The sequence below is a fragment of the Molothrus ater genome, chromosome 1, assembly GCF_012460135.2.
Source record: "Molothrus ater isolate BHLD 08-10-18 breed brown headed cowbird chromosome 1, BPBGC_Mater_1.1, whole genome shotgun sequence".
Lineage (NCBI taxonomy): Eukaryota > Metazoa > Chordata > Aves > Passeriformes > Icteridae > Molothrus > Molothrus ater.
The window spans coordinates 111,402,960-111,547,138 of record NC_050478.2 but is presented as its reverse complement, the minus strand read 5'-3'; the positions used below and the strand labels follow the sequence as shown (position 1 = coordinate 111,547,138).

Sequence of the window (144,179 nt, the reverse complement as noted above, 5' to 3'; positions counted from 1 at the left end):
TATATTTCTGAATGACTTCACACTAGTCAGAAGTTCATGATGTCTATGATTTATTGTCTCTAGTGAATTTCTCATTGCTTTTGAGAATTTAAACTAGTTCAGCTGCTCCTAGTGATGAGGCACAGAATGCAAATACAAGGCCACAGTAACGCTGTGAAGCTCATATTTGGAAAGCAGCTTTTCCAAAATACGCAGAGAAATTATGACTTTAGACCTAAGGAGGAGAAGAGCAACTTACTTTTCAGCTGTTTCCACATTCTCTTCTGGCTGTGCTGTAAAGACTTATACATAGGAAAAAAAATGTAGAAGAACTGTGGCCAAAATCCGAAGTCTTCCTTCAATTTTCATCACATTTTTACATGGCAAACGACCTCTCAGCATACTTCCATGTAATAAGATACACACATGGAAGAGCAGAAAGAAAAACAAGGCCAAGATGTCAGGACTGCTCTTTGGCATATTCAGAATGTACCAACTGGAAGCTGAAAATGAGAGCAGCTCAGGTAACAGACACTGTTGGACAGATGGGGTTTATTTACCCCAGGAGGGTAGAAATGCTCAGTAGGATCATTCAAAAGCAAAGGCAGATGGCAACATCATACAAAGTCTACCCCAAATAAAGATTTCAGGTTGAGAACCCTGATCTGAAGGAGCAAATATAGCTGGCTGCCATCACCAATGTTTCAACTAGTTTTTAAAGCATTTTTATTTCTTAATATCTTCCTCACTCTTCAGTTTTGATATTCCATGCTATGTCTCCTCTTCAGCCTTGATAATGGTTAGTAATTTCTTTGGGATCACAAAACTATAAAAGCAATGTTTACTCATACAAAATAAACACTTAACATTTTACAACCTCAAAATATACCTCTGAAAACATACAGTATCTCCTTTGGCCCAAAAAGACTTTAAAGGCTGTCTTCACTGAGTAATGTGGCAAAAAGGACTAAAAATATTCAAGACATTGGCAGTGTTTTAAGTGTTAAAAAGTAAAACACATTTGAGCCTGCATGTGAGCAAGGATCTGACTACTGCCTGGTCTGCCTCTGTGTAAAGAGGCATAAAGCCCTACTGTTCTGATATGAACAACTGCAAGTGACAATGATAAGCAAAAGTACTGGAAAACTAAGGCTATCAAGAAGTCAGTAAGCTATAAGCAAGCTAGTAAGTCAAGCAGCTGTTTAGTCATATCTATATAAATACCAGAGACTTACAAATTCAAGTGCACAACAAAACCAGAGAACTGTCCTAATGCTTGACTTAGGAGAAAAGAGACACTGTGAGATGAATAATTGGTTAGGCTTTCTTCCCTTTGTCACTCCCGTAACAGTCTGGAGGTGCCTGTCCTCCATTTTGAGAATTTATGTGTTCCCTGAAATGAAGAGAGGTTTCATCTCCTTTCAGCTATCACGTTCACTTCTTTCAGAAGGTTTGCTTTGCCCAAATTCTTTGACAAGGAGTGAGTGAAATCTCAACCTCACTGAAGGCAGTGGGAAATTTGCCATTCACTATAACAGAGCCAGGGTTTCAACAGAAAGTTTATATCCATAGAAGACCAGACTGAATCTAGTCCAGTGTTTGTGAAGTGCTTTGAAGTAGAGAGTGTTGCAGCACAGAAAGTACTGGTATTATTACTATTGCTATTGAGTGCATGACAGAGAAGAAAGGTAGAGACCTCAGAGTGAACTGGAAGGAAACACTGATTCTGGAGATCTTTCTCAAAGGTCAGTACATGGCATTTTTCTAAACAGTTTCCTTTAAAAGAGTCTAGTAAAATTCTCTTTCAACCTCAGTACCTTCTTGGCATGTTAATCAGAAGCAGATCTTCCTACCCAGCCCAGTCATCCTTATGGAAAGCATCCTACCTTTTACTTCACATACTTTTCCTGAGTTGTGTAACTGGTCTCTAAAGATTAACTGAAATAAATACTCTACAGGGAGTTGGGGTTTTTTGGGTTGGTTTTTTTTTTTCAGAAGTGTTGCAAAAGGCCACGCTGGAAGGGGAAATCTATATTTTGCTTTCAGCCTGTCTGCTCTTCCTCTGAACTACAGTGTGGCCCATGCACTGCACTGGCCCATGGAAAAGAAAGCCTTGGATCCAGTATTGTTGGCAATTATAAGCTCTTCCATTAGTTGTGGTTGTCGTGTATTTATTACCACCAGACAAGACAACCGTTGGTCATCAAGGAAAAAAAAGCCCTCTCCCATGATCTCATTAACTAGTTTATTCTGCCACAGACTCATTCAGAATTCTTTTCAAGTTACATGGACAACACTGCAGTCAGGAAATGTGTTAGCTGCTACCAAAGGAACTATTATTTGGATCTTGGCTGTTGCTTCCCCCCAGTATTCTCAGACCACAGTCCCTGCAGTTCCCTCAAACATCTTGCTCACTGGAAAAAAAACACTCCCTGTAGGGTTCAGATACCCAGGAACTGATCTTCAGCTGGTGCAGACTGTCAGGGCTCCCTTAACCTCAGGCAACCCAAGGTTTTAGACTTCAGAGGATTTATCAGCAGCTCAGCAGCTGTGAGAAGAGCACAGCGTTAGGTCAGAGAAGGAACAGGCCAGCAGTTGTGAATCAGCCATTGGAACACTCAGCTCAGCTGAGAATTCCCAACCACAGCCTACAGAAGGGAGTTGTTACATCTTGATTAATTTCAAATCACACTGTCTTCTTTCAGTCTCTACCTTTTTTGGTTATCTCAGTGCACAGCAATGGTCCCAGTGGTTGAGATCTGCACAGTTGTGTTCTTGACTCTGATCCTAATCATGTGGCCTGTGATGGAAACAGTGACAAATTACTTCCATCAGTCAACTAAAAAGAAAGGACAAGCCTGTATAGTCTTCTAAATTTAATCAACTACACTACAAGCCAAATAAAGGTAGTGCTACAAAATATGCTATTAAATACTTGACTATTTAGTGGGTTTAATTGCAGCTACAAAGAAATTTGAAATACCCTAACCTAGGAATCTTCCAAAACCAGTTTCTTCTTCTGATTTTAAACCAGATGGCACTTACTAACAAGCTGGTGAGACACAGGACATTAGCACTGAATGAATGCACCTATACATCTTCTAGAATGGAATCTGGAATGGATCTGATTTCTACATGAACAATTGTGATCACATCTATCTACATGCAATCATGTCAAAACTTCACTTGATGCTCATGCAATTATTTTTCAAGAAGTCTCGTAGTCTCTCAGTGCTTTGGAAAATAAGACCACTTCTTTGTAAACTGAAATATGGATCTAAATGCCCAAGTTTATACAGATACATTTTAAAACATTGGCAACAGTGAATAACTGCATTAACGAGAGCAAACCCAACTATAACCACCTATTTATGTATTTGGTACAAGTATGCATGTATTTCCTATTTAAACTTACCAGTAAAAAATGGTATCAGATGAAACATTTCAACCAATAAACACATTCCTAAGGGAAGATATGGCATGCTTTTCCACCACTTATCACAGTCAAACACACCAGCTGCATCTGTTCAGGCCAGTTCATATCTCACTTAGCACCACTTTTCATGGCCTGTGACATAAAAAAGAAGATACCTTGGCTCACTGTCCATTCTTAGCAAGAGCCACAACACTGTGCAAATCAGTACTTCCTTCATGTCACACTGTGAGATTCACATTCTCTGAACCTGAGAGAAGCAGTGAGAGAAGCAGAGAAAAGAATGATCAGAACAATTCGTATCTCATTTGCTGCCCCTGTGTTGTGCCCAAGTAGAATGCAATGTGGGGATTGTTTACCCAGAGTGATGGTGTTTTGTTTCCTTGGCCTATCAGGGCCAAGCGCGTGTGCAGACTGCTGGTCAGCAGACAGTCACGAGATTCTGGGCAGCTGAGTTGAGTTGGGTGCTTGTGCAGATTCAGTTTAGATTCAGTGTAATATAGTATAATATAGTATAGAATTATATAGTATAATGAAGTCATTAATTAGCCTTCTGATAAGATGGAGTTCTCCTCATCATTCCTCCTAGACGTCAGGAAAATATCACCGATACTGCACTGCTTTTCAGCATCCATGGGTGATTCCAACACACACTGGGTTTTGACTCCAACAGATCAGGCAGACAAATGGACAATTTAGAAAAGGAGAAAGATGGACAGAGTATTGATCCCTTTCTGTGCCCTTAAAAACCACACAGGCAGCTTGGGCTAGAGAGACTTAGGAAAAGGGATAGGTTAATGTTTTACCGCTATCTGAAATCAGCTGTAACATCCTTATGGATTTAAGGGGGTCAGGATTTCACTCACTCTGGTTTTTTTTCCTGACAGAGAAAGCCTAGTAGTTAGCTAAGTTAACTTTTAGTGGGGCTACTTCTTCCTTTTCTGGAATTTGGGGCAGCAGAAGACCTGGTGCTGCTAAAGCCCTGTGATGTGCCAGCCCTCTAAAGCTTCCATGTCCACTTGGGGTCACACCTGTTCCCAGCCCCATGGCTGAGCAGTACCTCACAGCACAGCTTCCCTGCTGGTGCAAGCACACAGGCTCCTCTAGCCATGCACCTCGCCTCCTCGGCAGCTCTGGAGGCCTGTGGTGGGTCGGCTCCACTGATCAGCTGGAGATTTTGTTTAGAAGGCTTCTTTATGCTGTTTATGCTGCTGTCAACACCACAAACCTACACTGCCACCTTGTTGTTTACATACCTCCACTCCAGGACACCCTCTACTAACACTGCCCAGCGTGTGAGGGTGCAGCTTCTCCTTTTTATTTTTGTAAAGTTTGTTAACCACATCGCTATAAGATATTCATTCAGATTTCACCCAAACAGACCTCTTGCTGTCAGCATTTAATTATGCTTGCATTCCTATGTAAATAGAGTGTTAGCCAAAATAGAGCTTTTTATAGAAGATAAGATCAGGCACATCTTTACAAGAAAAGGAAGCTTTGGAAGCTTCTGTACTTCTGACAAGAATAAATTTCTAAATGCAAGAGAAAAATGCATAGAACTGAGCATGTTCTGTTCATGATAAATCACAGTATTGAAAGTAGTACCCTTTATATATCTTTATTTGGAGGCTTAAAAGTACATCTTTAATGTGTGTATATAAAATATGTCCTTTTAAGACTACGAAGTCTTTTCAGACTTCCATTGAAAAATACTGTGCACTTAAGATTACTCTTTTTAATGATTCACAGTTCAGAAGAGATTTCAAGCAAGTTTTTCTCCAGAGCTGGATATTAAATTATTTGACAATCTTTTTCTCAGTTTGGCTCATGTATGTAAACATCTGGAGAAACATTATGTTCTAAGCTTAACCACGGATTTTATTTCATAAGATAAGCATACATTTTAAATACTCATTTAAAGCTTAAAATACTGAAATCTCATAAATTCAAATAGGTACCTAGTCTTCCAAGCATAAATGTCCATTACCCTTTCAAATAGTTTTAAAAGAATAACAGAATCCTTCAAACAAAAATACCAGACCCCACTGTGTTTAGATTGATGGGAACTGCAGCAAGCCTCATACAATTTTTCCTCACCAACATGAGTCTTAACTCAATTGTCAAGTTTGCTGTCACCTTCAATCTAGATTCCTGTGAAAGGTCATGCAGATCTAATGCATTGGCTCAACTTTTATTGTACTGGGACATTGTGGTTAACTTCAGATCTCCAGCTAGCATTCTCAGTAACCACACTGAGAGGTAGAACTGAAATCACACTGAATTTCCATGATAACAGCTTTTGAAGAACTTGTTCAAGTTTCTGGGTGATAAGAAACTGCATCAGTTACTTGGCTCTTGATTTGGTCACAGTCAATGCAGCTGAACAGAAATTAAATATCAGTTAACCTGATGCTGCTCCAGAAATCTATACAGAACACAATTTAGCATTCTCAAAATGAGACTTGACAAGCTATTTTCTTGTGGCAAATTTGCCTTGACAATACAATTTCGATTTGCCCAAAGGCTCCTATGTTTCTAGTACCTAGCAGTGTCAGAAGTAAGTATCACAATAATTTGGGAGCTGATAGTTCATATGGGTAACCCAAGATCTCCTTTCTGAGACACCATTAGGAGTTCAGAGCAGAATTTGGTTCACCGTATTTTCACTTGCAAACCTTAAGGTACCCTAAAAATGCTTCATGAGGAAGACAATTAATGAAGCATTTGCAATTAACTTCTTTTATTGCTGAGTACCGCCCAAGTACTGTGATGTAATTCACCTGTGCTGTTTGACCTAAAGGGGAATTTGGCAGTTGAAGCTGAGATGTTCTCACGGATCTGCCCTGTTACCTAACTTTACCTACTGCTTCATTAAAGAAGTGTAAAATGATTTCCATATAAATACAAAATCAATTTTATACAAAGCACTCTGAACAAATGTCTTCCCCTATATGATTAAAAAAAAAAAAAAGGCATTTTATTTGGCTGGAAATGCTTTGATAAACAACAGGTCTCATTCACCACACCATTGAAATGCTCTAATGAATTTTTAATATCTTTAGTTGTTTAACTGGATCCTATTACAAAGAAGCTGAAGACAGGAGCACGATGTTTCCTCCACTGGCACATTTAAGAACTCAGTAGAGGCATGCCAAGAGAATGTTCTGTTTTCAAAACAAGGCTCCAAAACTGAACTCGAGATCAAAAATTAAAAGCATTTTGTCATTGTTTCTAGAATTAAACTACTGCTGCTGATTTGAAATGTGTATTACCCTTTCCTCAAACTGACTACTTGGTTCTGTCCTTTACCTCACTACAGGTATGACATTGTATCTGTGGCTGGCTGACAGGTGGCAGAAATGGATCACATTTGAAAACAAATTAAAGGTGAGAGATCTCTTGCTACAGACAATAGGAGGGAAATTCTGCTATTATAATCTATGTGCCATTAACCCATGAAGTTAAAAACTTGATTTCCAAGATGCTGACATGCTTCACTTGTAGCTACTATTGCACAGGCCTGCCAGCTGCAGAGATCCTCCCTGTCTGCTCAGTAACTCTGTACCGATTAACAAGATTGAACTGAGAAAGTTCACCTTACACCATTTTGTCAGGATCTTCACTTACTACTAATGTCCCCACATCTGCACGTCTGCTGCAGGTTTTAAATCTCATATGCAGTCCTGAGCCACAGGAACTCAAGCACATTGAGATGATAAATCATTACAGACTCCTCTAGCATTCTGCTGTTTTTCTGGTGACTGACCTGCTGTGCCTTGAGAAGCCCCCCAGCTTGCATGGAAGCTTTCTTAGCTGTAAAAGCCCATGTATTATCATCACCAACAGAACAATGGAGTTGGCTGCACATGCAGTGGGAGCCCAGAGCACCACTGGACAGAAGAGCCTCTTGCAGAGCTTGCAGAGCAGGGATCATGAGGAGTGTAACACAATGAAGCCCGCGGAGCACTAATGCACGTAGGGGTTGCTGTGCCAGGGCTCCACTCAGCAGGCTGCATCTGCTGGCAAAGTGACAGGGGAGGATTAGTGCTGATCAGAAAGACAAGCTACTTGCTCAGTTTCCTCATGTAAGAAGGAGAGGAGTAATAGAGCAGGGGTAGGAAGAGCTTCAAAGCCTGCAAGGACATGAGAACTGTTTCTACACACACACACACAAAAAAAAAAAAAAAAAAAAAAGAGGTGCATCTTCCAGCAATTTTTCTGAGCACAGTGAAGAAGGTACCAAAGTTCACTCACCCCATAGATTACCCTGAATGAGAAAAAACATGTAGAAAGTGGGTGTCTTCTTCCCAGAACACACTCCAGAGTGTTTGAGAATGTACCTCATCCTCCCCCACATTTGTTTGTTTTATCCATCTGTTATTGCCCCATATTTGATTATGAATTGAAAGCATTCTCCTGGAGCTGCACTCTGAGCTTTTCAAACTGAAGTGTTTGAATAAGGCTTGTCACTACAGGAAGGATATAGAGGGCATCACATTCCCCAGCTGCCTCCCATCACCCTTTCCCCCTCCCTGCACCTCAGGGCCAGCAAGCAGCTTGGATGCAAAAGGGGAGAGCTCTAAGCAGCTGCTACCTCTTCCCTGTTTCTCCTGCTGAGCAGCTTCCATGCAGGAAAGTGGCTCTGTTGCTTGATTTCAAGTTGGAGGAGCCTGAGGGCAAACAGAATGGTTCATTGGGCTGTCTAAGCCTGCAGTGGCACATTAGTAGAGGATGGATTCCCCCCAGTCCTACACAGCCACAAAGGACAGACATATGAGAGAGAGGTCATGTGGCTCCCTGATTCTCCCTGCCCCAGCCACAATGCCTGATTAAAGAAATTATCCTAATTTTTCCCAGATGAGTGTCCCAAGGAAATGCACAGTCTAACAAAGCATTTATTCTGGAAGAGTCTGCTGAAATAGGATGTTCTGGCAGTACTCTAAAGTTGGGAAGTTCCCTGTCTTCCAGAGGACTTTCCAAAAAGGGGCATTTGTGGGTGATTTTCACTTCCTCTGCACTGGCTGAATTGACACATGAAATAACCTGTTTAAGTCTTGGGCTATGGAGGAGTTTCCTTGCTCCAGCCAAGTGTCCTGCAGAACAAGTTAAAACTCTTCAGCTCAGCCTGTCACACTGTCAGAGTGTGATAAAAACCATGGCAGCCAGCAGAGCTGGGAGCATCCATATTGTTTGCACACTGTTCCTGAGTGAGAAGAATATAAATCTTTTAAATGTATAGCCTGTTTCTTAAGAAGTAGTTTTGGTTTTTTCCCTGAATTACTCCAATAAGCCATTTGCATTTGATAATTTAACTGATATGAGGGCTGTTTCAGGTAGCAAATTTGCTGCTTGTTCTTCACAACATGAGGAAATTTATTTTAAAAACAAGTTTTCAACTTCAAAGCTTTATAAGCTGACACAAAACACAGCACACACACACACACACACACACCACCCATGCTTCGCATTTTGCAGAGACGACTGACTGTAAGGGACTGAAAGAGCTTTTCTGTGTGGGCTCCTGCTGCAGCCAGATTGGATGAGGGAATTAGAGACAGGGTGTGGTTCCCACCTCGAATGCCTCTCCTACAGTTCACAGACCTTCACACTGCCTTATTAACACGCACTTCCCTCTCTCCTTCCAAACATGCAAGCTGCACCCTCTCCCAGGTCCCTCCTTAGCTTAAGGGTGCTGGCATGTTCTCCGCTGACTTTCTGGAACCCAGGGATTTCCAATTATTTCCACATCCTCCCCCTGTTTCTCTTCTGGCTGTGGTGCCTTTGGCCTGCCTGCTTGACTTCCCACTCCACAGGTCTGCAAGGCAAGGGCAGAAACGCCAAAATTTAGAGAGCAGAGTAATATTTGCACAAGGCAGAAGGGAAGAGGAACAAATATAAATTGCCTGGGGCCAAATCTGCCTATTCTCTCTATCTTGCTCCTTTCTGAAAAGGCAGCCTTTGTGTCTCCTCAGGTTCTTGTTAAGCTTCCCAGAGCATCCAGCTTTGTCTCTCTCAGTTCTTAGGAAGCAATGAGAAGCGTCTTCTTTGCTTTTAGGCACAAAAGGCTGCATCAACAAGATGAGTTACAGGCTCACTGTTTTATTCAAGTATGTGGCACCACACTGCAGCAGATCTGAGAACCTTTGAACATACTATTGCAACATTTTAAATTCTTGCATTAGAAGACATCTTCCCAGAGCAAAAATTGACCCCAATCTGATAAGCAGTTGTTGCAGAACCTGCACCTGAGGCCTGCCCCGCACTCAATCTAGCAATTCCCCGACAAAGATTCCAGCTTGGCCAATCACACAGCCCTAAAATAATCCCTTGGCTTTCCAGAGCTTATTTAACTGCTCTTCTATTTTGCTGTGTGTCAGAGACACTCCTCACTCCATTCCTTCCCAAATGGAAAGCTGGTGGCTGTAAGCAGCCTCCTCCAAGCCCTTCCCTGGCCAAGGCTACGAAGGGCCTCCACCCTCCTGCTTGCTGTGGGTACTACTACAAAAAAACCCCTTCACCCTGTTCCCAGGCCAAGTATTGCAGGGAGAGAAGGGGAAGGAAGGAAAAGAAGATAGCAAATGGACTTATTGTTCACAAGAAGGGTGGGGGAAACATAGAGACAAGCTGACCTGAGATGCAAGGCTCTGTTAGTTTCCTCCTTCTCCTGTAAGGACAATTTCTGCTGTTCCCAATCTTCCCCACTCTAATCCAGCTCCTACCCCTAAAGGGAGGGGAGGAACTATGCCTGTCTTTTGCAGAAGTCCTGGCTTGATGCTCTTCTCTAGGAAGCCAGTCAATCAAAGCAGCTCTCCACACTGGCAGAGCTGGGCATGTGGTGAAGGCTGAGGGCCAAGGTACCGATAGCACTGCAGCTCTTCACGTGCCCGTCTGTAGGATGGCCAGAGTGAGACAGACACCAAGCATCTATCTGGTTAATTACTCCCTTCATTTTCTGCATTATTCCTATTTCAGAATCTGGATGCATACACTTGCAGCCCCTAACAATAGCAGGTTTGTGTGATTCCAGCTGACCAAACAGCAGAAGTTATTTATAACTACAGATGACCGGACTCTGCTGTATTTTCATTTATGTATTTTTCCTTAGATCATCCATTGGAAAGGGGTCATACTTTCATGTTTCTCACACACAGAGGCCCTGTAGGTTAGCACACAGGAGATGAACCTTGGCAGCCTGCACTGCTGGACTGCCTGAAGAAGAATTCTCACTGCAGCTGCCTGAACCTTGTGTGTTTCAAGAACACACAAGGGCTGAGGGGGAGGTAATTGTTGTCAGTGCCACACCAGGCAGCAGGTGGCTGAAATGGCAGGACCAGTGATTCTCAGCTATAAAGCTTTTTTTAATGACTGCTCATTTGTGGGTTTTTCTTTTGTGAAGGCTCACTGGCATTTCAGAGGAACAGTCAGTGCCTGAGGAATTCCAAAATAAGTGAGTGGAATATTGAGAAGTGGCATTAAGTAAACAGGATAAGCGACCATAAGGTGAAACCTCTTTTTCTTAGATGGGAAGCAGAGCCACAGCATGTCCATCCACGCTAACAGAGCATAATTTTCCATCCACATCAATGCACTGAATTAAAAAACACTTTTAATATTTTTAGATGCTTCTCTCAGTACAAGATTAACTGGGGACAGGCTTGAATTTACTTTGGTAGTTAGGACATCAAAGGTTACCTCTTTGAGGCCCTTCTACCTACAATCTTTTCACATTGTATGGAAGTTTTACAGTAGGTAAAGCACTTTCTGTAGCCACATCACCATGCAACAATGCTATCCAAGACAAATTATTCAAGCAAAATCCCTTGATCCCTTGTTTCTATCTAGTAAATAGGGCAATTCTCCACAAGGCTTCTAGAAGAAGCAAGAGACACAAAGGGAGCTGTTATGTCCAAGGTCTCCTTTTAGGGTTGCACACCAGGATTCAGAGCAGCCAGATGGAGACAGCAGCATATTTTACAGTATACTGATGTATGAAATAGGTCTCACAAGTAATCCTAGCAGATACATACCCAGCCAGAGCATATCTATAAAATAAAGCTACAATATCTTTTTCTTAAAAGAGAGAGTATTAAGGAACTTGGTGATTAGAAATACACAATAAAACTCAAAGATGGCAGTAAACGGGACAGAAATTAGTCATCAAGGTTTCATTCCTTTATGTTAGAGCACCATAGGCATTTTTAATTGGTCCAGCCCAAATAACAGAGAAAAATGTATCCAAAGAAAAATCAGGGGTCTTCTTTGGGGTCCTTAAAAATATTAAACTGCACTGAGGAGGCTGTGTCCACCCAACTGAATAGTGGTGCTGTTCTCTAGTACAAAAACTTTTCCTACTTACAGAGGGTTATCTTTCCCATTAGATTTTCTTCTTTATCTGTGGGAAATTTAGGCATTTGCTGAAGATTTCAGAAAAGGGAAGTCGCCTGGTACTGGGAATTCTGATATCACAGCCATGGAATGCCACACACTTACTAGCCAAGTGTTTCCATCCCTCTGTATACATGACTCCTTCCTCAAGCCAATAATTTTCATAACCTTTTGCCCTTTCCATGGCATCATAGCTATTTAGTAATATTTACTTTTTTCCCATCTTGTAAAATGTATGACGCCGTTGCCTTGCTGGTTCGTGACTGATCCCTGCATAGATCAACTCAAACTCAAGGAGTAGTTCACAGAGTTTGTGTTCCCAAGTATGTTAGTCAATAACCCCTAATTTATCTAAGGAAAAAGACATCCAAATGATTAAGGGGGAGGTACCACAGCTTTTTTAAGCTTCTGTCTGGTGCCATTAGTCTCAGGCACCAGTCTCACAACTGAATTTACTGGAAGAGCTTTTATCTTTTGGAAACCAGTGCCTTCTGGGCTAACACTGAGAATATGTACTTGGCAATATATCCAGCATAGGGCTGTAATTAGCAGCCAGTATAGCACTTCTGTCAGCAAATAACCAGTTTATTACTAAGGACCTATTTGTAATATCACTATCTACTAAAACTAGACTTTATTGTAACTGCTACGTGGTCTAGGCCAGATAAAGTTCCATTGTCATCCTTATGTCCACCTACAAGAATCATGAACACTAGCTAAAGTGCCAATTTGTCACCAAGTTACAGACTTTCTTTAGAGAAGTGAAGGAAAGATCCAAATGCTGTACTTACATCAGAAGAAGACTGAAGTTGCTTTTAGACTAATTCCCAATGTAGAATGGATTGCAAATAATTTTTGTCAACATATGTATTAAAATGGATGAGTTTCCTGAAGGACATTCAATTAATCAACTTAGGTTACACCTTCAGTAAGAAAACACTGCTGCCTACTGACCATTGAGGAATCATCTTGTAGAGAATAGTGAAAATTTAAGAATATAGTTATACATCTTCTCATCCTGGAAAGTCTGTACTGAAAGAAAAACTGATTTGAAATATGCACACCTAATTTTTACTGAGTCCAGAACATGTCCACATTAATATGTGCTTTAAAATATCTATTTTGCCAGGAAACTCCAGGAATACAGACCTTCTATATTGCAAATCAAAACAGAAGTGTCACAAATCTGCCAAGTTCCTCGTGGTGCCCTGTGGGTACCTCAGAAGCTGTGTGCATTGCATCCTGTCTCCTCAGCATGAGGTCATCTGCAATCTCTGACTCTGAGAAAGGTCCTTTCCTCTTACTGCCTCTAGCAGACTCATATAAGAATCTGAAATACAAAAGCACAGTGTGTGAATAGAGTAAACCAGAGTAGAACTATTATATCTCTAGTGTATTGGATTTTCAAAAGTGTGAAAACGTTCTTAGAAATCTTGCAGATTAAATAAATTTTATAGAATGAAGTGTAATACTGACCCTCAGTCCTTCTTCTACCCTTGAGCAGAAGAAGTAAAGAAACAGTCATCTATGGGGAGGAAGTTGTACAGACCAGGACCTGCGTTTTCCTCCAGGATGCTCACACTGGATGACACACTGCCTATGGTATTGCTGCTAGAGACATTCCTGAGAAGCCTGAAAGAACACAGCAAGTGTCTGGTAAAATATGCAGGGATCTCTGCAAGATTCAGGTCAAGCACTGAACATTTTCTTCCTGCCCTTTTTTTAGTATGATTGATAAAAACTGTAGTCATTCTTCTCTGTATGGTCAAAGAATAGAATCATAAAATCATAGAACCATTTAGATTTGAAATGACCTTTAAGATCATTGAGTCCAACCATTAACCCAGCACTGCCAAGTCCACCACTAAACCAACAAAGACTATTTAGGCTGCCCATCACATATGGGAAGCCTTGGGTAGGAAATCTGTCATACAGGTTTGTGTAGCACCTCTCCCCCAGCTCCAGATGTTGGAGGGGAAGCCATACAAGACACAGTTACAAACCTCAGAAGTATGCTTGGTCTTGTCTATCCCTCATCCGCCACCAGTACTAACACTGCAGATCTGTCCAGTGTGGAAATATGAGTTCAAAAGCCTTTCCACTCTCTCTGCTGACTTCAATACAGCTGCTAAGCTTATGCATGATATGTTTATGTTAAGGGTTTGGTGTAAACGGGGCTTGTTTTGCATAGCTGTCTGAAAATGTCCCATCCCCTCCTTTTCAAAAATGGGCAAAAGACCAAATATTTCTGAAAAGCTTTTAAAATCCTATAGTCTACAGAAGACATTAAATCTTCTAAAGCAAAATTGAAAATTTGCAGAGAGAGCAGGCATTTTTTTCTGTGAGAATGTTACATTGTTAAAAATGCTGAGTTTAAAAACTTTCAGATAATCCTAATCACCAAACTACACTAAAAAGTAGAAAGGATAATTCTGCATGAATTCTCCACCTTCCAAACGGTTTCTTTTTAAGATTCCTTTAAAGATTTGTCTTTAACACAAGCAGCATAGTAAAAATTCTTTGTAAAAATGAGGATTAGTAACAGCATTTCACATAGCGAAGACTTTGTAATGTACTTCCTATTTATTTTGGTCTCAGACTCATTAGGAGAAGAGAAAGAGCTTGCAATTTCTTGATGAAGTAATTTAGTGAATGGGGGTCAAAGAAAGTAATTTAATTACTGGCTTAGATAATTTATGTGACAGCTATGCAGTTCTTTTATCTTCTGTTAGGCAATGTGTTCATTTTTTTATGTCTAAAGCTTTAACACAGTGTGTCACAGTGCTAAACTCAGAATGTGTGGAAAGCCCACGGTCTCTGTGACAGAGAATCAGACTGCAAATTAATTAATTCCTCTTTGCTGCTTGGAATGGGGACTGTTAGGCACAGCTTTTTCCAAGTTGTTTCACCCTGAACTACATACATATACTTAAGACATTTTCCAGTGGGCAGTACAGTATCACAGCAACCTTGCACTGAACAGTACTGAGGAACTCCAGAGACAAGGTGGGGAATGGTGTGAGCTGGGCCCAGCACAATGCTCACATGCCTTTCTCTGGGCCAGGGAAAAGTCTGGTGAAGAGGGCCACATGCATAGCTCCATGAGACCTCATAAAAAGAAGCTAGATCACCGTAAGAAAATACCACAGGCTAATCCAAGGCCACAGGTGGCTGAAATCTCAGTTGGAATATCCCCCTTAATGTCATTACGAATGTTCATTGCCAACATCAGTGAATCTGGCTCTTTTTAGCTCCAAAACTTGCAGACCCCTCTGCAGAAACAATTAATACCCAATTTAGGTTATTCTGGCCCATTGTTACTCTTACTCTGAAGTACAGATTACATTCAAGAGATCGTGTTGAAAAATCAAGGACAAGAAGCAATCCAGTGTTACTACCTCTGTATTTATCTTCTAGGAGGGAAAAATGAAGCATGAGACATCAGTGAACCAAGCCCCGTTACCTCTCAGAAAAAGATTACATGGGAATTCAAATGTCCTGGTGTAATTCACAGATTCCTGAGTTCACATGAACAGCAGCAAAAGAGGAAAATTGCTCCATATCCTGTAGAGAGGAAATGAAAGGTATCTGGAAGAGAAGAATGTGCTGTGTGGTGCGAAAATGCTGTTTTGATTCCTGATGCTAAACATCTGCCATATTTTTGTGTGGAATCACTTGACTTAGTGAGAGAATAGCATCTTCAGGATTGTGAAAAGTCTATTCCAGACTCGAGCTGTCTGAATTGGCAGCTGTGAGAACACCCACAGGAAGCATGGGACCCTGGAAGAAAAAGTGTAGGAGTACATCCTGTGGGGATAGATAAAAGTCAGAGCTGGGCTATGGGAACCTCTTCAGAACAAACATGCAAATACAGTTTCGCAAGTCAAAGCCCCAATTGTTTGTTTAGCGATTTTTCAGTTATTTGTTGCTTTTATTTGGCTTTCACAGAACCAAAACAGAGAAAGGATCTCAGGAAAAAAAAAAAAAAGATGAATGAAAGCAAACCTTAGATGTTTTCTTTATTGTTTGGTGTGGGTTCATGTGCTTCATGTGCAGTGCCACAGCTTGCTCGATTTGCCTTGTAATAGGAGATTGCCATAATATACCTATTTCTGGTCCACTGAGTTTGATAGTTTGCACACAGCCAATAAGAGCAATGCTAGGGAAGAGCTGCCTGCAATTCCTCACTGTTGCTCTTTCATGGACAAATGCCTCCTCTCACCCATGTGAAATCTTACAGCTCATGAGGAAGTGCAACAACTGGAAAGAAGTTAATCAATTTCTTCATTATTAAGTGCTCCCAGTCAACGAATTCAAATAGCAATCAGTGTCATGGATAAAGACAGCTTCCCATGAATACTAACTGAGGGGACTGAGAGACCCCCTGCCATAAGAACACTCACTCCCTTGTGCTCCTGTCATTGTGGTAATATGCTCATCTTTCTTTTATCTTTATGTGCCCTCCTGAATAAAGCTAGATGGACTTGGTTTTATCTTGCCTAGATGACATTTTCATTTAATATTTGTACAATATTTTTCTCAGTATTTCAGGCAACCTTCTGCTGTTTCTACAAATGATACCCTGCAAAATCGATGCCCACAGATTGATTGCACATTGTGTCAATTAATGTTTCCTTTTCTTTCTGAACATTCCTAATTCCTATATCACTGAGAAGGTTGAAAAGGAGGTTTAAATTGGCTTTCTGCATACTGTCTATTATTTCTTGTGTGACACATGCTGTATACTCTCTTGTTCTATTTACTTTCCTGCATAAATAATCTTAATATTTTCAATTTCTTCCTACAAGAAATATGTTGGATGTAGTTCTCTGCTATTTTCGCTACCTGCCTGGACTTGGTTTCTACTTCTGCATCTGACTTTGTTTTTTTTGCATGGGGTTACTAAAACCATATGCAATAATAAAATGAGGACATGGCATATTAGATGCAGCATGTAATACTCTCAGTTTGAGTGTCTACTTACTTCTAATATGCAGCTGAACAAGTTCTTTTTTCTGTCACACACCCAGAAGAGACATTGTCTGCGTTGTTCATGATAACTCCTTAAGCCTTCTTGTTTCCCAGGAAGTTACTACTACATTCAGAACCCATTTGTATTGAAAAAATAATTTAAAGTGTATTTTCTGTCCTTCTGTTGTTAGTTCCCTTAAAAAAAAAAAAAAAAGAAAAAAAAAAGAAAAAGAAACAACCACCAGCTCAGTAGAAGTTTAAAGAAGTAAACATTTTACAAGTTATCATGCAGTGTAGAATTGGTGACCATCTCTCAAAGTGCCTTTTGATTCCCCAGATGCTGATGGGAAATATTCTGGAGGCACAAATAGACTGCAGATGTTGGAGAATACATCTTAGAATTCTGCTGAACATATTACCCTACTGGGAGGCTGTTTTGAGTCTCCAGGGACATTCCTCTGAGAGCCCAGCTGATTGTCTCATATTGAAAAAACATGTCCAAGATACATTCCAAGTAAAAGAAAATAGAACAGGGGTACTCTGACCAAATATAAATCATGGGGCTAAAGGGCAGTTTATCTTCCATCCTTCTACCATTTCTTTTCTCCCCCAATGAATATTCCCCCCAGGGAAACAGACCACTGGGTAAAGGACTGCCAAACATGATGACTCAGACATTAGGCACTGTCCCCAAGTGCTTCACAGATGGTGTCTGGATGGGAAACCCAGATCTTTCGGCACCATGAGCCTTGCAACTTTTTTTTTTTTACTTTTTTTTTTTACATTCACTGTAGTATTACTTCTGATCTCATGTCAAGCCCTTATAGCAGTGTTGCCCCCCACAATGAATCCTGATCCTGACCTTGTAACAAGCAATGTCATTGGCACATAAAAAAGATAGGAGAGAAATCCTAGCAGACCTTGGGGAGTGGGAAAAACAAAGCTAAAATAAACACATTACTTAAAAGATTATCCTGTGTCCAATTGAAAAAAAGATAGGAAAGAGTCTGCTGCAAAATACAGGCACATTTGAAGTACATTGCATTAGCACAATTGCATAATTGTAGGTACTATGAAAGAAAATGTTCTCTGCACAGATTTTATTGGTCTGTTTCTTTTTGTAGAATCCTGTTTGTTTCAGTAAAATCCTGTTCCTTTCAGTTTGCTTTATGTTTCCCCAAAGCTAGCACATCTTGGGATGCACATCTGGACCTGGGCAAGCCTGAAAGCAATGGCATATTTCTGTGCTTCTCCAGTATTGTATGTGCACATTAGACACTGGAGAAGTCCTCTGTAGAAAAAAAAAGAAAAAACAAAGCAGTTTTTCCTTCCATGAAGACAAGCTGAAGAAATGCTCTGTAAAGCCTTATAGTTTATGCACAATGAATCCAGCTATCACAATCCCAAACAAAACACATCATGGGAAAGGTGAAATACCCCTTCGTCTCTGTCTCTCCGTCTTGCACACACACACACACAAACCCAGTTGCAAAGAATAAAAGAAGAGGAATTGCATGATGAGAAGAACCAGGTCCAGCAAGTAGTATTTTTTTTTTCTTCCTCTTCTTCCTCTCTTTTTAAGGTTTACCACCAGTATCATCCTAAGAAGCAAAGGAAGAATTGTTCACTCCAACTGGAAAGGATAAATATCTAGGTATTTTTGTAGGCTTCATTCTGTTCCAAAGGTTACACAGCAATTCATTGAAGTTCTCCAATTTACACAAATTCAGCTGAGCAGTAATTCTCTTGAAATCAATGGAGTTATTTTAGCATGTATAAAAAAGAAATGGAATGCAGACATTTTGTTTCAGTATTCTAATTAAAAGGTCCCAGACTTGAAAGCAGCAACTCTTATGTCAGTTGATTTCTCTGTATTATAAAAAGGAGAGTCTGATTAAAGTTGATAGCACTCTGCAGAGCCAATGTCCCTGAGCCAGGGGTTTTACAGGCAGCAGGAACAGGGTCACAGACACTGACCACCACAGGGTTCCTTGCTTGGAGACAGTCACTTCAGAGTTACACCTGGAAAGATACACTTCTTAACAACCAGTGGCTGAACTGCTAAGGAACCGACAGCATAAATCAGCATAAAACTAGCCAGGTTTCCAAAATGTGCCTAGCAGGCAGTTTTCAACCCTGCCTGGTTTTGGAAGCAACTTTGTCAAAATTGGACCCTCTCCACAAAGTGCTTTGATGTTGATGAATCGGTAAATTCCAACGAAAACTTGTTTAGTCAGAATTTTTCTGACCAGCTCTACTTCCTCCTTCTGCCAAGCCTATTTACTCATTCTCAAACTTTCTGTGTGGCTTCAGGCAAAGGTTTTCTCCCACAGCCATCCCAGCTGCAGAGTTCAGGCACAGCTCAAAACAAGCTCTTGCCCACCAGGATCCTCCCCTTCCATGTCCCTGTGGGAGAGAAGCTCCATGCAGCAGCACAGCTCCCAGCCTCCCTCACCATCCCTAGCACAGCTCCATCCAGACCCACGTTGCTCAGGAGGCTTTGTTGTGGGAACTAATGCACCATCACCCAATTTTACTTCATTATCACCCCAGGGAAAATGAAGCACAGAGAAATAACCAGTGTCACAGCAGCATTAAAATATTGCCTGGTCAACATGGTGCCTGGAATCATACTGAGCCCAGTGGTCCATAACATCTATTGCAAAGTTTTGAGTCACACAGAGGCTATTGAGAACTAGAGTCCACCATGGATGTGGATGAACCTGTGCATAAAATGGGTAGGGAGGCTGGGTGACAATAGGCTAAGATTATATTAAAGCACTTCTATCCTGGGCTTGCAAAAACAATGCACTGCATTGAGACGAGTTGTTATTGTCTGCTTTTAAGTGTACCCTCCCTTTCAAGTTAAAAAAACTTTCTTAATAAAGTATCTGAGGTCATGCTATTGTCATGAGAGCTTGGCGAGTGCTCAGCAGCTGTCACCGTGGCAGCAGGAGTGTGCCTGGTGCCAGTCCCCTTTGTCACGACAGCCACAGCAATGTAAGGAGAAGGGCCTTGCAGGATGCAGGACAATACTGGGAAGGAAAAGGAGGGAATCCTCGACCTTGAGCCAGGGCCTGGTGGCAGACTGTTGAACCCCACACGTCTCAGCAAAGCACAAGGAGTAAAAATTCTTGGAAGCTGCAAAGGTTGCAAGTGAAAACAAAAGATTCTATCATGTAGGAAATAGAACAAAACACAGAGAAATTTGTTTTGTTTTCAGAGATAAAATAAGCAAACAGCACTCTGCAAGGGTCAGGAGCACTGCACCCCACATGCAGCACTCACGGAAGGGAGGAGGACAGAAAAGCTGGAGGGAATCTGGAAGCAGGTGGGCAAGTGCTCTCTGGAACTTTCCAAATGTTGTGCTGTGAGCAAGGGACTCCCTCATGAGAAAAAGAGTGATGATGCTGTCCACTAAAATCTAGAACATAAAATTGTCTATCCAAACAAAACCCTGATTATGTAATACAATCAAATAATTGTCTTTTGAGCCCATCGCCGAAGCAAGTGATAGCAAATAAATCACCACTACTGAGTTTTGCCAGTTGGGTGCTTGGAAAAGACCAGGGCAGGATAACTAGCACCAACTTCCTCATGCTTCTGTTAAAGCAAGACTAAAGCCTGTGCCCATAAGTGGCTGCGGGAACAGACAGTGAGGATGGTGTTATTGGTCCTTGTAGGCTTGTTAACTTAATAAATGTTTCACAACTGACATGTTGGAGCATTTTGTCCCCTTTTTTATTTGTATATCACTGACACCCTTGACTAGGAGCTGCTTAGCTATTTCTTTCCTGCTCACTTCTGTTCTGAAGAGCCACTCCAGAAATGCCAGCTATTACTAAGCTAACCCTCACCTAGCAATCAGTGCAGCCTCCTTTGCACTCTGTGTACTCTGTGCACAACTTTCACAACTTTGTGGGTGTTCCTTTAGGACAGGAAGTGAAGAAATAAATCATATCCCAGTGGAATCACTGGTGTAGCTCTGAACTGGCAAGATGCTACCCAGCTTCAGTTTGGCTGGGATGCCTAGGCCAGCACCCCTGTATTTTGAAAAATACCTTGGCATTTTGAAAGACCACAAGTGGTCAGAACCTCAGCTTTATTCTTCATCCAAAAGAAAAATACCTCTTGAAGCAGAAAAGCCCCACAGTGGGTGAGCAGGACTCACAGTGCCACCTGCTGAAGCACCCAGGCTGCTCAGAGCCACAGCCAATGTCCTTCCAAGAGGCCCAGGAAGGCCCAGCTGCACAGCCACTGCACTCAGCCTGGCATTGCAGCACCAGCTCGTCCTGACCAATTTCCTACATGTAAAAATCTCCTCTTGGAAACGAAAAATGCACCCCAATGCATGAAGGGGACAGGAGGGTGGCACACACTGCGTGCTGTGGCCCTGTGGGAAGAAGGAGAGGTTTGGGTTTTGTGGCTTGAGAAAGACGATCGCCTTTGGGTCACAGCAGTCTCTGTGCCAGCAGCCAGGCTGGTTATTACCCTGAGACAATACAAGTTGTTCTTTTCCTTTCTCAGTAATTTCACAGCTTCCAGCCCCTGCTGGAGTCCTTTGCTCACATGTTCCCTGCACGCTGGTTTGTGGATCCACCCAAAAGATGGCAAAGCTCCCTCACACTTGAAAAGGGGTGGTTAATTTAAACAGACTAAGGACATATCTTTTAACCAGCTCCTTTTGTGGTTTTCCTGACCTCGCTCTTGTCAGTATGGGACTGCAAGAAGCCAAGACCTGAAAAAGAAAGGGCACCTTTCTTTTTGTCAGGGAGTGCTCTCCCTCTCCTAACAGTATTGTGTAGTCAATCACCAGCTCCCAGGAGCTCACATCCAGTAGCAGCAGCAGCGCCAACCCATATATCCCCCAACAGCAGGTGCATTATTCCCCTCAGCTATTTACTCATAAGAACCTTCATGTAGACTGTCCCTCTCTAGTGTGATACCCCTATCTGAAATGATACAAAACATCTGAAGAAGGGGAGAATGTCCTTGGTGCAGTCAGAAACAGACAGGAATGGACACCAGGACATGAATAAACAGGGCTGGTTTTGTCTAGACTCAGGTACTGTCAGCCTCTCAAGACAGCATGATAAAACCTCAAAAATGAAGCAGAAAGGTAAACATGCAGTGTCTTCCCTTTGAGGGTAAGCAAATTGCATGGATGATCTACTGAATGAAATGGTGCAGGGAAAGGGGGGTCCAGTTGGTGGGTGATAGAGAAAAATTGTTGTCTGAAATGACTTAGGAAACATGAGTGTGGCATGTATTTTTCCAGGCATGCTTACAGCAAAGAACTTCACATGATACTCACAAATCAGCCACCCTTCCCCTTGCACCCTGCTGAACTTTGTTTATGCTTACCATCTTTCCCACTTTTTTTTTAAACATTACTAATAACCACAAAAAGAAAAAAAAAGATCAGTTTCTTGGCTTCACATAAACTGTTCTACAACCTTTCTGTAGAAGAAGAAACAGAAGGGGGAAGGGACGAGCAAATGTGGCATGGGCTCTGTGACTGTGGTTTTTGTTTCCATAAACCTTAGAGCACAAGAATCCATGAGATATTTACACAAATCTTTCCACAATTCCTGTGGCCTTTGGTAGCATTGCATTTGCATGACTTCACCACTGTGGCTGGTTTGTGCTTTCTCAGCAGCCTTGCCTACAACAGGGAGAAATCCTGGCTATTCCCAGTAGTTCTCTGTCTCCCACCCTCAGAAACAGACACACCAGTGCATGTTAAATACAAGCTGTGTTAATGCAGGAGTTCCTGTCCTGCTTGTTGTCCAGTTTCCCAGGGATAGTACAGGAAGTTTCCCAATTCATCTCATAAATGCAAAAAGAGAAAAATGTTATACTTTAAGAAAATACTGGTGATTTAGATCTTGAGGGAATATCAAGGGATGTGAAAAGGAGGAGGATGCTTCTGAAAGGTTACTGAAGTTGGGCCAACACATAAGGAAAAGTGCAAAACAAAGAGTTTGCATCAAGAACTCACCTTATACTTGCCTGCCCTCCTGCCATCACAGGATGATGGGAAGCTGAGTGAATGGAGAGAGTGTCTCCAAGTGAATAGGCTACTGAGTAAGAACTTGGCTACTGAATAAGAGCTTGGCTACTGGGACTCCGTCCTCTGCTGCCCTCACTGGGGACTTCAGCAATCGCTCTGGTCTGTTTCAATTTCTCAATCTAATAAAGGGATGTTGCTCAACCTTTGCAAAATGCTTTGAGTCAGCGCACAAAAAGTGTTTTGCTAGGACCAAGGAATTTTTTCACTGAATGGGAGTATCAGGTCACTGAACAGACAGGCTGCCAGTTGAGGAAACAAAGCCACGATGTCTTACAGGGCAAGGTGGTCTTGTCCTTCTTACTATTGCAGCTGTGGCAGCCCTGGCTTCTCCAGTGTTAGGAGATGTCTTTAAAAGCAAGGTTGCACCCTGGATGCTTGTTGTGTATGATTTGAGGAGGGAGACTAGTGAAGGAGAAGGCACACACCACGATGCATAAGTCTCAGCTGTGTTGCTGTGGTCTGTGCAGGGCAGGTAGAAATTGCTTAAAATTGCTTTCAAGGCTGTGCCACACCTTTCTTCCCTACTCTGGCTGAGCCTGAGGGAGATACAGCCCAGAGGCAGAAGTAATTTGCAGGAGTTTAACACTTGATATCAGAACCAGTGTTCAATGACATAAGGCAGAAGCATAACCACAGACAGCTTGTAAAAATTCAGCTTTGTCCCTCACAAGTGAATCCATAATTAAATCTGCAACCCTAGTCCACTGTATTTATCCAGCAGAAGGACTCACGCCCGCTACCACTTGAGTCAGCAAGTTTCTCTATTTGCAGTAATCCTTTACTCTGACTTTCCTTCATTATTAATAAAACAATTTTAAACTCTTTAATGTCAGCCAAATGATGTTTCAAATTATATTTTCCAGGGAAGACAAAAAAAAGGATGGTTGAGTGTTCAGGGGAGAAAACTTAGTTATGTTCTAGTTCAGCCTGGGAGACTCTGGTGACTCTTAGAAAGTGTTGAAATTACAGGTTCATGACGTGCCCAGTGTTGAAACACCATGTTTCTGCAACACTTGGTCCAACACGAACTTGCAATTTCAACACTTCCTAGGTCTTTTGTAAAACCTTATAACTGACCAGAACAAATGTAAATTCCCAAAAAGTCTAAAGCAATGTGCTGCACAATAGGCAGACTGGAAAACCCATTTAATTTCCAGTACTCCTACCCTTACACAGGATAATCATTCCCAAACTATGTTTAATTTGTAAAAAACCTGTCATCCAGGATTAGCTACTCTCACAGCAGAAGAGTGGTCTCAAGGCACAGCTGGTCTGATCTGAAATGGTAATATCTGTATTCCTCAAACGTGTTAACTTTTCCCTTGGTGTCACAAAAAAAAAAAAAATCCATCAGGAAAGTACCTGCCTCAGCTTAAGCGAAGGATATTCACCAGCAACCTCCAAAATGTGCTGTCCTGAAGCTTAGCAGAGACCATAATAACAAAATATTAAACACAGGGACAAAACCTTCTTGACCAAATGGAATCTGCAATTTCAAAACACAGCAAAATTTGATATTTAAAAATACACTATGGCATTATTTCAAAATACCATTTGTTAAACAAGCAGGAGGCAAGAGAGCAGGCAGAATCAGGGCTCACACAGTGCTTGTCTGGAAAATGAGAAGAGTACAGAATTTGTCCTCAACAGGTTACACTTAGCTCATTCAATTTCATTATGAAAGGAAAATAATTGTCACTTAGGGAGGACACTGAGAAACAGATTTATGCCCCAGCTCCTGTAAGCAGCTTGGATCAGGAGGCTCCTGCACCTGAAGCCATCAGAGATGCAGCCACCTGAAGCACTTGGCAGGATGGGGATGCCCCAGATTCTGCATCTGTGAGCAGACAGGGGACCATCCATGTGTGTCCCCGCTCAGGCATGGGAAAGAGGTCAAGTGAAGTAAACCCTCAGGCTGAAAGTCCACAAAAAAAGCCAGGTCTCATGTGGAGGCTAAGTGGGACTGGATGTGACGTGTGCCTGCTGGAGGAGTCCGGGAGGAGTCCCAATACCAGCACATACCCTTCTGAGGATTTACACAAAGCACACTCCAATAATGAAGAGGAAATGGGAGTTTAACAGTACATTTCTTTTTTCTTACCTGGCTGTGTTTTGAATATTTAATGCTAATTTTAGTACTTGGCCACTTGGAAAAGGGTAACACAGAATAAATATGTTGCATGTATTGGGCTGTAAATAGAGTCCCTTACATACCAGTCTGGGTCACTCTGCGTCAATCAAACCTGGAATGACAACAGAAACAGCAGTTTTCATGTTATATACAACTAAAGTTCTCTTTTATTTTTAGAGAACATAATTTCTTAAGATAGCAGAGAGCTTATTTGGAAAATCATGATAAATTATTACAAAGGACTCTCTTCTCTGCAACTTCTTACAGAAGCTGCTTTTTTTTCTGGACCATTGCAGTGTGCTGCATACTAGGAAGAAGGTACTTATGACAGGATTTATTTGTAGCAGTGAGCCAAAATACATATTGCCTTAGACAAGAGTCAGTATTATCACAAAGAACCATGCTGGCTGGGGTTTAATGAAATTGGGCCTGGGTGTCAGATTTTAGCTGGGTAAAGTCAGCAGCTGGGATGAATTGGACCAGAAATGTGCTGCGTAACAGGATTTTGCTGGAATTCTTGTAAAAAAAAAAAAAGAAAAAGAAAAGAAAAAGAAAAAAAAGAGTATGTGGAATATGTCATGCAAACAGTTGACACTGTAGCTGCAACACCAAACATTAAATAAATAAATTCCATACGTAACACAGGCACAGAAAAACTTTTCAGGAAAGCGCCACAGAGCTGCATGGGCTCGCGTCTATAAATCTCCATTAAATCAGTTTGAGTGGGGCGAGTGTTTGAGACAGAGCTGCCAGAAATAGCTCTTTTCCTGCAAGATGTAGAAAAGATTACAGCTGAGATTGAGACGATGGGGTGGGGAGGGAAGGCAGGGGAGGGGTGGGGGAGAAAAGAGGCAAATGAGTTGAGCTGGAGGAGGCGGGGGAGCTGTGAAAGGCATCTCATAAAAGTCCCATTTGTTGGAAGGCTGCAGGAAGTGGAGGCAGCTTTGGCACACGTGTCCATGGTGCTAAATTAACTGTTAACACAAATAATCAAAGTGCAAGGCCCATCAAGCCGCTGGCGCCAGCGAAATGAGGGAGCGGCCAGGTCAGCGCTGCCTCTGGAGTGAGCCGGCTAGCAGGTGGAGACCAACCAGGGACCCGACAGGATGGAAGTGCTTACAGAACACACTGACCCACTGACAGAGGAAAACAGGGCTGCACTCCTGCTTTCCAGCTATTGTGCGCACAGCGCCTTCTGAGTGTATTTTTGTTTTGTATTTATTTATTATATTTTATGTAATTTTTTCCCTATTTTATTTATTCCTTTAAAAGAAAAAACAAAACAAACAAACAAAAAAAAAAAACCACCACCACCTTTTCTTCTTTTCTTTCACAGCACTGGAGTGCTTGGACACCCCAGCGTGAGCTGTAGTACAGTTCAGCCTTTATTTGGCAGCACTGATGGAGGAACAGCTGAACAGGACTGAAGTTCAAGCAGAATAGTTCAAGCAGAAAAGCACAGATTGCCCTCCAGCACTACCCTTTGGAAGGAAAAACTGCTCTTTACAAAGAGATCTGAAAAACAACGTGGGCAGGGGTATTTCTACCTGGTTTGTTCTCTCACTGTCAGAGTCCAGAGCCCTACTCTGTGCTGTAAGCATGATGCAAATACTTGAGGAGGTGCCACGACTTGCAGCCACCCTAGCAGTGAAGCACACAAACCCACCACAGCTCATGCTGCTCTGTGCAGAGCCAGACAATGTGGTGGTACTTGCTCCCTCTGAGTAGGATTAGACCTGTAAGCAAGCAGGACTTCTCCAACAATCAATTTGAACACACTGAGGTTCACTGAAGGTCTCAAAGGATCTCACTGTTTTGTGCTGTGAAAACACAAATTGTTCCAGCTATTGCCCAGCTCCAATCTCAAGGAGATGCTCCCTGGCAAGGATGTCTGGGGTGCAGCTTCCCCCACACTGCAACAGCAGGAGTTCTGTGCTGAATTCATTGGCTGCTTCATTCAGTCCCCTGACACAAAACGGCTGTAAACCCACTTTAACTGCCCAGTAAAGCCAGGTTTACAATTACTCTGCATGACCAAAGCAATCACAGTGCAATGGTGAATCAGATTCTGGAATTACTGGCATCTTTTGCCTCCTTGCCCAGGTAACAATACACAGAGCTACACACTATAATGGATCACACATATATCATATACGTGTGCTTGTACATACATATTTACATCACACACTTTGGTCTGTTGTGGCTTTTGTTGGCTATTCATGCATCCTCTACAGATACAGTTGTGGACACTTATATTTTACAAAAGAAAAAAAAAAAACACTTGCAGTTATAAGGTGTTACAATAGAAAATGTGGATCATTCCTTAGCATAAAATTTGCTCCAGAGAACAAAACCCAGAAATGAACACTCATGCTGAATCAAATTACTTTTATTTATAATTACTTATGATACATAATGAATAATATGGTACAGAAAGGTATCATTTTATGGAATCACAGAATGGTTTAGGTTGGCAGGGACCTTAAAAATCATCTAGTTCAAATCCCCCTGACACAGGCAGGGACACCTTCCACTAGACCAGGTTGCTCAAAGGCTCATTCAACCTGACCTTGAACACTCCCAGGGATGAGGCATCCACAGCTTCTCTGGGCAACATATTCCAGAGTAGGAATTTCACCCTCACAGTGAGAAGAATTTACGAATTAAGACTTTTTTCTTAATATCCAATCTAAAATGATCCTCCTTCAGTTTCAAGCCATTCTCCCTTGTATCACTTGTAAAAAGTCGCTCTCCAGCTCACTTGCAAGGCTCCTTTAGGTACTGAAAGGCCACAATAAAGTCTCCCAGGAGCCGTCTCTTCTTCAGGATGATCAACCTAAATTCTTTCAGGCTTTCCTCATAGGAAAGGTGCTCCAGACCTCTGGTCATCTTCATGGCCCTCCAGAAGACAGATCCACACCAACAGATCCATGTCATTTCAGTGAGGATACACATCTTCTGAGCATCTAAATCTTAATTGTCTTTAATTCATACCTGAAAGTATAAAATTATCACATATCTTTAAAAAAATCTCATTAATTTTTTTTCAGCCAACAGAGAGCAAAATGCCCAAGAAAAATATGGAGAAGGTGGCTGTATAATTATCTTATCATAGGGCATATTCATTGCTTTTAGTGAAGAATTTGCTGGTAACTAAAATTAAAAACAAAAATCATCTTTAAGTATGGCAGAAATACTCCATAGAACACATGCCATAAAAACAATGTTTTGATGAGGTTTAAATCTAAAGAAATCAATTGCAATCTTCCCTGTATTCCATAGGGTCACTTTGACATTTATCAGATATGAACTCTGGTAAATCCAAAGATGTATCACAGTACTGACAGTAATTTAGAGCAGCACCTTTAAGATTAGAGCTCATCCTTAGTTGATGTTGTAAACTTTAACTGATCCATGGCCAGCTGCATGATCTGTATGAAGAACATTCGGGAACGTTAGCAGCAGATGTCTGATGTGATCGAAGGAGCAGGTATAAAGATAATTTTCTCATAAGTCAGATTTGTGTAGACTTTTACAGGGCAGAAAATGTAAGATCTCTCGGGAAAAGAATTTGTTAGAGACATAGCGACAGAAAAATAGAGAAGGAAACAAAGTGAGAGGAAATAATACTGTCATAGGCAAAAAATACTTATTATTACCCTCTGCCCCCTTCTTGATAAGGGTTAAACCAACTTCAGGGAAACCTTCCATGTGTAAAAGTCAACTTGACACAGACAGAAGTTTTCCCCATAAGGGGAATGGACTAAGTTACAAAAAGACTGAGAGCTGTGATGTACACCAGAGGTTGGATGGTCTCTGTTGTAAAAGTTTATCAGATTTGCCTCTATGGACACACTATGGACCCCTTTAAAGATTCCATTGTATGTGACTGGTTGATGGGTGGGTGAGTGCATGCATGTGTCATGGCAGAGTGCTATCACAGCCATCAAATTAATGGAAAAGGTACAATTGCTCTGAAAAATTGAGGCCAAGCACTTCCTGAGTAGGCAGGAAAAGGGTAATTGAAAATCTTAAAGACTACAGAATCTCTGTTAATTGAATAAGAAATTAAAAGAAAAATCCAATAAACAAAATATGTATATTTTAAGAGCCCCTTTTCTGACCATAAGCCAAATTAAAGGAAGAATGTCATTGTTAACAGTCTGATAAAAACTATTGGAGATATGAAGAAACCAAGTCAGGAAAACAAAGTTCCAGACATATAAAGATGAGATCGCTCCAAACACATCAAGACTGAGTAAGAGCTAACTTGGCTCCTGTCCTACAACTCATAAATCCAGGCAAAATTTGGTTTTGGAGTTTTCAGGGTATATTATAGATATAATTTTGGGTATACTATAGATAGTGCTAGCTGTGTAATGTTAGGCATTGCTGCTTGAATGGTTATCCCTTTTCCAATACCCCCCTTTGTGAAGACACCCCAGCCTTGTTCCCTGTGGTCAAACCTTGAGGCAGGGCTCTCCACAGCATTTGTCTCTGTTCTATGTCTTCTACTGCTTATGCCACCCGCCTGAAGCATGACACTGCTTCACTTTGGCCTGGGTTTTCTTCCAGTGAATACTCTAGCATGAGCAAACCAGTCCAACAAGAATTTGGGACATAACTGGGCCAAAATCCTGTGAGAAAAAATGGGCATGGAGGCAGGAAGATTTCCCAATAAGTGATGCGATGTACATTCCTTTGACCCTGCTGCTGATTTACACCAGTGTGGTATAAGAATGACATTCCCTGCCTCCTTTAATGTTTATATTTCTAAATTGTTTGTCCTTTCAACTGTCAGGAAGGAATTCTTCCTCCCCACTGCTCAAAGCAAAGACAACAAGAACTCACTTCTGTATGAGAGAAGGGGAACAAAAATTCCTGCTTCTCTTTACAAGGACCTTAGAAAAAATAACTCAGGAGATTGCTGGAGATCCAGACTGGGAAGAAAACAAATCACTCCTTAACAAATAGGAAAGAATTTCTTCTAGTCTGAAAGAATAAAGGTTAGATAAAAGGGTAAAGTGAGCCTGGGCCCAATTGAAAACCTTAGCCTGGGATTCAGAGGGTTTCTTAATAATTATTATCTAAATATCAAGAAACCTCCACCAACATCTGTACAGGAAAAAAATAGAAATTATCATTTGAACATTTTTCTGTTCTTAAAAAGAGTCAAAACAACCAGAATAGGAAATATCAGTGGAGCAAGACATCTAAAACTATAACAAACAAGGAAGAAAGAAGCAGTAAGAAGAAACAGAGAAGACACAGAGAAGTAGGTGGGAAGGCACAAAGTATTCTGTGCAGAAATACATTCTTTCCACTGTTCATTGTTGATTGAAATAATTTCTGTATACCTTTTACAAAATCAGTTCTAAATTCTCAAGAATGCAGAGCTGTAACTGGAGAGCACACAGTGTAATGCAGCTAGTTCATTTGGGAACAATCTGTGATTTGGCCCTTATCTTCTACACCAGTAATGAATACCTAATCTGTGCAAGAAGAGTCTCAAGTTCCATATGACACCAGCACTGTGTAATGTCCATCCCCAGTGAAACCTCTTAGGTCATGGCAACCAAGCTCCTGAAGCATAGGGGTGCATGGGCTGCAGAATTAGCATAATTTGGGATGAAGGCCATTCACCGACACACTTGCCAGAGAGCAAACAAAAAGTAGTAGCTTTCTGCTGATCATTTCTGTGTTTCATTTCCTTTAGTCATTCTCCAGACAGTATCACTGAAGCTTCTTCCTCTACGGGGTTCTACAAGACCAGTGGCCTCCTGTTAGGAATGAGTGGATGCACCACCACACCCCCCAAAATTCATGTATGTTGAAATTGGAAGTTCTCACACTTACATTAAATCCTTTCACTCAACTCCTCCAAACAAATGTCAGTTTATACAACACACCATCCAAGGCAAGGAGATTTCCAGATCTAGTTCCAAGGAAATTTTTGCCAGTACACCTCTACCGTTCCAGAACTGGAGAAGCAGAGCAGTCAGAACCTTTAGCTGATACAGAGAGAAGGAAAAGCCAAAGGGAGACGGCTGCTCAAAAGGCAGCTTCTGTCCCAGCGCAGAGAGAGATGGATACAGCCCATGGTGCACTCACTGAAGTTCTTATTTTCCCAGGTCCTGCCAGACTGTGAACTGTATTTCACAGTAAAGGCTTGAAAACGGTTTGCATTTGACTCACAGGAAAATACAGCAGAATGGATTTGATGAAGAAAGCTTTCCCCTTGTTCTGATATGGGTTGACAAGAATAGGCTACAACTTTAAAACATTACCATTTCCAGCTCACCCCCATATCAGTACACACATGAATAGTGAACTTGATTTAACTTTGACTTCTTGTATCTTCAGCAGAAGTCCAAATAAAAAATGATCACTGAGAATGGTCACTAAGACTGTTTTCTAGAGTTGAGTAACATGGCTATTCCTCTGGGAATTTCAGAAAGACTGACTGCAAACAACCATTTTTTAATTTCTTTCTTCAAAACTGGCAATTCTTTAACTACTGACAAGCAAATCCAAGAACTGCCTGTTTCATAACCTAGGTGTCCACCTACACTAACCTAATGCGGTTTGCTGTCTTTGGTTTCCAGGCTACATGTGATCCTAGACTAACACAATAGGCAGTACTTAATATTGCCCAAGTGGCCTTAAATAATCCTTTCATTTTCAGTTGCCATTAATCCATGAAAGAAAATAAGAGGCTGCCTGAACTAGCACTTTCTCAGTTTGTTCTATCATGAACTGGTTTTTCTCAATGGAATTGTACACAAGCAGTAAAGATAAGTATGCCAGGAGACGAGGAGGGGAAAAGAAACAGGCTTTTTTCTCCTGAGGGGTTTTTCTCTTTCCTCATCATTTTCTGCATGATATAGCTCCTCTTTTCATTGCTCAGCAGGGAATCCCAGAGGCCAGAGGCAAATTTTCCCTTTAGTCTTGAAGCATTCATGATGGATTCTTGTTTTAAGAAGAGGTTATTAGTTGTTCGCTCTTGAGTATTATATCATCACCATTACAGCAAAGCTGGTCTCATTCTAAATTTCGTTTATTCTTTGGCACTCACAAGATATCTTGGGTTACACAGCTAACATCCCTTTATGTGCCAAAGTCAATGAAACCCTTTCCATTGGCTCCAATGGTGGTAGATGAAAAGTTGCAAAGGTGCTGAAAAAATGATCTCTTTAGGGCTTCATTCTGTTTCCACTGGTAAAATTCCCTCTGACTTTGACAAGAGTTACTTCAAGTCCACTGACTTAAATAGCTTTTTAGAAATCATGAAACTATTCAGCTATCATGTAAACTTCTGCTTGATAAGGAATGCTCACATACCTTGAGGTCTGTTTATACTGTACCTTGTTAATAGAAGCTATCACTTAAAAATATCTTGGCTACTGTTTACATTTTCACTACTTATACCATAGTTCATATAAGTTCCTATAGAAATAGCAAAAGAGGCAATATTTAGAAGAGATCTCCAGTTAGGAACAGCATCTAGTTCAATTTTTAAGATACCATTATGTTTCTATGTTCCTAATAAATAATGGAACATTGTTAATCCTGATTAGAAAATTAACAAGTGAGGGCTTGTAGCTATATATCATCTTCTACAGCCATCTTTAGCCCCATTTTTATCTGCTTCACAGTTTGGGAAAATATAACCTAGTCTCCTCTCAGCACTTAACTTCTCAAGGCTCATACAGCAAGCAGAATATTCCTTTGATGCTTCTCCAGCTTTGTAATAACATTGATGTGCAGGAAAAGATCCATAATTCAAAAAGACACTGTAGTAGCTGTATGCATGGACTAAACATAATTTTCCTTTTTTCAGTAAGTCTTTGCTTAATAAATTAAGACACTTAATCACACACACAGAAAATCAATCTTCCATATATTTGAGGTCTGGATAGGAGGAGCTTTCCTCCTTGTTTTCTTTTTTGTTGTTGCTGTTGTGCATAAAGGATTGTTCTCCCCATCCCAAAATAGTTTGTGTTATCTTGTATTAACTTCAGTAGGTTCAAGAAACTATAACCAGAAAACTCTCCATGTTCAAAGAAGAAAAAAGGCACCTTTAATCTTATCTATTCCACACATACTTTTAATTCTGAGTCTGACATCATTGCTGGCTAAACCTTCATAGCTGCCAGAGCACTAGCAAGTTCACTATGGTAATGAGTTTCAAAAGGTAAGTTACCAAATCTCTGCTTACAGATGTCAGTATCAAAGAGTTCGAAACTTCAGGCTGTTACCTGATATTTCTCAGAATACCAGTTTTAACATTTCCACTCTCCATTGCTTTGTCATCTCTATTAGCTCTTGAAACAGAGTGTAAGGATTCCAACTCAAATCATCAGGTTTAATTTGTGAAGAGTTTCAGATCCAAACACAATTAAAACCAACCTATCTGATTTCAAATTGTTTCAAAATTGCTCTGATAAAATTAACCCTCCCTTCAGTTCTGGTCCCACCACACCCTCTGGGACTGGAGATTCTCACATTCCAATACTTTAATTCATAGTTCTCTTCAAAAGAAGAGAAATGGAAAATATAACTACGCAAATATTTCAACAGCTATTTTAAGGTGTTCTACACATCTCTAGGTTGGCCACTTGCAGCATGGATGATCTTGCTATGCCATTTACTTAGATAGATTGTTGAAATTTATTAACCACCTAATTTTTGCAGGGAATGTCAAGTTCATCAATTAATGTCTGATACTCGGGAATAAGCGTTTCCACAGAGAAAGGGTTTGCAGTACCTTCGAATTTTCTCTCCAAGTTTAGCAAGAGGAGGTCATTAAGGGAAATCTGTGCATAACAGAGCACTTCCCTCTGCTTTCTCTGCTTTTGCACAGTATTCCTGTTCTTACACAGGTAATGCATATTGCAGGAGCCACCAGCCAAATATGCCTTGTGTGTTTACATCCCAGAGGATGTTTGGACAAAATTTTAAAATGTGAGCACCTGCCACTACACACAATTTAAAAAAAAAAAAAAAGTAATCAGCTTTTAAACACCTACTGAAGTGTTGGGATCATCAGAGGTGCCAGGAAGCAATCACAAGGTTACTTATATCTTACACTCCTCCTCGGGCTGTGAGACAATCCCATGCTCTTGTGCTGTCTTCTACACTTGCTAAGGCAAAGCAGAAACACTGGCACAAAGGCCTGCAAAGGCAGAACTAACAGCAGCCTCCAGGGCAATTGGGATGGCACCACAGCAGAACAGCAGGTGTTCAGCTTTTCTTCTCCCACCCCACCACAAAAGCTCGATTTCTGCCTTTATTAATTTTTATTTTTTCTGAGTTAGTCATGCTTCGTCTTGACTTTGTGTTTGTTTGTTTTGAGGAAGAACAAGGCACCAGCCTAGTCAGGGCTTCAAATACTGCTGTTATATGCCACAAGTGGGAAGGATCTGGTTAGCCTGTTGGAGAGGGAGCTGCCTGGGAGGAGCGGAGGCAAGAGGGAATACAGACAGGAGAGAGAAGCAGGATGGTTGCCTCTGGGCCCCTCGAGGCTATTACACAAGCTCTTGTCTCTCTAAGCACCATGACCTTCTCTGGGTATTAAAGAGGGTTGTTTTGTTTTCTTCGAGCTAGGATGATTCCTGCCACGTATTTGATATTAGAATTTCTCTCTAGTGGTTTGCAAGTATTTGATCCCCTAGGGCTTGTGATGCTGGATCCACTAATGATTCACACAATGGCATTAATGTCATTCATGGATGAAACCACATTTCCTTACCCTACAGGGTGAGAGCAAGATGGGAAGACTGTGGCTAACATTAGGAAGGCACTGGGTGGGAAAGAAAAATTGAAGTATTCAGGTCAAAAGACAGTGGGTGGCTAAGTAAAAATCCATGATTTCTGATCATTCTGGAGGTGGGGTGAACAATAGAGATTTCACCCTCGAACGCCTGAGGACCCAGCACTAAAAAAGAAAAAAATAGACAATAAATGACCCCCCAAGTGAGCAATTTAAAACCATTCCCTTTGAAAACAGTTCTTGAAAACAAGTTGGCAGAACAGTTAGATCTCCCCACAGCAATGCATCATGAGATCACGTACAAGGAAACAGCAGAAGTATCAAAGCATGCTTTACTCAAGCATGCCCTTAGTTGCTCTGCTCTCTTAAGCTGGGCAGCCCAGACTAGTGCCTAACAGCAGAGGCTGCATGAGGGGCTGGGTAAACACTGCCAGTTAAATGGTGGCCAAATCCTTCTTGCCTCTGATTGGGAAATGGGGCTCTTCATTTTTAATTATTTAAAATAATCACAGCAGACTGAAAGTAGGAACTTACATTTAGTTGCTAATGTGCATGCATAATTTGGAAGGAACATTTCACACACTCCTTTCCAGCAGAGCTTCCACCAATAAGTGGTCTGAGAAAGGTGAGAAATAACACAGGAATGTAGGAAACAACTTCCAGGAGGACAGAGGGACTGAGCCAGCCAATTGACGCTGGCATGCCAAATCACCTTTACCCAAAACACAAGAAAGTTTAAACAAAAGTAGAAGGCAAAAAATAAAAAATAAAAAGGGTCCCTGAGTAAGAAGTACATCAGAATTATCTGCCTGTGGAGTGATGCTGAGAGCACCAGCAGAATCAGCTCAGAAAAACATGGCCAAGAAATTTCCAGCAGAAAGGCCCATTCCAAAGCTGGGACATAACTAGGTGACTCAGAAAGCCTTCCCAGCTCCAGGGTGGAAGAAAGAGGAAAGATTTCCAGTTCCTCACAAAAAGAGAAACATTGAATTGGATACCAGCCCAATAACCAAGGTGCACTTTTCATAATCTCAAAATGTCCAGGCTAAGAAAATATACATTGTTCACTGGTTAACAAAACACAATAACTGTCAGAAAAGGGGTTTGCATCTTGATTTGTGGATATAATTTATACACAGGAAGAGTCTCAGCTCTAGCTTCAGTTTTGTTGGTGCCAATCCTACCATTTAAGGATTTGATCTCGGAGACAGCTACTCCTCCAAGCCATGCCACTGATGTCATTTCCCAGTGAAGTCCCCTTACACCCACAAATCAGGTGCTGAAATCCCTTTGTGGGATAGTAAAAATGCTGGCACAACTAGCTGCCAATGTAAAATTATTTCTGAAAACGAGAGGGACAGGTCAAAGCCCCTTTAAAAAAAACAAGTCTTGGTGGCTATGCAGAAAAGGATTATATTATGCTTAGCTAGTGCGTGGGTGTGGAGAACAAGGGACAGAGACAGTGTTCCTCAGCACGCCCTCCCTGCAGCCCCTTGCAAGGCAAAATATATAGGCAACATTTCAACCTCAAATCCACAAACAGATCAGGATACACTGGAGGAGAGAGAGACAGATTCCTCGTTTTTTAATAAAAGGTAGGATTAGGAAAAGACGTAGGTGGGGAAGGTGTAAAACAAGCAGGCAGGCAGTCCTTACTCAGCTTCCTTCTTACATTCATTGCTCTGAAAAGTGGACAAGCTTTAGGAAGAAATAAGACACATGGCTGTGGGTAAAGGGGGGGAGGAATTAGAAACTGTAATTCAATCTAATATTTGAGGCTTGGCAAATGCACCTATGGGATTTCATGAAAACCCCCGAATCTTTTTCATTTCGGAGCAATTAACCAGATCCCAGCATCGCTGGCTCCAGTGAGCCGCTTAGCTCTCTGTTTTATTACCCATTTCCTTTCCCCCTCGCCAGCACTAGCTCCCATCCTCGCACTTGGGAAAAAAAAAAAAGGGGGGGGAGGTAAAAACCCCACACACTGTTACAATGCCACAAAGGGGCCACCACAAACAAGTGCCAGCCAGTGCATTTCAGAGCAAACACAGAACACACATAAATGAGGCTCACATTTGGATTAAAACGCTGTTGTGTTCAGGCATTTATGTGTGGCATAATTAAAAACATCCAGCTGTAATTTAATAGTTCCCACCAAGCACAGACATAAAGTCTAGCAATTTTTTCCCTCTGCATATTTAACCCTTAGAGACAGAAGGAAGAGGAGGCAGGGGGCAGGGGGAGGGAGCAGGAAGCTGGGGAGAGACAGAGGTCTTTTGAACACATTTTTTTCCCCTTCCTTTGTGTTATTCTAGTTTGCTTTTTACCTCCTCTGATCTTTTGCTTCTACAAAGAGAAAGCAACTGTCTTCTGGATGTCGTAGAAACAGGAATCACATTCTGAGAGCATTTCTGTAGTTCAACAGCAGTACGGCTGGGTACAGGATCCTCAGTTTCCAGAGGATAACATCTGTAGCTGGATGCACTGATTCACGGTTTGTGAATATGCCAGATTTTTCAGGCTTAAAAATCAACTACTAAAAAGACGAATTTCACCACCATTACTCACCCTGAGTACAGTCTTCCTATTCAGAGCGGCCCTTCTAAATCAAAGGCAGCAGTGACAGGACTAAGTACAGTTTTAGGACAGGAAGGGTAAGCCAGCATTTGCAGCACTAGCTAAGCATCTGGGACACCAGGGCGGGTTCAGTCCCTGCTCTGCCACGTCGCTCATTTTCAGAAAGACATCTCTTAGGGGCATTTTTTTTTAAATGCTCAGCTACCTGACTAAGGGCCCACCTGTACCACTGGAAACCTGAATGTTTTGAAGTTTTTCACTTCTCTCCATGTCAATTCCCTGTAGGCAGACTTGGGAAGATAATATTTTCCTCCATCCAAAAGTATGTTGCAAAGAGAAATGTATTCAAGATTGGGATGTGCTGAAATCCCACAGCAAGGAAGAAAGCTAATAAAGAGGAGATAATCTTCTTGGCCCTCTATTTCTAAATGCATTCAGGCAACTGTCCATTACACTGACTCAGCTGAACAGCAGGACTTTACTACAGCAAGGAACACAGAATTCCACCCTTATTCTGGAAGAATTAAAATTGAATTAAATGCTCTGCATAAGTTCATAGTCATGGCCAACCGTGTCCTAATTTCCCAACAGTGTATCTATTGGCCTAGGACCTTAAATCTATCAGTCTCCAGAGACAGAAGCCTACCTTTGCAGATAAAAACCTATAGGATATCTATTGCTAGCTGCTCAGCTCTACCCTTTAAACACATACCTGCCCCTACAGAAGATACGTGCAAAAATACAGAGAGGAAATGGAAAGAACTTCCAGAGAAGTGCAGTAAAGTAGAGAAGACTGGAAAAGAAGCCTCTTCTGTCCACATTATTTTGAATTTTAAGTTCATTCATGCCTCTCTTCAGCTTTTTTCTGTCACATTCAGGTCAGTATCTACTGGCATAAAAACCTGCAAGAAAGCATATGTCATTCTTGCCATCCTGAGGAATAAGAGAAAGCATCCAACATATCCACACAGGATTATGGAAGCCAGCCATGCTGTGAATTTGTCCCAGCTCAATCAGAAACATAACCTTGACAGGCCTCATATATAGCTGCAAATAAGTAATCAAGAAGCCTGGTGATGCTTACAGAATGGTTCCTAATCAACATCTAGAGAAAAGATCTGTGAAAAAGGGCTTTTTAAAATATGTAAAGTAATGAATGTGAAAAAAATATGATCAGCTCATGTCTCATTTGTATTATATGCCTGTCAGTAAAAGATATTGCATCAGCTTTGCTCCGAACTCTTTGCTCACACGTACGAGCAGGTGAGCAGCACCACTGTCAGTATCAGCACTGTCCTACTGTGGGTGCAGCTGTGGGGTGAAGGAAGGGATTACCTTGGCCTGCAGCAACAGCTCTGCAGCTGGGAAATGTAGGATCCCAGTATCACAGACTAATCAAGGCTGGAAGGGGCCTCAGAAGGTACAATGTGCTGCTGTGAGGTAAGTCACTTGGGCACACCTGCTTTGTACATCAGAGCGCCCAAAACACTCACAGCTCTGACCACCCTGGATACCACTTGGCTGTAGTACAGCATGGTGTGACGCTAAGACAAGAAAAATTCTCACTCAGATCTGGTAGCAAGAAAGCTTCCAGTCCCAGCACATCCCTGAGAAATCCAGGATTCTTCTTAGGAGGATCAGTTAATCTGGTTCACTGTGGCAGTGATGGAAATGCGTTGCTCCTGAATACTGAGTCGTTATTGCTGTCTCTGTACCTGCAGTGCCCGTATACCTTTACCTCTCAGCACTTCCCCTTCCCAACAATAAAGTACTCCAAACTGCTCTAAGAACTAAATTTAACCTTTTGACAGCTTCAAGCCCTTCAAAGAGACGACTCCTGTAGGTGCCTAAGATAGACAGATGTGTGGGAGTGGGTTAGGTAAATAAGTTCCAAATGAAATCCCACAAACTGTGGCTCAGGACTACTGAAGCATTGTTTTTGATTGCCACTTTATTACCTCCTTTATTGCCTCTCAAATAGATTGCAGAGAGCATGGCATGCCAAGAAAGAAGAATGAGCCTCCCTGTCCCAGTAAAATCGTGGGTTTCTTCCAACTAGAAATCCTAACCCAGATCTCTTTTTACATAAATAAAAGTCAGAGCAGGTCTTGCACTGTAGCAATTTCTTACAATGTCATTTTAAAAGTGCTCTGCTGCAAACTTCCCTGCAAATGAAAACAATCCGTCTTCCCAAGGCATCCTGCAGAGTGTGTGATTTTTCAGGCAAGGTGGGAGTGGGTGATGTTGAAATGAAGACGGAACAGGGTGACACAGTACACCAGGACTTCATGAGATCTGTTTTCTGCATACTGACCTTACTAATGAGAAAAAAGCTCCGCTGTGTCTTAAACATCATGAAATCACAGACAAAAACAACTAGCTGGTGATGGCTGCCAAGAGCACTTCTGTTCTGTCTCTGTACCTCGACACTTAGCAGTGAGTGCTGGGCTTCAGTAACACTTGTAACAGGGACTAACGACGTGGAGCACCCAAGCAGCTCAGCAGCCAATCTGCCAACCTGCTGCTTTTGGTGTTCTGCTATAAAGTTAAGTCCCAAGCACACAATGTAGGACAATAATGCTTTATGTTGCAAGATATTGCTGTCATAAAGTTTCCCAGGTAAAATGTACTTGAAGGGCACTAAAAGTGGGGAGAGTCACAGGACGAACAGTTTTCATTCTTGCCTGAGTCAGAGCTGATACCAAGGTTCTAGTAAGTCCTAGTGAATAGAAAAAAAAAAAGATTTGTCCTGGTTTTAATAATACAGACAAGCTGGAAAGGTGCTACTTTTGCACCATAGCTATTCTGCTTTACCCTTCACCCACCCTCCACCATGATTTTAATGCAATATATTGAATCTATATATAGTCCTATAAAGGTGCTAAGAATGTTACAAATAAAATAAAATTTTAAAAAACACACCAAATCCAGCAATCATATCTGTTCTATACATCTTATGTCACCTCCACATCACTATGATGAGAAGCATTTCTATCATACAAGCTGAACTAGTGAGTCCTAATGACATCAGTGTCAGGGTTTCACCATGTCACTCAGCCAGTGTCCCGGAAATCTCCATCACCACCAAAACACAACCACTGGAAGTCAAGGACTGATTCAAATCTTGCTGGACCATGGTTACTGTGGGACCTAATTATAGCCAAGGACTCTGCAGCTTCTCCTAGGAAAGAGCATAGTGGTGTCTTTAATGTCAGCACAGAGCAGATGGGGACCGGGTGTTCGGCCCTGCAAGGTTCACTGAGCACGTGGGTAAGGCTGTGAGCCACGACATGAAGCTTCCTGGCACAGTGGGGGCAGAAAGGATGACAGTGAGTTGTGGGGAGGTGAATTCAGAGTATGGCCCTTTGGCACTGCGAGCCTGTAGGTACAACCATAACTCACACTCATCTGGAAGGCCTTTTCCCTTTGCCAAACTGGTAACAGTACAAAGAGGACTCAGGATACTGGGCTTCAAAGAATGAACCATTGTTTTTCTTAAGGCCATGTTAAAAAAAATACATAATAATCCCCCTAAATTTTTCTTCTACACTTTGCATGCTAGTCAGAATGCACTTTCCTGGGAAATGCATTATAACAGGCAATGTTTAGCATCACATTTGAAGTGAGCACATCCCAGTGATTAAAATCCAGGCAACGGAAATAAACACATCAGCAGGACATGCTGCACAGTACTGAATTGGGACCTCTTTGTTTTATGACTTTCTTGAGCGTTAAATACTGTGTGAGAAAAACATTGTTCAAACTTAACCATCTGTATTTGGTTTCTTTTGAGTGCATTACAATCATCAGTAAACATTTTAAGCCTAGAATCAGAAAACCTTCTTGTACTTGTGGGAGAATAATTGTGACAGTAAAAGGTGTCTTTGTAGCAATACAATTGTTTTATTTCTTTTTAAAGTGAATTTATTAGAAATGTGTTGTTTTTAAATGGGGCTAGTTCATGTTAAAGTGACATAGTCCATTATGTTAAGCTGAGAGAGAAACAATTTCCCTATAAACAGTTTTCTGCATATCAATATCCCACTTCAAAGTGGGAGGAAAGTTTTAAATTATTGCAATTTTCAAAGCTAAAGACCGGGAGCAAAGGAAAAAACCCTGGAGTTCAAGGTCAGCATTTTGCTTTGACAATTTCAAAACATATCTTTTAATGCAACTTCTTAAATCTGTTATTAGGTTTAATTTTCAAAACAAAAAGTATTTTTAAATGAGAAAGCCATTCAGTTAGAAACTACCAAAACATTCTGATGGTTCCAAACTTTTATTTCCGCAAGAGTTTTCAAGTTAAGATATTTGTGAAAGCCAACTGTTTCCCACAAACAGTCTCAGTTTCTGTGAATCAGCATGTTCTGTCTCTGAAGACTTTATTACCAGCATGATACAAAGGCTCCCACCTCACAAGACCTCTTCTCCAAGAGCCTGTTACTCTCCACCCTCTGGGGAGCTGCCACTGCAGCAAGAGCACTGGGTTTGGCTTCTACCCAACAGGACAACATCCTGCTGCTAGCTGTGGTTCTCATGTCTCTGCTGAAGTCTGCTCTCCCTCCAGCCAAATGCCAGAAGAACAGGAAGAGCGAAGGGTAAGAGAAACACTGCACCTGCAAGAATCTCCTCATACCTACCTCTTGGGTAAAGCTTCAGATCCTTGGAAGATCACTTGGAAAAGATGAGCATGAAGAGGAAGAAGTTGGCCACCTTACCCACAGCTCCTTGAATTCTCTCAGCCCCCTGCACAGAAGTACAACACTAGCCATCAGGACACAGAGTGCTATCAGATTCATATTTTAATCATCCAAACTGAAAAGCACTGAAATGGTCTCATTCATTATTTGTTCTGCCTCACTGGAAAATGCAGCTCTGGCTTCCAACTCATCCTCTGGGCTGCTCTGGCCAAGCCCATGGTCACAAAATGTCTGCTACCCCAGATACATCACCTCAAGGCTCCCCAGCCTCACCCTCAGCAGTCCAGCTGACAGCACCCCAGGGATCCTCTCATTCTCCCAGTTCCCCATTCTCCATACCAAAGTTAGCAGCTGCTGTCACTGCTGTTGAACTCTACTCATGGAAATCCTGGCCCCAGGCACAGGGGCTGGAAAAAACTGCCTTGATCCAGGGTTAGACTTTCTGCTCCACTCGTTAGAGGTACTCAGGTGCTGAACTAGCTGGTTGCATGTGCCAGCATCATTCTGCAGTCTTAGCAGGTTAACCAGCTGAGGCCAGAAGAGGCATGCAAGAGATACAGGCAGTTCCATACCCCCTAAACAGCATAAAATCAGAGCTTGGTTTCTAAACTGTATGCAGATAGACTGCCCACACCATCCCACTCTTCCTTTCTCTAGCACTGTCAGCATCAGGGGCTTTCTGTGCCTCTTGGATGATTAAAGCCATGCAACCTTTGGCCTCATGCCTTATAACTCCACCCAAGGCATGATGTAATTCCCTAGAAATGCACTGTTTGTCGTGTTTTATTATTTAATTACACTCTGGCTTTATTTGATTTGAGACATGTCTGTTTCTTCACTAGCTACATGTGAATTTTAAGCCCTTGAAGGCAAGACTGTGAGCACAGATGCACTGCAAACCTTGCTGATACCACAACTGCTGTGCTCAGCACCTGTCCTCTTCCATTTGCCTTGCTCATGCTCCCACTAGGAGAAGCACAGCCCTCCCAGCTAGCACAGTGCCAGCAGCAAAATTGTTTACATACATACATTGTTTGTATCTCAGAGTGGACAAGGTCCTCATGTCACATTGTACATCCCCAGACTCCCAATTATGAGTTAACCTTTACAACACCTTGGTAATTCCTTAAATAAGCAGAAATTAACAAAGAAAGAAAGTGAGCACTTACTGGAAAAATTATCAAGTAGGGAGGTATTTTTCTTCATAGATTTTTATCCCAAGAAGGGACAAAAGCAGATGCCAAGAATTAATGAACAACACACTGAGGATGTTAATGAGAAAGAGAAGAGGGCAAAAAAAGAAGAAAGGTGAGTGATTTGGTCATTTCCAGGTCTAGGCATGAATTTTGTGCTTTCTAGAAGTATCCAGTCCTTAGGATGAAGGAAAAGCAAAGCACCTTGATGTAGCTTCATTTCTCAAGGTTTGGCCTTGCTTAGCACATGCAAAAATCTGTGGTAGTACTAGACAGGCTGACAAGCTATCCAGTACAACAATAATTATTTCCATATCATGAATGTCAAGGTTATTATTCATATGAATTCCCATGGAAGTTAGCTGAGCAAAAGTTTGGAGAATTCCTCCCAGTATCTGAAAATACCATAATGGTATTTACAGTAAATTGCAAAACATAATTAAAGTTGGCTGGAATGCTCTAGAATCCTTCTCATTCTCACTAGCCTCACTGATCTTATTTACCTCTTTTTTTCCTCTATTTTAAACGCTTGCTAGAAATACAAGTCCTACCTAGCTAAGAAATCCTTCCAAATAGGAAACTGCATATTTAGAAATGCGTAAGGAAGAAGGAACAACAAGCACTCTCTGTAAATATCCCTTACCTCCTTTCATTTTGCCCTTTCAGAGAAAGGGAATTTGCCATTTGGAGCCAGTGCAGTCTTTCTGTTGCCTGTTTCTGGGTTCCAGTTGATCAGTATTTCCCAAAACACAGCACTGCTGTTTGAGAATTGCATGTTAGGCATCTAGAGTTCAACAATAACAGGATTCTTTTTGTTTTGGCAGAGCTTGCCTCAGTTTGGAAACTTTCTGCCTGAGTTTGATGTCAGTCAAACTGAGCAGTCAATATGGCCATCCAAAAAAGTAATGCTAAGTAAACAGAGTTACTGCAACTTCTGCTAAGGCAACAGACATCATAATGTGTTCCCAAATTTTTTGTAGTTCAGGGTTAACAAACAAGGGATACAGATTTCATTATATCTATATGCATATATGCATATATATACATATATAGGTTAGTTAGTTAGCTAGTTAGTTAGTTAGTTAGTTAGTTAGTTAGTTAGTTAGTTAGTTAGTTAGACTGATGGATATTCCTAAATTTGTGTAACAGTCAGATCTGAAGCACAGGGAAGAACAATTGTCCTCATCATTTCTGCCAGAGCTGATGGAATCTATGCTGACATTAAGGAATTGGTTACAATAATCTAATCCTTCTGGCTAACTCAAATGCTTCAAGTCTGAAACCACCAAATATCATCCAGGATACATTTGTGAATCTGTAGGAGATGCTGAAACAGTAATTGACACAGTGTCTCTCCTATGTTCACTCAAAGGACTGCCCCAGGACAGGAAAATATTCATGTTCTTAACTATTTATTGCACAGGAAGGAGAGGGAGACATGAACCTTCTTCAAATCCCCAAAAGCATGGGAAGGAGAAAAGAAACCTAAGGTAACTGTTGATAAAAATCTGGCTAATATGCATGACATTTGCATGACTATGTCTCTGTCTCCTCACAAGAAAACCTTACTGCCATTTTTCACCTTGCATCTTTCTTTATCTTTCATCCTTAATAAAAATTAACATTAAACTAATGATTGGCACATGAAGTGTCATTTGCCACAAATCAATTTTTAGAGTTAGCTTGTAACCTGTAATATAAATCATTTTTAAACATCCCTCCATACTATTACGTGTCAAAAAATACAGGGATGTTTGCCTGTTTGGTGGATCACAGACACTTTTAGGTGCTGAGAGATACTGAAATGGCTCTGTAAGGATTATAGGCTGCTCACTAGACTATTCTCAAAAGCTTGATCTTTCTTGGTAGTTATGGTATGACACATCAATAACAATTCTTTTTAAGTAGGAGGCTGTGAATCCCACAGCTGCAAGGGCTTGGAGAAGCAATCTGCCATGTGACCTCAAAAAACTTCATTTTTGAGGAAGAAAAGTTTCATTTAGACATTTTGACACTTGTGTCATTCTTTGGGTCTGCTGTTTTTAAATGGTATTGGCTTACTGTGAAAACACTCAATACATAACTGTAAAGTAACCCTTAGTACACATCTATTTACTTGTCTTGTTACAAAGAACAAGAAATCTACCCTTCATTTAAGCAAAGTCAGGGATGTTTTCTGTTTACTTGTCTGTCCCCTTTCTATCCCTTCCTAAAATTCACTTACTTTTATGACTGGCTGTGAGCTAAGGTTTGCATAGACTTGCCTGCAACTATTTCAAGGTGACTTCCCTGAACAGCAGCAGCTCACGTGGAGTCGAGCACTGCATAATGCACCGTCACAGCTGGCTTTCCACCCTGAGTGGATTATTTTGCATTTATTAACATAGAATTTCATCTACCACTTTATAGCTCAGTCTTTAAGTGTTATGAGCTTTTTTCTGCTGACCTGTAAAGGACCTTCTTCTTGAACAAGCCTACCTTGTCCTTCATCCTCTCATAAATACAGCAATAGGCCCATGTATGCAGACTAAACTAGTAAGACTTTAGCGGAAAAACCCTTTACTCTGCAAAGTTACATTTTTACTTCTCACATCATTCCGAGAAGGGAACTTTCCCATTTACTGAACAACATCATAATTTTATAAGAGGAATGGTGATGACTTTGGATCATGTTTCTTGGAGCAGCTCACAGCATCCAACCAGCCTATGTTAACTCCTTCCAAAAAATGGTAGAACAGCAAAGCAGTGCTACAAAACCACAATGTAAATTTTTCATAATGCATATGCCTGTGCCTTCTCACCTAATCTTTATTACTTAGCTTCTAAAAGTCTGCCTAACACAAAGCCAAAGACTCTAGACCGGCAGCACAACAGCCACTTTCCACCCTCAAACAGCTAGGATGCATAGTCCGGTTAAAAATCTGGCAATTTCATATTTGTGTCATTTAAACTACTCTGTAAGCAGTGCTTTTCTTTAGAATAATATTAAAATTATGCTATACTTAGCCTAAAACTATTTTGACTCAATTTGAATATATTTTCTTTCCTCCCCTCCTGAAAAATGTTACAATAGCTGTAAGCTCCTCCATAGTGAATATCAGTAACTGCTATCACACTGTCATCATATTCTATAGATTTAGAAGTAGACTTTCAACATCTAATGTGTTTGAGATAGAAAAGTGAATTTATTTCTTTTTCTATCTTTCATAATTTTCTTTAAAATCTTTTTGGTGTACCTTGCTATGTTTTGGCATGTATCTTGTGAAAGTTATTTCTCCTTTGTATGTTCCTTATTCATAATGACTTCCACAAATTCAATTATGTCTTTTTGTTTCTTTTATTCTTTTTATATATGTTTAAAAGCTAATTTTGCAAGAAAAAAAAGCACATTACCTCTTAAAAAGACCCTAGGATGATGCTATGTCCTTCCCAGCTGAAAGGGAAGCAAAATCCCATACTAACATCATCGGCATAATCTGGAAGGGCCCTTATTCCTGCTTCCTGAACTGACAGCAGGAGCAAAGAAAAGGTGAACTCTTTAGTTTCTTAACAGTAAGGCCTGAGGTCAGGACCTGAACAATTTAAAGAAAAGAGAGGGAAGGAGCTTTCCTCTCCTACACTGCAACCTAAGCAAAGTCTTTCAACAGTGCTAACTAGCACATTTTAACAATTAGACATCATTATCATGTTTTTCCTGAAGAGAGCCAACTCTTTAGTTAAGAATTAAATATGGCAAAAAACCCATGAAGTTTAAGCGTTTATTATTCTTGTCAAGTTGCAACTGATATTTGGCCTATTTGACAGAAAAGTCAGAAGGTATTAGTCACTTAAAAAGAAAAAGCTTCCCTTTTTCCTTACTGCTTTCCTGTGGTACAACCTAGAAATTTGACAGAAATCCCCATCTCCATTTGGACCAGCCTCCTGATCACACAGACTGTAACTTCTGGTTGATTTACAGCTCATATCTTTTAGATATCTTGTTTTAAAGGCATCCTTATAGACAGTCTATGCACCTTAGCAATTTCCCACTAACTCCTTACCCTTGCATCACTTATTTTTCAGTTTATTCCCAGGTTAAACCTGATTAGCTTTAAATGTCCAGTACTTAGATTTTGTAAAACCACTTTACCAAAGAGCCCTAAAGTATCACCTATTTTTCCTCAGCTACATACTTAAAAAATGGAGATCAAGCCATTTTTAGTATTTCATTTTTTTCTGCACAGACTGAATTATGATGGTCTCCTCCTGCTGCACTGAGGAAAAGAAATGAGAAGCTAAAAGAAACCAGAACAGAATCGAAGTGGGAGTGAAGATGAACACTGATGATTCCAGTGTTGATTTTCTCTTGCTTCCCTGAGGCAACTACTGTCCCAGTGTCCCACGACACTGTAAGATGTGGAACACTACCAAACCCTGAAGCTGCTTCACTAAGTCCTTTAGGTATCAAAGCCAAAAACAACATCATGGGTGTGTCAACTTCATTAGCAATGATTAGAACAATCACACAATTGAAGCATTTTGTATGGCTCAGCAAAGGACTCTTCAACTACTTAAATCCAAATCAAAAACATCTTGTTTTACTGTTAACTGTTTGGCTATTAATAATTGCTGATGTGATTACACCAGTGAATGTAGGATTTAAAAAAATACAAACAGGATAAGACCTGTTCTTTACAATGAAACATAATTTTAGCAAAACACCTGCAAAACAGAAATGCTTCTGCAGGTGTTTTGCTGATGAACCTCGTAAATGAACCTGGTGACTTAGCAGATTCTGGAAATAAAAGCAAATACAGGATCTCATTTCCCCCAACCCTACAGCGCATGCATTATGGGTGTGCAAAGGACATCTCCACATTACATCATTTGAATAAAGAAGGCACATTTCACCTGCTGAAGCAACACAAAAGAAAAAAAAAACAACAGTGGACTTGTTTGACTCTGTCCCAAATTACGTTGTTGTGCCTCCTTCTTTGGTCTCTCAAAAGAGGCCATGGACTTTGCAGCCTCCATTTACTGCTCTTCTCATCATGCACATAGTTCAATGAGACTTCAGTAAGAGAGCAAACTCAAAGAGTGGTTCTGGACATCCTGATTGGTGATAAAGATTTTGATGTACAATTTTCCTGTTGTACCTGGCCAAAGAAGCACAGTGATTTCAGCTTCGGTTCTCTGAAAGACATCATGAACTCAATATGGCAAAACCCAAGAGGTGATTCCAGGAGACCACCTCTTGAAATTATGAAAGCTTTTTTCCAAAGTAAGGACTGAATAGGAACTGCAAGATTGACCCAAAGGGGGGGGGGGGGGTGGTTACTAAGAAGAACTGATGACTGTAAAATCTGCAGATTTGTGAGGAAAAAAGTAAAATAAGGTGGGAAAAAGTGTTGAGTATATAAGCAAAATGACAGAAATGTACCACAATAAACAAAATAATGTTACACATGTTCTCAGTAGCAAGTCTGTCTCCTTCTCTGTCAGTCATGCTACAGCAACCAACAAAACAAAGCAGATAAAATGCCCAATGTCCAATAAGATCTGCACTGATTTATGTCTTTGATTTGTTGTTTTTATAAAATAGGCATCCACAAATAAACCCAAATCAAGTCTGTTATTGCTCTTCAGCAGCAGGAGGGCAGACTGTAGGATTGGGAATTTTCAGATGTTATTTCCCTGCAATGCCGGTGGTCTTGGGTTCCTGGCCTTTTTAAACTCTTTGCGCAAGCCAGACCAGCAAAACAGAGACTGGGAAGAATTAACACCATTACAATAGTAAGAGTCCAGAGCATTATTAGCTACACTTCAAGAAATGGATCATATTTCCAAGCTACAGTGACATATAAGAATATTTCAAGGCAATGTGTAGAATCAGTTTAAATAAAAATCACCAGTCACCATAAAGCATGCTGATGTTTTCAAAAACTATAAACTCAGTTAAAAAAGAAAAACATGTAAGAACATGAAATTTTGCTAAAAAGAAAAAAAAAAAAAAAACATAACCAGGGCTTGTGAAATCACTCTTTAAGAACAACGTCTAATTTACAAAACACAGAGATAATACATTTATCTGTTAATTATCTGCTCATGAAAACTTAATTCTGCTTTACTTCTGCATATACAGTTCCCAACAACAACAGTGGAGAGATGTGACAATATATGGAGAGGACATTAGTGCAAATAAAATGTTGATACAAATGTTTGTTTTTCTAATAATTTCTGCTGTCAAGAAACTAAGTTGTACAAAATTCTTTAATTGACTATACTCCTTCTTGGATATATGGCAGATTTTAATGACTGCAAAAATATAAAACTAAGGAAATTAAATTCTTGAGCATAAACCATGTGTGCCAAGGTTGTAAGAATGATATAAAAGATAACCAGTGTACACCAGTGCTTTACAATTCCACCATAACTTCAGGGCTGTCATTTGCTTTCTAAGTACATACCTCTTTCTAACAATTCGTGCAAGCTGTGCTGAAGCAGCACTGCTTATCTTGTTACATGCACTCTGTAACTCTAAAACTGTCATTTTACCCTGATTAAAATGCAACATAAGAAAAACTTATTTTCACACTCTGCACTCCTAGACCTAAAATGATATGCACTGAAACAAGGACATACCTTATTACTTCTACATGCATGGATGTCTTTGAGAAAAGATGAACAAATATTGAAATTACAACACAAATTCCTGGAATCTTAAACTGTAGTTTCCTTCTCTGCATTGAACAGGTTTATGTTTTAGACAGATGGTATTCTGGCCTTTCTATTTCACTTCATGAAAACTGCATATTCCATCAGATCTTCGGGTCTTAGGCAAAGATTTGATAAAATGTCAGTGATTTTATTTTTTAAATTATTCACAAGTATTTTAATGAAATTTCACGCAGATGACTACTGTTAGAAAATAATCATCTGACATTTCTCTCATTTAAGATGTAGTTCAAAATTAAAACACCAGTTCACTAACAATAACCATAATTTACCTCAGGCTTATATTTTCAAAGGCTATTTAGAGCTTATGGCCCAAACAGATTTGATTTGGCTTTCCCACCTTGTTCAGAGAGTATCAGTAACTGATTCACTTTTGGGGTTAGTTCACTCAGAAATGTAAGGCTCAGCAAGCCTTCTCAGAATTTTTTTGCTATCCTTATCCTACATAAACATCTTAATCATGATATATTACTAATAAAAGCTAGACAATACTGAATTATTTTCTGCCCAACATGCAAAAAATAGATGATAGACTAATAGTTAAGGCACTCTTAAGTCCACTCTAAATCAATGCCTGTTTTAAACACAGATTTCCACAGTCAAACTGGGGATCATTTTTTATGTCTGTGGAAAGCTTCTGTCTGTCCACTGCAGGGACAGTCCAGACAAGTGAGATAAAATCAAAAATAGTGAACTCCCCTGTGGAAGCTGGGAGACTAAAAACTGTGTTTTGCAATATCAGCCAGAAAACATTGCTGAATCTGGATCTGTGTATGGTACTTTCTCCAAATAAGGTAGTTTCCTCAAAAGGGAGGTTAAGCAGCAAATGCAGAAAGTTGATACAGGAATCAAAATCCTGTGGTCTTCTTTTACATCATCAGTCCTAGAAAAAGGGCTTCACAACTGTCCTGTCAGGAATATGAATGAACTATATCTGTACAGTCACTAGAGATGAAACTAGCCACAAAAGTGTCAGCATAATAAGACGGATTCAGTGATAAGCTTTATGTCCATCATTTTTCTCAAGACATTTGTGCTTTTTGGAAGTTTCTTGGGTTTTGGTTCTTTTAAACACAAAGAGAAACACACATCTGTTAGAACTGCCTATGTCTCTGATAATAAGAAACTACTAAATTCAGACAACTTTAATATGCAATTTTAGTGACCACCAGCATCTAAGCAGGTGTTATCATAGAATCATAGAATATCCTGAGTCAGAAGAGAAGCACAAGGATCATGGAACAGGACAAGCCAAAGAATCAGATTGTGTGCCTGAGAGCATTGTCCAAACACTTCTTGAACTCTGTCAGGCTTGGTGCTGAGACCACTTCCCCTGGGGAGCCTGTTTCAGTGCCCAAACACCCTCTGGGTGAAGAACCTTTTCCTGATAGTCAACCTACCTGCCCCTGACTCAGCTTCTGGCCATGTCCTCAAGTCCTGTCATTGGTCACACAGAGAGAAGAGATCGGCACCTGCCCCTCTGCTTCCTCTCACGAGGAAGTTTCAGACTGTAGTGAAGTCTCCCCTCTTCTTCAGGCTGAGCAGACCAAGTAACCTCAGCTGCTCCTGTATGGCTTCCCCTCCAGACCCTTCACTATCTTCACAGACCTCCTTTTGATGTCTTCAATAGCTTTAAATCTTTTTTTTTTACATTGTGGAACCTAAAACTACCCCCAGAACTCAAGGTGAGGCTGCCCCAGGGCAGAGAAGAGCAGACAATCCCCTCCCTTGCCTGGCTGTGATGCTGTGCCTGATGCCCCCAGGACAGGGTTGGCCCTCCTGGCTGCCTGGGCGCTGCTGGCTCATGTTCAACTTGCCATCAACCACGACCCCCAGGTCCTCTCTGCGGTGCTGCTCTCCAGCATGTCATTCTCCAGTCTGGGTGTGCATCCAGGGTTGCCTTCTCCCAGGTGCACAATCTGTCACTTCTCTTTGTTAAACTACATACAGATGCTGATAATCTACTAATTTAGATACATATAAATAATGTTACTCTTTCTTTTCTCATTTCTTGGTCAGATGACTAATAACAGACTCCAGTCCCACAAGGGATGGGACTGACTTTGAGTTTTTCCTTCAGTTTTTACAGCACAGAAGATTCACTAGAAATGGCAATAAAAATTGAATTTAAATCACCTTCCATACTTCTGAGACACCTCAACAGGGGGAATAATAAAAATATGGAAATTCAGCATCAGACAAATGACATGTTTTCTTGTTCACATGGAAAGGTTCACTAGCTCTCTAAAAAAAAAGTGCATCTGTCATAGGTCCTAAGCAGCAGCAGAACCACCACAAAACACACCAAAGTCCTGCCAAAGTCCTTGAAGAAGACATGAAAGCAAGAAGCTCCCTGTTCTGCCTTTCATAGTCAAAACTTTTTCCTCCTTGCTCTTCTGGACACCCAGAATTGTTCTTTTCTGCACTCCAGCTGGTGAGACAGAGCAGATGCCCCTGAGCTGCCCTGCTCACTGCAGCTGGGGAGCAGCCCTGTGTCTCTGTGGTGGGCTGGTGCAGGGCTCACCCAGGCACCAAGGTCTCCTGGGCTGCTGGCCCCTGCCAGTTCAGACGGGCTGCTAAGGCCAGCAGGGCAGACCACACAGGCTGCTGCAAGCACTGCCACAGAAAACGTCGCCACTCTTGCAACACACAAGATTCCCATGCCTGGGGAGTTGCTGGTGTAAATAGACAGTTGCTTTTCATCCCTGGACCCTACCTCAGCACAACATTTATTATACATAAAGAAGTGCACGCTTAAATACACTGCTATGCTGCAAAGCAACATATTAAAGATTTGCTCAATCAAAGTAAAAGTAGTTAAAAGTCTCAAGTTGTTTGATTTTTTTTTTCTAGGAAGATTAAAACTCAGCTAACAGTGAAAACATCACAGGGAGAAAAAAATCCATAAAACTACAACCAGAATCTTGCCGTAATTATTTCAATACTGATTAAAATACTTCACTGGATACTGGGAAATGGGGTGAATATGCAGCTGGTCCCATAAGCTTGTCCTTCTAAATCATGCTTTAATTTGTGAAAAATTTGGCCTTTAGGATGAATATCCTAAAAAGATCTGGATATTTCGCAGTCTCAGAATTAATTAGCTCTTCATCTGCCCCAAGTACTCCTTGAACAGCTTGGGTGAGCTGAAGGCATGCCTCTTATTTGTTTTTTATTCTGAGCAATTATAAAAGGAGACAAAAATCAAAGTCCTCTTGTTACTTAGCACTTTATCATTTTAGTTATCAGAGACTTGAAAGTATCTTATATTTTCAATGTGAACTCTTTCATTCTTATATATTTGTCTTATCATACACCACACATCATTTCATGCCTACAACTGTGCATGGAATCCACAAATATCATAAACCATCGCTCTTTGTCTGCAAACTGCTGTGTGCCAACTACAGTGTATAAGATAATGAAACACTTCACATATTATTGGCAAAGTATATGAGCTGTTAAATATGGGACCTCACAGTCTTACAGCCAAACACCTGGCAAAGCTGAAATGAATTCCACAGGTTTGGTAAAAGCTTGGGGTTTTGTCACTTATTCCGTGTCTACTCACAGGAATTTTGGTTGTATAAAAGTCAAATATTTATGGTTCAGTGCCTGGGGAGGAGCATCATTCCCATCAGCCTCCCCAAATAAAAAGGAGTCCAAAAAGCATTGCTTAATATTCTGCCAAAATAAGCCTTCCTTGGAGGCTGAAAAGGTTTGGCAAGAATGGCATCCCACAACCAGCATTTTCGCTCCTGTTTTTGCCCAGTCACTGAACTCAACTTGGATCAGCAGAATATTAAAAAGGTCTTTCTAAACTCCTTCTGTTCAAGGCAAGACAGGAAGCTCTGCCATATTTTAACCTGCTCATTGCTTCCTTTTTTCTATTGAGAAGTTCAGACAGCCTGGATGAGTCACAGAAGTTAACAACACCTTCTGGGGTATTCAGCCAAATAAATCCCAAATTTCATGTCCTGAAGCCTAACCACCTGTATGAGGATCTCTTCAACTAGGCTGTTCCTCTAACTTCAGCATGAACATTCCTAGGCTCCTTCATATACACGGATAATTTGCAGGATCAAGTGTTTTGAAATTCTCATTTAACTTCAGAAGGCCTGGTGAGTGCTAAATGCATACTAAAATTTGCAAAAAGCACTCTTTTTCCAAACCAAACACTTCCAAGTCTATAGCACATTTCATTGCACAGGTATCCTCAGTCACACCCTACTGTCACCTTGAAAGCAACACACATGTCCACGATGATAGAATAAAATTCTCAGAGACCTCAGCTCATTTGCCACAACAGTTGCTTGTACCACCATCTTGAAAATCCTCTTCTCATAGTTTTACAGTTTTCAGACAAAATCTTGAACAGCATAATGCATCCTATCATAACTAGTATCACAAAGTCTCTAAGAGATGGAACTCTGCTGGTTAGGAGAACTGAGTGGATCCACAGTGATCCAATGAACTCAATGCTCCTGTCTAATCTACTTGAGCTCTGTAGGAGAATGACATCCAGCACATTCTTGGAGATTATTTAGAGGTCTATTAAGGGACTGAAAACATATAGCTCAGAAGGATCTAGTCAAAAACCAGGTAAGTCAGGCAAAGATAAAGGCATTCAGAATCTTTTGAATCTAGAACATTGGTTAAGACATGGGATAACCCAAGTCATTCCCATCTGACAGCTATTCAGTAGCCCATACAAAATGAACACAGTGGCTTCAGTCAGTTGGCAGACAGATGTTTACAGTGTAGCTGGAAATACGTGGCAAGCTCATCAGAGTAGCCAAGCAGTTTTGCAGGGTTTAACACACCAGCAATAACGGAAGAAAGCATCCAAGCCCAACACTGCTCACCCTGACTTGCTGTTCATGGGGTCAGTCCAGGTCGCAGCCAAGAAGCTGTGCAGGAAGTGCTTGTGCTTCTGCTATCTGCTCTGATTGCAAATACAGCAGTCCAGACAATGCGGCATTCCACGCAGATGCTAAATTAGCAATTGTAAGCAATTTTTAAGTAATACAAACCTCTCTCATAAAAAATCCCCAACAACTACATGTGACAATTGTTTACATTCCTTCAGCCTCAAAACAATTTTGTATTTCAAACTGGCTTTGAAATATGAATAATCCCAAAATCTCAATGGCCTTGGCCTCCTTGAGTCCCAGTCTGGAAGTGTGGTCTAACTGCTCTCAACTTTTTCCCCAATGAATGCACAGAGTAAGTGGCTGTTAAAGCACAGGGCTGTGTTCTTCAGACAGTTTTGCTCCCAAAAACCATGCAGTCAATGTACTAGTTCTTTTAAAGAGAATGCTCAATGAGGGAAAACTGAAACACACAAGGTTCAAAAGGGCAACACAGTCAACTGCTACTGAAATTCAACATCCAAGTTACTTGCTGGTTGGTTTTGGTTCGTCTTGAAGAAAAATCATTTGAGATCATCACCTTTAATTTACAGAGTGCTTGGGTTCGAGTTACAGGCACCTATCCCTCTGTCACCATAAAATAGCCCCAGTTCCGGTGGCTCTGCTCTCCCTGAAGAAGCCTGCTGAATCCTGGCCAGTGCCAGGGTCCTGAGTGCTTGAATTTAGTGGCCTCACCCAGCCTCACTAGCAGGCACCCCCAACCTGCCTGCAGCCCAGTAGAACCATTTCACCAAGGTGATGAGGGGTCTGGTGCATCTCTCTTATGAGGAGAGCTGTAGGAGCTGGTCTGTTCAGTCCAGAGGAGACTTAGAGGGAGTCTCATTAATGCATATAAATATCTCAAAGGCAGAGGCAAAGAGGATGGTGCCAGACTCTTTTCGGTGGTGTGCAGTGACAGGATGAGGAACAACGGCCATAAACTGCAGCAGAGCGTTTGGGCATTGGAACAGCCTCCTCGGGGAAGGGGTCACAGTACCAGCCTGACGGAGTTCAAGAAGCTATTGACAACACTTTCAGGCACATGGTGTAACTCGTGGGGACGGTGCTGTGCAGGGACAGGGATTGGACTCGATGGTCCTTGTGGGTCCCTTCCAACTCGGCATATTCTGTGATTCTGTGAACTTCTTTACATTTAGGGCGGCAGAGCACTGGAACAGGCTGCCCAGGGAGGTCATGGAGTTTGCCTCTCTGGACACATCCAAAACCCACCTGGACGCCTTCCTGTGTCACCTGCTCTAGAGGACGCTGCCTTGGCAGGGGGGTTTCGCCTGGATGCTCTCCAGAGGCCCCTTCCAACCCTAACTAACAATTCCCAGTTTCTGTGAGTGTAGCTGGACACGGTGCCTCCCGCGGAACACGGCGGGGGGCGGCGCGGCGCGGTGCACTGCGCCCCGGGAAGGCGGCACGGCGGCGGCCGGCCCGGCGGGAGGGCGCTCCGCGGGCGGCCGCGCAGGGCCCGGGGCGGTAGCCGCGGCCGCCAAGGCGTTGGGCAGGGCGGCATCTTGCGGCCGCTGCCGGCGCTGCCGCTGCCGCCTCCGCCGGAGGGGCCCGCCCGGCGCCGCCGCGGGCGGCCGGCGGCAGCTCCGGGCCCGGCGGGGGCCGCGGCCCAGGCGCCGGGAGGCGGCGGGCGGGCGTCTGCCGGGAGCGGGGGGCGGGAGCAGGTGGCGCCTTTCCGCCCCGTCGGCGCGCTTCGCTCGGGGGTCTCCCGCCAGCCCCGGCTGCCATCGGGCTCCTCTGGGCCGTAATTCGGTACAAAGCGTAACCCCGTGCTGTCAATTATCGGCGGCGAGCTGAGAGGTGCGAGCGCGGCGCGCGTTCCAGCTGAGGTGCCTGTTCCCAGCTGCGATCTGACCGGCGGCCTCAGCCTGGCTCCTGCCTGCCCGCCCAGACACAGAATCACACAATCACAGAATGGATCAACGTGGAAGGGACCAGATCTGGTCCAAACTCCCTGCTCATGCAGTGTCTTCCTAGAACACACGGCACAGAATTACATCCAGATGGTTCTGGAATATATCCAGTGAGGCAGACTCCACAGCCTCTCTGGGAAATCTGTTCCAGTGCTTGGTCACTGCACAGTAAAAAAGTTCTTCCTCACTTTCAGGTGGAATTTCCTGTGCCTCAGTTTCTGCCCATTGCCTCTTGTCCTATTGCCTGGCACCACCAAGAAGGGCATGGCTCCATCTGCTTGGTCCCCCTCTTTAGGTACTTAGAGATACTGACCAAGGAATTCCCCGCACATACCCTTCTAATGAGCGCCCCTGCAAGCACCAAATACTGCCATTGGCCTCCTAACAGATTGCTCTGCTGCTTCTGGTAAGCCGATCAAGTCTTACAGAGTAATGTGTATTTAGCAGAAAAATGCAGCTATTTAGCAGCTGTGCAAGACACCTCTGGGTCACCTGCCATGCAGTGACTTAGACAAGAAGCAAGGTGGGTGCATAACAGGCCTTGCAGCACCAGGACAGAGAGCCAGGCCTGGCAGGAGGCATGGGATATCTGCCACTGACTGAGAGGGACAGCTACAGAGCACAGGCAGCCACCCATGCTTAGGATCAGAGCAGATGGGGGAGTTGAAATCCATGCTCTTAAGGACAAACTGCACGTAACACTTGACAACACCAAATGGTCATGACCCAAGTTTGAAATCTCTTCTGAAGGAACAGCATCTCTACTAATCCAGTTCCCACTCTGAGCACACTAGGGCAGTGGTTCAAGGATGACTCGGAGGGAAGGCTGCCATTTCCTGACTCACCATCCCCATTTCCTGTAGCCTGGCCTTTCAAGTCTCCATCCCGTTACCAGCTCTAAGTGAACCCTCTTATCGTGTGAAGTGCGATGAAGTCACATCCCCCCCCAGACTGTGTCTATACATATTCTCCCTCCTCCATGTTTTTGTCTGGAAATTTGTTGCTCATACTGTTAATAAGAACATTTTTCTCACTAAGGTCCAAGTAAAATTATTCATAAAATGAATCAGGTTTGCCAGTAACTGCATGGACTATGAGACTTGATTAAAATACTTTGTACTTACTGATGCTGTAAAAAGCCTACTGGGCTTTATTCATAAAAAGTTGAAAAGTCACCTGTTAGGGTTCCTCCTGTCAAAAACAGAAGTAAAATAAAGACAGGTGTAAGTTACCTGGTAGTGCTCCTCCTGTCAAAAATAGAAGTAGACTGAAGACAGGTATTCAGTAAAGAAACCTCCCATAAATAACAGCGGATTTGAGATAGGGATAATACTCCCCAAAGTATTCCTCACTATCTCAGTGATATGGTGCAGTTTTATCTGCCTCCTCAAAAAAAAACACAGAAGAACAGACCTAAACAAGAACATACATTGAAAGATTTCACTGCGAGAGGTCATAATGTTATAGCTATAATCTTAACCAATTAGTTGTGTCTGTTTTGGTCTGTTCAGGCAAACCTAATTAACAACTTCAAACAGCATTTTGCAAAATGCCAGGCCTAATCTTAAAATATATAAATCACGTGGGAAAACTGCACTTAGCTCCTGATCTGTTCTGTTTATTTCTGCAGAGACCTTTTATGCAGCTCTACTCAGCTTAATTCGTCTACAAAACTCTAATAAAAAAGGTGACATTCGCTGGGGTATGTCTCACCCCCAGCAAGCTATGAGCTTGCCTTGAGTAGCCTTAACAAGATGTATTCTGAGCCCAGTGAATGAGCAAGAAATGCAACCCCTCTGACCATGCCTGCAGTGTGCCAGGCAATGGCAATTCAGAGCCCTCTGTTTTAAAAAGAAGAACAGGAGCACTCAAAGCTTTGCACTAGTCTGGAAAAATTACCTTGGAACAAGGGAAAGCAAGGGGAGATAAAAAGTGATTCATTTTCTATGCAAATATCTTGGCTGTGAAGCAAAGCAAGCAAAATTTCCAGAATTTCTGTAAATAAATGTATTTTTATGCAAAGCAGTCAGTAGGAAAAGTGAAGAAATAATGTCCAACAGAAAACAAAAGGGGAAGAGGAAGGGAAGAGGAAGGGGAAGAGGAAGGGGAAGGGAGCAGAAATATGGAGAGAAAATAACATGGAAAAATGCTGTTAATACAACTGCATTGCAACTAATACACAACTAATAGGAAATAAAAAGGTGCTGTATGAGAGAGAAAGAGCAAATGCTCAGAATACTGAAGAGAGCCACAAATGAACTACGAACCAGTGGGACATCAAAGGCATCTGGCCTGCAGTATACAAGAGTAGTTTAACAACCTGGTCCATGCACCTATCTCAGCAATATCCCAAATCCATGCCATGGGAAACTTTGGCGACCACCAATCTTACACAATAATTTGGACTCATAGAAGGGAAATGCAGACACGGGGTCCAAAAAGGCACTGCAGATTGCCTTGATCTGGCCTCCCCCTATGCCAGTAGCTTGCTTTTCAGAGAAAGAGCCTTACCAAATGCAGATGGAGCCATAGATCTGCTTCCTCTTGAGGTGCTCTGTAAACTCTTCTGACTTGCAGTGCTGCGGTCACCCAACTGGAGATCTCCCTAGTGGTGCTTGCAGCCTTATTTTCCATGCCACACACTGGATGGATCCCATTTTCAACATTTACTGTGGATCATTTCTTTATTTTCTTTGGTCTTCCATCTCTGTTGCCACCAACATGCAAACAATTTAAGAAGAATTCTTTCTGGCTGAGGGAAGCAACATAAAAAAGCAGGGAATAATAGATACAAAATGAGCTTCTGTGCTGAGAAGGGTTCCATGTTGGGCAGACATAATAAAAGCAGCAAGTAAATGCAAAATCAATTAACCCATACCAAAAAAATTACCAGGAACTACATGGGAAACAAGTTGCCGAGGTACAAAGCTCAGTCTGTCCTGAGAAAGCCAGAAAGGCTGTTGACAAGTAAGTTTATCATTCTGTGTCCTGCCAACCTCCTATTACAGCATCCAGCAGCCATCTGCCCACCCAAGTCACCCAAGTCCTACTGTCAAAAGAGCTGTATGTTCTTGCTGACAAATGTAAAGAGTCGTGGAAAAATATGTCCAAACCCCAAAGCCTCACACACAGCACCTTACGGGTTTTAACTGTTATAAAACCACCCTGAGTAATTTCCAAAATCACAGCCAGACCCTAATGAATAACTTTTCATAAAAATGTTGTGGATGTTTCTGTTAACATGTTGAGTGTATAATTCTTAATTTCTTCATTTGAAACTACTCTGTACTAATAGACATTATGTTCCTTTCAGGAGACAGCAGACAACAATGTGGCTGTACTCAGGGGGCATCTTTGGGAAGGAGGAGGAAATTGTGCTTTTCCAAGAGCAGTTGAGCAACTTCTTGGGGAAGAAATTTCTGGAGTGAAGAACAAATCTTGACAGAGTGGTGAAATACACAAGGAGTAGGAACCTTCAGCAGAAACAGAAAGGAGAGCTCTGGGAAACAGAGAAGGCATCATAACCAAGGACCCAAGTTGCCAGTAAATTTCTCTCAGGATGCTGAGAGGGGATTGTGAAGACTTCCTGTCAGTGCAGGAAGCCACTGAAAATTTTGAGAAAAAGACCAGGACATAAGAACACATTGCTTACTAGAGGGGAAGGTAGCAATAGGTTAAAAACCTTACATTTGCCCATGTTTCTTCCTTTCAAACTAATGAATGTTCTGGCTTATCTTCTAATGAAATCGTGCTTTTGTTGGCAGAATATATGCTAAAGCTTGAATGATAGAGAAGATTAGCATGATGCCTTCCACAAGTCAGTTTGTGGATGAAGAGAAGTCTCCAGTACAGCAAAAACATTGACGTACTGGAGGAAATCCAGCAGCAGGCCACCAGACTGGTCAGGGGGCTGGAGCACAGGCATGAGGAGATGTTTAGAGAGATAATTCAATTCAGCTTGGAGAAGAGAAGGCTCAGAGAAAACCTGACTGCGGAAACTACCTGTCCTTAGGCTACAGATAAGACAGAGTCAGATTCTCCTGCATGTGTCCAATGATAGGCAATGGACTTGAGATGTAGCATGAGAAATTCAAATTAAGTATAAGAAAAAATTTTTACCATGAAGATGGTCAAATACTGGAATAGGGGATGTGGGTTTTCTATCTTTGAGGGTGTAAAGGGCTTGAATAGCCTGAGTTATCTGATCTAGCTGGACCTCTTTGGAGCAGGGGGATAAAGTAGATGACCCCCAAAGGACCCTTCTAATGTAAGTTCTTCAGTGATTCTGTAAAACTCAGCTTTCTAGGTTCAAAGAGCTGATGTTTTCAGATATTCATTACCTTAAAGACAAGATGCAAGAAAGATCCTTGTCAGAGACACAACCTGCCCAGGCTGATTAAAAAATATCGTCTCATTTTTGTGAACAATGTTTATATTCTATGCTGTGGTAGTCATATGAGAAAAGTAATACTTTTTATTTGTATATCCTGCAAGACCCTGCTCTCTTGGGCCCCAAGAGACCCTGCTCTCTTGATTCTGTCTGTTATACCTCTGTGCCATGCTCTCAGCCCTTAACTTGCACCAACACTAATCTCTATCCTACTGCTTACCATTGAAGGATTAAAAAGGTTTCTATAGGTAGTAGCCTGTATAATTGTAGGATAATCAAGCTCCAGATACACATATTTTGTTTACTCCTCTTTTTTTTTTTTCTTTTCCTCAAAGGAAATGTGTATCCTCATTCTTTGAGACCGTGCTTTGCCTGTCTCCTAAATTACAAATTATAGTTAAAAAGGGGTTCATTTTTAACCTGCATATATGCACATGTTCACATCTATACATATTCACACATGCCAGAGATATCAACTCTTGTTTATTTATTTTTTACATCTCATGCTTTCACAGAAAGCCATCCTTTGCTGTGCTGGCCCAGCATGTCTTAGGGCGACTTCCAAGAAGCATTCTCAATGGGAGAGAGAGAACTTAGACAGGACTACAGTGCCTGCTCTGCAGGGGCAGTCCTTACAGTCCTCCCTGCTGCATGGGTGGCTTTGCTCTGTTTACCAGGGACAGCCCTATCCCACTAGAAACACTTCTGTGTGGCAAAACAGCCAAAATGCGAGAGGACATGGGAGTCGCACAGATTGCCATGCCTTCTCTTGGTGCTAGCTTTTGGGTTCACTTTGCAAGAAAGAGATTAATACTGAGAAGAAAAGAAGTCAGGAGTCTGAAGTTCTTTTAGCTCTGCCACAGACTCACTTTCCAGTCCTCAGCAGGCTGCTTCATATCCCACATCTCAGCTCCAGCATAGATAAGAGGGGCAATTATAGCAACACCACAGCAGAAGCTGTGGTACTTCATATCTACAGAGGTCTTTGCAAATATAAACTGCACAAAAATATAAATTCCTTTCTGTAACCCTTCAAAATAAAATATGCAGAAACTGGTAAGTTTTCCCCATTTCTCTGCTGTCAAGGAGTAAGGAGTAGCCTCAGTGGCAGAATGTTGAGTCTATGATCTATGATCTCAGCCGAGCAAAATTCACCAGTTTAATGAGATACTGCAAGTTACTGAACCATTTCATTGCTTTGGCTCCTCAGAAGTGTCTAGGCATTGATTACAATCATGTAGTGTAAATAATTCTGGCTTGCAACTCCTCATGTGTTTGAACTCTGATGCTGGCATTCCCATGCCATACCGTGTTAGACATTCAGACAACTGTGCTGATCACATATTTCCTTTTGCTTTAATAGGCCTTTCAGGAATGAACAAGCATTCCCTTGTATACTACTATGGTTCCCATCACTTGATGGTCACACTTAATTAAGCACTATTTTAGTAGAGAGCTGGTTACACTTCATTTCATTAAGTGATTTCATGATCACCAGTGGTACACTGACAGCTCTGTTAGCTGAAGCTATGTGAAAAGGGGCAGCAGAGACAACAGTAACATTTTGCAGCACTTCCTCATCAGTGATTTTCCAGGCGCTGCCCTTGCAGAGCACAGCTACATGTCCATTAGCATTTAGATTTTTGTCTCAAGGCTATCTGAGCCTTGAGGTATGATAGACCATATCATATTACCAGTACCTTTAGCAATGCTAGTCCCTAAATCCTTAAAATCATCATTTTTATATAAAGTAGGTACAAAGAATTTCTTCATCTGTTTTCCCTCCTTTAGGTTTTTCTGTTCATAGTCAGCAAATAAATGTGATTAAAGGACAAAATCCCATTTAAAAAATGTGAAAAGGAATCAGTTGTGAAACAATGTTGAAAGGTTCTCCAGTGTGATAAAGCAGGCTGTTTAAAAACACTGGGCAATTAACTCTAAAGTATGTAAGTATCACATGACAGGAAAAACACAATGTTCCATAATGGACATTGTAGGATACCTGTAAAGCCATTCGTTAAAGCTGCATGCTAGAAAAAGCTTCTCACAACAGTTTACATTCACTCATAAGAATATGTAGTTCATAGATGATTTAGTGTTTCTAATGGGCAGGCAATGTTCCTAATTGAATTGGGAATTTTGCACAACTGTATTTCAATCCTAGATCTAAAGTTCAGTCTCCCTGTGCTTTAAGATACATTTCAGTTTAAGAGAGAAAGAATTGTTAGGAAAACATCATCGACAGTGAGATGAAACATAGATATGTAGTAAAAGCCAAAAATAATGCCAAATACTTGAATTTTGTTGTGAAGCCCTTTGTCACTGAAGTTTGGGTTAAAAAATTGTGAAAATTGATAAACTGTATCTTATATAAAATAGCCTCTTTGCTGTATCTAGCTTTTAGTTCAAAATGTATGAAGAAATAGCAGAAATTTACCATACACTAAAGCAGACAAAAAGAAAAAAGTATCTTGTCCAAGAGTCAAATGATATGACTACATGTTACTGTGATTCCCTAAATACCTGTTCTATAGAAAGATCATGAGAATGACATATTAATGAAAAAAATCCTACCATTTTCATCTGTTTTCACTTTCCTGTATATATTTCACTTTCCTATATGTATTATTATGTAATGAGTTTGTCACTGGAGTCCAGAATATTAAGGAGTGACTCCTTTCTGTCCTGGGAGGAATTCTCTTTTGTGTGTCTTCACAAACACATATACATTACAAAAAACCAAAACTAAACCCAAAACAAACCAACCAACCAAAGAAACCCTCATCTAGCAATGAAACTAGATACATAATGTATGGAAAAATGCAGCATGCCATGCCCCACCCAACACAGTTATGAGAAGTTCCATGTAAATTGTGTGAACTTTTGCTTAGAAATTACACTTGTACTAAAAGGGGCGGAAAAAAAAGACAACCCTACTATGATTTTTACAACTAGTCAGCCCAAAATATTCTTATAAATAGTTTATATTCCTATAACATCTTTTGTACATATACTCTTCACAGTACCTGTGGTGGATTCACATTCACAAATTTAAAGGCAGAGTAAACGATATGCCAAGCATTTCAGTATGCAGTTCAAAGTTGTGTAACAAGTTACTGTTATCCTGGCTATCTCAAGCTCTCATACTCTGGAAATTACACCCCAACTACAATTTGTACTGAGTCATTTAGCCAAAGACATGGTAAGCAAAACAAAATTACATTACTCAGGTCTTAGAAAGGTGATACTCTGTGTACTCAATAAATCAAGAAAAAGGAAATCAGCGATGGGCTTTGAACCAAAAATGCAAATTCATGGCAAGGTTACTCAGATTTCAGAATCCCAGAGTCCCACAGAATAAGTTCAGTTGGAAGGTACCCACAAGGTTCATCGAGTCCAACTCTCAGCCCTGCACAGGTCACACCATGTTCCTAAGAGTAGATTTGATTATCAAGAGAAGAGATTCTCACTGCCTTACGAGGAAATCATTAGGGATTTCTAGATAATTCTGCTATCACACAAACCCTAATTCCTTCAAGAAGAATTTGGCATTTTCCAGGTAGGTGAGGCATGGCTCAATAGTGACAATGACCCTGCTAGTGTACTAATGAACAAAAGATTACGAACTATAACAGGATCTACATAAACATTCATGTTCATATCTCTTAGATGGATGATTTGCAGAGCATTTCTTTTCCTGCATATGACATATTTTAAATGACCATTTAAAGAGCTTGTCTCTTGTGACTTTAAGCATTTCTGGGCTGCCAGTATTATGCATTGACTGGACTCTTCAGTTTAAAAGAAGAGTGCTGTACTTTCTCTGTGGTGCTACAGAAACATTATTAATATTTAAGACAAATTCCTAAAGGGAAAACTAGAGAACATCCAACAAATCTTTGACTTACAGGAAAGTCAGAGCTGCATGATTCAAATACCAGAAATTCACTTTCAGGAATTTTGGCAAGTTTTTATAACCAATAAATTATTACTAGTTTTCCTTGGTATTCATTATAACATTAATAGTGGTGGATTCCTTCATACATGTTTGGTTTTAATGTCCAAAAATGTGGGAATCCCTCTGGTATTTAACAGAACAAATTTAAACATCAAAATCATTGGAGGAAATCTAAAACATTTTCATTTTTAATAGGCAAATACTCAGAGACTGAAGATTTGGTCTTCACTGAAAGGTGTTGCCAACATAGCTGCTGCTGATAGTTATCATATTTTCCGAGACATAGACACAGCATGACAAAAGCATTCTTGACATCCATCTTTCACATCTTATTTTACATGTCTTCCGTAAACATGTGAATTCTCATGTTGTCTCACAAGCATTTAAATTAGTGAATTTTGCAGTCACCAAGGAGCTGAAGGGACACACCTCTGGGACTACAATATCTCATGTCAAGATACTACACCTTTTAAGCATGTCTTCTCTGGAAGGAATCAAGTGGAAAAGCTCTGATTATGTTTTCCTGAAGAAGAACATGGGCTCCAAAACAAGTGACAAAGCCTAAGAAGGCATGCATGGCCTTGAATCCAGAGGCTGCTCATTGGCATCAGGGCTCTGTGGAGCCAGCCTGAGCTTCTCCTCCAGCAGGAAAGGCATCAAGTCCTTCCTGCTGATCACTCCAAACACTTGGTTCTGCAGGTTCTACAGGATCCAATAAGAACATGGATTCTCTCCCTGCTCCACATCCTCAATTATACCTAAAACATCAGGAAATACCATAGTAAAAGAATCACTTTATTTTTTGGTAAATAAAGTTCAATCTAAATAAATTATTATGACTGGAATGCACTCAAATTTCACAGACTGGAAAAGCAAAGTTGAGGTCCACTTTCTAAGTCTAAGGCTTTTCTGGTCCAAGATTTGCTTGAAAATAGCCAGTGACCCCAATTTTTATTAAGTTTTATATTTTTTTATTGCTGCTATCTCATTACACAACCATTTATGACATTCTATAATATTTTGTAGTACACGCTTATAAAAATCAATTCACATAGAAACACAGGCTGCGAGGAAGAGAAACAATCTCATGGGTGTGAGAAGTGGGCCTACCAGTACTAAACTCTGGTGACTGAAAACTATCAGGGCTCTAGTGGTTTCTTGATAGGAACTATTGTCAACCAAGCTGATCTATATAGAGTATGTAGTTGTTCACTAAGACTTTATTTTCCCCATAATTCTACAGTATTATTGCTGTGACTTGGCCAGTTCTGTCAAAGAAAGCGTATTGTGCTTCCCAATGCTACACTTCCCCAGACAGAGGAAGATTGGAACAAAAACATGATAAAACAACATAAATAAGTGCACAGCATAGAAGGGCACATCTCTTCTCCCTCTCTCATTTACAGAACAGACCAGGCATTCAAAGACATAAAGAAGAAAACAAATTAAAAGTAAAGAGGTTTCCTCTTTCTATACCGCATGTAATTTTGCTGTAGAAATCACCACCGGCAGAAAATCATTGCACCGAGGAAATTTACAATGGATATTTATGTGGCTATCAGAAAAAGAGCTTTCATGAGTGATAATAACAAGTTGTTGAAAGGGATACTAAACTTTGTTGCTTCAGGGATCACATCAGTATGAAGTGTAATTGAGTTCTATGGGTTTCCCATAATAAAGAAGTTGTGTGGCCCAAAGGCATGAGCACTGGACTGGGCCTCAGTTTGAGCTGACTTCTACTTCCATGTATGACCTCCTTTTGAACTTTGGAAAACCATGTGTCCTCCCTCCACCGCAGTTTTCCCATCTATTAAAAGAAAACTCTCAAACTAAACTAGATAATGCATATTAGGAGCATTGCAGGTTTTGTAAATTTTCTATCCTTCTAACTATTCTCAAAGCAAGGGATTTAGACCAGATGGATCTCAAATGAAGTCTCATCATCTTTACACATGAATTAACAGGAGCAGATTTTATATCTGTTTAAAGAAAACCCAACTGAATTAGGCCTCTGACCTGGATTTCTCAGTGTCACCCATCTCAGTTTCAATGACTGGAAATTCACTGAGGCAGAAACTGCATTTATTTTGTTTATAATATATTTATTTTAGGCCCTACTCTGTATGTATACCAAACTTACTATTGCTTTTGGACCCAGTATTTTAGTACAGTATTTAGGAAATAAATGTGGCGATGTCATAGCAGGGTTTAAAAAAAAAGGAAAGGGAAAAGAAATATAGTTTTATTTATAAGTTGATGTATAGGCACTGTACTGTAATGGAGTTTAAATCTCAAAAGCGTTGCTTTATATTTGCTTTATAGAACTATAAGAGCCAAATAATGACATTTAAATGATCTATTCCATTAACATTGTATCATTTTGTCAATCTGGAATGTATTTTAATCAAAAGCCCCCTTGAAATGGTCTCCTTTGTTGTATTTTCTTTTTGGCTCATTTTATCAACATCTGTTATGTTTATACAATATGAATTAAAACTTCGGAATGCTGTTTGTACTCAGCTACTTTTGTTGAGAATGTAACGTCCCAGGATTGGCAGTGTTTATGTAAATCAGTGCGGCTGACACAGCCATCATAAACAAATGAGAAAATATAACAAACATATTGTTCATGGAGGAAATGTTTGTTTTTAGAGTTGGCTTCAGTCTTACCAGATTGATGAAGAGTTGCTGATACCAGGGATCTGTAGTGTAGCGATTCAGCAGCATGGCTGGGCGCGACAGACTGGGCAGCTTCTCCACTCTTATCTGGAAAAGGCAAGAACGCATTTCTCTTTCCTTCTGTGCAGCACATTAGAGGTTCAAAAGACTCCCAATTTGACTCCTAACAAAAAGGGGTCTATACTAGCAGAGATACACCAGCAGAACTTGTCCAAACTTTATAAATTCTTTTGCCAGTAAGATTTAAATTAGCAATTGAAATTAGAGCAGTCTTCGGTTACAAATTTTTGTTTTCCTTTACTGTAACTGTATCTCTGTTAAGACAATGTCAATTGTATTGGCTTGGGGTGAGGTTTCTCATGCTGTTAAAATTCACACACTAAGTGGTAATTACATGATAGCATAGTGCAGAAATATGCAACAAAACTGGTATCAGCCATCAGCTGAGCTTCAGCCATTTTCCATAGGAATAACTATTTGAGTATTGGCACCTCAGCATACATAACTGCCCAGATCCTTCTTAACATTATTTTGCCAGCCACATTCCCATGTGCAGACCAAGTTTCAGTAACACATGATGACTTCCCAGTTGGGCCTGTATAAATTCCTTAAACTACATTACTAGTTTTGCCTTAGAAACTCACAATTTTCTTCCACTACGCTTAACGTTTACTATTCCTAAAAATCCTTTGGTCATCTGTCAAGGGGAAGAATGCTAGATGCTTTTCAAGTTAGAAAGCTTTTATAAACACTCATCATTCAGAGAAGTGCTATCCCATAGTGAATTAAGTATTATAACAATTCTGCTATCCATAGAGAAGTCAAGAAAGATAAGAGGGGAATGGCCTATCTGAGAAAAAAAATTCTTTACCAGCAGTCTTGCACAACTTCCAGACTCTGAGTGGCATTATAGTTTGTGAGATACGTCCCTGGAAGTTCTCTAGTCATTTTTAAATTTAAGTTGAACCTGATCCCTTCTTTATGTCAACCACATATGTTACATAATCTCTTCATTCATGGAGTACTCATCCTAAATCAACCAAATTTGCTTATTAAACAAGGAAAGAACTGAAAGAAGAGAGGTTACCTTCCCATGGAGAGCAGATGAGATGGGGAGAAAGAGTCATCATTTGTCTCCAGTTCAGAGATGTGCTTTTTCTCCAGCAGTATGCACAGCCTTAACCTGAAGTTAGAGCAGACAACTACATTCATTATAACGAGCAAATTTTAAACAGCAAGTACACAATGCTTTAGCATTAGAGGTATGATGACACCACAAGTCCTGTGCGTAGGTTTGGGTTCCTGATATAAGAAGGACATCAGACTATTAGAGTGTGTTCAGGGAAGGGCAACCAGTATGGTAAAAGGCCTCAAGGACAAGATCTAGGGCAGTGGCTGAAGCTGCTTCTTTTGTTCTTGGAGAAAGGAAGGCTAAGGGACGGACCCATTGTAGTCTACAACTTCCCAAAGGACAGCAGCGGACTGGGAAGTGCTTATCTGCTCTCTGGTGACCAGCAGTAGGACACAAGGAAATGGAATGAAGCTGCATCAGGAGCATTACTTATGGGTCCCTTCCAACTTGAGATATTCTCTGATTCTAAAGTGTTAGTGGGCTGACTACACATTTGGCTTTCCTAAACATCCATTAGCAATAGCAGCATCACACAGATGTTTGCTGATTTAGGTTTGGCATATTAGATTAAAAGACATCACCAATCCTACGTGTTCTTCTTGACCTCTCCTTGACCTTGTCCTTGGCAGGACCAGCTCATGAGCTGTGTAGTTTGCACCCAACAAGACAATACCTGTAATAAGCAAATACAATTATCTAGATGCAAGTAGATAGACTGTTGTTGTTTCCCTCATCCTTCTTAAGTAACAGCTACATTAAAACAAGATCTGCCAAAATACTATGTCCTATTTTAAATCATCAGGGAAACCTTCGCTCACAGTACTGCACTGTAGAGTTCATCAAGACATCTAATATTATTACTGACTTAGTAATGTTAAAATTGATATTTTTATAAATTAATTTATAATTTCAAACCTTTCTTCGGAGTTCTACCTTTCTGCATTACACAGATAAGGCCCTGACAAGCAAGATACATAAAATTGTTATTTTTATCTTTGTATTTGTTTGCTACACTCACACACACACACACACACACACACACACCATTCATACTATCCACTTCTCAACTTTTAACTTACATTTTGAAAACAGATACCTTGGAGACTACCACAGATCTTTTTGGTTTGTAGCATACTTAACATCATGCTAGCCTTATTTCGTGATTACAGCTAGGAGCTAGGAGTTAATACAGCAGTACAAAGTTGTGCAACACACTGCTAAATTATGTGCTTGATGAACTCAGAGGAGAGCAGACACCTAATCTTCATTAGGGCATCAGAAAAAATATAAACAACATACCAAGTGGCTTTTATGATTGGAACACCAAGTATAAGCTGGGGATTTTTTAACTGAGTATTTCTGTGTCCAAAAATACTGTTTTATTCAAACCAAAACATGTTATAGGGATTTACTAGTTTTAACATAAATGTCTCCTAGGAAAGATTAGTGTGCTTCAAGGTGTTATTAGCACTCCACAGCACAGGGCTTACACTGAGATCTTTAGCCATTTTAATGATTCCATGACTATGATTCTAAGAAAGCATGCCTGCCTGATCCAAAAGATCCTAGGGACTGGATATGGAAGAGCTAGGTTCAAGTCCTTTATTATGAAATGCCATTTAAAGGAATATATTCTGTGAGAATCTACCTCTGCATTTTTGTACAGATCTGGAACACACATTTGAAGAAAACTATCACTTCTACCTCCCGCAAGTTAACGTTGGAGAGAAGAACAACTGACCCTTTCTCCTGAAATGGTCAGTTGTTTCACTGTGTAATTTGAAATCTGCATTTTTTCAATGGCTTTGGTCTCTCATCTAAGGTTCTCAAAGGAATTTTTATGAATAAGTATGCCTGTGTGAGTATAACTTGTGGAAAAACATTAGTTCTGAAGGAAATTAGTGGCACAGCCAGAAATACTAGGAGTCTGTCACCTGCTCCCACCTTTAAAGCACATCCCATTCACAGGACAAAGAAGGAATTGGGTATTCTTCGTAACTATTGGAACTTTATTTGTCTTAATTTAATATCTGACTAGCTTTGGTTTTAATAAAATCTCTTTCAGATTACTAAAATAATCTGCAGCAGAGCTAATGGCTGAGCAAACACTTTGCCCTGGGCTCACATCTCCCCTCCTGGCAAAATCACTGATCTTCCCTAAGCCTCCTACCACATGCATGCCATCATATGGACATGTAGCATAGACAATGAATGGACTTGGTTCTGAGGACAATGATGAGAACACACTAATAAGGCATGTTACAACAGGCAGGACCTCTTCCACTCAGACTACATTTGGAGGAGGATATGGAGAAAACCACAATATATTCAGAGGAAATGGATAAAAACACAATATATTCACTGCAGCAGAGGGTATGGAGAAGAAACTAATCCAGTCATTCCCTATGAATTACCTTTTGTGCATTACGCACTTCATTCTGCAAGACTCTCTAAAGGTTCACATTCTACAGTCTTTTGCAAAAAAGGTCTGTAATCATACTAAGAGACATAAATACAGAGATCTAAATTGTGCTCTGAGATCATCATGCACAGCTCCAAGAAGTCTACTTTAAGAAAGATCACTGGGCCAGGAATACTCCCAAGACTTTAATCCTAACATATATAGACAGCAAGTGTGAAAGTTATGATCCACCCTGATCCTCAGCCAGACACTGTTTGCTCAGGTCCAAAACACTGTTCAGGTCTGTTGTCCAGACTGCACCATTTTCCACTTGAACATGATGCTGGAATTAAGGAAACAGTAACATTCACCATGAGTTGAAAGAGCAGAAACATTTGTTCATCACCAGTGGTTTCTTGGCTGGTTTTGGCAGCTTGCAATTTGCTCAGCACCGCTCTTAACTAAACCCAGCAGGGAGTCACTTAACAAAACTTAGAAAAGTGTGAGAGAAATTTGGATAGTCAAGAAAAAAGCACACACAAACACAATGAAGGAAATCGTTGGAACATTTCTGATAAGAATCCAAGCCTATTAAAAACTGCCATGTTATGGAGAAAAATGAGCATACATTATTTCACTTGGACTTCCAGAAGTCAGGCTTCAGAGGTATAACAACATCATTCTTTGATGTTACATACAACATCCTTCCTATCACATCATCAAGCTTTAGAAAGCAGACCAAACATGTTTCTTGCACTATTTTGTGAGGTTTAACAGGAAGTGCTAAGATTCAGACTTGGACTCTGCAATTGTTCGTTTACTCTTTATTTATTTAAGGAAGAAAACTCTTAAGTAGGGAATCTCATTTCAAAGATACCCTGGCAAGGCATTGCAGTAGTTTCATGTGCTCTATCTGTTATAAAGCATGTATCATGAAGATACACCTAATTAAGATAACACATTATTATTCCAATATCCACATGTCAGTTTTGGCATGGAAGTCAGGAATGAAAAGTATCTGACAGCTGATTGTGTCACTCTTCTTGTCAAGATGGCCAATTATCTAAGGAAACTACAAATTCTAAATATTGGGTGAGTGACATAAAAGCTGCTACAGCTCCAAAGTAGCTGCAAATGAACAGAAGGAACATTAAAAGGTGATGCAACTGGCAAAAGCATTCAGGGCAGGACTCCTAAACAGAACGGATAAAATAGCTACACAAAGGGACGAGGGGAGGAGGGGAGATTAAAGAACATGAAGCATCATTTTTTCATTTACTTTAGAAAGCTTTAGGCTTATTTCTCCTGCCTTAATCCACCAAAAGTACCTGTTTTTTGATTTTTTTATAGCTGATTTTATCTGTTGCTTTGGCCAATATTCAATGCAATCATTTGCCTGACTTGAAATAGTGTTGTGCTTTTTTAAACTTGTAAAAAAGAGTATTCTGCATATGGTGAGCTGGACAGTAGATAAGGACTAGGTCATCACATATCAGGAACTGTTTTAAATCAACCAAGTCTTCATCTTACACAATAAAATCTCAGGGTTACAGGGTTGTTTCAGGTTAGGCAGACTAAATCATTACTGTTTACTTAATATTTCGTTCTTCAAATGAAGAGGGAGCGTTGCATGAATTTTTGGCATCTTACCTAAAAGATGATAAAAAGGTCGCTATCAAGTACTAGGCTGAGGTTTTCCAGAGCAAAGATCAAATTCTGTCTATGCTACAGCTTTTCAAAGGATACTGAGCAAATATTTAATCTCTGTACCTCAGTTTTCAAATCTATAATACAGAGATTTCATCTATGTCAGGGCTATGTTTTGTTATATACTCATTACTGTTAATACTCATTACTGAAGTTGCCACTTGTCAGGTTTTATAGGCAACATCATCAGGGTGAATAAGCAGACAGCAAGTCCACAGCCTCAACATGAAAATGTGAAGGCAGCTGTTAATAAATTGTAAAGGCAAACTTTATTTTTCAGACCTGCAGAAAGGCTAGATTTTAGAAACTTACGAAGATTTAAAATCAGATTTGAATTTCCCTACAAGCTGGCTTGCTGCTAGGCAGACTTTGAATTTCAGAGGAGCCTACCACACATTTAAACGTCAGGACAAGCATGTGATCAGTCTTTCCATTCAGACACCAGTTTTCCCCATGCCTATATTTGATTTCGACATTTAACAACCCAATGCACTTGCCTAAAAGCCACCCACATGCTGCAGTGTGGCTGCATACGTTTTTAATTTGGCTTTTTGGGTTAGCACACAGCCTCTGCAACACTCCAGTTTTCTCTGCAAAGGGCTCCATCAGAAAGCCCTGCAGCACCTGCACAATTATTTGTAAGGCCAAGCAGGCCTACTTATTTTAAAAGTATCATATAATGTTGTTCTTTGGAAGAAACTTTTCGCACTTTGGATATGAAATAAAACCACTGCCACAGACTCTATAAACCTTCCTCCATCTGTGTTATTCATGAGCTACAGTGCCCCAGGACCCTGACAATGCATGGGAGGATCATAACGTCCAGGGCTTTTGTTGAGGGTACTGAATTGCATTTATTTAAATAGGCAAGATTACTGTATAGTGTATCATTGAAATTAACTAGAGCAGCTCTTCAAAAGCAGGAGGCTGGACAGTAAAAACAATCAATGTGCTGACAGACTCTACTCTCTAACATGAAAACCAAGCAATCACACAGACACTTTGGTATTGCTGTCAGATATTGCTGTCAGCTCCCTAGTCTGCACACCTAAAAATAGTTTTCAAGTCCTTAATGTGCTTCCCCTCCCCTTTTTTCTTCTTTGCTTGCTGAGTTCAGATGAAGTCTTCAAACCATTGCCAAAGGTGTTTCTAGCTTTGATCATACCTGGTAGAATCACTGTTGCCCAGAACATACAGCAAAAAGCACAGTGAAAAGGAAGGGGGGAAGTTCACCATGATCCTCTGGTAAGAAACAAAACCCCATTTTTATCTGCATTTATTGCATGAACTTAGCAGACTTCTGCGTTTGATTGAGTAACTTTGCATTCTTGGGATCTAAACTTAGCAATCTCTCCACAACAGTGCCAGAAGGAAAAGGCTCTCCAGTGATCTTTCAAACCCATATCAGTTATTTTGAAAGTGCCAGCAGCAAGGCTGTCACAATATTAAGGTAGATATCTAGCTCAGTAATTAATTTATGAATTAAATGTCTCAGGTCTCCATTCATCTTTAACTTTCCTTTCTCTAAGCTGTTGCACTGTATCACTACTGGAGGCAAGTACCTCTTCTCTTGCTAATGAAAATAAAAGTATTACTTTATTAAAACAGTGTGAGGACTCTCTGAACCATGTGCATGTACAAGCCTTGAGAGCAGTGTTTCATTAGTCCCAGCTGGGAGTGCAGATTAAAGAAAAATGCCAGAAACCATACCTAGAGTCTGACATATCTATGATATGTTGCAATGCCTGATATGTTCTGTGGGAAAGGAGATCTATATGCTATACTCAGTTTCACTGAAGTGCTTGGCAGAAAGCATTCCTGACTCACAACAGTGTCTGTTCACTGGACTGGCCAGAGGGGAGTCATACCTAATAAACTGCCATAAAATACACATGCACACACTACTTTGGATCATTGATTTCACTGCTAAAGGATGTTACTGTGTATTACAGCTTTAAGTTTTCAACTTTGTCATATTTTCTAAACTCTGATCTCTTCAATTTACTTTCAGTTATGTGACGTTCCCCTTTAGCAGAGCGAAAGCATGCATTAGCTAAACAATGTGGTTTGGATTTAGCGTTCCCATGCATCATTGTGAAAATGTTTGTCTCAGCAATAGTGTCATTATTGTTACTGGGAACAGCTGCTCTACTATGTCTTCTGATTGAGGAGAGCAGAGTATCTCCCTTCCCATACCACCTCACAAGCAGGGAATCTGAAGCAGGACCATTGAGTAGAAGTAGTTCATGAGCACACACTGCTCTGTACCTGGCTTCCTCCTACCACAAAGGAAGCAGAAAGTACAGGAGCACAGCAAAGAACAGCAGCAAAATAAATATTGCCAATATTTAGAAATATAAATAAATATAGAAATTAAGTTTGGCTCCTTCCTCTGGCAGTTCTTCTGGATCTGGGCCGGGGATTAACCTGAGTGAGGCAGAAATCCTCCTCACTCAGGTGCAGCTTTCTGGCAGCTCAGCTCCATTAGACATGACATCCTTTGAGCGAGAATTGGAGCAGGGAGTTTGCTGCTGATCAAGCGGATGTTTAATATCTCCCTTGAGTTTCTGAAGTGGAAAGATGTAACTCTCAGCATTCTTGCCAGCGCTCCCAGCCCCACTGAAGTCAGTTTCCACGTCCAGATCTACAAGAGCGCTGGAGTCCCTCTGGGTTTGCTGGGAGCATCCCAGCGGCAATGCTGTGCTCTGCAGGCCTGTGCAGCTCGGCTCAGGCCAGCTGGACATTTTTAAGGAAAGCTTACAAAACATATTTGTGTGATTACACAGAGCAGCAGGCTTTAACTCACCTTTTAGAACAAGACCTTCAGAGGTAATTAAGTTTTATTTTAAGATGGATTGAGTCTGGTTTCCAGGGTATTAAAACTTTTGAAATGTCTTTGGATGGGAAGCCATGTTTTCAGTCAGTATGCATTTCTGCAAGTCCAGCCTCTGGTAACATTTTAGCTACATGTAGACCACAGCTTTTGGAGGTATTTTATCTTTTGAAAGGATCTTAGATTCTCAGCTTTGTCCTGAAAATTAAGTACTGTAAACACTTCATTTATATCAAACAAACTTAAGTAAGGTAATCACACAGTCAATACACTCTTGCATAGCATATCCATAACATACAATCATTAAACCATAGAATGGTTTGGATTGCAAGGAATCTTAGAGACAATCTAGTTCCAGCCCTGCATAGGCATGAACATCTCCCATAGACCAAGGTGGTCAAAGACCCATCCAGCCTGACCTTAAATGCTGCCGGGGTGGGGCATCCAACTGTGATAAAACAGTTTGAACAAGCATGGTAAAGTAGAAGCATTTTTGACAACTTTACCTTCTATATTTTATTTATATTTCTTTTTGGCTTCAAAGTACCTATTTCAATCAACCACAAATGCTGAATTTCCAGTAAACTTGATGGGTGAGATGAGATGGGGTTTCCTTGGGGAAAAAATACACACAAAAATGCAGACACAATGCCAAAAAAGTCACATCCCCCTAAAGAAGTAGCATAAAACCAAGTTTTACCCCCTTCTGCTTAGACAGTTATATTCTGTACAGTCTGCTTACCATCAGAGATATCGTGGTTTCTGCATAATTACTTTATCCCAGTCAAATTAAATAAAGAAAAAAAAATCCCTTATCTAAAAGATAGACAAACAGAATGCAGAGTAATGGCTAACAACTGTGTAGGTAAGAATACAGAGGCAAGCACAGGGAATCCAGCCCTCAGCCTGACAGGAGGAGAGGTACGTATTGTACAGATCTGAGAGCCTCAGGCGTGAACAGAATGGCTTATTTGTTATGGTAAAATTCCCAAACAGGCTACTCAGTGGTATTTGTCAACCTCGTATTTTCTCCAGGAAAATTGTCTCGCAGCTGTGTTCAAGGCAGAAATTAAGATTGCTGGGCAGCAGTCCAGCTTTTGACTCTCTTCACCATTTTTCCTCAAAGGACACAGAGGGGACAGCTCCCGGTCTAACAAGACTCCAGCAGGCACCTGCTTTACTTCAACAGACACCAAGAGGATTTAACCACAGTACAGAAAAGCTGCTCCCTAATTTTCCTTGGCAAAAATGAAGGCACAGGCAAAAAAGGCCACCAACATGAGAACAGTCCCTGGGAGGATCATGGTACTCATCAGTGACACAGGAAACCTGCATAAAGCAAGGAATAAACAGCATCCCAGGAAAAAAGCACCGAGGTAGAGAACACATTGTCATCCATTACACATGCCTGTAGAGGGAAGCAATCAGAGGGTGCAAAGCATAGCAGCAAAGGTGTTGCTGCTGACCATGGAGTATCATCACCCTCCATGTTATATCCCAGACATGTTCACAGACAGGGAAAAGAAATTCATTACCTATAGCTTTTCTCCTCAAATCCTCCATGTCTTCTGGTTTTACTGTGCTTTACATTATGAAGTAACCTCTGGCAAAGAAGATGGAGCAGCAAAACACAAGTGATGATATGTCTAATCTCTTCATCATGTCAAAGAACCACTTCATTGCCCCACAATGGCCCTGCACCAGTACCTTGTAACATGTGGAAATTAAAAATAGCCTTTTTTTTCAGATTTGGTCTCACAGAAATTAGGCAGAAGCATAAATCTATCTTTTCCCACTGGAGGAGGATCTGGAGCCACAATTTAGAGCAGCCAAGACAAAAGAGAGCCAAGGGACCTCCCAACAACTCTTCAATATGCATTTACAGCCTCATGCTGTTTCTCTGGCAGAAATGGCCTGGGAAGGAAGGCAGTAGTCCTATCCTCAGGTCACTCTGAAGAATGAATTCCACCTAGCCAGGAGGGCATGTCATTGAGGGCATGACATTTATAGCTCTCAGCAGACTCAGGGCTAACACATTCATAAACAGCTCAGCTCAGCTGCAGTCACTGGGGGGCAACAGGGGAGGCATTTCAGCTGCGGTGCAAGAGAATAGCCTGTTTTGTTCTGATGTGCAAGTATCATCACTACTATGGGAGAAATGAAGGGGGCCAGCCAGTTCCTCAGCCCTCTGTGCTGCACACAGTAAATCGATCAACCATCAATGCATCAAGTTCACCACCAAGTTCTGTGCATGCCTGGGAAACCCTTGCAGGGTTCAGTTTGAAGAACACGTAGCCATACGTTCCTCAAACTGAACTCTGCATGGGTTTCCCAGGCATGCACAGAGCTCTTACTGTGGCAAAGTGTCAAATGTATTACTCTAAGGAGATCTTTGTTTTGGAAACTTGCTTCTCAGCTACAGCTTGCTTCCTCTTTAACAATTTTAAGGCCAAGAAGTTTTCTTTAGTAGTTGCTTTTGTTTTTATTTTCCACTGCTTGCTCAGCTGGGGAAGATAACAGTATCAGATTTAGGTCACCCATGGAAAAACGTGTTTGGTGATCTCATGTTGATCCCCAGTGGGTAACCATCCAGATCACAAAGGGTAGGAGAAAAATCTAGCCCTGCTAGGCAGATCTGGAAGATTTGGGGGAGAGGGGGAGGCACGTCTGTATTTTTCTTAAATAAAATTGGAATATCTACATGTTTGCTACAGGCCAACACTAAGGTGAATTTGTAGGCCCATGCAAATTCCAGCCAGCATTGCTTGGCCACCATCCTTGCTTTTGTAGGAACTGGCATTGACTTTTTTTCTTCAAAGGGTCAGAATCACTCATATGTGTTATGAAACATAACAACACTTCATCCATATACAGCAAGTCTCATTGCTACAGTTTCCAAGTGTGGCCAGGTACTTTTACATTTGGACCAAATATACAGTGTTTTGTCCATGCTTATTTAATGAGAAAAAAATGGTACAAAAAAACATATAAATGAGAAACATTATTTCAAAATTATGAGCTGCCACTGCCTTCATACAAGCTTGGCAGATTGTTTGTTTCTTTCCCTTCATTAGTTTGTTACTCCATTCTTTTAAACCTAATAACAACATTTTTGTTCAAGAGAGGAAAAAACTCAACAACCATATTTGAGAATCAATAATAACATCCAAGGCAACTCTCAACAAAAACATCATGGCAATTATTTTTTACATCTTCCCCAAGCCACCTTTTTAAGATATGTCAGGCAAGCCACACATCCTCCACTTTAACATTATTGCTGTACAAGATGGGTAAATAACTTATCACTTTTCTGCTGTGGTCACGTCCGGTCCCTATGGGATTTCCTTGGGTCCCATAGGTAAGAGGTTGAACAGCACCCTTCTCCTTTAAGCAGTTCACAGCATTTGTCATCTTGGTCTTGAGAGTTACGTGCTGCAAGAGCTGTAATTTTATGAGTAAGATGGAAAACCTAAACCCTAACTGCTTCTGGTCATGAATACACAAATTCCATGACACATCACATTACTGGAGATTTGTTTAAGAGGATGTCTGCAGAACATTCCTTTCCCAGTGTCGGTGAGAACAGCAGAACAGCAAAGTCACCTGTGGTCATGCTGGGAACAAGGCATTCAGAATTCATCATGAAAGTCCTCAAGCCACTGGGCAAACACTGGGGCAAGAAGGGATGTTGTCACAGCACCCCAGAACACAATTCTTGCTCCCAGACAACCTCTCTGTATGTGTTTCACTGGAGTGAGGTACCAACTAGCCAAAAAAGCTATTTGATTCTTCTTCGTCAACAATTTTTAATATTATCTTGGTTTTATTCAAAACAGTCTAACAGCAGTTCATTTATGCTGAAAGTGACAGGGAAACAAACTTCTTCCTTCATCCCTTTGAAAAAGTTCCAACAGAATATATCACCAAAGAGCTCTGAGGACAGAAAACCACAAGCCCACCAGAATTTTCAGGGAGCATCAGCTTTTCTCTACAGGCACCTCTCTTTGGAGTGTCCTAGTATCAGCCTTCCTTTCCACCTTTTTGCTTCCTCCTACACCAATTTGCTCTGCATTATAAAGCACGACAGTATTTACATGAACTCTGCATATGCCTCAGCAGCCTGGGCCTGTAAAATGAATTTTAAAGGAACTTCAGCTGTAGCTGTTGCTAGTGTGCTTTCTAGTTTTATTGCTGTGAACAGCTGAGAATTAAAAAAGCACACTAGTTTATGTTCTATACTATCTTCAGACTGGTACACACTGCAGACTACCACTCAGAAATTTAGGTTTTGGGGCCTTAGCACATTTTGTATTAATTATGTTTATGATAATATCACTGTGAGGAAACAAGCATATGTATCATACACAAGTATACAATACTGCACTTATTGATGTCATTACTCCTCCAGGCCACTGAAACTCCAAGAATTCCCACTGTACAATTCTCATTACAATTCTCATTGCAACAAGATATTTGTCTTCCTAAAAGGAAGATAAACTGTTTCACTTGTCACTGAAGCAAGTTCAAAATTTTTATTAAGTATTCACTCAGCTGCTGGTAGTTCATCCTTGAAAATTTGTTAAAAAGTAGGCAAATGGGCAAGTCCTAATCAAATCTCCACCAACGATGCACAGATAGTTTTTTCCAGAATCCACGTTTACAGAAAAAAATACTTTTATCCTTGTTTGCTCACAGGTAGCTCCAAGTGCCATGCAGTTAAGGAGATAAAACAGAAGTGGATAAAAAAGGAACTCTGTACAAGAAAAGATATAGAATACTACAGCCATTCAGGACAAAAGAAACCATGAAAATTATGAAAAATTATAATATTACAAAACAAAACTGGCCATCTGTTTTTATTACATGTGTCCAGTTTTGTTGCTGGAAACAGAATTCATAGGGCTTTGCTGTGTGACCTCCAATGCAGTAGGAGGTGCATATGCATCTTCTCCTTTTCTCTAGGATACTCAAAGTGGAAATTAAGTCACTGCCTCTCCCACTCATGACCCACCACTCAAAGGACAGTCTTAATATCCCTTCCTAAAAGGATGAATTCACTCTTGCTGTCATATGAAATACAGTACCACAAATACTTCATTTATCAGGAAATTTTATATGCCTTTTGAGAGTGCCCCATATGGCAAGGATTCCTTTAGTCTGATTCTTGTTTACCCTAGCATGTTACTTCCAGTGACTTTGTTGCTTATCTTGTCTGTAATATGATTTATGTTAACTCATTTCCTGTAAAAGCATACACTAATAAAATGAAAAAAAAAAAGTGAAGAAAGAGCGGGCCAGCTTTGAATTGGCATGGGAAATGTCATGAGTAACTGGATTCAAATCCTTTTAAATTACCGTTTCAGTGAACCTTTAAGGCTCCAAAGGGCATTTTTCCCTTTTTGTGCTGTTCCCATAAGATCATTTCATTGTTGCTCTTTCCATAAATTCCTGATGCAATAGATGACCTTGTACTAGAAAGGACCTGGGTCCTTTCTTTAAAGAACACCTGCTTTTCATGCTAAAGAAAGTAAGAACGAGTTTCATATACATCCCAAATAATCTTCACAAACAGATGCTTAAATAAAAAAAGAAATCATCTGATAAGCAGCCAGAAGCATTGCATGACATCAATTTGATACCATTTTTACCTTTTAATAGTTCCCTGGAACACCTCTGCACGTTCTGGCTTGGGCCTGCAAACCTCTGGGAATCGGCCGTGGCTTGTACTTGCAAGAAGCCAAGCCAAGGAGGCAATGTTTTCCTTCAGGTGGAGGGCTCTGAAGCCAGGCTCCATGACGTCCCTGGCAGAGAACAGCTCCAGGTTCAACCTGAAAGACACAAAGCAGACGGCCAAAGGATTACTTAGTAAACAGGAAATGGCATGCTGCACCATGTTAGCATTTGACGAGTTTATAATGTGTTAGTAAATTACTTCAAGATGGAAATCAATCTGCTTTATTTGCAAACGTAAAAAAAAATGTAATTACCCAATAAAAGTGCTTATCAAGCATTGCCTTGCTTTGTGTGAGATACGTGATAAACTCTACCATATGCATGACTTGGTCATCCTAGGCAGGATGTCGTAAGACCCACTTATCAATTTGCATGACTTTTCATGGTAAAAAAATATTTTTAATCTGAGTTGAAATCCTCTGGAATTCTGGATGATAGCAAATAGATTAAAGTTAAGCACTTTGGAGAAATTCATGCTTATGCTTATCGTTGCAATAGGGTTGGTTTTTTGCAGCAGTAGCAGCTAGAAAAACTGCCCTTTCAAAGATAGTTCACAAATCATATACAGACTCTTCCAGTATTTTCTAATAATTTTCATGTTCTAGGCAAAGTTTCAGGAAATACGAACATACAAAACTGAAAAACATGTACCCCCTATTTCTGACAGTTGGGTGAAATGGAAAATAAAGATACTTTCTGCAAAATTTAAGAGTAATTTCTATGGAATTATAGTAGGCCAGAATCTTAAAACTGAATCAAGTAACTGCTCTAGCTATAAGCTTGTTTCATAGTTTCTATTTTCAAAAAAAATAAAAAATACCATTAATTATTCTGACTATCATCTGGACACACCATAAGCCAGAACCTCCTGGTCAGAATCAGGCTGACACAAACCACAGACAGAGACAACTGGAGCATACATTTGCCCACATCCTGTTTTACCATGGTACCTTTCATCCCTGTGGTAAAAGAAACTCTTTCCATATGCTATTAATTATTGTCCTCCCTCCTGACAGACACAAAGTTGTTTTTTCAAGCCAGTTATGCTGATGGTTTGTTATATGACCACCTGTCTAAGAGTAAATGAGCTGAGAAGACAATGCACTTCATACATGGCACTTACAAAGCTGAGGTAAGTTTCTTCTTCTAAACTGGGATGGATTTAAATGAATCCCAAAAAAAGTCTTATGTGCATCAAAACACGTCATACCCATCCCCAGTTATATGAAACAGACTTCAGGCAATATTAATTTGGAACATCATCTTATTATAGAGCCACATTTCAAGGGACCAAGAACACCAATTTATGGAAAAAATGAACCTCTCTGAACTGCATTTTGTTTTTAGTTAAAATGAGAAGCAATTTACCTTGTAAATCAAAGTGGCTGGGTGGAGAAAAAACAAAATTTTTAAATCCCCAAGAGATGTGTTTTTTCATTCTTAACTTCATTGAGTTCTACCAATTAATGAAGTACAAGTGGTGAAACTCAAAGGGAACCATAGATGCTGACAAGCTGCTGTCAGAATTGTGCCACTGTGGCTGCTTGTTGTGTAAAACACTCCACCAAAGGAATTTCATTGTTCCTAAATGAGTAGATTCCTGCTCATCCTCTGCCTCTTTTTCATTTCCATAGGCCAGATAAAAATCTGTATTTGCCTGCCTTAAGCTTTGTCTAGGAATATGATAGACCCAGCACAGTGAACACAATGTGAAAACATGATCAATGAGAATAGCTACTTCCTGAATCACATCAACTATGTACAAACCCTAAATGGTTTTTAAATAAGAGCAGTGTGAATACTGTTTCATTCCAGCAATTTCTAGAGTGTATTTCTTAGCAGAAAGAAGAGTGTAAACTTTCAGTCTTCTCAACGTCACAGTTTTTCTCTGTTGCACGGAAAGCAAATATTCCACGTTATTGTAGAAACCTATGAAATATCCTTCTGTTTTGTCAAATCAACCACTTCTAAAAATGTGAGGGATATCTCGTTATATGCTTCTGTGATCTTGGTTTTGTCTGGTATTATGAAGTGTGTCTATTGCCTACATTAACTATACCCCTTGCATTATCATCAGTGAGCTTTTGCAGAGGTGAGAACACACAAAGGACTGTGCTGATTCACCGCTCATCATCAGTGACATTTCTTTCATGAAGTCTTCATTCTGTTGTTGCAAAGAATAACTTTGCTTTGGGAGGTGTAAGAAACCAGCAGGCAAAAGAGTTGTTTTGTGAAAGACTATTACAAGGCCAATGCATCTTTTAAAAGAATTGGCTAAAGATAGCCTTTACCAATATATTGTTTCTCAGGTAAGCACCAAGCCAAACTGTAGTTGCACCTGTAGGATCACAAGAATCAGGGATTGTTCAAGTCAGAAGGGATCTCAACAGTTCTCTGGACCAGCCTCCTGCTGAAGTGGGGCTCCGCCATGAGCTCAAATGATGTGCATTTCTCCTGTCAGGTCTTAAAGACTTCCAAAGGATGAAGGCTGTGCAACCACCTCGAGCAGCCTTTGCCACTACCCCACTGCCCTCATGGTGGGAAGGTATTTCTTCATATCCAGTATGAACATCTCATTTCAACTTGTGCCATTTTTCCTTGTCCACCATGCCCTGTTGTGGAGACCATGGCTCCACATCCCCAATGGTCCCACATAACTATGGGGGTGAGGAGGAAGGCACACGCTGTTAGGGGCCTCCAACCCCATAACTATGGGGATGGGGAGGAGAAGGGCACACGCTGTTAGGGGCCTCCAAAGCCACCTCATCTCCAGGATGAAGAAGCCTCAGTGGTGCAGCTTCACAGCATGAGCGATCCAGCCCTGACCATTCCAGTTTCTCAGCATCTGCAGTTCTGTTGAAAGCACACTCCACTGTCTCCTCCAAGTCATTTATAGAACTGTTAAACATTTCTAGTGATAGACCCTGCAGTACTCCCCGTGTTAGGCCTCCAGGCAGTGCATGTCCCACTGCTCAGCACCCTCTGAGGCAAACCACCCCACCAGGTATTTTACCATCTGGCTGTTCAACCTCCAGACTGAAGACATTGCATACAAGAATATGGTGCAGAACAGTGTCAAAAACCTTGCTAAGCTTCACAACAACAAGCTTGCCCACATGCCTCCCAAAGGACACTTTGCTCAGCTGGTGACTGCCACTGCTGCTGCACGCTTGTGTTGATGCAACAAAGGCCTTGGTGTTGAAATGCAGTTTCAAGCAAGGACATTTCATTTACCATGCTGAAAATGCCTTTTTATGGAATAATGCAGGGTACTTACATTTGGATTTTATCAAGTAGGCCTGTCTTACTTTAATAAATTTACCTCAAAGAGAGACACAGAGCTGTAGCCACACTACAAAAATAGATCCAGTGCAAATTTTTCTTTTATAAGACATGTGAGAACATTTTCTCCCAAAACATAACTCACTATAGTAGCATAATGTGTTAAAGTACTAAGGCTATTTCACCAAAGTTATGATATCCAAGTTTCAGGTTGCTTTCAAGACCACATCCATGGGACTGGATATAACATGGAATGAAGACAATCTGCCTTATGATCTAACTGAAAAAGTAATTTAGTAAGAAGCCACTATTCCTGAATGGCAAACTGTCTTGAAATGATTCATGAAAATGTAGTTCAGACCTTGTTGCTATTAAATCCAATGGAAGTTTTCCCACTGAAATAAATTGTTAAGGATCTAACCATAACAGATCTAATCATAACACAGAGGTTTCCTTAGACAACCTGCAGTACAAGAGAGCTTTTCTTCAAATAGATTTATTCCATATTTTATGTAAATTTCAGATTATTAAAAGAACTTAAAGGTGGGTGGGAGAGAAGCATAATCCTCATTCAAACACATGACAAGGATTAAGGTGCATGAGAACACAGGCAATAGAGCTTGCTTGGATTTATTGACAGACTTTCCTTCATCTGTTTTAGGCTGTTTCTCCCCTTTTTTTCTTTCTGCACTGAGAATGTTTACCCATTGACTCGCCACAGGCCATCCTGCTCAGGACAGCTCTAGGTTTTATTTAGGCTTCTTGTAAACCACTGTTTTACTGCCCTGACTGACCACTGCATCTTGTATAAATAGTCCTCAGGAGAATGTTTTGGGGGTTGCTTAATACTTGTGGTGATTTTTTGTCTGATTATGGTAAGAAGCTTGAGCAATTAAGAGGACAGGCTCATTAACTAAGGGGAACTTCTCAGGTTGAAGGATGTTAAAATTACTTACCTGTGTTATGAACATTGACAAGTATTAGAGCTATTCTGTTCTAATCTCCACTATTCATGCATTTTCTGAGACTAGAAAGTTCTTTTTTTTTAATACATTTCATTTTGCTGGAAAAACAGAATATTCATTCTAGTATTGAACAAGCCACACTGCTATGATGAGCTGTAGCTGCTACTACATTATAAATACAGTTTATTTATTACTATCTATCACCTTTACTTTCTTACTATCTATTTCTTACTTACTATCTATCACCTTTAAGGTTACCCCATTATGAACAAACACACAACATCACAGGAAATTGCTTACATTTAAATACAAATTTTTTTTTCCTTGCCTTAAAAGTCATAAAAAAGATTTCTACATACTTGTCACAGGCCAACCAATTTTCTTTTCAACAAGATATTTAGTGAAAACAAACTATGAAAAACCTTATCCAAAAATTACATGCCAATATGGATCTCACTGTGTAACAGAATACATGTACTGCAAAAATGTTTGTCATGGGCAGATGACTGAATTCAGTAGTTTTTCAAGTAAGGTGTGTGAAAAATAAAGGTTTTTTAGCATGTTCATAGAATACCATTGAGATCAATAAAGAGAAAGAGAAAAGCCTATAAGACCTCCTTACACTGGAAAAGAACACCACTTTAATTAAATTTAAAATTGATTTGATCCACTCAGTGCTAGCCCATGAAATAGACACATTTAAGCTGATTTAAAGTTAAATTAAACCTGTAAAATCTCGGTGTGCTTTGATGTAAGTGCACGCATGCTATGATGTGCTTTTGTTTAATTAGCTCTCTTGAAAATCATTCTTCAGTGGAACTGTGCACAGCAGACCAGGCCTATGACTCCTTGCTGTCTCTATTTTAGTTGAGCACTAAACCAAGTGAGAAATCCTTATGGCTAATTCAGGAGTCAGAAATTTTTCAGGGTTCAGACTCCCTTCAAATTATCTACAAATATTTACATTGACTGTAAGACAACAAGCTTCCCAGCATCCCCTGATCCTGGCTCCCTCAATATCCTTAAATAAGGGGACATTTAGCTATTCAGTCTAAAAGCTCTTTGGTAGAACAGCATTTACTGTGAAATGTGTTGTTTGGGTTACCTGAATGTCTCCCTGTCACTTATTTCCCAGAGAGGATTTGAAAGTTATATATGTTTAACTACTGTACACTAAAGAAAAATGGATTTCCACAAGGTCTCATAATCTGCTGGTAAATTGTCTCTCTCTAATGCTTGACAAATTGCAGAACAAAAAGGAAAAAAGGTCAGAGATAAAAGGGTCTATGTGTTTTGGAAAAGAGATGGACTGGGACAAGGAGGATGAGAGGTGGGAAAGATTGGGAAAATGTTGAGTGTTTGGAGATTTTCTTCCAAAAGTTTGCTTTTCTGTTCCTTTATCTTTTTTTTCCTTCATTCTTATGAAGTTTTTCCCACCAGCACCATCAGTATAAAATGCTGCTAAGTTATAAGAACAGCAGCTTCTACCCACTTTGTATAGATGCAGTTGTTTATGCAAGGGCATTTAGCTACAAATAAATGAATTAGGATGTGCATGTGACCTTGGGATAAACAGGTAAAGGATCGTGGAAGTGGATCCACATGCCTGAACTATAAAAACAGCAACTTAACCACTACAGCCTCAACTCACCACCTGCAAAGCCATAGGTAAAAATATAAAAGTCATAGTTCTTGACTAAGTTTTCACCCTACAAGTCCAAAAACAAATAACAAATTGTAATTAGCAGCCTTCATTAGCCATGTCAGTATTTAGGGGAGTACAGGCATCTAAATATTCAGAGCTATTAACAGTACCTGCTCACTGCTTCCACCCAAACCTGACAGCATCTAAACTCAGTTGGTGTTTCTGTCCAGAACTGGGCATTTCTCCATGTGATTAGTAGCAGGTGTGGAAATGTCTCATTTCCAAAAAGCAGCTGTCTGACACACATCTGGTCTCACCAGCTCTGCAAGTCCAGCTGAAGGCGCTGCACTGTGGCCACTGAGGAGTGGCATCCAGCAGACATGGCCTGTAAAAGCACACTTTTGGTAGAAACATCAAAAAATCCAAAATAGGTTCTCACCTCAGCTGTGGGAATTGATTATGAGCCCTCACCTGGGATCTCCAAGACACGGGGATGCTGCAGCATCCAGGCTCTCAGGGGACCAGGAGCAAGCACCCTCCTGCCAAGGCTGCTCAGCTGAATGGTCAGGAGAGAAGAGCCCTGCAAGTAATGCAGAGCCAGCTCAAGAGAGAACGTTTGAATGTGTGTAAGTGTCCACAGACAGAAGGATCCAGTGTCAGATTAGCTATCTCAATGTCCAATGGGCTAACCCTTGAACACATTGCTGATTATTACTGTATTAAGAATGGCAATGATTCAGCTATCCTTGTATTTTCCAAGTTATTATCTAAGCCTCTACTAATCTTTTCCAAAAACAAAAGGGTTAAGCTTGTGTTAAATCCATCTGCCCTGGCATTATAACCAATGAGAGGCAAAGAAAGTAATTTCTCAAAAAGACACCAGTACAAGCTATCTAAATTCAAAGAAATATTTCAAACAAACTTCCCATAGGAATGGAGAAGAGAGAAGTGACAGAAGCAAGTAAATTGAGCACTAAAATAAATGCTTTGTGAATTTGCTTATAACCAAACAAACAGGGAAATGCATCTTCTCTGGATGAAGCATTACAGAGCAATTTCCAAGGGAAATTCACAAAGTACTGAGCTGGCTTTTGCAGTTTGAATGCAGAGACATGATGAGTTTCTTGCAAACGTATGCCAAAAAACCTAATCCAAACTGGAAAGAAGAGAGGAAATCTCCTGTGAGACAGTTTTTATAAAAGCTTCATTCAGGGCCTCCACCCTCATGTACTGCACCAGCCACCTTCGTTTTTCCACTCTCCCTGGTCCAAGAAAGCACCAACTAGTATATTAAAAATTCTGGCTTTAAAAGGTTTGGCAATGGACAGTGACAGCTGTATTTGTTTTAATAATCACAGGCACAGATTATCAGCTGATATTTTAGTCAAAATGAGTATCGAGATTTTGGTCTAATAGATTACAAAACAAGTAAACTAAAGTAACACAGATGGGAAAAAAATATAACAAATATTTCAAATTTCTCCATCCCTCCGAAAATCAGACACTTTGTAGTGGAAAAGTGTAGTCAAATTATTAAAACACGACATTAGTTACCTAGAGATACAGATTATACCCTGTTCCCAGTCCAGTAAATATAGGGGTTTGACATTTTTAACCAGAATTTCAAGCAAAAGCACTTCTCCTTCCAGCTGTACAATCAACTTCTATGGGAAAAGCATTTAACCCCTCCAACTTCAGCATTCCCTTTTCTAAAAAATCTATATCTCTCTAAAAGCTCTTTCACATTATGAACCATAAGTAATTTTTCATAAAAATACTTGAGCTACAAATTTCTATAAACTTTCATCACTTAAAAAAAAATTCCTTTAACTAATCTCCCTGCTTTTTGCATACCATTCACATGCAGCACATGTTTTTTCCTCAGTTATGCCTTACAGCAAGGACCCTCCACTACAAGTGCAGAACGTGTTAAAAATAGTGCCCTGGATGCTGGTATTACTTTCTGCTCTTCCGGGAAATAAGTGGCTGTCTCTGCACCTGGCAGTTTATTTATAGTCAAATGTGGTCAATATATGCACCTACAATTCTGGGAACAGAATTTTTGTGTGTGTGACTTGCTTTCTCTTTCTCCTTCCTCCTTTCTCCCCAACACCAGGATTCAGCCTCCTCAGGCTTTTTCTGTCTAACATGGCTTTTGTGTCCCATTCACCTACTGTTAGAACTCCATGTATTGAAATGGCAGCAGCAAATAAAACTATACTCATCTCTTCATTGCTTTTCATAAAACTACTCCATTCTATGTGTTTTTATTTTTGCCATACTTCTGCTCTCACTCTGTATACACTCAGTGTACTCACAATTATGTGAGATAGCATTTACCACCTTCTCAAAACTGATATTTCTAAAACAGGTATTTCATTTCTCAAACATGCTGAAATTCATTGAAGTATTTTGTGCCATCTGTTTCTTCTTTTTAATAAATAAGTCTTTTCATCATGGCAACCATTATGACAACCTACCGATATTTATGAGGACGTAGCAACACTCACAGGAACAGAAAAAGTGACCTATGAACAGCAAAGGGACTCTGTTTCAGCTTAAGGTGAATGTGGAAGGAGTCCCCGGTGCCAGAATGAAGATGATATCCTTACATGCAACTCAGGAACACTGAGGTGTAACTATTACGTCAATGGATGTCTGTATTCCCACATCCAGCAAAGACCCCCAGGGGATTCCAGCCTGCCTCAAGTCAGACCCACCATTTCTTGAAGGAGTTCAAAGGGTTGTTCAATGACATCTTCATGAGATCAGCCGCACAGCTGGCTTTCTGGCGAGGTTGGCTGCCTTTAAGTGGAAACTGTCAGTATCTGCCAAATGGTGGCCAGACACCAGAACAGACTTTCCAATTAGTGGAATACCCCATTTGATGGCTGGATATGATTTTCCTCTGTGTGTGTGTGTGTGTGTGTATGTACATGCTCCACCTGCATGCTACCACATCTGAAGGCTGCGGTGATGCCCTTGCAGGGAGCCTGTTGTCCCAGGTGAACCAACAGGGAGTCAGGCAGTCTCCTCCTCCCTGGGCCAGCAGAAGCCGTTTCAGATTTCCCACAGCTGAAAATCACTGTGTGCAGGTTTTACGTAAGGGCCTGCTGGAGCCGGAGCGGCTCCCTTGCTGCCCACCAGTGAGCTGTGAAACACAGGTTATTAGTTCCAGATGCTGCTTCAGCGCCTTTCCTTCTGCAGAAAGTGTGCAGAAGTCACTTCTTTTGGTTTCTCAGGACTCCCCAGAAATAGAAAACACCACCAAAATTCACTGTGGATTTGTTATCCCTCTCTCAACATCAGGCAGAAAGTCTTGTCCATGAGCCAAAAGGGATCTGTGTTACACTCACTATGGACCTTACAGCCGATTCACAATGGACCTCACAGCAAGAGCCAGAGCCCCATATTAAGTACCAATCCATTGTCACTGCTTGTCTAATACATGCAGCAGGTGTGCCAACTCCATGACAGTCCCATTCACACTCTAACAGGAGCCTTGTTTTGGACAGAAAAGAGAAGCGCCTTGTGACAGAAACCAGAGGAACACACAGCTGCTGCAAAATTCCCTACACTTGATCTATGTCTTCATGCCTCCAAACTTTCACCCTGAGGTTTTAAAGAACTGCCTCAAACCTTTCAAACTTCTTATGGATTTGTTTCTCTCAAAAATCTCTCTACAGAAAAGTCATTTTTCTTATCACTTCTTAATTATAATAGAGGCAAATATTGTAGAAGCATCTTTTTGCCAATTTATGGTACAACCTTCTCCTGTAAATTCAAACCTTTTCTTCTCACTACACGGTGATCATAATCAATACATAACTTTAGTAGAACTCACCATTTACATTCTGCATATTTGGGGGTAAAAAGGAATCCAGCTTTAATTGTTCATGAGAAAAAATGGGCCTATAGAGAAGCTGAGCCTGCAGTTTTCAGACGTATCAGAAAATATAACTTCTTAAAGCCTGAAAACATTCCAGTGTTAAAACATTTTGGGCTCATGGAAAGGTAATTGTGAAAATATACAGGCCCTGTGTAAACATTAAAGTATTTACGAGGTCCTTCAAGGATTTCAATCCGACGGATTGTTGGCTCATCTTCACTATCCCTGTATTTGTAACTTCTATTGTATATCCTCGGTTATGAGCACTGCAGTAACTACCAGTGCACTTCCAAGGGCAGTAGGTCAGCAATGTGCTCAAACTCAGCCTCCAGCCCTTCCAATCAAATCCCTCCAACCCTTCCAATCCCTGACTTCAGCCAGCTCCACACTTGCTCCTCACCCACCGCTCTGTGGAAGCCTGCAGCTCCAAACCTGGAAGGCACAGTGCCAGCTCTCATCACATTTTAGGAAAGGGAATGGCTAAGACTGGGAAAGGTTTCTTTTAGATTAGAGGAAGGGTAATATCTGTTGGTATTTACTCTAGCATGGGAAAGGCAATTTGTTTCATTTGTTCAGAGTCTGCTCTAAAAATAAACAGTAATGCAACTGGAATCTTGGGCTTCTTTTTATGGTTTCACCAATCCAAATAGATAAAAACATTTTGATTCATGTACTACCTTTAGGTAGTAGCTTCATTAAATAATCAAAATGAGGCCAGGTGAAAAATCATCTTCCAGAGTTCACAAGAAATTCTGCCTTTACATAAGGTGTTTTGTTTAAGAAATTGACAATACTTGGCAAAGACAAGGGACACTGAAAGCCACATGAGACATGGAGGCATTGTTTTCCCCTCTGTAACTGAGAATTTTGAAAAATGAACTGGTTGGGCCAAAACAACGTGAGAAAACGGGGCAGGCCTGAAAACAGAGCTCCCTCCATATAGCCTTCCTCTCCCTGTCTCCTTTGAATATTCACATAATATTAAACTGGTTGCATGTGACTTTTTTTCCTAATGGATTTGGACACTGAAATGACTTCATGAAAATTTTGAAATTTAGGGTGAAATTTAACAGTAGAAAATGGTGTCTCTGTTCTCTAAGGATTACAGCTGAAAAGGCCCATTAGTTCATCTTTGTAGCTCATTCAGTATCACTGAGTTTTGGGATTTTTTCCAAAACTCCTATGAAGAGAGAAAATCAGGTTTCCTGAAAACTACAGAGCAAAATAGCCTTGTTTACCACCACCTGTCAGGAAAGCATGCCTCCATAACATAAATATTTGGGTTAATAAACACCAGTAACTCTGCCCAGCTGTAAGTTTGCCTTCCATTCATGTTCAGATTCACATTCTTCACACAGATTCATGTGCATCAACTCCTCACTTTGTTTTGTTGCTTTTAGGAGCAGTTCTGGATAACCTGGTGTCTTGGTTTGGAAAGACAGCTGTCTGCTAAGGAAGGCAGGAGCCTCTCCTGAAATGGAAAAATGTAAACCCCCTTCCTCCGAATTGTTATGAATTTGAAATTAAGGGGGGCTCTCAGGCAAAAATATGGGAGCAGAAATAACAGTTCTTTATTAGGGAAGAAAATAAAAAGATAAAATAAACAATGCAGTAAACTAAAATAACACTGACAGAGTCAGAATACAACCTGACACCCTGTTGGTCAGGGTGTTGGTAGCAGTCCAATTGGAATTGTGGCTGCAGTCCTCCTGGAGTGTCAGGTGTGGTTCTGTTGGAGCAGGGATCCTGTAGAAAGGTGTAGTCTTCCTCTGAAGATCCAGTGGAAGAGGCAGCTGTTCCTCTGGGAAATCCAGTGAAGAAGCCGTGTTGATGTTCCAGAACCTCAAGATTATATCTGGGTAGGAATGCTTGGCTCCTCCCTCTGGGCAGAGCATCTCCCAGTGGGATGCTATAGTTCTTATCAGTCATGCAGTGACATTCAATAGCCTGTTATCAACAGATGTCTCCCCGGAGGGAGGAGTGATTGTGGAAGAGATAAGGAAAACTGCCCACTTAACAGAAGACAACTGCCATACAGATGGCAAATAGAATACTATCTGCTTGGCAGTCCAGGACACCTGGTTGCAAGCACAGTCTGAAAGCTGGTGTACAGCGAAGCAAGCTGGCATCAGCCCCGGCCAGGTTAAGAGGATCCTGAAGGGAGACACACTGGACTGTCCCACAGAGAGCTGCTGTAGGTACAGGAGGGAGCAATGGATCCTTTGACCCATCCCACATGGGCACCACCAACTGCACCACACTGAAACCAAGGGAAGCCTGCGCTGCTGCTCTGCCATGCACATAAAGCAGCACCTGATTCTGCCATAAATATTTTTGTCAGGGGTTCAATTCCACTGTTCGTGGCTCATACAGCTGCTTTTTGGGTAATGGGATCACACCAAACTCAAAACCCAGCACAGGAGAATAGGCAAAAAAAGAGGAATAAAAATGGTTCCTTGCCATGTTTTCTTAAACCTGACATAGGCTTAAAGCCCAAACATAATTTTAACCAATCTCACTCACATCTCAACATATTCTCTCCATCTTTTCTGTGGTAGCCAGGATTTTTCCAAGACAAAGTATGGTCTTGTTACAGCAGCTCCCTTTTTCCTTTGCGCAGCCAGAAGAGGATCCAGCTTCCCACACAAACACTCTAGAAAAGATGGGCTGGATGCCCTCTGATAAGAAAACTTTGCCAAGTCCACCACCTAATGATGTCTGTCAGTAAGAAAGCACCAAGCAGTCATAAAACACACATCTTCTCAGAGAGGCAAGACAGGATGCACCACATTTTTCACCATGTTGGCAAGCTGTCTTTGAGTGAATACTTAAGTCAGCAGGATGAGAAAGGAATATTTTCATGTAGTAGTTGCTAGTGCAGGCCCAAACCAAAAGCACCGTCCTAAAAGTCTGGTGATTTTCAAAATCTAAGGTATCATCTAAAAAAAGAAAATCACTAATTACCCATTTTTATTACAGGCCAAACCAAGACCTTGGATCCCAAATAACCCTCAGACTTGGGTTGGCTCAAATTCTGGATCCAATGTCTGCAGTGTGGGCTAAGGCAAAACCAGAAGGGAGAAAGAAAAAAAATCAGCTTCACTCCATGGATTTAATATAGGGCCACCTCTGATACACTTTAGAAAAATATAATGAGAGCACTATAATATATATTCCAGCCAAAATTCTTGGCTCCCAAAACCAGCTTTATATGGTATGCAATACAGAAACACCCAGGAGACGCTATAAGAACTTTGACAAGGCTAATATTAAGCTAGAACAAAACAGAACTACTGGCACCAACTCCACTCAGCTCTTAAGTAAACTTGTCCCATTAAAAAGTAGCCTCTAAGATATTTTCTCTCTGAAGTGTATAGTAGCTTATAAAAAGCAGGAAGGGTTGCCAAGTCATAGATGTGTTCAAGTACTCCTTACCCTCATTAAGGAACATTCCCTGGCAGCAAGCAGCTTTGAATGTTCCAGTGAACCAGATTTTATAAGGGGGGTGTTTACAGTGGTGTGCAATGTAGCTGGAAATCATAGTGCACTGTAGCAGCCCTGCACTAGATACAGCTGTGTTTGGAGCCTTATCACCCAGAGCACAGAATAAAACAGGCAGGGTGATCAATGAGGTTCCAAAAATATAATGAGTATTGAGAAAACAAATCTTAAGCCTCCCTGCTCCATAGGAAGTAGAGCATCCAGAGATGACAGTGCCTAAATACAAATTAGGCAGTGAAATACCACTGAAGATCCAGGTCTCACTTCCACCAGTTTTGTACAAAACAGTATTTACAGAGATGTCTTCACAGTGTAGATAATGTAGCTTCTCAATGTACCCACTGACTTCTGCAGCAGTTAGGAGTCACATTCCTTTGTGAAGCTGGACCTTAGTGCTGCCCGCCACCTCGCTCATCTAAGGGCTGGTTTTCTTCTCCATTCAGTGCGTAACATATTTTCTGCCTAGGGATTTCATCCAGACCTGTAAGAGGAATCAACAAGATGATCAAACACAGAAGGTCTCATCATCCTTAACACCAATGAAGAACTAAGTAAGAGAAGATCCACACTTTGACAGTACCAGTGCTGAGGAGCTAAAATGACATGTTCTCTTGAGCCTGTCACTTTTCCTCTCTGTTACCAACCAGGTGCTGTTTACCAAAGGTTTTTCAGTTTCCATTGAAAAAGGATCCAAATTTATGTGGCATTTAAGCAAGCTGTTAGTTATCTGAATCTTTCACTCTGCATATGCAAATATAACTTATCACCTGTTTATAAATACATGCTAGCTACCAGTTCCTACATAGCTGACCCCTGTCCCTGTTTTGGTTTGGGGAATCCAGCAATGCACAGTTCATACATCTTGTGATCTTTCAGAATAATACTGAACAAAGAAGATGCAGAATCTGGCACAAATGTTACTGTGTCACCCACACTTTCCCAGAGCAGCAAATCCCCAACCAAGCTGACACAGCCAGAGGAAGAGGACAGTCTCTGCAAAATTACATCTGAGTGGAGACATTTGAAGATTAAAATAGTACTAAAGTGTAGCAAATAAGTGGAACTTAGAAACAGCAGACCCTTTCATAAACTGTGTGGTCACTGAGATAAAAGATTAAAGAAGCAAATAGGCAGGCTCCCACAGCATCTTGTTAGCTGCAGGATCAGTCAGAGAGAAAAAAGAAAGAGAAACCTTGGTCCACGAGGAACACACATGGAAAGAAAAGATCATTGCCAGACACCTTTCTCTAGAATTTCTGCTCCAGAACTTCTGCTAAAGTTTCAAGGATGCTCAGAAGCAATGAGCAAAGAGAGATAAGGTAACATGTAAAGAGACTAATTTTTTTTACTGTCTTATCCTTATATGTGGATTTCTCATGCTAGGTGAAGTAACAAGATCTAAGGCTTGGAATTAATGGTAGACCTCATAATTTTTTTCAGTTGTTATATTTTTTACTTTAAGAGGCAGAGCAGAAATCTCTTGAGTCACTATTCAGGGTTTGGGATGCCCAAGCTACAACAGAGCTGGGGATCAGTCCAAATCCCAGAGGTCTAAGGTGACTGAATGGTGAAGCATCATTTGTTTGAGAGGATAACAAGGTAACAGAGCATCCAAGAAATATGGAGAGAGACCAGGGACATAGAATGATATACTTATAGAATGAATAGTTTGGGCTAGAAGAGCCCTTAAAGATCATCTCGTTCCAATCCCAGGCCATGGGCAGGGACATCTTCCACTAGACCAGGTTGCTCCATCCAACCTGGGCTTGGCCACTGCCAGGGATGAGACATTCTCATCATAATAAATGTCTTCCTCATGTCCAATCTAAACCTATTCTCTTTTAGTTTAAAACTGTTGACCGTTCTCATATCACTGCAGGCCAGATAAAAAGTCTTTCTCCATTTTTCCTATAAGCCCCTTTAAGCATTAAAAAGCTGCAACAGGTTGTCCCCAGGGCTTTCTTTTTTCCAGGCTGAACAACCACAACTCTTTCAGTCTTTCTTCACAGGAGAGAGGTACCAACCATCAGATCATTTTTGTGGACCTTCTCTGGACCTGCTCCAAGAGATCCATGTCCTGAGGGTTCCAGAGCTGGATGCAATGTGCCAGGTGGGGTCTCACAAGAGCAGAGTAAACCTACCGGTCACATTCCTTTTTACACAGTCCAGGATACAATTGGCTTTCTGCCAGCTCATATCTGATTTTTTGTCAACCAATATCCTCAAGTCTGCAGGGCTGCTCTCAGTCTGTTCATTACCTTGTCAGTACTGGTGCCAGAGATTGCCCCAGCACAGGTGCAGATGTCATTGAACTTCATGAGGTCCACAGTGGCCCACTCCTCAGGCCTGCCAAAGCCCCTGTGGATGACATATTTTCCCTCAAGGAGACTAACAGCACTACTCAGCTTTTCATCATCCACTAACTTGCTGAGGTTACAATCCCACTGTCTATGATAGTTGCTAGGGTTTGCCTTTTTATCCTTCTTAAAAATGGGTATGAAGTTTCCCTTTTTCTAGTCACTGAAGACTTCACCTGGCTGTCATGACTTTTTGAATATGATGGAGAGCAGCTTAGCAACTACATCTGCTATTTGAGATATATATCAGCCTACTCAGACTATGTCTAAGAGGATTTAGGCTAAAACTTGGCAGTCTGCAAAGTGTCTAGCTATAAAATCCTTACCAAGTTGTGATGCTATGTATTTTGCTTTAGAGTATTGGTATAGTCTGTGATCAGGTTGTCCAGAAACCTTCTTTAATGTGCTTGGAGAAGAAAAAAAAGAAGGAGTGGGAGTAAAATGAAATTTTATATATATATAAATGTATATATATATGTCCTTCAAGTGAATAGGACCTCACTCTGAACCAGGAAAGCAGTTATAATTCTTTCCATGGGCTTGTCATCTAATTGGAATACCATGGGAAACTTTATGGCTTCTTCCCCTCTGTTTTATCTGCCGTGGTACATATAGAAGTCATCCATAATGTCACAGATTGTTTTTATTTCCTCCTACTGCATTGCTGGCAATTTTTCCTCTCATGATAAACACAGTTAGATTATACCCAGCATTCAGTGTGCTTGTTAAAACCTTTCAGACATGGCTACATTTGGAAGAAATGTGACCCGAGTGAATCACCAACATTTTATTTTTCTAGAGGGTCATTTGAAGCTAGAAGATTGCCCAGTAGACCTCAGTACTGGGAGAAAAGTGAAGTGTCCTGCAAATAGCTTTGGCTGTGTATATATATCTAATTAATTCCTAGAGAACCTCTCAAAGAATAAGCATTTCTCCTAATTATATTATAGAAGGCAGTTGTACAGAGTTGTCACTAGCTAGGATAAATACAGACCCAGCATCTACACTTAGGAGAGGAAACAGTACTTATTACCTGGCATCAATGCCATGAAAAAATGAAAATTTGGATACTGGTTCATACACTGAAAGACACACAAGACTTAATGGATTTATGTAGATTAAAAAAAAAAATAAAGGATGCAGCTTTTTTTTCCGAGCTGTACATTTAGTCTTTAGTTAATGCAAGCACTTTCAAAAAACAATTCTTCTTACCTCCCTTTAATTTCTGTCCTTAGATGGCAGGAATCACCACCTGAAAGTGTACATCTTATGGTACCCAACATACAGGAAGCTCAGACCAGTCATCCAGAAGTCAAACCACACTCCACCATACTCAGCTGTTGCTCCTCTGTTCTACAGCTTTTGCTCACAAGAAACGGTGACAATGGTCTGTGAAAACCTCCACTGGATTCTCAGTTGGACCCTTAATAAACAGCATCCAGTTGGGCACTATGGAGCACTTACTGCTCTCAGGACTCCAGGGGCAGTGGTAATTCAAAACCTAGCACAAGCCTGAAGAGAAAAGGAGTCTTTCATTCTCTTTGTACAGCACATCACACCATGGGGACCTTGTTCAGGATCAGGGTCTCCCTTTTCCCCTTTTTCTCTCTAAGCTCCAGGTCTCAGAGAAGCCACACAGCCTCTGTGGAAAACACGACTCAGAAAAATTACAGATCAGCAACATGAGAGACCTCACCATTTTCTCCTGTAACGAACAAAAGGTTCCACATCCAAGTAGGGAATGCATTTCAGCTTCATGAGGGAACCCTACAGGGACATGTTGAACACCAACCATCTTGGCCAGCATGACAGCCAGCACTACCAGTGGAGAGGACTGGATCATTTATGAGCTCTACCTAAGGAAACAATGGAGCAAAGGACTTTGCATTTTTTCATATATCTGGAGATGAAGGCAATGGTTACACAGGGCTACCTACTTCTTTCACAAGGGAATGGAAAGCAACTCAGTCCACTGAAAGGGGAAGGGTGCTCCCCTCCTTTCCCAGGTATAGGTTATCAATCAACACTTCCACCAGAGAATCTTGGCTGATGCAGTGACAGCTCCCCCTCCCACCCCTGTCAGCTTGAAGCATGACTCTTACATTAAAATTCACATCTGATTCCCATATTTCAGGTGGCTTATGATAATTCGGATGTAGAAGAGGATAGTAAGTAGAGATGAAGTAGCCAGATTGCTTAAAATAGCTCGGCATTGTGACAAATATTTTAAAAAGCAAACAAATTCAAATATTTTTTTCTTTCTTGCTGAGCTCAGGAGATATAAACTTGTTTTCCCTTACTCCTGCTTCCTGACAGAACAAGCTCCTTGTACAAACGTTGTCTTAAGGATGCCAGGAAAGGGATGAAGCAGCTTCCAACAGAAGTCCAGCTCAGGAGATCAAGCAGCAGGAACATCAGTTACCACACAGAGCAATGGTGGGCAGTACAAGGCATGGTGTAGGCATCCCTGTCCCCACAATCACAAACCTGTGAGTTGGCATGAAGTTCTGCTTGTAGAAAATCATGTGTACAAATTATGGTATCTCACCCCAAACACCTCTTCTAAGTGTACTTGTCCTTTTTCCCTGTGTAGTGACTGTATGTTCAGAAGAGTGGTGAGGTATATAATATGTTATACTTTATTTCCCTTGAACTGGTTGGTTTTGCCTCCATGGCTGCATACAACCACTATAACCAAGCACAAAGGTAGTCCAGGTTCACCTGACCTGCTACTGCAAATGTCTAACAGCTGTGGGGGAAGCGACTTAAAGCACACCAGTACAAATGCCTTTGAATAAAGGATTCAGAGTGAATTCTCCTACACAAAATAGAGAGTTATGTGGATGTAATTAATGCTATTTAGACCCACAATGAAGTGGGTCTCACACTCAAAATTAAGTCAAATATTTTTCATGGTGAAAACCACTGCACAGAAATATTGTCCTTATGATACCTTACTAAGGTTTTTTAGTAAAAAATGTCATCTCCTTTCACATCCCACTATTTCCCCTATCATTGCATCCCATTAAAGAGGTATATTCATTAGCAATTCCCCTGGGACTAAATATGCAACCTTTCCTCATAAGACTAGGAGGCTTTTGCCCAGGAACTTTTCTCCAATTCAGACAAAGTGAAGTACAGCACATGGCCATTTAATAGACCTCATCAGTTAGAGATTGTTAAGCACTTCAAATATCTACATTCAAAGAATGCCAATAAACACATTTCTGCATGATAAGCTGTAGGAAATTTATCCAGACTTAAATTTCAGCCTCCTTCTGTCTCTGTTCTCAGTTTGAAAAGATAACATTCAGGATGATTTACAGCATATCCCAACAAAGAACTCCTATAGCATGGTCAGCCATGTACAACAGAGTCATGCAACTGTCCTTTCTGCTTGGACATAGCCAGAGACTTCCAATAACACCACAGCATTCTTTGAATTTCTCTTTAAACCTAGCATTCAACTGTTTTATTTAAAAACAGGAACATGTCAGTTGAAAGGAAAACAGCAACTGTGGGATTTTAAGAATTGCTGCATCATATCGGCTGCAACTCATTCACACAAATGGAGTATCCTTATTGTGGATTCCTTTTAAGGGTTTTTTAAGTATCATACTACAGGAAACTCTTCTGGAATAAAACCAACAGTAAAAATGACTATAAAAAGCTATAAAAGCACTCTGAAACTCTAAATATAAAAATTCTTGAAACTTAAACTCTAAAAAATACTTTCAAGTGATTGTTTTAACCTATACAGAATATCTTCAGAACATCAAGAACCAGAGCCTGGCTCACCAGCCATCCCTTCTTGTTTTTCATCCCACTTTATGCCTTCCTCCTACCCTTCTATCCTCTAGAAGGAACAGTCAAGCTGACCTGGGCCAGACCCTCCTCTTTACTGTCAGAAACATTCAGCAGCATTTTACATCTGCGATTGAGAAACCCCGAGGCTTGTGCTGATTTTCCCCAGCCCTGGAGCCTTCCTGAGTGCTGGGATCTGGAGGGAGGATGGCTCCTCTCTACAACAGCAGCCTGAATGCTCGGAGCAAGTGCCTCTGCATTCAGCGTTGGACTTCACTTCCTCCAAGGGTTAACGCCTGTCGAGCAGAAATGCTGTTTATCTTTGGCAAGCTAGGATGGCTGAGGTCATTTCTAAAAAGACATGTTAAAAGCATTTTGAGCAATATCTTTTGTACGTAAGTAAATTTAAACTTTGGCCACAATAGTGCTGGTGGAGTTGTTCAGAGCTCTCACTATAGATGGAAGTTGGAGAGGCAATTTCTGTGATGCAAAATTTTCTTGGATATAGGCAATACTGGAGGAAAAACATAAAGAAAACATGCAGATGACTTAGAAATCAATTATATATTTGAAGCATAAGCATAAAAAACAGATAAAATAATTTATAACATTTCAAGAAAACTTAGCACAAAAATTTAACCCATTATGTGATCTTAAGATAAAGTGAAGTTGTACAGTAATTATAGATCAACTTATTTATGAATCCCAGCCTAAAGCAAAGTTTTATCTAAAAATTTATTTGATTTCACATCCTAGTACTTAGCGACCTAGAGAAAGCCATTAATTGGAGTTCAAATAAATTCTGGGAAAGAGAATTGCAACAAAGAAAGATTCATACACAAAAGATGTAGTCATTCATATAACAAAAAGTATGGTGTCTTGGTGCTGATGAGTAAGGAAGAAATCAAAACCTGCAACTAAAAGTGTCTGCTAATGACAAGGATGATGGCAATTCAGCAGCAAAGTTCACCTTAAAGTATCTTAACAAAAATCACGGGTGCAGAAGTTAACCCAAGAACTGTGATAGATTCAAGTCATTTCATATAAGCACATGGACAGGCACGAATCTTCATGCACACAATATCTGTGCTCTTCATAAGGCTTTATTGGTATTCCCTGTTTAGAGAAGGGCCATCTGCTCCCTGCTGAGAGAGACAAAGTGCAGAGCCTCGGGATTCGGCTGCATGAGGAAGTTCATGCTCAGTGAGCTTGGGTGTGAATTTACTGCATATTAGCTGCTCGGCACTGACTGCCCATTTGGGTACCCTTGGTGCTTGAGAAGTGAAAAACAGCTTATTTCACCTTCAAAAAGGAGCCTAACTCACACAAAAGCACTCTTGAAGCTAACCTGCACAAAAGCACTCTTAGTAGGTACTAGAATCACCCACCCAAGGGAATTAGTGCCAAGTAACTAGCAGGCTGTAAATCCATACTGGAGCTCCCTGCCTGCCTCCAAGCAAACAGGCTCTTGTGATCCCAGAGCAGCATCCAAGCAAGCCCAGCCACAGCCCAGCACCATCAGGAGCCCATGTGGTCCAGGGCTGGAAGCTTATACACCATCTCCTTTAAAAATACGTGTGTGTACAAACCAGTTCCTAAAGATTCTCTGAAAGGAGCAAGTTATACAGATTATTACAGAGGGAGAGAAAATGCAGGTGACAAAAGCAGAGAAAGGAGGGATCAAAGTTGGGAGCAGTCACAAAACACCTACAACTCTTCAGCCATAAAGCGGAATGTTTCATTTATCAATATTCATTCCAAGACTGCATTCTAGGGGCTGCTCTTTAGGATGCAATTTACTCTCTGTGCATATTGCCAGATTTTTTTTTTTTGTCTTTCCTTTTGATCCTATGGGTGAGACAGGCTGTGCCAAAAAATGTCTTTGCCTAGGGCACCCATCTGTCCAAAGCCAGCAGCTCTAATAGGCACTGGAAGCACTCGGCGCTGACACTTCATACATCAGCAGCCTAGTAAATTGTACTTTTCTTTTTTTTTCAATAATCTCTCTATATACAAAATCCTGAAAAATGTCATTTACACACAAAGAGACCACAATTAATTTATCAGCACAGTTATTCAAACTTCTTTAGACATCATCTTTGTCACCAGAGGAACTTTTCAACAAACCCCAATAGTCTTTAGTTTCTCAGGGCTCCACATCATTATAATCTATTAGGCACCTTCATGTTAGCTCGGTTTTATTATGTAACACATAATTATGCATTTCATTAACAGCATCACCAGGCACAGTACATCAAAGAGAGAAAAGCAGCTGCCCAGGAAATTCAAAAAGATGCAGTTTACTTAAAGCTCACTGTTAAAAACCTTCCCCAGTTGCAGTTAAATCGTGACTAACATGTTTCAAAGATTTTACTCTGGCTCAGAGAGCAGAGTCCAAACAACCTCATTAGATGCAAGGCTGCTGACACAGTGAATATTCCCTGAACCCTTGATATTTCCAATAATATAAAAGGAAAAAATCATCAGCTAGCTACATAGTGCAAATCAAATTTCTTCTACTGAAAACCCACTTAACTGGAGATCTCTCTTGCTACTTGCAGCTTACAAGGACAAGTGCAGAAGTGAGGGCCCATGAAAAAGAGAAAAATATATATATTTATTTTGTATTTTAGTTAATTTTTCAAGATTTGTTCAAATAGAAGAGCTATCTGGCCAACTGAACAAAGAAAAGGCAAAATCTCCTTCCTTCAGATAATATAAAAATCATCATCCTTGGAAGAAGCAAACAACCCAGAAGAAATTATTTCATCATTTTTCACAAGGTTACATTAAACCAAAAGGCTTGGAATTAAGAAAACATTTAGGAAAAAAAAAACAAAAAAAAAAAAAAAAAAAAAAAAAACCAAGTAGCTGCAGGACAAAGGTACAAGACAGTACATATGGGAGCAAGTTTAAAAAGGAGGTGGATGGGAAGGGACTTGAAGTCTCGGTACTACCAGCCAAACCAAATAGTTTTGGAGTTGAGGCTGCAGCTGGCACAATACATTACCTCTGGGCACAGTTTCCCAGTCTTCTCCCAGATTTTGTGGAAGAGTACAGACTCCCCTGGAAAGCACCTTTCAGTTCTCATGTGTACAATCAGAACTTCCCTCCTTGGAAATTTTTGCTCCTATTCATAAAAGACACCAAGAAAAAATTTTTCACGGTCAAGAGAACATTTCCAAAGGGTGAAGGGCTTGTAGCCAGCAGAAAACTTTTGATCATTCTTCTCTTGGAGCAAATACGAGCAAGGCTGCAAGCTAACAATTTGATGTAAAGAATGGAAGGAGACTACAATTCCCTAGTCACAGAAGTAAAAGAGCTGCACATGAAGCTTTCTTGAGAATAGGAGTTTATGGAAGTAACATCAAACAGGACTAAGTTGCTTATATTTTCACAACCATTTCATAGAAAATGTAGATCTGCATTTCAATTTCTTTAATCTTGGTCTTATCATCTGCTGGCCCTCGGCAACCTGTGTGTTGGAACACTTGAGTCACTTTAATTGCCACTTAATAATGTCCTGACAAACCATGAATTAAAATGCTGTTATCATGATCCACTATTTCCATCTGGGATTATGCCAAAAGAGGCACCTTCTTCACATATCGATACAACTGAATACTCCCTTCCTGAACTTGAATTAATCTCTCTCTTTAAAACAAAGTGAAAAATATTCCTTTCCTGTGCACTTCACCTTTAAAGAAATCCTTTATAGTCTTAGGACTACATTCATTAACTCAATTTGCTTTACTGTCTCCTTATCACTCACCACCATCACCGCTAAAAATTTTTGGAAAAGTGGGATGCTGCATTACAGTAAACATAAATCTCCTGAAAAGTCATGATTGTCATGCTAGCCCTGAAAAGTTATGCACTCAAGTTCCCTCACCCTGCTGAAAATGATTATTTCTTGCAGCCTGAGGCACACCAAGCTGTGCATCACACTCTACAAAGGGCGGCACACCCAGCGTAGGTTCACTGCGAGGACGTCCTGCCAAACCCCAGTGCCAGGAGGATTGCACAATTAGTGGGATTCTTCCTCTTCCAGAACTCAACACCATTAACTATTCCAAGCCATTACAAGGAGTAGGCAGCCTCTCGTACCCTAGAGTTTAACTGCTGCCAAGACAGAGCACGAAAAAATATCTCAGTGCAAGGCACATACTTTTTAAGCAAAGTAGTTCTAATTAATCACACTGGCGCACTACATCTTAATTTAACTTAATTTGTAGTGTTAAGTAAGCTCTCATGCCAGTTTTCTCTGATGTGAATTTAAATATTTTTGTGAGTTTTTCTGAAGCCAACCAGTATTTTGTTGATGATTTCGTTGGTAGAAGAGAGAATACTTTTTTCCTCAGACCTGGAAGTGAGACATTGACTGCAAAAGAGAAGATAGAAATAATCAGCACAGCTAAGTAATCCCTGGAAACATATCAAAATCCTTTGAGTCTCAGTCCTTGGGTACTTGATGGAAAATGCTATGCAAATGTTTGATTCCTTTTTTCAGTCCCTCAAGGCCTATAAATACACCTGTTTTGACAGGTTGTGGCAATGGATGCAAGTGATACCAGAAACAGTATTGGTGATAGCAGTGACTCTTGCCAAGATCCCCTGGAAAGACATCTATCAGTGCTTTTTTCTGTAAGCTGGCTCTTCACCCTATGTACACAGCAGACATGAAACCCTAAAAGGAGGTTTCAAAGCCGCCTAAATCTGTGTCAGAAAGGTAACGCTGGTGTGTGTTGTGTCAAGTGAACTTTCTATTAATAAAAAGAGCAGCATTGTGTATGTGTGTTGCTGGATATGCCCAAACATTCAGCAGGCTCACATATTAAATATTTTCAAAACAAGCTGTGTACTGTATAATAACCCAGCTAAGCAACCTGGTACTTTTTAAACTCACAGTATTGCAGAATGCTTTTAATTATGACTCATGAGCATTTTTTTAAATAAAGTAGACAACTGCAGTGAATCTCTGTTGAATTTAAGTGAAGCTAAAACAAACATCTTCAGAATGCCAGAATTCTTAATGTCCCCAGCTCCTGAGGTCTAGAAAAGGCTGGAGAAGAAAGAGACACTTGACTACAGACAATTGCAGACTACACAAGGTTTTTACCAAGGCTTTTTTGATAAACTCTGTACACCCCAGGCTGAGAAACTCATTTCAACTTTAACTTCAGTGGGAGATTAGACCTTAAATAATAGAAAACTTACAAAATCCTGCTGTTGTCTAAAACGAGCCTAGATATTCATTCACTGCCAGTTTCTTAAAGAACTGCATTACAAAATCTGGGGTCCTGAAACCATTCCCCATCCCCTTCTCTGTGAGAATAGTTTCACTTATTTCATTTTCCAGAAAAGCTACTGCCAAAAAACACACAGTGCTCTTCCCCTAGTTGGAGTAAATTCAACAGAAAATAGTAGGACCTAGTGTATTGAATACTAGGTGTTTGCTGATTACACATGGTTACACCAATTATTTTGGGATTATTTTGAACAAGGCTAGAGTCTGTACCACACTATTCTACATCTCTTCTTTGTAAAAAGGCTGCAATCTGAAAAAGTGCAAAACATACCATTTGAACACACTGGGCTCCTCACAACAGGCAGCGGAAGGAGAGCAAATGCTTACCCTGTTAGGAATATCTGCAGGCTTGAAGATTTTGAAAAATTGTTTTACTAGGGTTTAATCTCTTCATTAGAAAAAATATCAGGCAGCTCAGTAACAGAAAGCTAGGCCTTGTCAAAACAACTTCTGTGAACAATCTCAGGTGTAATCAAAAATGGTAAGTGATCCCTAAACTGTTTAAGTGTGACGGGCTGATGCATTAAACAGCCTAGCACTGGGAAGAACCTGCCAAATTATTTTCCAAATAATTATGCACTTCCTCTGCCTTCTTCAAGGAAACACGATGTGAAAAATCTTGAATACTACTCATTTGTCCCAGCTTCTGCAAAAGATTTTCCTTTCCCCACCAAAATCAGATGGAAAAGCAGCCTTGTGGCATTCTTTCATGAGGAGTTAAAATTAAGACTGTGGCCATGGAGAGAATCCAAAGCTAAATTCACTATTGAGTAATCCTGCTGGAGTAACAGCATTTAAGGCATCTATTTTTGAACTATTTTTAAGCAACTAAGGAGGAGACAATTTGAACTTGCCTATTGGGTGGGCACATATGCCTTCCTGCCCTTTCGGTGAGGACTCTGTAGCACATGCCCTGTTAGCCAGCACTGCAAAAAAATGCCCCCTGATCCAGAGCATACACATGTGTACTCATTCTAAAACAAGGGTCAAAATCCTCTCTCATCTGCCCCTATGTAGCACAACATGACCTGTCATGAGCCTCTATTGCAGTCTCACACAGCAATGCCTCCCCTCACAGAGAATGTGCTCCCTATCATTTTCTCTCCATGTCTGCTCCAGGAACATAATGTCCCTTTCACGCCCTTCCATCTTGAGCAAGTCACAGGAAGGCACAATCAGAAATCTCCCAAGGTCTGTGCTGCCAAAGTGTGCTGTGAGGATGCAGTCATTTGTTACAGCCAGTTCTCCCTTGTCTTCGTCTCTTGCCTCCTGAGTATTGCATACACTCTGCTAAACAAGTGGGAGAAAGGGAAAAATATGACTCAAGCCTTCCAAATAAATTATCTTTTCTTTAAACAAGGGTCAGACCGAGGAACAGGGTGAAATGGGAGCAGTATAACTAGAGTGACCTGATGTCAACCATTTGCTACATGATTTGAAGCATCAGACAACACAACTCAAATTATCTCCACAGTCTGTGCAACTTTGTCCTTTCTCAAATCAGGCACTGCTGGGCACACGTTGCCCCAGGGACTGCAGAAATCACCAACTCACCAGTGGATAACAACCTGGTTGGTCACTGCCAGTTTGGGTGTTAGTGGGGTTTTGTTTTAGAGACATAAGAAAAGAGCTCAGGCTTGGCTCTGCAAGCTTTGCTCTGCCACATCCATCAGACACTCAAGAGTTTTTCCATCATCACTCTTTGGTATTTCACAATGAGAGAAGAGCTGTCATTAGGACATCTTTAAAACAGGACAGGTTCCACTGGATACCATTTATGCTCCTCTTTTCCTCAATGCTTCTACTTTTCCACATACCTTCACAGCTTCCCCTTGATGCCCCATCTCCATTCACTCTTGCTCCTGGTAGCAGTACACCTTTCACCCACGTTCACTGCCACCACCATGTGTGTCCTGAACCCAGCCTTATTCCTCTTCCAAAAACACAGAGGACATGTAGAAACTGTAGCAGCAAAACATGCTGCTCTGCCCAAGTGAGGACCAGGGTCCTTCCTTAGGGATTTACCTCTCTCAGGACCGACAGTAGGAGCCTCCATCCCACCAACACACCATGTCCAGCCCAGCTGCTGCTGTGTTCTGTAACCACCTGCTCCTGTTTCAGCAGGGCCCAGTAATCAAATGGGGATCTCTGGCCCCAAGCCCCCATTCATCAGAGCACCCACTTGCATGGGGAGTTTCATTCAAAATTATTATGAACCCCTCAGGCCAGGAAAAAAAAAAAAAAAAAAGGTTTATTATGGTAGCTTTTGTCCCAGAGAAAAATAATTTTCTCAAAATTTCTTAAAAACACTCTTGGCAGCATTATGAAGGTTTTAAAGTTAAAAATATAGCAAAATTTAATGGTTTCAGATGCTTTTCATGTCAGTGTAACTGGGAAATACCTTTAATATGGAAACAAATTAAATTTGGCAAAGAATTAGTACTTAAGACATCCCAATTGCATTTTGTAATTCAAAAGAACTGAAAACAGATAAGATACTGTGAATTAAAAATAACTTCTGCATGTTAAATTCTTGTGAACTTTCATTAAGGTTTGTGTTACATGTCCCAAATGTACCATTGCATGTTATAATACACTTCAACCCTTTATTTATAAAATACTTTTAAAGCTACTGATAGCTAGAGCCAGAAAAATGACTATATAAAAATGTTATCTTCTCAAATTACAACTTCATTTCCAATGTGTGTACTTAAAAGAGAGATGCAATCTCAATTTCAATATTTCAGATGCACAATAGAACTTTCAGTGCCAATTGAGTCCATGTACAATTCAGTCATGTCTGTTTATTTTACTGATAAAGCCTGGTACCAAAGCTGACACAGCTATATTAGAGATAAAGCCGGACTCTCTTCTAGTCTGGGAATTACCTGCAGGCTAACCAACTGTCCCAGTGGTGCAGTTCTTCCATACAGATGATGAATGAAGGATTCAGAGGGGACTTGTTCTGACCTTCTTGGGCTGGGTTCACAAGGCTACCATCCAGAAAGAAAAAAAAGAGTTCATTTCATTTTCCCTACGAACATACATCTTTGATCAAGTGTTCCAGTGACCTGACAAATTGTTTATCATCCCTATTTTTCAGGTTAGAACCCAAGAAACTTTCATTTGGAATGCTATATTGTCATCTCTTGAGTGTTTTAAAATTGGATTTGGCTTGGCCTTTCAGATTAAACTACATCTCCCATGATGCACCATGTATTGGCCCTCCTTCTTGAATAGACCAAGAAAGTTTCTTTGGTGTTTCAAGGCAAATATTACATTCCTTAAAGAAAAATGTTAATGTGGAACAACAAAGTTTATAGCAAGACAAGTAAATTTTTTAAATTTTTCTTTTAGTTTGGGTTTTTCAGATGTTCAGCTTTCTGATGAAATTTCCAAGGTTTTTGTAAAAAAAAATCTGAAGTTCTCATTTCAGGTCAAAAAGAGAGGAGAAGCAAACTTTTTGAAATCATTCTAAACCAGGTGGTGGGGAAAAAACAAGCTCTTGCAGACTTCAGTGTTTACCATCACTCCAACCACAGAGTTATTTTACTATATTTCACCATAAGATCTCATTAATCTTAGTTCAAATCAGCCTGTTCTGCTGCTTCCTGGTATGCCAAAAGCATATTCAGCTCTCAGAGAATTTTTCTCTTCACACTTCAGCAAACTATAACCATTATCAAGGAAAGGATTGCACTTTGGATGGCACTATGAGTTTGGAAGGGAAGTCCCTCCTCTTCAACTAGCCAGATGTAACACCATGTTTTGTGTGCTGAAAACAAGACTTGTTCCTTTTAGTACCAAAAGGACTGATTAAAACAAAATTTAATATGGCATCTTGCAAAATATCCTGCTTCCTGTAATTCCTCATGCCGTAAGACCTGCCCTGGAAACCTGTCCTGGATCAAGATTGACTGGCCTCCATTTTCTGAATCTCACAGAAAGGCACCTGCACTCTAGTTGACTCTAAAGTCAGCTGTTTAAAGAGTATTTTTATTGTTTCCTTCATGGAATCATAGAATGATTTGGGTTGGGAGGGATCTTAAAGATCCTCCAGTTCCAAATCCCTTGCCATGGGCAGGGACACCTTCAACTAGACCAGGTTACTCAAACCTCCATCCAACCTGACCTTGGCCTTTCTCTTACCATAGCAAGTTCTAAGGCAGCAAGTGCACGAGCAAGTCTCACATAAGACATAGTTTGCACTGAAAACCTTTTGCACCTCCAAGCCTGGCCAGCTCTGCCAGAGCACCTCCTGGAGTAACCCCCAGCTCCCTTTGCAGGCTCTCCTCGTGGCCTCCACAGCACACCAAGTACCAGCAGGCACTTATAAACCAGGGAGGGACAAACCATTTCCCACTGTGAGCTGCTTTCACCCTTTCCAGCTTAAGGAGCAGATGGGAAGAGGGAAAAACCGGAGGTCAAGGTGGCAGAAACAGCCCTCACCCAAATGGAGGCAGGGGCTGCTCAAGGCTAACAGGCACTGCTGTGTCACTGTAATGAGGAATCACAGAATATCCTGAGTTGGAAGGGACCCACAATGAGGCTCAAAGACACAGCTATACAGACTTCTTCTAGCATCCCATTTGTCAAGAAGAAACCAGAGAATTTACACCCAATTAATATTCACATTTAATCCAAGCCTGATACATATCACTATTTTCTTGCCCGGTAAATGTACAGTTTATCCATCCTTGTCTGTAGAATAGCGGTCTCATGCATTAGATCTGGACTCCCTCAAGAGAAACTTGATTTAAGTCAATGAGGATTCTTGGCCTCCTGATGGTCTGTTTAGCAGCCAGAGATTATTTTCCCAGTTTGGCCTTCAAACATCAGCTATACACTATTACCTTACTCATCTCAAGAAGGAAAGACTCAGAATTTACATTTGTGCTAGCATTTTCAAAAACATCCCTCCTACTTGCATCATCGTCACTGCAAAGGGTTTCAAATGAAGCATCCTGCATCTTACAACCGCTGAGCAGCTGTCTGATTAAAAACCTGCACTGGTACCAGGCAGATTTGACATGCATTTTAGAAGTTTTGAGCTTATTTTTTTAACATCTTATATCACCATTCTGATTTTGTTATAACTTCCCTCTAGTTACCTGGATTGGGTGGCTAGCTGTGCTGTATCCTCACGTCACACCCATAAAATAATGTCCCACTTAAATTTATTATGAAAGGAGGACAAAAGCTTCTTGAGAGTCTCTCTCAGAGGAACTGAGAAAGGCAACTCCAGAATTTCCAACAATCCATCCTGCCTATAATTTCAGGTAAGTACATTTTGCCTAAATTAGAAGTACTGAAGGAATACAGAGAGGGGAGAGGTGAGGATTTAGTTGTTACTACATGCTGTCAGAGCTATTTCATGACACTTAGTCCAGATGACCTGTGGCAATACTGTGGAACATGTCAGAAGTACACATTACAAGTGAGGTATTCAAATTATGAAAAAGAAAAGTTCATTTTCATTACCAATGGAAAGTGCATAACAAAGACACATCAAATTTCCTAACTCTAGGACAGTGGTCACTTACAGCAATGTAGTTTATTATATACAGCATGTTTTAATGTAGATGTCAAACAACAGAAAGCATGAAGAAACCTCATTTCTGAGCCTTCATTGCTGTCTTAAGAACCAGATTATTTAACATAAAGCTTTTTATTTCTGCCATATTGCAGACTCAGACAGACATTAACAAGCAACTTGTCATAATGATCTGGAGCCCCATCAGATGGTCAGTATATTTCATATTTCAGTACCAACATCATGCCCGTTTGGCACATCCCATTCATTCACAGCAGCCACACCCACCATTCCCGGAGGAGACTCTGGGACAGAGCCTCTCTTGGGAGAGTTAGTCCCCTGAGAAGATTTCCCTTTGATTTATATAACAACATTGCACTTCCACTTCCAAATCCTAAGAAATAGTCTCTTTTCTCCTTTAGTCTGCATCTGTCAAAAGCCTGACATTCCAGTGTTTCACACTCAGAGAAGGGTTTAGAGCCTTAACCTTTTCAGAATTAATTGCATTTCCCATATCCATCAGAAGAGATTTATTGGAGAAATAAATTTGGCCAATAAAGTGATATGCTGCTTTAATTCTGTTTGAACAGAACAGGCAAGAAAGGGGAGAGAGTCAGGGTTGCCTTCTATCATGTGTAATAGAAGGAAAAACAGCTTATAGGACAAAGGATCCAAATTGGTGCAAATGAAACTTCTCTCAGCTTGCACATAGGCACATCAACAGCACTGAACACAGACACTAGGCTAGCCCAGAGCCACCTTTCCTCTTTAACACTTGTGAGACATTTTTGTTGAGAAGGAAAAATAAAAGGAATGGTAAAAACACAGGATTAGCCAGAGAGCAAACACACTGTAGAAAGATGCTATTCCTCTTCCACGTCTAGAGCACCCTGAGGCCTGCAAGCCCAGGACACATGACACTTAAAAAGACATGGGAAACAGAAGGCTGTGGGAAGACAAGTCATAAGGCTGTTCCTTGTACTTGCCAAAAAAAATGTCACCACATCTACCCTTTACCACAAAAAGCTGAGGATGAGGGTCAAGTGTCAGCATGGGGGGTAGAAACAGGCAGCCAAGAAAGAAGAGGTGGGCAGATGCCTGTGGGGTCTGCCATGAGGGAAAAAAAGGAAAAAGGCATCTTACAAACCTGTTCACTACAAGTCCCACATTCATAACTGTTTCCAAATGGAAGGCTGTGAAAAGCCAAAACAAACATTTCCAATTCTTTTTGAACCCATCAGACAATATAGGAAAAATATGTGCATTTTATGGTTTGAGGGCACAACCTTTTAATTATGTGTTTGCATTGTCATGTCCAAGACCTTTTTTCTCCTCAAAAATTAATATTTCCTCAAGCAATGCAGCTATTTATCTTGGATGAACATAAATTGAAACAGAATCTGCCTGTGCAGAGAGAGGCTCAGAAGGGTTAGAACATGACACCTAGGGGAATTCAGAACGCACTGCAATGAAATCCTCATTTTTCCAGGGCCTTTTCAACTCGGTTCCCTACAGTTCTTAAGAGTTTCCAGATACTGCTTTACATACGCTGTATGTGCATGTGCAGAGGCACTTAGAGAACAGAGAACAAGGTCAGGTAGTGGGGAAGGTAGGGAGAAACTGATGGAAAGAAAATGTAGGAATTTCCTCTGTACCAGAGCTGAATGGACAGCAGTTCCTGGCATCTAAGAGCAGCAAGTGTTCTGGCATATAATCACCTCTCATTTCTCTGTGATAGAGCACAGCCTCATCCCCTGAGGAAAATGTAAAATGTCAATCAACTGCTTTTGCCCCTAAAGAATTATACCTGCAGAAAGACTGTAAATTAATGGTTTACAAATGATACTTAAATTGTACTGAGGCATTACAAGAAAATCCAGGCCTACTTTGGAAAAGACATTACATTTAGTCATAATTTGGGCTCTCAGAAAACTTGCATCTAGCGTGCAGGCATCAACTTTCCCCTCTTCAAGTCTTACAGACTTAGTTGGCCAGCAATTCACCCAGTAACTTCCAAGATATGCATAACAGCAATAGCAGAAGCAGAAATAGTAGAGGTCATTTTTACTTAATTACTTAATGGATAAGTAAGTGCTAAAGCACCAAGAGAACACTGAAGGAGGACTTTTTCCATAATCAATCTAATTATTATTTCACAATAGAGAGGGTTTCTTGCACACACACCAACTTTCAAGCTAGAATATAAGAAAAATAAATGCTTCCTACAGAATTTACACAACCTAACACTAACATGGACCCTTGGTGTGAGTGCCAATGAACAGCCATTTTATCCAATACTGTGCAACAGCACACTAGGAGGGAAAATCCAGGCTTAATCACTCTGTGTGAATTCTGACATCTGCAAAGATTTCAGTGAGATACTTATGGGCAAAACCAGCTGGGCAGCCAAGTCTGGGTTTAGTCATGGGTGAAATTTCCACACACACTAACACTCACACGCCTTGAATGTCCTGACCTGGAAGAGTGAAAAGTTCCCCCTTGTGACCTCAGTTTCACTTCTCTGTTGATTAAGCTGAATTTCAGCTGCGCCTTACAACTCACTGTCCCCAGGTGTTGCAATCAGGGAGAGCAAAAACACCCTCTCTAAGTGAAAGAAAATTATTTGCAAATACTTCAGCTTTCAGAAGTTGGTCTGGAAAGTATTGTAGTGGGGACTCAAGATGTTCTGTTACGAAAGGAGGGGGAAACAGATATGTGAAATGTGTTCCAAATGAATCCCAAAATTTTGAAATCTATGAGGCATAACTTGACCAGAGAGACCTGTGAAGTTTCCCATTAGATCACTTGCCTATACTGTAAATCCTTACTCCATCCACGAGGCCATACTCAACCCCAGCATTAAAAGGTGAATTGTACAAGGGCCTGATCCCCCACAGAAGTGAATTTACAAAGCAAGCAGTGTGACCTACAACTGTTTTGTAACCCAGCAGAAACCCCTTTTCTTCTTTGTAAACCACTGATGGCATTATCATTTTTCTAACCTCAAAAAAAATAAAAATAGGAAAAGAGACTGTGGAGGGATAGAATGTAAGAAAATAAAGATAGTGCAGAAGGTAGTCTCACACCTGAGGAGTTGCAGCTGTACTAATCACCAAAGTTTAGGAACAGGCCTGCCCTTAACAGGCCACAGTTGTGTCCAATAAGAAGACGAGTGCTACAAAAGAGTGGGTTAGCTGGGTGAGGAGAGAATTGGAATTTGTTGTCTGTGCTGTGAAGAGTTGTAGTTTGTTGGCTGTACTGTGAAGAAGGAGTCAGTGTTGTGAGGAGCTGCCCATGAGAAACCACCAAGAAGGTATGGGAGTTTCACAATAAGATGACAAGAGATGGTCAGATTTCTCAAAGTGTTACTTCCAAACTTACAATCCACATTTAAAAGTTCCCAGATAAAACAAAACAAAAAACCCTCTTTGGGCAAACCAGAAACAGACAGGCCAATAATTTATTTATCTCTGGTTCAATGTGCACAAGGTACCAATGCTTTTTTTAGCTGCAGCAGCAAAAGCTGAACTCAACCTTGGCCACAAAAATACTTGAAAACTCTACATACTTACCATTATCACAGTGAGGGGGATGATCAGTCTTAAGACATCTCTGAAAAATGAGGCAGCTCCAATGGCAGCAGAGACCTATATCAATCCATATTCCACATTCACTAGTTTGAACAGCAGTTAAGGAAACAAGGATTGAGCCATTGTCCTGCCATATGAAGCTCCTCTGCACCTGTATACAAGAAGAAAAAGAGCAATCCTTTTGCCAGTGGTGTTGTTTTCTGGAAATGCTTTAATATTCTTTTCATTCCAGATTAATTTTTTCAGGTTCTGTAGCAACTACTTTCCCACAAAAAGCTCTTGCAACCTTCCTTAGTATGACCATTTACTTTATGCCAATCTCAAGCATGAAGCTGCCAGATTTACCACACTCTGAAAAAATAGGACTAACAGCATGACTGTCCTCATGGCTCTCCAAGCACAATAAAATTAACCTTATAGCAAAAGTCAAAAGTATAGGTCACAGAAGGACATACTGAGATATTTCAGATTAAAAGGCCACACTTCTAGAACTCTAGTTTTATGTAATTTCTCAAAATTAAGGCTGCATTTGTTCCATAAACCTGGCAAGTAAAATATTACAGTCATATAATCAATGGGCAAAAAGGAGTAAAAGGTATAAATGACTTGGCCAAAACTAAGAATGAAGTTATGAAGAGAACCCAGGAGTCCTCAAACCAACCTACACTGAAGACCTAAGCCAAAATGTAGCACAATTGTGCAGGTAATTGCTGATGTGATACACAGCATTCCATCCCAAATGCAAGGAATTAGATATACAGACTCAAGTGTCAGACAATGAACAGGATTTGTACATTCACTTCCCAGAAATCATGAATTACTATTATTCATACAATAGTAATTTTTATTGTATATATTATATAGTTATTTCTTTTCTGCCTGTGCACAGGGGGAATTAGCTCAAATGGTAGAGCGCTCGCTTAGCATGCGAGAGGCAGCGGGATCGATGCCCGCATTCTCCAGCATCCCATTTTGCTGAGCAAGGGGCTGGAGAGCAGCACTGCAGGAAGGGTCCCAGCGCTTGATGGCACACTGAACATGAGCCAGCAGTGCCCTGGCAGCCAGGAGGGCCAACCCTGTCCTAGGGGCCATCAGGCACAGCATGGCCAGCCAGGCAAGGAAGGGATTGTCCTGCTCTGCTCTGTGGCCTCACCTCGAGTGCTGTGAGAAGTTTTGGGCATCACAATATAAAAAAAAGGCATTGAGCGCTTACAGCGCATCCAAAGGAGGTCACAAGGGTGGTGAGGGGTCTGAAGAGGAAGCCTGATGAGGAGTGGCTGAGCTCACTTGGTCTGCTCAGACTTGAGAAGAGGAGACTGAGAGGAGACCTCATCGCAGTGTGCAACTTCCTTGTGAGGGGAAGAGGAGGGATGGACACTGATGTCTCCTCTCTATGTGACCAGTGACAGGACTCAAGAGAATGGCTTGAAGCTGTCAGGGGGGGTTTAGGTTGGATATTAGGAAATTGTTTTTCATCCAGTGGGTGGTTAGGCACTGGAGCAGGCTCCCCAGGGAAGTGGTCAGAGCACCAAACCTGACAGAGTCCAAGAAGCATTTGGAAAATGTTCTCAGGCACACGATATGATTCTTGGAGTGTCCTATCCAGGGCCAGGAGGTGGACTTTGATAATCTTAGTGGGTCCCTTCCAACTCAGGATATTCTATGATTCTGTGATTCGAGGAGCATCATCTTGCACCATTACACAACTTTTTTCCATTTAATCATACAACTGATCTATTTTATTGATGGATAAAGTTCTGGAATGGTTTTTAAAACTCCGTGTAGTTCTAGACTGGTTATAAAAATTAGGTTATCAGGTCAAAAACACGAGTGCTGACTGATAGACTTAACTGTCTGTATCTATTCAGCCAAGTACACCATGTTTCAGCAAACACTGCATATTAAGAATTGATTTAGACAATTCTTGGGGAGGGCTGGAGGTGAATACACAGGGGTAGGGAAAAGGCAGGAGGTTGTGCACACAACTAGTTCTTTCTATATTTTTTCAGTATTTTTGAATGGCATTATGCCCTCTCCAGCCATGACCCCTTGCTTGCTGAACATTAAGCCTCTCAGCATTACTGCAAGAACCTTGCTCTAGGCCACAACAGCTTTCTAAAAACTATGACAAAGACCCAGCTGCAGTTTTCTCCAAAGTTCAGGGCATTATGTCCAAGATTAAGGTTCAAGCTATTACATACATAAGAAACAGATGAAAAGTCTGGATCTGAACCCATAGTCCCACAGTTACAGAGATGGAGCCAGAAGTTGAGACTCTTTCTGGATCCCCAGAGGATTCAAATGATCTAAACTTGGAAAGTCCACAGTTTTGGCTATGGTCCTTCCACAGCTATTCTCAGATGATATTTCTTCATTCTTTTTCCCCAGTTTTAGCATCTTTTTCCAAGCAACTCATCCTGTTCTACCTGTACAGCTTCCTCCAAGCACTTGGTGCTTTACTATTGCCAAGTTTCAATCTACAAATTCAGATTGTTGCTACTTGACACAGGCCTTTCACACAGAGAGCACAAACCAGGACTGAAGTGAAGTATAGGAATAACCAGGCCACTGGCAAGTCCAGAACCCACCGTTCAACAGCCAAGGATGAAATAAAATGCCAAAGCAATGCAGAGGGATGTGCATCCAGATTCTTCATGAGTCCCACGGTTAAAAAGTGATGTGATCCCTTGCTTCCCACCCTCAACTGGAAGCACAACACCTGCAACACAGAGGAAGAGACATGCAGAGATACAAAACATTAAAAGGTCCTTCTACAAAAAGGCAGTTTTTAGTAGTCCTAATTTGCCTTAACCTTATTTTAAAAAAGTAATGAGTTTACATGACAGCTTCAGCATCTGGGGCACTTCCAGGAAAACAAGGAATATATGTTCTCTCCAGTCTGGTCTGTGTGATGTTAATCCTGATCTAAATAAGGAGAACCTGCAGTGATTTAAACCAAAGAAAGGCAACTGGACTACTTGAGCAGGACTCCTTTCCTGCTTCCTTTCAGAGGTAGCAACTCAGGATCTTCCCAGCATATTTGTCTCAATTAGTTCTGATATGTCAGAAGGGAGCATTACATTACTTTAAAGAAAACTTGCCTTATGAGTGAATATAGTTTAATATACTCTCAAGTTATTTGAGTTTCTTCTCAAGTATCAATCACATAACTCCCCTTGATGGAAGGCTTGATTAGAATATCTGACTCCATCTGGACCAATCTATACACTTGATGAACTGCTCGTTTCTGAAATTTCCCTCTTGAGTTGATTTATGCTTAAATATTAAAAGCAAAACAAAATGAAAATTATTAAATGGATGAATATAACTTGCCTTGCTGCCTGTACAGGATGTGTCGATTTACACAAAAAGCCAACTTTCCCTTAAATATCCCAATTAAGTTGTTTTGTTAACTAATAAATCTAGTTTACTAGATCAGTTTGTTATTTATTGTGCTAATCTATCTGGTTTCATAATGCTTATATTCCTCTACATAAACTTCTGGCTGCTGAAACCCCAAATTCTCAAAACCACGAATTACTTTATGCTGTCTGAACACAGAAAATGAGGAGGGAAAAAACTGAAATGCATAGAGACTGGCCTTGACTGCTTTGCCCACACAACACTGTAACTCTATCAAAGGGGATTAGCTGACCAAGAATTATCATTCCTGAGTAGCACTTCAGTGGCTAAGAACAGCACTCAGAGCTGATGGATGCATTTACAATTAGAAAGCTTTGCGCTGGAGAGCGCCATGGAGAGCTGGAAGGACACAGAGGTTTCCTTTTTCCACAGCAGCACAGGCTATACTCAAACCACACCTCAAAGACGTCTGTCCCACGCGTTCCTGAAACTCTCCTTTGGTAAACAGTGGCACCAGTTATTTCAACATTTTGCAGCTTAGACTGCCAGTTATCATGCTGGCCACAACCAGCCTCCCTCCACAGCTCTGCTATTCCTGGACACTTTCTCAATCCCTGTCATCCGGAACAAGTGAACTCTCCAAGCAGGTACAGCTTCCTTCTTCCAGTCTGGAAAGCAGCCAGCGTGTTCTGGACATCACCACGAGCTACACGGTAACAATATGAACTCTGTTCCTGGAACAAAGAGCAGGAGATCTGTGGTATTTGACCCACCTGATCCCTGCTCAGAGCTACAAGGAAAAATTAAAATGCGGCCAATATCTAGCATAAGAAAATTTCTTCCAGACCCCAGATTGGCAACCAAAGGGACACAAGATGCTTCCCAGTCTTGTATTTGCTTTTCACATTATTCCAACCTCTCAAACAAGAATATATTCCAAATTCATAATGGTCAATAAAAGAAGAAAACCTGATTACTCTGCCCTGGTTTTGAAGCCATATGATTGTGTAACTCACTTATATCAAAGCCTCAAGTTCTATACATAGGTCTTTGCTACCAGTAAAGGAATGCACACTCAAAACCAGCACATCTGAGAAGCAATTCTAAGCTTGCAGCAATGCCAAAATAACAGAGAGAAACAACAGAAGAAAGCGGGGTTTTTACAATTAAAGTACAAATGGTTGAGCAAGAAGAGCAAAGCACAGAGAGTGGAGGTGTAAGGCTTGCTTACACACAGGGTTTTGTACCACTAGCTATTCCTGTTTGAAGTCCGTGCATTTAGTAAAGACAGATTTCTCCCTGGTGGCAACAGGAGAACTGCACTGTCACACTGCAGGGATACATGTGCAGTACTGAGACTTGCTGGTGGAAAAACCCCATTGCTTCTTAAACCCCTTCTATTGCCTTCCCGTGACTTCCTATTCCTCCTTCTCCAAGGAATGTCAATGCCTGCCAGAAGAGCTACAAAACACTACCAAAAGCACTGTTCAGTCTAAGTGTGTGAGGAGAAGCTATGGTAGAAGGAGTGCTGTCATGCTGGCATAGCCACATACAGCCTCACCTGGAGCTGCAATCTTTCACTATCACAGTTTACAAGCAAAACCATTCACTTGACTGGGTTCAATCAGTACACAAGACAAAATTCAGCACCTTACAATGTCTTTGTTATTTGGTTCTTATTGCATCTCCTAAAGTGGCAAGAGTGCTTATTGCTAATCCATTGGATCTCAAAAGGGTAATTGTATTTATCTGCTCCTGGAGCACTGATTGATAATCTCACATTACGCTGAAATAAGCCAAATTTAAATGGTCCTAACTAAAGTCTTAAAGCTGCAATCATAATTCCCTTTTTCAATTCCTAAGAAAAAGAGAAGAGTGAACAAGCGACTTTTCCACATTTAGTCTTATTACAAGCTCATTAGAGACATCATCACTACCTTCAGCACATGCATGACCTTTCAAAGTTCAGATCAATTTGATGCTAATTCCTTTCAGATCTATCCAGTTTCCACATGATGTACTCTTTATAACTTGTAGCTCCACCAAATGAAAAATTGACACCAAGCCCATCCAGCCTCTAGATTGGATCAGCCTGACTATTTTTGATTCAGAGACAGACAAATAATTATTGTGGTTTCAGATATTTTTTCCTTAACAGCAAAAAATAGTTTTGTTTTGAAAAATAACATTTGCAAGCATTTAGTCCTTAAAATAAAGAGGGGGAGAAAAAAAGTATGTGAGAGCGAGGGAAAAGACTTTTCTTGTAGCAACCCAAATAGCCAGAGATACCAAATCCTAGTACTAAGTGACAAAGGCTGCTTTTACAAATCAAATGTAAATACATGTTATAGCAAACAACACTGAATCAAGTATTACAAGTCAAATAACAGACTAGAATTGGTGGCAAGCATGGGAAAGTGTGTATCCTTTCTATATAAGTATATATTAGTTTATATAAGTACATATAAGTTTATATAAGTGTATATATAAGCTATTTGGAATTGTCTTGGTTCTGGCCCAGTGGGATGGCACATGGCAAAGACCTTGTGGAATTCAATACCATTTTATATCAGGGACATCTGAAAAGCTAGGGACAGGGGGAAAGGGGCTCTTTTTCTTCAAAGAAGGAGTAAGCATGGAAGGCATAGGGTCTGTCTACCTTTGTTTTCCTTGACTTGGGTTTCATGAGCATTTGGCATGTAAATCATCCTCTCTTTGTATATTTTTGTTATTACTTTAGTTGCTGTTACTTTTTCCTTATCTCAGTGCTATTTCCAGTAAATTGCTCTTATCTCAATGTGCAATTTCTGCTTTTTTCTCCCACCAGAGCGGGAAGGGGAGAAGCTCCTAGTTTTTAATGGGAGTACTGAATTGGGGAACACCATTCCTAAACCATGAAATTAGTCCAGTCACTAATGGCAAGCTAGTCAGTATTTACAGTTTGTTTGATGCAAGGTGTATATGATGCTGCCCACATGGAAGGACAAATAAATACATTTTACAAATTTGTGAATTTGCAAAACTGGAAGATGGCAGTGGCCATTTGCAATGGCTGTGAAATCAAGCTGAAATTTAACCTCAGTCTAAGTCTTTTTCCACTTCCTCTGGATTCCTCACCTGTATTTCTTAAGAAATATACTTGTACTGAAAAGCCTGTATCAGATTCAAGGATCTCTTCAGGTGTTTAACCACAAAGTCTCAAGCCATTCAGCCACATATTCCCTGCCTGTTTATTAACACAATACTTGCCATTTTAAATTCCTGGATTACAGTTTGTACTGGGTTACCTACTCATGTCCTCACAGAGAGGACTGATCAAATCATGTCCCTCAGCCAACTGGAGCTGAGAACAACAAAGATTTTTCATCAGTTTCCAGTTCCAGATTTCCAGCTCAAACACAGCCTGTCTTCTATAGATTTATATACCTATTTACTAGGCCTTTACATTTTGTAAAGCAGAATTAGGATTCCAAATTGAAGAAGAACTTGTGTGATACATACAGCCACGTTTCATGCTCTTTTACATGTTTAGTTCCCATTAGTTCTTTTTTTCCTTTCCCCCCCCCGCCCTTATTTTGACATGTCAGCAAATGCCTCTTACTGGAAAAGTTTAAGTGTGATTAAATTTCAGTGATTAAAAGATTAAGTGTTACTTTCGTCTCTACATGAATTCATTTTAAATACTCAGGTCTGACACACCTTTGAATTTTTTCCCTCTGAAATCTTTACTAACTGGAAGAAATGGTTAATAACTGTATTCACATAGATAGGCTCATGGTGATCCTCCCCACTTATGTTTCTGAGTTGTTTCTCATGTGCCAATTTCTCACACTCAAGACAAGAGCACAAGGAAGGAAATACAGTAAATATCCTGTAATACTTGTCAAGCGTACCCGCAGGCATTAAGCAAACAGCCCATTCTGAGATGTAAGGATGGACAAAACAAAGAAAGAAAAGTGTCTAAACCCACTAATGCCACCACTTACCACAAGAATCTTACCCTTTTGTCCTGCCCATGTATCCCACATTTGCTCATTAGCAATGAGTAAAGCTGAGACTCCTCCAATGTAACTTCAGGGATGCGACTGCTGCAGCCAGGGAACTGGCCTCTGGCTCTGTGGCCAGCGGAGAGCACTGGTCCCTTCATGGAGATTTGGAGCCCATGGAATGCTCTACACACGGCCAGGTTCCCACCCTGCACCCTGGCAGATGGTGGAGATGCAGCCAGACCCAGTTCTTTGCAGGCTGCCACTTGTGCACAGCAGGGACTCAGGATCTGTGCATCTTTCCTTACCTTTTTTTTTCCATTGGTACTTACAAGTATGCTGTGAGTCAGAAAGGGTCCATTATTTCAATTTCAATTCCTCCCCATTTGTGCAAATCTGAAGTCCCTGGTCAGTATGAACAGTTAAAGACTTGTTTCTAACTTGCAAACTTATTGCTTCCCTTCTCTCATGAGGATGTTATGACAGGATTAATACTCAGTTAATCAACAGAAAATGTTCCTAGACATCCTAGCAAGACTAGACAGCTATAAAGCCTAGAGCTAATTATATGCTACATGGTGGAGACACAGACCTGCAATCCAAAGGGCTGAAGATACTTTATCAGGTCCTTCTAGTTTTCCACATGTTCATTATGAAGTAAACATGAATGAAACCAAAAATGTTTGAAACAGAACACAGCACAGCAGAAGTGGTTTTCACTGGCTGCTTTGCATTCACCAAAAGCAAAGGGAGTTTTTACATGAGATGACTGCACTGCATTTCAGTGCTGCATTTTTCATCACAATATAGTTCAGTAAAACAGTTATATTTCATGCAAAACTAATCTTCAGGGTTTTATCTTAATTGAGATTAATTTGCATTTCTATACCAATTGAAGATACACCCAAAATAAAAAGATATTTGGAAAATATTTCAGTAGATGTCTGGAGAAAAATTACACAACCAGAACACAAGGAACACACAACCAGAGTAATAATATATTTTCCAAGCACAAGGTTTCTTCCCCTCTGTGGATAGGTATTAAACAGCTCAGATAGCACATTTATGGAAACCTTCAAGCTGAGATTCAGCTGTGTGCAGCTGTGACAAGTTGTCAGACAATTGTATCTCAAGCCTTTGTTCCCCTGTATCTCAAAGATTACAAGCTTAGGGGCAGAACACATCTACAACAGATAGATGAAACTGGGAGTAGCTCAGTCTTCACAAAGCTCAGGTCAGGTTTTGTTTTTGAAAACTTGACTCTGGGACAGTTCAAACCCAGGTCAACATTTTGCCAAAACTCTGAAGTCTAAAGGGAGCTAGAAGGACAGCTAGCCTAGAGCCAGTGGCTACACATTTAAAGCAGTAGCCTGTCTTCACAGCTAGGTAGAAAGGAAAATAATCCTCTCAACTATCCCTTTAAAGTTTTGACAGCTTATATATTAAGTATAGATGCATATACCCCTAAATTGTCCACCCTGCCCATGGAAACCCTGAGCTTTCGGAACAGAAGTATTAATCAACGTGATTTAAAAAAAAATAGAAAAAGAAAGATAGCTCTGCCAGATTCTTGGCAAAACATTATCTACATTGCGATTTCCTCACAGAGAGAAAGGTGATGAATTGAGGAGAAGCAAATGCAGGCCAAGGGGCAGTAGGGCTCTTAGAAGACAGCTTCGTCTAATCTATGGGCTGAAGATTAGATATTCAATTCCAGTCAAAGGAATGGTACTCCGGGTTATGCTGTGGGTGTGGAAGATACTGTGATGGGTTCTTTCCAAGTTTAAATGCAAGCTGGTTTATACAAGATTATTTTTGGTTAAAGTCACTGTGACATAGTTTCTTTCAGCTGCCTCATTATGTGAGTTTATTTAAAAAAAAAAAGTTGCACGGTTCTCTCCCAGATCAAACAGTTTCTTTCCTGCCTTTTTCTGCCAAGTTATAATAAAATAAGGACTGTGACCTGAGCAGGATCTTCTACAGCTAACATAAAGGAAAAACAGTCTGAATAAGAGTTCATGCTACAAAGTTAACATTAAAAAAATAAAAGAAGAATTTAAAAAAAATTCAGGATTAAGGGAAAAAATATATATGGAAAAGCTTTATAAGCACCACAGCCTTACAAAACACATGCTGTTCTCCCATTTTCAGGTATGAGCTGGCAAGGTTCTAACCACTCCATGAATTTTTGGAGCCAGCAAGGCATCACTTCTTGAACAACATAAAATAACTCTGAGGTGTTTTCTTAGTGTTTTCTTTATGTCTGGCACTAAATCTTTGCTAGATGGTCTTACATTCAATTCTGTAGTGTCTTCTGACACACTGGCTCTTACTGGCTTGTGTTGGTGCATATTTTGGTTTTTATTCCAGAGAGCAAAAAGCAGTGGTTTTTACGTGCTCAAGCAGTTTGTGCAAGGTTTCTGAAATGCACCATGAGAAAGCCAAAGGCTTCCCAATGGTAGGAGAAATGGCTGTCAAGCACAGCATTCCAGCTCCAAATGGTTAGAACAGTGATGGTTACAAACCCAGCCCCTTGCAAACAGAGGTCCTTGGGAAGCCACGGCATTTCACAGGACTAATGGGAGTCACACATGGGACTCTGCTCCTTGCCCTGCTGGACTGAAACTGGATTTTGGTTAAGACATCTCATTGCAGTGCTCAACAGCACAAACCATTAATCTAGAGAGATGGGGGACCAAAGCTGTAGCACAACGTGAGAAGGCTGGGCAGGGGAAAGGCTCTCCCTAAAGCTGAGAATTCCTGTTTTCCTTACTGACCTTACTCACTCTTGCAAACGTGGAAGCAAAAAGCTTGAAGTGAGCTTCATCGGGGTGTGTTCCCTCACTGGAGGGTGAGCAAACACACTGCCAACAGAAATGCCAGCATCCTGCCACTAAGAGGAGCTGAAATTCAGCTGTCATCCTCAGCACGGGCATGCTCCAGCACAGCCCTTGCACCGGGATCCTCCTCCTCCTCCTAGCCAGGTCAGATTTCACCTCTGATGTGCCAGCAGAGAACCCAACAGCAGATTGCTCCTCTGACCAAGACAGGACTAGGCAGAGGAGGTGGTGGGCTGCCAGAGCACACATAAAACTTCCAAAAACTAAATGAAATGCACTCTTCCTGACCCTCTGGAGAGGTAAACCATTGGGAAACATGCATCTGTACCAGTCTGTGGAGAGCTTGCAGAGACTTGACTATGTGCCTCAACCTACAGTTACTTACACTTTTAGCTCTAAAAGTTTCCTCTCTCATATTCAAAATTTTGTTTTCCTCCCAGGATCATGCAGGCTGTCAATGCAAATCAAGGTGATTGCCTTTCCCTGAAACATATGTATTTTTGCTGGCTCACAGTGGAAGCTGCTGAAGGGATGTCTGGGCTGATGATAGGAGAGCATCTCTATAACCAACTCACTGGTCTTCAGTTGAGCAATCCTCTCTCCAGCAAGGAGAGAAGAGAAATCAAGATATACAAAAAAACAGATAGGGCATACATTAAACATACTGGAAAGTCTGCCTGTAAGAGGGCAGAAGAAAGGGGCTTCAGTGTGCACCAGTTTCCCTAAAGATAGGTTATCTCAACACTTAAAAAGACTGGAAAACTCCTCAGAAACAATTCCTCAAAAATAATGGAAATATAGAAATCTTTTGACAAGTAGGTATTTTCTAAAGAGACTTCTCAAATATGCTAAATTTACTAAAAGTGCAGTAGAAAAGTTCTGAAGATTTTCTTTCTTCACATTTAATCATAGAATGGTTTGCAATGAAAGGGACCTGAAAGATCATTTAGTTCCAATACCCATGCCATGAGCAGGGACACCTTGCACTAGACCAACCTGGCCTTGAGCTCTTCCAGGGATGGGGAGTACACAACTTCCCTGATTAACCTTGTCCAGAGCCAAAAATTTCTTCTAATATTGAATTTAAACCTGCCCTTTTTAAGTTTGAAGCCCTTCCCCCACATTCCATCACTACGTGCTCTTGTAAAAAAGTCCCTCTCCAGCCTTTCTGGAGAGGCTTTGGTACTATTGGTATTTCTTCCAATACCTCTTAAGGTATTGGAAGCTGCTAAGACCTCACCAAAGCCTTCTCTGCTCCAGGCTGAGCAAATCTAACTCTCTCAACCTGTTTTATAGGATTGTTAAGGTCATAATGTTCTTCATAACAACATGCTTAAGCTATAACCAAAACATAAAACTGAAAAGCATTAAAATATTCAAAATAGAGGAACCCTTTGCCTATACCCTTTCTTCACCAATGGCGTGACTCTCCCCAGAAATGTATGACGCCAAATGGAAATTCCAAAGCCTAGATGTAAAGTGGCCCCATCATGTCTTATCAGGACATTTGAGCTCTCCATAGATTGCAAATAAATGCAAAAGCACACCAACACCACTGCTATGTGCCACTAAGCTGATAAAGTGTCAGCAGAGTAGAAGAGCAGCAGGAAAATGACTCTGCAGGTAAAAAACTTCAAGCATACAAACCAAATCAAATCAAACTAAACAAAGAAAAAACATCTTCTCTATTCTTATATACCTACCAACATTAAATACACATGCATGCATTTTGAAAATCCGTGTTTTCTTTACTCTGTTGCACATTGTTAAGTACCAGCAGGTCAGATTCATTTTCCCATCCAGCAGTTTGTGACCCACCCTCATCAGTATCTGTAAATGTAATATAGTTAAGAGAACCATATTATTTTTTTACAAAGATAAGCACAGTCTCCAAAAGGTTGCTTGTTTTTCTAAGGGACAATTTTGGAATTGAATTAAAGAACTGCATATGTAATTGATTCATCTTTAAATTTAGGGGGGAAAAGGAAGCTCCTAGAAGACCTCTAAAGACTGCAAGGAGGATGGTTGGAATGAAGGCCAAGATGTTCATGTCCAGCAAGTTCTTAATATGAGTCAAAGAAAGGAGAAAACTGTTCTGAGCATCCTGCCAGTGACATGAATCATTGCATCCTCTCTCACAAAACCTGATACCTCAAAGTAATTTCCACGGAGGAAATGAATCTTTCCTTTTGATTTAGAGAACTCAGCTAATTCATTTAAAGCTGATCTCTTCTTGCACACCTCACAGACGTGGAACCAAGCAGGTTAGACACTGGTGCTGGCACACATAGGAGAAAACTGTGATGTACTGCACTTACCACTGGCACTCAGCACTTCAGGTTACATCTAAATAACACAATATAATGGCTTTAATGAGCACTTCAAAACACTTTGCTGAATCAGAGCTTTCCTGAATGTTCATTTCTTAAGTGCCAATCTGCATCCATGTGCACTGAGATAATTTATAAGTAAATTTATTTAAGTGAAACTGTGGAAATTCATGCTGAGCTAGAACAACTCACAAAACAACAAATCACAGGCACAGAACATAATCTGGCAGCTGTAATAGTAATTGAATTTTCTGCTTGACTCCTCAAGAAGCAGCAAGGATGAAATCACATTTTAATTTTATCTTCCAGGCAACAAAATGGGGTCAAGAGGTCAGTGATAATCTATTAAAAGCTGTGAGAATATTATTTCCCTAGCCCAGGTTAAGAGTTACACAGCTTTTTGTCACAATTAGGATATGAACAAAGTAAGAGATCATAAGCTGTATGAAAAGGTACCTGCCAGGCTCTGGGAAGGTCACGTGTCAAAAGTTGCCTGCAAAAAACCCTTAACTGGTCTAATCTTGGGGTTAGTGGATTGGACAAACTGTCAGCCTGACTTAAATTGCTTGAGTGTGAGGTCCTCTTATTGTTCAAATTATTTTTTCTCCTTAATTTTCTTCTTGCCACTAATCTTGGTCTTGCTACAAATAGAGTTTAAAAAATTCACCCTGTGGCCGCACTAAACACGGGTGGTATTTTCTGAAAAGGGAAATACCAGGGTCAAAATCCATTCAGGCTTCAAGAGCTGGTCCACAGGGTGCTGCAGACAGAAAAGCTGGGTCTGGAAGAGGGAGAATCCCAGCAGCCATTCCCAGGCACCAGAAGCTCAACACCTGCATGTGCAGTTACAGGGAGCAGGGAGAGACTCAAGGTATATCATGCCTTAGAACCAGGATTACAACAAGCACCTACGTAGGTACCCTGTGTACTACGCAAAACTTTAATAATGCTATTTTTACCAATAGCTGTAACAATATCCATCTTTTTCCAAAGGATTTAAAGAGACCTAATATTTAAGGTATTGGAATACAGAGGGAACAAGCTTTATTTGAAGTAGAAAAATGATCTGTTTTATTTACTTCAGAAGCCAAATATCTTGCATTATATTCTACTTAATTCCAATCCTGCACTAAAACTAAAAATAGGCATACAGGATTTTATTGGTTTTTCTCTCTACCCCCATTTTTGCTAAGGAAAAGATATACTGAGATATTTGCTTTCAAGTAAAATATGCACATGACACTATGTGTGTGGCAGTAAAGGTGGAGTCAAGAGAGTATTCCACAGGCTGTAAATGAAAGGTGGCACAGTATACTCTTTGTTTTTGTTGTAATACAAACCACAAGCTTTGGCTAGTCATCAAGAAAAAAATGGTACCTACAGAGTAAGTTTCACCTTTAGAATTAATCCTATGGTCTTTGTAAAAATAAAGTGAAGTTTCCTGAAAATCTCATGCTCTGGAGTACAATAAATTCCCTTGGTAGCATTATGCTAGGTAGAATGAAACTTAAAAAAACCAAATAATTTCTTGAGAAACATAACCCACAAGCTTTCAACTCAGTTTATTCACTGTAAACTGTGTTTTGTTAATGCCACAAAATATACAAGAAACAAAATTTCCCCTGAGCCTCATGTTCAGTGAAATGAAAATGTTTCTGCTTATCTGTACCACATTAAGAGCCAAAAACTTATTGAACCCTGCCAGAAGTTATGTCGTTTATAATTTTAGCTAACTTTTCCCTCTAGTAACACTAAGAGAAGATAGAAGGAGACAGAATCCACTGCTCTTTTCAGAAAACATCCTCAACTGAGTGTTAAAAGAGCAAAGCTTATTGTAAAATAGCAACAGAAGCAAATCCACTTTCCCCTCTGCACGCAGCTGTTCATTACACAATACTTTGGTTTCAACAATTAATCTGGCTTCAGAAGCCTTGACCTCTTCCCTGCCCACATAGCCTCACCTTTCTGCCACAAACTCTTATCTTCTTGGTGTGGAGCTGCAGCTGTTGGGGCACCTGTACTATGGGTTGGTCCACAAAAAGGATTTGGGTGGAAGCCCAATGTATTCTCCACTTTCCTCTGCTAAACCTGTGGTAAAGCAAATATATCAGGGAGCATGCATGTGAGAAACATTGCCCATTTTCCCAACCAAGGTACAGCTACATGTGGAAAATGCCATGATCTTTAGTTTCTGCATTCCTAGAGGGATACAAGCCAGAAGAAATTCAGAGATCAATGAAAGAGATTCAGCAATTACTTTAGGAAAAATTCACCTATAGTAAAAAGTAGCAAAAAAGGGACTGGGATTCAGAATACAAGGCATTTATTTCTAGCTCACTAATTGATCTCCAAGTCAAGTACAAAGAAGGGTATTGAGGCTGGAAGAAGTGAAGATCCAGACACTTACACATCACTATTGGATCATCATCATCATCAGGAGCAATAAAAATTAATGACAGACATGAAAATAAAAGCAACTACTTTTAGGTAGACATAAGGTAAAAGGTTGTGTCATGCTGGAAGGAATAAAGCAAAGGTGGCTGAGGCTGAAGGTCATCTCCATTTTGCAAGTGGGAACAAACAGTGATTGCATCTTTTCAAATGTTTAATCTGTAAGCACCAAGGAACAGGGGCACAGTACAGCAATGCCTGCAACAACAACAGAGTGCTTGAGCCAACTACAGAAGGGGACGACAGGTTATTTAAGAGCTTCTCTGCTTTTTCCTTTACTTTGAAGTAACTTCTATCCAGCACCAACACAGAAAATTATCTTATGAATAGCTAATAAGCAAACAGTAGATGTTCTGTCTGTTCACTGTGATTTAGAACAAAACACTCTGTGTTGTATTTCAGTGATTTCCAGACATAAAGTGTGAAGGCTTCCAAAACCCACTGATCTGATAACTGTCCGTATTCCAGCTTTCCCCCTTCTCAGTCCCCCTTCTCTGATACTCCCCCAGCAAAAACACTGAAAGAAACAAGCCTAAACCCCTGCATCTATTTCCCCCCACACCCACACAGTACATACCCATAACAGAACTCTTTTCTCAGCTTCAAAAATCCAAAATGAAGAGAGAAGAGGAGAGGAAGAGGAGAGGAAGAGGAGAGGAAGAGGAGAGGAAGAGGAGAGGAAGAGGAGAGGAAGAGGAGAGGAAGAGGAGAGGAAGAGGAGAGGAAGAGGAGAGGAAGAGGAGAGGAAGAGGAGAGGAAGAGGAGAGGAAGAGGAGAGGAAGAGGAGAGGAAGAGGAGAGGAAGAGGAGAGGAAGAGGAGAGGAAGAGGAGAGGAAGAGGAGAGGAAGAGGAGAGGAAGAGGAGAGGAAGAGGAGAGGAAGAGGAGAGGAAGAGGAGAGGAAGAGGAGAGGAAGAGGAGAGGAAGAGGAGAGGAAGAGGAGAGGAAGAGGAGAGGAAGAGGAGAGGAAGAGGAGAGGAAGAGGAGAGGAAGAGGAGAGGAAGAGGAGAGGAAGAGGAGAGGAAGAGGAGAGGAAGAGGAGAGGAAGAGGAGAGGAAGAGGAGAGGAAGAGGAGAGGAAGAGGAGAGGAAGAGGAGTAAATGCATAGTGAAAATGGCCACCAAGCTGCAGCAGCAGCAGGTTTGCCAGGCCAGCCTGATGTCCCACTTCTTCTAGGAAGAGTCTGCTGATGACAGCACAAAATACCAAAGCTGTGCCTGCTTGTGCACCAGCTGTAATGAAACTGAGCCTGCAACTGGTAGAAGAGACAAAATGTGGGTAACAGGAGTAAAAAAAGAGAAATAAAATCCACCATTATTTCCTCTCAAAGCCTGCTGGTATATTGTGGAGTTATTACAGTGCATCTCTAGGATGTGAGTCCAAACATGTTTGCCTCGACAAAATCCTCAGCCCCATAGCACTGTTTGGGTACCAGGCGTATCATGGGACAGTGAGCTGCTGAACTAGCACCAAGCAGCCCAAGGCAGATGTGCCACTTCCCATCCTGGAATAGCGCGCTCACAGGAGCGAGATACTGCAGTGAGAAAATGGCGAGACAGCTTGGGATTCACTAGAGAATGAGAGTAGAGCCCTGCAGCCTGAAGGCTCAGCATGCTGCCCCAGTCTGTAAATGTCTGAGAAAGCCACATGGAACATATATGCCTTGTCCCCTCCCTGTAAAGGTGTGGAGCCCACACGTGCCCCAAGGAGCAACTCCATTGCTGTAAGCAGCACCAGGAGCTCAAGTAGCAGAGATTTGCACTGTGAGACAGTTCCAGTAAAGGAAAAGAAAAAAAAAAAAAAAAGAAAAAAAAGAGGAGAAAAAAGAGGAAGGAAAATAATTATAATATTATAAAAAAAGGCATTAATGTGCAGTCTTCCTTAAAAATTTATATTATATATTTTCGCACACACAACATAATTTTCTTTCCAAAACACCCATTTTGTTCTATTAAAACAACATCCTGCATGAGACAAATGTTACATTTTTAAGGGAGGCCACAATGTGCAAAACAGAGGAAAGGCTTTAGAAGGGGGAAATAAAATTATGCTTGAATTCTCTCTTAGAAAAACAGAGTCAAGTCCAGCCTTTGCAGGGGTTACTGGCGTGATGTTGATACATCTAATGAAGTAATCAATAGTGCTCCAAAGCTTATAAAACTTGCATCCTCTGGATGTGCTACCTGACACCTCAGGGGTAATTTGTAGACGTGCTGAGCATTCGGTACCAGCTGAAGTCAATGAGTGTAAAAAACACTTGAATACTTTAAATAGTAACAAACAGCAAATTCTCAGAATAAAACAAAAAAAAAATCACAATCAGAGCTGTCTCTAATCATCTGGAGGACCTTTTAACTTTTTTATAGTGTTCACAAGTTTTATCAGTACCAGGACAGGTAGCAGTGAGGATAAAGGAGAGAAAGTATGGGAAAAAATTAATTAGGTTGTGTCAAAGCCCTCAACAAAGCTCACCAGTAAAGTCACACAGGGAACCTCATGACTGATTTCCCAACTCACAAATGTTAAGACACTTTTGTGCATGGATTTTTACTTACATGTGGTGCTTTCCCAGTGACATTGTTTCCAGCAGAAGGGAACTCAAGAGGTACTGCATGCCTCAGCACCAGCTGGGAAAGCTTTCCTTGGACATCCCCAACTTCTTGCTCCAAGCCAGCTGTACATGCTACATGTTCCACCAGTGGTATCAACAATGAAATTGGACCCTTCAACACATCCAGTAGAGCTCTCCAATAGAGGAAGGCCTTAAGTGCCTTCAACAGCCTAATGCTTGCTGAGTGACTGCTCTGCCTGTGGCTGTACCTGGAGTGGGTACATCTCTGGAGCCTGTTCAGCACCAGCAGGTACCAGGAGAGTGGGAGTTTGTCACCCTGGTCGTTGTAAAGAAGTGAAGTCTCACTTAGACTGACATTTGTCTCTGTTGCCCACCAACAGCCCTCTCTGTGAAGGGGACTTCCATACAACCTGCTTCCCCCAGGATGGCTCCTGACTGCAAGCTAGTGCTTCTTTCTCATTAACTGGATTGTGCACAGACAAACAAACATTTTGCCCACTTTTCTTACCACAATTGTTGATTTTTCCTATGAGTAACATTTTGTTTAACCAGCACATCTCAGATTTATTTAAATTACTGTTCTTAAAACACTAAAAGTAAAGGACATCCCATATCTTCCCTTTGATGCTTTTTGATATACTTTTAAGCTACAGTTAATTCACAAGCGACTGTTCATTAGAATTCTATTTTTTGAGGAAATTAACACAGGATTCTTTTTTTTTTATCCTTACTTTAAAAAAACAAACAAGGTTTTGTAAGCTAACATGACAATAAATATCATCCAGAAGTCATAAAGTGCTTGCAATTTCTTTTCCTGGAAGCTAATGTAATTAATTTCAGTAGAACTGTACCAGCATTATCTCACAGAGACACATGAGTAAGAAGAGCCAGACTAAAAAAGTTCAAGCTCAAAAAATAAAACAAAGACCCCCTGTGAACATTGAGCAATCCCCATAATCTCTTTTTTCCTGGGACAGCATTATTAATTTAAGGATGAAGTCCACGTGTAAGAATCCTGCTATTTTTCCCTCCCTATATAGCCCAGAAAGCAATGGGAAAATGTCTTCTGTATTAAACAACTTGTGAACTTTCTTTTAATTAAACAACTTTCTTTACTTAGAGTGGATGGCTTTTTCCCCATTCCAAAGGGACAAACAGCAGGAATGCTGAAAGATTGCTGGTGCAGCACCTCTGTTTCCCTTCCAGATGCAATGGGCTCACCAGGGACTCACCAGACACCCCTGGGGCATCGAGGGCAGTGGCAGGGTGGCCCTCACAGAGCCCCACACCTCTGCTCATCTCTTACTTATCAGCTGGTGAAGATCAGGTGGATGTCAATAGTGTCCAACTGCAGCTGGCTCAGGCCACAAGCCAAGGGAGCATTAAAAGTGATGTTGCATAATTGAGAGCACACTTTAGTAAATTATTCATCAGTCAGTTAAAGGCAGAGGAGGACAGAGCCTTGGCTGACATGCAGCAGCAAAGCCAGGTTGGTTTCAACAGATTTAAGCATGGAAAATGCTGAACATGTCTTTTAAATATGCAAAGTCCCATTGACATAGAGGAGGAAGCTACTAGAGACTATCAGAGACTTCAATGTCTCTTTTGCAGAGATTATGGTAGTCCATGCAGTGCCTCTGAAGAATTGCACGTTAATATCTGCCCAAATGTGGTGACACATCAGACTAGAGCCCATCATTCCAATCATCTGTTCCCAGGTTAACAACCACAGCAGCCAGAGCAGCCCTACTTCTAACACAAGATGTGTGATGATTTAAATTATTACAGTGTGTTCCCAGGCAGCACTTCAAATTACATTTAAATGGGGAAAAAAAATTCCAAACCCTTAGTGGAATGAAAAATCTATTCATTGTATAATCTTGGAAGACTTTTCTACAAGACTTAAATTAGGAGCCTTAATAAATCTCTCAGAGGCTTTTAGCAACTTACGTTGTGTTTATATTTAATAAAAATGGTGGAGGGTTCCAAGTAAATTAAATTAAACTAGCTCTTAATTCCTGTGTTTTGAAAAGGCATCACGTTGATGCTGTGATGACTTTATTCATGGAAATATGATTCAACTCTTTGGCTCACAAATCACAGTTACCAACCCCACACAAAGGAAAAAAAGAAATCCCAGCTGCAGTCTCTGAGCTCCTGGAGACAAATGTCTGAAAGCAAAGAAAACAAAAGAAACCAAAAGGGAGAGCTAACCCTTGGGAAGCATTGTCTAGGTTTGTGGCCACCTCTGACTAACCATGCACTCCTATTTTTGAACATCTGAGTCATCCCCCAGGGTGATGCACCTCTGTGCAAATAAATAAATAAGGATAAACCAACAGAGCAACAGAAAATGCGAATGGTTCGCGGGGAGAAACATGTTTGGTCAGGGTGGTGAAGGGGGGAGAACAAACCTCAAGGATAAATACTTTCCAACCCCAAAACGGATCAGAAATAAACCAGCAAAACAGCCAGCAAACAATCTATATACTTTTAGCAGAGACCAATTTTACCATCTCTATTCAAGATATGCTTCCAGACAGATAATAAAGTGCAGCAGGATTCTCCTCTGAATGATGAATAAAGGAAATGATGTCACCTTCCAAAACAAACAAAAAGCCCAAAATCTGGCCCCGCAGTTACCAAATTTGATTGTATTGCAACATAGTAAATTTTAAGATCCTCTCTGACCTACACAGGAGGACCAGGCAAGCCTCCTCTATCCCCCTCACAAGGCCAAGGACAACAGCAGGGTGATGGGGATTCTCTTTCTTTGCACATAAGAAGGCAGCATAAAAAAATTATCTTTTAGAAAGACTATAACTCTACTTTTTTCTACTTCACCTAGAAACATGGTGTAACACCACTGCATGAACCACAAGCATCTCCAACCCAACTTGCAATCTGTCACCTGCAGAGCAGCACCTGGTCCCTCAGCTGGCACTGCTGGCTGTTCCCAAGCTGGACACACAAACTACATCAGTCTGCACCTTGCACAGCCACTTAGGGCACTTCTGCAGGTGGCTTTAAAATTACTGTCCCTGTTGTGTGAAGCCACTTGACACCAGCTTTATTTTTATACAGACTTTGCACAGGTGAAAACATGAGATGTAAACCATCTCACCACAGGCCATGGCTGTGTGGCAGGTGGCTTTGCAGAAACAAAACTGACTGCAGTTATCCAGATGACTGCTTGCTGAGTATCACTCAGGGAATCATACTAAGGAACCAAGCCAGCATTTAAAACGCACAGCAAACAAACCCTTTCCTTCCTTGCATTTGCACAAATAGCTGTGCAAATGAAAAAGGGATGGGGAACAGCACAGGTGAAAAGAGCTACTGGTGCAGGCTATTCTTTAAGCCAATGCTGCTACTAAGACAGATGTTGCAAAGCCATACTCTCAGCCTGGTAGCTTTAACATTGAGAATTGCTATTTCTCACTCCCAATGGATCATGGGACCTTCTGGCTCACAGAGGAGCCTGTAGGCTACAGCCATCATGCATGAGAGAAATGTCCCTAAAAATGTCTTGATGTTAAAATGATGTTGAATAGAAGTGCCATTTAAAATACCCAATGATTTCTGGCAAGCCAGACAGCAAAGCTGCTGGCAAAAGAACTGCAAAGGGAAGAAAAAAAAAAAAGAAACAGAGTCAACAATCATTAGATGTTGATGTGTTAGATGTGTCTATGGACAATTTTTCAGTGTGACCCTCACCTTGCTCTGGTCACAAATAAACTTTCCCAGAATTAGCAGCCAACACAGATGCCCATATAGCTTCTGGCAATGCACAAAAGTTCAAGCTCCTGACAGTGTTGCCATACACATACTGGAGCTAAGGAGAGAGGAAAACAACTGACAAGGGCTCCTGTCCCAAGCCCCAGCCTCCATCCTAATGCCTGAAGCCCATCAGCCTCTCATCTTTGCACAGGCTGCCTGTGGGGCAAGGTGTACATGTGAACCTTTGTGATTTGTCCAGTCAGTTCAGTCTTTAGAAAGTTTAAACCTGCTCTGTTATGGTATGTATAGTAACAGCAAATTCCCTTTTCCTACTGTTGGTGGATTTCAGGGTAAATCTAGTAAAATACTTACTCACTTTTTCTCTCACCTATGCTGTTAATTGCCTGTCTATAATTAACTTGAACACAGCAGGATAGTAAATGACAGAAAGGCTCAATGTTTTAGCTTTGGTGCCTCATAAAGTACTAACCTGGGCCACATGCAATACCCACATAGCACAGCTAAATGATCAATCTAAAACCAACAGGAACTTTTATATGGACTGATGGTCTTTGGCTTAGACCCCTTCCAAACACTGAGTTTTCATGAGTTATACCAGCTGCCACTTGTATTTATTTTATAAACACCACATGCTAAGTGTAAATTGCATTGCCACCACCACTGATTTCACCCCAGACACTTCTATACAAGTTATGGGTGGTGGAATCCAGGTTTAGGCTGAAGGCCAAGAAAGACCTCTCCAGTGGGGTTGTATAATTGAGGCGCTTTTTTTGCCTTTTTTTTTTTTAATAAAATAGTGAAACAACAAGCATATGGAAGAGTAAGAGAATTAGTTCATCACAGTGTTATTGGCTTGTTGCATAGGAGAACTAACACTTGCCAGCACAGAACCCAGAGAACCACTAGCCCAGACAGATGCACTCACAGCCAGGTCATCAGCACCCACAGACCAGGTCTGGCTTTTCAGTCATCTTTTGTGCTACAAATTTCTGCAGGCAGAAGATACACGGCAGGGGAAAACCAAAACAAGCAATGCAGGCTCTTCAGAAGGAAGGGAGCGAATAAGGTAAGGTGAATCATGACATTCAGAGCTAAGTCATGGGGTTTTTTCCAGGACTTCCTGCCCATCTCTAAAGACTTTATAAGGGAAACATGCTTACTCCTCAAGGCCCTTTTCAGGTCAGAAGCAAGGTTCAAGTACCTTAAGAATAAGCACAAAACCACACTCTTCTAGAGTCTTCAGGCATTTTTCCTGAATGGAGCCTTCAAAGTCTTACATCAGTGATTACCTTAATCAAGCTGCAGCTATTATTAGTAGGCAGAATATAAGTGAGCTAGCTGTTTCCTGCTTTATTTTAACCAGCAGGCCATCTCTCAAACTGGGCATTCTCACATTCAAAACACATGTTTTGGTCACCCCAGGTTTTTGGTTGGTTTGTTTATTTGTGTTTGGGCTGACCACGGTCGTGCTGTCTCCAGACCTCCTCAGCTCCCACGCACTTTGCTGCCTTCGGCAGAGCTCAGCTGTGACACACTGTGGGCGCAGGTCAAGCACATCCCTGGTGTTTCTGAGGCCACAGAGTCACAGCCTTCCCAGCAGCACATCCCATCAAGTGTTTTGTAAATGCATCGTGCAGCACGGCCAAACAGCAAAGTGCACAAAAAAGGAGTTTTGCTCATCTGCAGCTGAAGGAGTACTCAGATAGGGAGATCTTCCAGGGCAGGAATTACATGTTTGTACTGATGTCAGAGCTTACCTCCTGCCCTTCTGTATTAATAATACAATAGGACAGATTTTGTAACAGAGCAGGACCAAGAGTGTGTGTAACAGTTGTTGTAATGACCTGGAGTCAAAGTGTGGTTTCTTTCTATGTATTATTTACTTACACTTTAGTGTGTATATATACACACATGCTTGTATATACATACAAATGCATATATACACGTTTGCATATGTATTTATCCACTGTTTATATATTTTATAAACTTACATGTAGTTTGTATATTAAAAAAGGGAAATAATTTTCCAAGAGGATTATATATGCTTTCCTCATGGAAAACCTAAACTTGCTCATTTTTTTTAATATTTCCTCTGATAAATTCAGCTTCCATCTGTTCTGCAGAATAACTCTTCCCTTGCATTTCTGCAAAGTGATTGAGGTCTGTCCTTCAGCAGTTGGTGGTATTATTCCATTATCTTGAGTCCACAGAATACTGGAGGACACATCCATGTCTCCATTGCACTGGAGAGCCCAGAACTGGGCCCAGTACTCCAGATGTGGCCTCACCAGTACTGAAGAGGCAGTAAGGATCACTTCCTTCAGCCTCCTAGTAACACTCTGAATGCAGCCCAGGAGGCTGTCTGCCTCAGTCGTGGTCTATCAAGCACTGCTTCATTTTATTTTACTTTTGTCTGCAAGTTTGCTGAGGGTGCACTAAAACATTATCCCATCATCCAGGCCATTAGTGAAAATATCCAACAGCATTTGACCCCCCAGGACTGACCCCTAGTGTATATTCTTGAGGACCAGCCTGTGGCTGGACTTCTGCCACTGGTTATAATGCTTTGAGCCCAGCAGTTCTGCCAGGTAAATCCATCTCACTGTCCAAACATCTAAGCCATACACCACTAGTTTGTCTATGAGACTGTTATGGGAGTCAGTGATGAAAGTCTTGCTAATGCAGAAATAAAAAACAGCCACTATTCCAGTTATTTCATTGTAGAAAGTTGTTGTCCAGTGTAAATCCATGCTTGATTTGCTCATTGGAATGGACAGCTCCTCACCACAGATGAAAACCAATCAAGCCCCTTGGATCCCAGTGCTCTCCAGGATGATCTCCTCATAAGGAGAGGAGGATCCAGGAGAACCCAGGGATTCTTCCATGCAAATCCTTGAACAGACCAAAGTGCTCTTCTGAATCCAGTCCTTCATCTTTACCCCCTCATCTCAGGATCCCACACACCCCAATCTCATGGTTACTGCTGCCCTCAACCCTCACATCCCTGATCAGTTTTTCCTTCTCTGCAAGTACAAGGTCCATCATTCGCTTCTTGATCACCTTATCAGGAAGTTGTTATCAATGCACTCCAGAAACCTCGTGGATTGCTCATGCCCTGATGTGTTGTCCTTCCAGCACATATTGGGACTGTCTGGCTAGAGTCCCTCAAGGATCTGGGCCAGTGACCACAAGACTTCTTCCAAATATCTGATGACAGCTTTGTCTAATTCCTCACAGTCTACAGCAGGCATCCACAACACCACCCCATGTGTTGGTGTGCCCTCCAACACTGATCTGCAAGCTCTCAGCTGACTCATCTCTTCCCAAAGCAGAGCTCCAACCATTCCTACTTGTAACTATGGTGTGGCCTTCCTACAGAGCCTCTATTGTCAGCTACCCCTCCACATCTGTGCAGACAAGGAGCTCATCTGCCTTGCTCCAGCCTCAGTGAGAGACCCCCAGCCCCAAATCTGCAGAGCTGCACCCTCCTCAGCAGCTTGCTCTGGGCTGTGGCCTCTGCTGAGTCAGGAGTAATTCTGCTGAGTGCTGGGGACCACCTCTGGCAGCTCCCTGCCAGTGCTGCTGAGCACAAGAGCACTGCCAGCGCAGACCCTGGCCTCCTCCTGCACAAAGGGCTGCTGGCTGCAGGCCGTGACTGATGGTTTCACAGGCTCCCCCCAGCACCAGCTGCCAGGGTTCCTGATCCTGCCTGGTCAGGATTCAGCTGGAACAAAAGCTCAAAAACCCCTCCTCACAAGAAACTCTTCAATGTTTATACCATCTACCATAGATATCACAAACCAAGTGAAAATTTTACCATGTGCTTCTCTCTACAGGTGAGGAAAAGCAAGCAGTCAGGGTCAGAGATACCTTAAGACTTACATTGGTTTTATCAATTCAGTGATTTTTACCACCACCATTCCTTGATGGCTATCATTATCACAGAGATAATGATAGCCATAAGGACAAATTAATAATTCCACAGAAATCTATTACTGAAAATAAAGCTGACCCAGGCATAGACTGAAATAATATGTCTGATACCAGGTCCACACTCACTAAGTACCTTAAAGAAAGTTAATCCCTTCCCTTGGATGTCACCCAGACCCAAAGCAGCACATGCTCTGGTGTACACAGAGGAAGAGGAAGGTGACAGTATATCAAAGACTGCTTTCATCAATCCCATAACAAGAACAAAATCAGATAATATAGTGTACTATAAGCCAAGTTGTAGCAAAGAACCACAAGGGGATCTGATCTCCACACTCCCCTCCACAGGCAGCACCTTCAGGCTATTAAAGCTTGACACCGTGCACATTCTAATAAGCTAACACAGAAAATGTCACTCTGACTTTCTCTTGCTCACCTGCAGGTAGTTTGACTTTCTCTTGCTCACCTGCAGGTTCCATTTCCATTTGATGAGAGACTTAATTATCTGATGAATCAAAAATCCCAGCACCCTCACTGCTTTTCTGATTAGCCCAATCAGCAGCTATGATCCCACTCTTTTCTAGAAACAGGAAGACAGTTACCTCTCAGACCATAAAACAGGATTATTTGCCATGCTTCCTCTCACAAAGACAAAACTTCCATTTTTAGAGCATTTTGAATATTACCTGTGACTGCCTGAACAACAGGCTTCTCTTGCCAATACCTCTTTTAAAAGTGTACACTCAACAAAGATTTACCTTCAGGTGAAAATCATTTTCATTTGGGTAAGGAATACAGTTGAATGTTTTGGTTTTGGATTTGTTTGGGTTTTTTTAATAGAGAATTACCAGTGCAGTCTGATGTTGAATGCTTGATGCCATATCAAAATCAATTATATGACCCAGTAATTAAACATTTGGTAGAGCACTTGGAACACATTTCAAAGTAATCCCTGTTTCCTTCAACTGCAATAATGCACTGAGCACCCATCATGTAAATGTGCAAACTTTTACCTCCAGTTTCTGTCTTTCCTAAACTTACACTTCTAATAATAATGTGCACCAGTAATAATGACAGATTTATTTTAAGAATCACCTAGGACTAGAGCAAGTCTACTGAGATTCAAACACTATGGTTCCTGCAGATTATGATGTGAGAAAAAAATTAAAACTAATTACTTTGAATAGTAATTTTAAAAGTTAATTGTAACTTAAAATTTAATTATAATTCATGTCAAGAAGTCTCAGTAAGAGAACATTTACCCAAACTTCAGCAAAGTCTCTTCTTTTTAAGTTGTATACATTGAGGAGTTAATAATTGAATTCGCTTTCATATTTAAGTTATGAAGAACAAAGACATAAACACTTACAAAATATGCTTTTAATCCCTTGGCCCCTTTCTACATTCAAAATATTTTCCTGTACACAGAAACAATAAATAACTTTTTCTTAATTCCTTCTGCTGTCAGGCATATCCCTGGAGTGTCCAAATTACACACAGTTTTAGAGGCAACTTTACACTATTTGAGGTAAGTTGACCTGTATGTTTTCTCTTGTAGCCCCTTCTTTTAAAGCTTTTTGTGTGAAGACAAATAATCCAGACTTTCATGGGCTAGCAGATGTTCTCTCTACCAAAAGTACTACAGCTTGGGTGCTTTACCCGAGGCAGTTTGCACGTTGGCAGCTTGGAGAGGAGCAAAAGACTCAACGCATGTGAAGCGTTCACTGTAAATCAAAATCAGCAGCATGCTGTGTGTTTCCCACCTCCAAGGCATGACCTCAGCCTACCAAAGAAAGAGTAAAAAAGGATTTCTGCTGTTTTCCACCAACTGGAATTTGGACCAATTTGGAAAGGTCTCATCTCAAATAACTGTAGAACCATAGAATGGTTTGGGTTGGAAGGGACCTTAAAGATCACCTATGCCAACCCCTCTGCCTTGGACAGGGACACCTTCCACTAGACCAGGTTGCTCAGAGCCCCATCCAACCTGGCCTTGAGTGTTGTCATCTTATTGCAGGGGTTCCATACTGTTGTCTCCTTATCACACAAGTTCCATACCTTCTTGGTGTTTTCTCAGGCACAGCTCCTCAGGGCACTGACTCGTTCTTCTTCACAAAGTAGCCAAATGACTCCAGTTCCCCTCTCAACCAGCCACCCCACTCTTTTATAGCACTCTTCTTCTCATTGGTTACAGCTGTGGCCTGTTAAAGTCAGGCCTGTTCCTAATCTTTGATAATTGGCCCAGCTGCAACTCCTTAGGGGTAAGATTACTTTCTACACTAATTTTCCTATATTCTATCCCCCTACACTTGAGCACTTCCATGAGTGGGGCATCTACAGCTTCTCTGGGCAACATGTTCCAGTGCTTTACCACCCTCACAGTGAAAAATTTCATCCTAATATCCAATCTAAACCTACCCTCTGACAATTTGAAGCCATTCCCCCTTATCATGTCACTACATGGCCTTGTAAATGGTCTCTCTCCATCTTTCCTGTGTAGGCTCCATTCAGGTACTGGAAGGCTGCAACTGGGTCAGCCCAAAGCATTCTCTTTTCCAGGCAATGAAGAAACATAAATAGCTCCTGGTTGTGAATCAGTGAGTACTAAAGGGCAAGAGAGAAGAAAAAAGCCACATGCAAATTACCCAAAATAGTCTTCTGGACCTATGGTTTTGCAATGCTGAAAGTTTGCTCGTAGCCCACTACTCACCCTTCTCAGATGTAACAACACATGGTCATGAAGGAAATACTGCCCAGGGCAGGAGGTACATCCATGTTAGGATATAGCAATGGCCTAAGCCAAATTTCCTACACCATTGACTGGGGTTTTCTGCCAGCTCAATCAGGCATTTCATTCTAGAGACTTCAAAAGTACTATGCAAATTGCAGACTTGGCAACAATCAATCTTACAAAAAAGAGAACAGGTTGAAGAGAATTTATCTCGGTGGAAATCAAAGACTGCAGAAAATAATTGTTGCTGGAAACTGTGTGAATAGCTACAAGAAACAGTAAATGCATTAGAAAAGTTACCTTCCTTCAGATACAGGGAAATAAATGTATCTGCCATCAGTACCTCCACAGTGAAGTTATCTGACAACAAATACACATTGTGTGATCAATTAAACCCCTCCAGTCAAAGGTGAATTAAGTAACAGCAGGTGTCCGACTGATTATGTACACTAATAATGTAAAAAGTGGTACTTCACAAACAGAAGCTCAAACCTTAGTTTTGTATTTAAGCACAGAAATGAGATTAGATTGCTAACTTCTGCTTGCACAAAAGCTGGGTTTAACTACTCCTATTCCAAGTTTAAAATGGAGTAAAAGAAAGCAGAAGCCAGGTAAGAAAAGCAGACACCTGAGCAGAGCTCCTGGCTGGGATCCCATCACCGTTTCATTCAGGTATGCCAGACTGGTTACCCCAAGGCCGCCATTTAGCCCATTTATTTCTGGAACATGGGAATTTGTATGATGTCATTTTCTAGTTGTGT

At 40.9% G+C, this 144,179-nt stretch overlaps 1 non-coding gene and 1 pseudogene across 1 annotated transcript; one reads left to right on the top strand and one right to left on the bottom strand.

Moving 5' to 3' along the window:
* Window positions 1–65,611: 65,611 nt before the first annotated feature.
* LOC118694526 (chloride channel protein B-like) lies at window positions 65,612–143,755 on the bottom strand (annotated as a pseudogene).
* Window positions 116,366–116,438, top strand: TRNAA-AGC (transfer RNA alanine (anticodon AGC)). Its single transcript has one exon. It is a non-coding gene; the product is annotated as a tRNA-Ala (tRNA).
* Window positions 143,756–144,179: the final 424 nt, after the last annotated feature.